The sequence below is a fragment of the Coregonus clupeaformis genome, chromosome 18, assembly GCF_020615455.1.
Source record: "Coregonus clupeaformis isolate EN_2021a chromosome 18, ASM2061545v1, whole genome shotgun sequence".
NCBI lineage: Eukaryota > Metazoa > Chordata > Actinopteri > Salmoniformes > Salmonidae > Coregonus > Coregonus clupeaformis.
In genome coordinates, this window is record NC_059209.1 from 51,838,446 (window position 1) to 51,965,453 (window position 127,008).

A 127,008-nucleotide genomic window follows, 5' to 3' on the forward strand; every position below is an offset into this window, starting at 1 on the left:
TGGATCCCTCCGGATGCTGTGATGTAGGTGGCTGGATCCGGTTGGCCAGCTGGTCTCGACAGATCAGTATCTCTTCTCTCCAGGCGTTGGGCGACCTGAAAAACCTGATCCATCGCTTCCCCCAAGCTGGCCAGCATCGTGGAATGCTCCTGGACCCTTGCCATGATTCCAGGTGTGCGCTCTTCTCCCGCTGACTCCATAGCTGGTGAGTGATTCTGTGATGAGGTGTGAATGACGGAGTCAGGCGCAGGAGGTAAAACACAGAAATCAAGAGTTTATTCAGTGTACAATAATGTAGCGCATATAGCGACAGAACGAAACTAGCACAAGGGAAAATCAACCTTGGCTGCATACAAGTAAAGAGTAGCTCAACCGAGCTACCTACTCTCACAACGAACAATCACTCACAAAGGACAAGGGGGCAGAGGGAACACTTATACACAGACTAATGAGGGAATGAGTCAATTGTCAATTGCCACTGAAAAATAGGTGTTTGACGAATATTTTAGTCACTATTTTTGTTGACGAAATTAACACTGTCCTACTGACATAGCCTAGGGAGAAGCATGTTTTAACTTAAAGGCTTTCACATAACAGTGCAGCAACGCAAGAATGGCTCCACCCCCCTCCTCCTCCACACACATGCCATTTTATGAAGAACAGTCCATCATTATTCACACACACTGCCATAAAGACCAGGAGGAACCAGAGCCGGCACCAGAAAGTGCTTAATTGATGTCATGCAAACTGGGCCGCCAGTCTAACGTTACATAATATGTCTGTTATAACGCAACTCTCCTGCCAAGGTATACAGATTGGGGCATTATGATGCAAGTCAATCGTGCAGTCTTGACCCAAGCACTTAGCGATATTTAGCAACGTCAACCCCTCCCTTCTATGAAATATTTCATCACTCACAGTGGGCCTGTAGCAATCAGAGCACCGTCTTGTGTCAGTGCGAGGATTTATTACAACATCTCCCTTTGTGACTTCATGTTCAATGTCAGGAGAATTGCAATATATTGTAAGGCAGTGATTGTGAAACCACATGCCTCCGCTCCCTGCTGTGTAACTGTGTGTCTGAATTAGCAGATCAAAGGCTATGGGTGTGGATAAAAATTTTTCAAAAGACCAACAGTAATAGTTTTGAGTTATGACATGGTTTTCAAAAGCCACATGTTTTCAATTTTTGAGAATAAAACAAAACATACTTATGTGATAGCATGAAAAAAACGTTTATTTTCATAAACACACAGTACATTTTAACAAATGTAAAAAAGTGCAATATGCATTCAAACTACAGCAAATGTACAGTACCAAAAATCACTGCATACTTAAATATAAAAAAAATGATGGTAACAAAAAACAGTGAGAGCAACCTATCGCTGTGATCTTTGTCAAATTGGTTTGACTTTATGCCTATAAGAAGCTTCATAAACCATTAGTGATATGAACACTCATCTATCGGTATGACACTATGTGAGTATGCGGATGATCCTACGGTCTCTCTCTTCTGTTTCTCCAAAAGGTGCAATACATAAGATGTAACAGATCACAGACGCAAATAAAAGATTGACATAATCATGATTCTCATTTTGTATCTTAAACAGCTTCAATGCTGTCTATTTAGTGACAACACCCATAGATATAACTTTGATGTTCTCCCACATTTCAAAGAGCACTAACAAGTTTGGAATCAAAACCCCATCTTGGCAACCCTGATGGACATGTGAATGTGATAAGAAAGATGATTTTATTTTATTTTCCCCCTCCAAATCAAAGAAGGTTAAAAAAGGAACACCAGGCTTCAGATTCCTGTTTCACCCCTTGGTCTATCGCTAGAAAAAACAACAATGAAAAAACTGAATAGAAATGCAGGGCCACTGTTCGACTAACTAAAGAGGAAGGGAAGCCTCGTCAGTGTCCCACTCCCATCATGTATCAACCCTACCATCCAAATCCTCTGCAATACTGGCAGCACCACACACACACACAACAGCCACACAGCTCTATGCCTCTGGTCTCACGGCTAAGGCACTACTGTGTGTCCATAAATCAAACCTAAATGGAGGTGGACTAACAGCTCACACACTCATATAGCACTAATAACCTCCAGTCGCACTGTGTGCAGCATCAGACACAAAATGGCAACCTAGATGGGGTTAAGGGGCACCACAGTGAACAACACACCCCACAACACAGATTGCCACACACATTTTAAACGTAGTGCATATTACATGATGCACACACCATAGGACAGCCCTGCTGTCCAGAGATGTTGGCCTTGCACCTGGGAAGCACATCCATCGCTCTGCTCTCTAGATCTAGTGTGCAGCAAGAAAGAACAACAGCAACTAAACCCTTATCCTGTAATGGAAGCAGCAAAGGTGTAAACTGGGGAGAAACATGACAGAGCCATCTCTACAGTACAGCGGTCCTGTATACAGTATGTGCACATCACATCAGTGTTTCTGTGTGGCACACCAAATACATCATTTTATACAGTATCATGGTAGCCATGTCTTTTGACGTACAATGACAGAGGCAGAGGCAATGTGCCAACTCATTTAACACTTTCTTTGAGGTCAAGATTTTTGTGATAAGTGGCTGTTCGGGTTATGCCCAATAGAACCAAAACCTTTTCAAAAATAAAAATAAAAACAGGCAACTGACACGTCATTTCGATAAAATAGCATATGTACATACATACACAAATACACAGCATAAGTGATTAAAACTGGAAGGACACTGCTTGCAGTAAAACAGTGTGTCCGCACAGGAACTGGAGTCATTGGGAAGAACTAAGTCTGTGCTCGCCATATTAACAGACACATACATACAGTACTATACAGCAGTATATTCTATAACGTCATTGACTACTGTAAATACATATTTACATACAGTAAATACGTAATGTGCTCTCATACGTGGGAGAAATGCATGTGCAATATGAACCTATTAAAAATGTATTTTCACTTCTCTCATAAATAGTTCACAGTAACCATGTAATCACTCATGCACAAACATACACAAATACTGAACTTAAAAAATCATTTCAAAAGCAAATATTTGACTGCAACATTTTTGTTGAAAAAAAAAACAGAATAAAAAAATCTATGGCAAAGTAGCAAGATGTTGCATTATGAATTTGTACTATTTTCAATTCAATTTCAGGGCAGCAGTACTGACACAGGGAGAGAAAGAACAAGGATGGAAGTGGAATGACATCATGGATGTTGAGGGCTCATGCATAAGGAATGGTGTGACCATCCAGAGTCCCACAGAGGAAAGATCAGAGAGAAGCTGTCTCTGGAACCTAAAGAAGACTTTGTACGACTCCCAATGCAACTGCTCACAAATTTGATTCTGCAGCGCAACTCAGTTCAAAGACCAAGTCTCAGATGCAATAAAGGACATGATTACAGACAAGCGTGGATCAAAAAGCAGTTAGAGGGAGAGAATCCTGTGAGTTCTCTGCTCAACTTATAAAACGGACACAGAGCAGTTTGAATAAGATTAGCATTCAGTGTAGCCAGCAGTTATCCAGAAGCAAAGCAAAATCGCAAGAGGGTTCTGATAGGGGACTCCGGTCTCACACTTGTAAACCAGGGCCTAGACTCAGGCTAATGGGAAGGGAGGGCAGTGAGGAGCTGCAAGATGGCTTTCTCAGCCCCATTGGCTATGTCATCATATCTTTCCCACTGTACTGTTGCTGAATCTCAGGTGAGGTTTGGCTGTGTGTCCAGTCATGGGAGGCTCAGCAGACTTAAGATTATAAACTAGACAACTATGGACTACCCTTCATACAACATACAGCCCATACAGATCCGATACAGCATGTGAACTTCTCACCTGACAGGAGCGGGGTCTGTAAAACTACTTAAACAAAATTAAAAGCACCACATCACTGTGGTGTCACAGAGGTAGAATGGTCCCAGAAGACTCTTGGAATGATATCTAGACGTTCTGCCACAGGTAAAGGTTGGAAGCTTGGAGGACATTATAGCATGAAATCGAAGGAGGAATTACTTTTGTTACAGAAGTGGAATCATACTGCAGTACTTGCAGGGAGGGCTAGTGTCTTTTTGTTTTGAATTTGATTATTTTGGGATCTGAATTGTTAGAAAATTATTTGTGACATCTATTTGGCTCATCCCAAAATAATCAGTTTGATTAACTTTTTTATTCAAATCCCAAAATACAAAGCAGGCTCAGAAGCAGAGGTGCTGGATTCTATGCTTGTATAATTTAAAATACATTTCTAATATCACATCGTTAGTAACAACCTACAACTTGTAATGGATAATCAGTAACACAGAGGTGAAGAGGAAGAAAATGTTTCAGCATACCAACTCCAACTCTGCAGGACTGTTGTGATGTCACATACATTTGATCCATCACATGACAGCAATTGTTCTCCAAATAACATACTGCACGCTGAATGAATGGTGCTTTGTGTTATAACAAGTTTATGGTCTCTGTAAGTCTCCTATTGCTCTATGTAAAAAGGTTTACTGAAGCTAAGATAGATTAGCAGTGATAAATACAGCATGGGCAACTACACCCTCTTCTCCCCTTTGTTTCAGCACATGGTGAAACTTCGGCAGATCTATCCCCAATGATAGAGCAAAATCAATATAATCTGATTATCAACTCTGACTAAGACAGCAACTAAGCCAATGAACACAATTTGTACCATTAACCAACGGTAAAGCAAACAGAAAATTGAATGATAAGTCTATGTGATCTCCACTGCGTGTGGAAGGCAGGGTATACATATGATGGTGATGATGATGAGGAATATGGTGGTATTGATAATAATGATGAATATGGTGGTGGTGATAATGATGAAGCTGTAACTCTGATCTCTGGACAGCTAGAAAAGCAGAGGACCAGGAATGAAAATAGCTTTTTAAAGTCCTGATGGAGACCAGGTATTCTGTACGAGGTTCATCTTTGCACACACATTCATTGAGCTCCATGCAAGAACAGCCTTTAACCAAAATACCATCTGGATTATGGTATAATATTTGGATTCCGTTTATTTTTTCTTAAATATGATGTGGATTTATATTAATATAAATTTATATTATTCAAATGTTTATTTATACATGTATAATTCTATATACACACATTTGTTTTTTAAGACTATCCCTCTCCCCTCTCCAAAATCTGTGTTACCCTCTCCAGCTCAGAGTGGGAGATGGAGGGATGGTTGGAGGAATGTCCCTCCATCCTTCCTGTCAGCTCCTGCCCCCCCTGGGCAGTGCTCTCTCTGGGCTGGTCTGGTTCCTGTGTGCTCTGGGCTGGGTGGAGGTAGAGGTAGAGGTGGAGGTGGAGGGGCACTCCCATTCTAGGCCTGGCTCTGGGGAAAGAGAGTGGAGCAGGAGGGTGCCTGCATCCGAGGAGCAGACAGAGCACAGGTCTTCAGAGGAGAAGTTGAGGCTGCCCAGCTTGGCCAGTGAGTTGGAGCGTTTGAGGCTTGAGGGCACGGTGAGGCCGGCCAGCCGCATGCGGGTCTCGATCTCCTGAGCCCTCTGGCGCACCAGGCCGGGTTTGCCCCTCACACTGCGGATGCTGTCACTGCTGGAGCTACGTGTCAGCGTGGAGTTGTGGGAGGAGGAGGTGGGCTTCAGCACCTCAGATCTCACTGCACCCAGATTGGTCTCATTAGGAAGAGGAACCACCAGCAGCTCTAGGCATACTGGGCATGGTGTGGAGGACTTGGGGAAGTCTCCTGGGAAGGCTGAGAACTTCCCCTCCACAGGACGGGGGCCCTCTCTGGCCCCTGGAGACTCCAGGGGATGAAGCCCCTCCAGGGACAGACCTGACAGCCTCTCCAGCCTTTCTGCCCTCCGGCGGACCAGCCCTGACCTTTGTAGATGCACTAGAGTCTCTTGCTGCTGTGCCACACAGCAGGCCACCACCGGCCTCTCCTCCTCCAGACTCAGCCCCAGCAGCTCTGGGACAGGGAGAGGCTCAGAGACCCCTAAAAGCTTCCCTTCCTCACCCTCACCCTCCAGAATATCAGCCCTGTTCTCAGATGTCAGAGAGCAGGGGGAGTCCTGGGCATCAGGTAGAGGTGTAGAGGGCGGGGCAGCACAGTTGGCACAGTCACACAGAGGGCCACAGGGGTTCAGCAGGCTGGGGGAACAGGGTGTGTCGGGGGAGGTGGGTGGGAGAGGGAGCGTGGAACTGGGGACCTCCACAGAGACACTTGGCACACTGGGGAGGGGTGTGGGGTTAAGGCAGAGATCGGCGTCCTGGATCAGTGAATACACTCCATGGCTAGGCTTTTCATCTGATCGAGAGAGGGCTGAAGGCTTGACTGGATGAGCAGGTTTGGAAGGAGCAGTGTCCTAAACAGAGGGGAAACAAAAAGTCAGAAACAAAGAATAACCATTACTCTTTACTAGTTTAGTTATCTATTTACCATGAGCTACTACATATACATATGAATTGGTTGTATATTACAGAGACAGAAGACACCATAATGAAAACCGCTCCACACTTACATTGAGTCTGGACAGGGTATTAAAGTGGTTGTTATTGTTGGAGTTCTGGTTCAAGGTTACCAGGTCTAGCCCATTGCCCTCCTTCTCTCTCTCCTCTTCCTGAACCATCTCCACCTCTCCTTCCCCATCCCCTCGTCCTGGACTCCCCCCTCTTCCTCCTGGCTGTGCTAGTGCCTCCATCTCTGCCTCCTCTTTCTGCGCCTCCTCCTCATCCTCCTCCTCCACAGTGCTGAACTCCAGACGCAGGCGCAGCTCCTCCAGGGGGTCTGGTCCTCGGCAGCAAGTCTGGGCCGCTGTCCCCTCCCCAGCCAGACCAAAGTGGGGCAGCGGCAGGCCTTCTCGCCCCCCAAAGGCCTCGTCATCCAGCAGGGCATCCCGCTCCACGTCCTCTATCTCTATGAAGACCCGCTCCATGTCCAGGAGGGGCGGAGCGCGCACCGGCGTGGAGGGGTCACTGTCCAGGGCCGAGTCAGACAGCCTGCGAAAGTAGTAGTTGTTGTAGGCGGGGTCCACTTCCAGACTGATCATCCTGCAAGGGGAGAGGGGACGTGCCGCCCCCTTCTCCCCCAGAGCCTCCTCACAGCAGGGGGACATCCCCGGCTCAGGGGTCCGATTATCTGGGTCCTCCCTCCCACAGCACTGGGCCTGCTGGCCCTCCTGGAGGTCGCATTCTGGGTCGGGACGGTTGGGACGCCACAGCTTGTTGTGACGCTGCTTACTGGAAGTGGACAAAAAGGGGGTAAGGAGGAGCATGGGAGAAGTACTAAGATAATACACATAACATACAGTTATGAAAATGTATCCACTCACTAACTGTAAGTCGCTCTGGATAAGAGCGTCTGCTAAATGACTAAAATGTAAAATGTAATACAGCAAAATCTATAACCTAGGGCAGTATTCCAGTGCTTAGATCCCTTGTTGGGCTTCCCTAGATGATCTGGGCTATGGTAATTACAGAGGGTGTAGTGTGACTGTACCTGGCGTCCAGGATGCCTTCGTACTCAGCCAGCTGTCTCATGAAGCCTGCGTTGGGCCGTGTGATGCTTCTCTTCTGCTTGACAAAGTCGTAGGCCTTCTCCAGCGACCAACCATACTCCTTCATGGCGTAGGCAATAACGGTGGAGGCCGAGCGGCTGACGCCCATCTTACAGTGGACCAGACACTTGGAGTGGTTCTTCCTGGTAGGGTTAACACAACATGAATGCAGAGTAGTTAAGAGAATCAGACTAGAATAATCTGCCAGTTCTGTCACTGAGACAAATATTCTGTCTGAGGCAGTGATAATGACAGCCTTTGGGTTGCTAGTGGTAACCATCTTCAGCTCCCTTCTCTGGGACAACGTGGTCACAGACAGTGCCACACTGCCTCGTGTCACTTTAATTACACCCCAGTCAAATCACTCACAGTTCTCTGGAAGCTACTATTACTGTACCTCAAGTGAAAGCAGCAGGAAGATACATTTCCTACCATCGTGGTTCTGACCAAGAGCCACCTATCTACATGCATGAATAAAAATAGGATTTCACAGGTGTGTGTAATGGTAAAGAATAGCTTGTTTTATCAGTTCTGTTACTCACAATCTCTGTCCTTCCCTCACTCTTACCTGTTTCAAGGCTAACAGGACTTACTTTGCTTTTACGATGAAGTTGTAGGTCTCATTCCAGTGGGCCAGCAGGTCTGTAGTCTCTTCGTCATAGACCCGTATGTTGTGGTAGGAGAATGTTCCTGGGAAGAAGTTATCTATCTCCCTGGTGACGTTGAGGATATAGCCCACCCTGGTGAGGAGATGGTTATTGGATGAAGACAGACAGACACTATCCCATAATATTCTGACTCACACCAATGACGAATCTGTTTTATAGAGTAGGGTTTTATCATGACAACCAATCTTATTCATTCAACCTTTGTGCCTAAAAAAAAAAAATTGTCCATTAAAGTGTTGGAGACATGAACCAATAAATAATTATTTTTATGGAATTGAAATGTTTGGAAGCTAGCAAAAGGATCCATTTACCCAGTGTCCTGAAGCTCCTCCAGATTGGAGGCATTCCATTCAGATCCCTGCAGACAAATGTGGAAAAATGTTAGACAGACTGAACATATTACAGTTATGACATTTACAGTGATGGCTGTCCAAATGTTGCTCTTCCAGAGTACTTCTCTGCTAGCAGTATCAGCCAAATATCATGGCTTCAGTAGGCCAAATCTCACGGAGACAAATAGATCATCCTATCTCAGCCAATGAGAAAAACTCGGAAATGTACTCGATCAATCAGATTAAGCAGAGTTTGAGTAGCCCGATTGCCAGTCTGTTTGTGCTTCTTGTCCCTCGTTGTCATGCCAATGATAACAACAGAGTTTGCAAGAACACAAACAGATCTGGGAACAGGCCAGGGTTTGAGCATTGCCAAGCAGTTCTGGATGGGGAAATGTTGCCAGGTGACTAACCAGGTAGAGGTGGTCAAAGATGAGTGCTGCCTTGTCCATCTGGCCCAGGATCAGCAGCATCTCATTGTCAATGAACTCCTTGTACTGCATCAGGTTACAGCTCATATGCTGCTCCAGCTCCGTTCGGATCTGAGGGGACAGCACAGTCATCAACTTCCAACCATTTTATATTCTACCCTTTCTCCTTGTAATGTTACTGATTACGGTATCAAATAATGTCAGACCGAAATTGACTGAAGACTACACTTTAAGGCTGTAATAAAAATATATTTGTTTTTAATACTGCATCCCAAATGGCACCCTATTCAGTGGGCCCTGGTCAAAAGTAGTGCACTATAAAGGGATGGCACGCAGTTAATGTGTGCATTTAGTTCACTCTGTTCACCTGTTTAGAGGTGACGTTCTCCAGATCCTGGAACATCATGATGCTTCGGAGTTTGGCTTTGATAAGGCACTCGGTCCGCTCCCTCTCTGTGGGCCTGCATCAGCAGAGACAAACACACAGAGGTTTCATCAGCACACTACTCTACTCTCAGTCAAAGGGTCAGTCAGAACCAGCAGCCATCCAACACCATCAAACGTTTCATATACACTATATATACAAAAGTATGTGGACACCCCTTCAAATTAGTGGATTCAGCTATTTCAGCCACACCCGTTACTGACAGGTGTATAAAATCGAGCACACAGCCATGCAATCTCCATAGACAAACATTGGCAGTAGAATGGCCTTACTGAAGAGCTCAGTGACTTTCAATGTGGCACTGTCATAGGATGCCACCTTTCCAACAAGTCAATTTGTCCAATTTCTGCCCTGCTAGAGCTGCCCCGGTCAACTGTAAGTGCTGTTATTGTGAAGTGGAAACGTCTAGGAGCAACAACGGCTCAGCCATGAAGTGGTAGGCCACACACAGAACGGGACCGCCGAGTGCTGAAGCGCGTAAAAATCGTCTGTCCTCGTTTGCAACACTCACTACCGAGTTCCAAACTGCCTCTGGAAGCAACATCAGCACAATAACTTTTCTTTGGGAGCTTCATGAAATGGGTTTCCATGGCCAAGCAGCCACACACAAGCCTAAGATCACCATTCGCAATGCCAAGCGTTGGCTGGAGTGGTGTAAAGCTCGCCGCCATTGGACTCTGGAGCAGTGGAAACGCGTTCTCTCACACTTCACCATCTGGCAGTCCGACGGACTAATCTGGGTTTGGCGGATGCCAGGAGAACGCTACCTGCCTCAATGCATAATGTCAACTGTAAAGTTTGGTGGAGGAATAATGGTCTGGGGCTGTTTTTCATGGTTCGGGCTAGGCCCCTTAGTTCCAGTGAAGGGAAGTCTTAACGCTACAGCATACAATGACATTGTAGTGCTTCTGTGCTTCCAACTTTGTGGCAACAGTTTGGGTAAGGCCCTTTCCTGTTTCAGCATGACAATGCCCCTGTGCACAAAGCGAGGTCCATACAGAAAAGGTTTGTCGAGATCGGTGTGGAAGAACTAGACTGGCCTGCACAGAGCCCTGACCTCAACCCCATCGAACACCTTTGGGATGAATTGGAATGCCGACTGTGAGCCAGGCCTAATCGGCCAACATCAGTGCCCGACCTCAATAATGCTTGTGGCTGAATGGAAGCAAGTCCCCGCAGCAATGTTCCAAGGTCTAGTGGAAAACCTTCCCAGAAGATTGGAGGCTGTTATAGCAGCAAAGGGGGTCCAACTCCATATTAATGCCAATAATTTTAGAATGAGATGTTTGACGAGGAGGTAGTTATTTCATATTCATTGGCAATTTCTGTTGACTCACTTGTCGACAAACATGGTGGGGGAGTCAGGCCTCAAGGTCTCCAGGTCTCTCATGGCGTTCCACTCGTTGATGCAGCTCTGCTCCGAGGCGATGCAGCCCTCATAAAAGCCCATCCAGGTAAGGGCCATGCCCCCGGGGAAGTAGTTGTACCTGCGGGACACCTCACACACCTTGTGGAGGATCTGTAGAGCCGACCTGGGACAAGGGTTAGAAAGAGACACTGGTCAGAGTTGGTCAATTTATCTTTACTCAACCATCATTGTTAATCTGGGAGAAATGTGGTGAAGTGTTTTCTACCTATAAGCTTTTAATGTGTATTGAGCTGATTCACATGAATGAATGGCATGCATTTTAAGCTGGGTATCTGTAAAGCACTTTGTGACAACTAAAATACATTTGATTGATTGTTGCATGCACCTGCATCTCTACACCACTAGGTGGCAAAGTGAGTCAGTATGGAAATGCCTCAACAGTGTGTTCTGTTATGAAGTCAGCAGCTAATTCATTGATGTGGGATTGCTTCATTAACAACAATGTATTAAGCAGTCATTCCTAGGGTTGTCTACTCACCACATGGCCTGTACAGACACAGGTTTGAAGACATGATTCCGGCTCACTGTGTTCACACTGAAACCCCTGAAGGAGACAAGACAGGCGATGACTCTCCCCTGATCACACACTGATTAACACCCAGTAACCACTACTACAACATAACTGGCTCTATCAAAACACAAGTGGAGGTCAAAGTCATTTTAGTACATTAGGCTGTGTGAAAGGAGAAGATGATATGTGTGCTGAGCTCAGTATCCTTTTCTGTACCGGTATTCAAGTTATAGGGCCTCCTGTAGCTCAGTTGGTAGAGCATGGCGCTTGCAACGCCAGGGTTGTTGGTAGAGCATGGCGCTTGCAACGCCAGGGTTGTGGGTTCGATTCCCACGGGGGGCCAGTGTGAAAAATGTATGCACTCACTAACTGTAAGTCGCTCTGGATAAGAGCGTCTGCTAAATTACTGAAATGTAAATGTATTACAGTTTTAACCAAAGAGCTGTTTCTCCCCTGAATGGCCAGCAGGGGGCTGCTGTCTGACTGATGGGACACAGATATAGAATACTTGTATCTCTATGGGGGACTCACTCACCCGTCGCCATCCAGATGGATCTTGGTGTCACTCCACAGAGGTAGCACCATGCCAACGGAGCAGCTTTTGCTGGGAACAACACACAGACACGTTCCCAGCAGATCAACACAACATCTGGTTTTACGTTCCAAAACAACTTCAAATGGAGATACTGCTACATCAAGGGTCTAACATCTGCATCAATGATGACCATAGCAAGTGAGGAGGCCCAAACACGCGAGCTGGCCCAGACCCATACACACCTGTCCTTGTTGCTGAAGTCTATTCCTAGCAGGATGTTCTCCTCTGTGTCCTGTCGTCCGCTGGTGTACACCACCACCATGTAGCGCACTCTGTCTGACCAGGCACTCTCCAACCGCACTGCCTGTTCCAGAGGACATGACAGGTTCATCAATTATTTCACAAACAACTAGGCTGCTACATGTCCATCCACCTCTCCCAACATGTCAATCTGCTAAGGTAATACAAATTGACTCTGAACATTGATGGTACACACAGACTGACCCTGGGCAAATGAGCCTAACACCCATACAGTCCAACCATTACACACACACACGTACATTCCAATCCTCTAAAGCAATTTCTATCATTCAAAAACAGTTTGTAAATACATGGGAGGCATCATTCCAATGGAGTGTGAGAACATAGAGGTAGGTAACATAAACTAACTCTCCATTTCACAGAAACCATGGAAACACTTGGTAATGCTCTCCTGTGCGCGCTCAAACATGTTCTCATGAGCTAATAATTACAGTGAGCAAACAAGTCTTAAGTACACAATAAAAAGTATTCAGGCAGGTTGCCTATGTCATGGTGCCAGGTGGTTAGTCACTGCACGTGCGTGCGTGCGTCTCTTACCAGTTTGATTCGGTCCTCCGAGCGAAGAATGTTGATCATCACCTGCAGGTGCTGAGGTAAGTCTCCTGTTGAGAGAGAAGAACATAAAACATAAATACTAAACAACAACCATGACAACACCTGGTCGGTCAGTGTCATTATCAGATAGCATGGTTTTATGTGATTAGTCCTATAAAACAAATCTTGACATTTGAAACTGAACACTCATCATACTACATGACATCTTAAATGTACTCCATTGTTGAGTGATTGAGTAAGTGCAGGCACAATGGGCTAGTGTCATACAACAAGCCAAAGACGCTTTCCTGCTTGTCATCTACAAATTGATCACCCACAACTCAGCCTCAGCTAACCATAAAACCACACCTAAAAACCGCTTCTGCTTTGTCATATTGGAATGTTTTGACCCGATCATGCCAGACTAGATGCAAGTTCCCCTGAGGAAGTGGGGTGAGAGAAAGGTTACGTACCAAATAGCACCGCATTCCATATATAGTGCACTACATTTAACCAGAGCCCAATGGGCCCTGGTCAAAAGTAGTGCACTAAATAGGGCTTAGGGAGACATTTGGGACGCAGAGAGCCAAAGAGGGGGCTACTGGATAACAAGGGGTTAAATGACAAGCCTAACCACTGCAGTGATGATGAGTAAAGAGGGGCAGCCAAGTATGTGTCAGTCAAGGTGTTCCGACAACTGGCAAACAAACTATGTCCTCTCCTCCTGGGCAGCTTTAATTACAGCTGTCTGCGCCACGCTGGCTCTGGGCATGTTCCCCTGCTCCTCTGCTTCATGGTACGTTCAAACACATATTAAAGACACGTTCAGACATATATTCATTTACATGTATTAGTAGGTTAGTACTTTACTTTGCAACTGTTCTGGGTCAAAACAGCCAGGGGCTATTGGAGTTCTCCTCAGCTCAGCCAAGTTCAGATGCTCAGTCTTACTGTTAGATCTAGAAACAAATCTACTGAGACAAATGCTAATCTCTGTATTTGGTTTGGTTGAGGCCAAATTCAGTTGACATGCAGGCATCTTTCTTTATGTGCTGGCAGTTCTGCAAGTTTTTCACTAGGCAGTGTTTTCATTAGATATCTCCCGCCACTGTTACAGCTTTGACAAAATATTGTGGCCAGGCAAGATTGTGGCCAACAATGGTTATTTACTCAGACAGAAGGGACTGCACAGTGTGGATCAGAAATCAGTCAGCTCACAACCGGAGGGCACCGCTAAGTATTCTAACTACAATACGGCACAATGTTCACTAGCAGCGGGCTACAGGCCAATACGTTGCCCAAAGGCCAAGCTTTAGAGATTATCCTATTTGAAAACATTCTGTCCCACAGCAAAGACCCTAAATAAAACTGGCCAATGAATTTTCCACAGGCAGTACTTCCTCTATAAGAAACACATGACTGCATCCTCCAGTAACTCCCTACCAACGCAAACACTTAATGTGGGCTAGCAGCCAATCCTGAATGTCCTGAAGTTCAGTCAATTCACTTGGTGACGCAAACCATTCCAAATTCCTATTGAATTCACTTAAACATGGGGAATGAGAAATGAATTGGACTCAAATTAGGAAATTAAAGGCTCAGAGTAAAACTTGAACAACTGTTAGTAAAGGGGAGAAAAACATATCCATGGTTCTCTGTGATATTGAGAGTGCATGCTAAGCTCTCCCTAGCAGCTGCAGGATCTTGTTTTTAACCAATTAAAACCTTTGCCTCAGAATCACACCTGAAATATCATCCTTAACATTATGGCTAAACACTAAAACCTCTTATACCCTTTTTATTCTAGGACCTATATATGGTATACCATATGGATTTCATGACGTTGAAGCTTTGAACAGACTCTCGGATACATGACTACAACATTGATGACTGCCAGAAGACAAACGCTCAGTGTCCTGCTTTGATTGATACGGAACACAAGTAGGCCTGCCACTGAACACTACCAGCAGCCACATAGCCTATTGTAGGCCTACTTAACCACTAATCTGCCTAAGCTACACACGTCTGGAACATGCTAATAATCAGCCAGACACCTCAACTCAAGTGCACTCATGTTTTCCAGGAGAACAGGTAGAAAGTAGAGACCCATCAGACTACACAACAAAGTACCAGACAAAACAACCACAACAACACTGTCTGTAAGATGGACAGAGTAATGAAGTCAAAAAGTCTGAGTCTTGGGACCATTTAGCCACTTTGAATGGCAGCTCATGTGGTCCTGTCCTGTGGTTGTGTGGTAGGTACTCACCTGCATGTTTGTGGTGGGGTTGTGCTTTATGGCCCTGAGGACTGCTGCCCTGCTGCAGGAAGAGGGCGGCACCCTTCACCATGAAGAAACTCTCACTCAGGCTAGAAAAACAACAGATGGAGAGAGCCGTTAGAAACTGGATCATGCAACAATGTGGGCAGACTGAGCCACATGGTCACTCACAGTTCAGCACTGTGATATGTGAGTCAAACTGTTCTAATTCTATAACATAATCCTTGCACCTTCTACAGCCCTATGTTACAGAGAAAGTGAAGATAGGGAGAGAAGGTAAGTCGTACCTGGGACCAGACAGATAAGAGAAGTGTTTAATATAGGGCTTCAGGTCAGGAGGCCCAGACAAGCACCCAGTATTTCAGCCACTAAACCCAATTGTAAAAGTCCAGGAGTAAGCCAAGTTTAAGAGGGAGCCGGAGGCTCAACCTACAGCAGCTATGAATCAAGCTTATCTGGCCTTTTCCCCTGTCCTGCATAAGCTGCTGCATCCTGATGGGATCTGTCAGGTCTCTGCTGGCCCGGCCAAATGCAAAACAGACTGAATAATTAGCTGCAGTAGTTTGTAATGCATTCCTCTGAGCTACACACGCCATTTAAAAGTCTCACCTGTCTACGCTATTATGTCCAACCTCTCGTTGGGTTCCTGTGCATTCTGCAGGTGACATAACTAATATGGCATGGTGGTGGTGAAAGACAAAGTGAGGGCTGAAGCTGTTTTCTATGCTAGCTCCAATTATTCCCTTTCACTGTGCTTACAGAATGAGTCTCTCTCCAGGCTCGTAAATCCACCTGACAGCAGGGCGGAACACATACCCAATGTACCCTGTATGTGCAGTCTAGCAAACAGGCATGTCATTGGAAAGTACAGGTGTGATGAGAGCGACAGGAACAAAACAAACAGGAAAACTAGACAACACCAGAGCCGGCGCATGTTAAATTTCATGTAAGACAATAACGTCATCCGAGCAACCCATGGCAAAAATTCTGGCTTAAAAGGGAGTTAAGCCTAAACATTCAGGGGTCACATATCTCAGCCCAGTAAGGGTCAAGAACCATCCCTGAGTCCTTCCACCACCCCCCTCCCCAAGTGTCTGTCCCTGACTGGACTTCCTGTTTCCAGGCTAGAGGAGGAGGAGGCCTGGCCCAAGCATTCGATAACACCGAAACAGGCTCTGCTTTGTGCCCCCCACCCCCACCACAGAGACAGCGTTCCCCAGAGACGGGCCCATAGGAGTGGCCGGCCGCTAATCACAAGAGCTTTTGTTTCACTTTGGCTTGTTGTTTCTCTCCTCCCTGTTGGGTCATTCCACCCTCAAGAAAGAGGGTTTTGACACCCACCATCTCAGATTGTTCTGAAATCGTTTCTGTTGTTAGAAACAGATAGCATTAGCATTCCTGCAACATTATTTTGTTGAAATATAATTTGCTCTCTGAGGAATTCATCTAATTGATTGCACCCATATCGGCCATTTTAATTTCTAGGATTCATATAATATTCAATAAATATAGTACCTAACAACCGATTTGGACCAAACTTTTATCAAACAATGAGTTAGACATGACGAACCCAAACAAATGGTCAAAAGCCACCCACGAATCCCCCACACCCCATGCCAATCCCACCCCAACAACAAGTATATAGTATCAGTTCTGACAAGTAGTATGGAGCAGCTGCGGCTCAGAGTATTGTTTCGGAGTATTGTTTCTTCATCCTATGTAATGTATTACCAGTGAATTTGGGGTTGTTTTTTCCCCCTGTTCAGAGAAATTAGTCATTGACATTGATAGGTTTATGTCCCATCCTAACAGGGAAGAGAAAAAAATTTATCACAAAATTCACTGGGAATACATTACATAGGATGAACAAACAATACTCCGAGCTGCAGCTCCATACTACTTGTCAGACATGGAAAACTGATACTATATACACTACCGTTCAAAAGTTTGGGGTCACTTAGAAATGTCCTTGTTTTCGAAAGAAAGGCAAATCTTTTGTCCATTAAAATATCAAATTGATCAGAAATACAGTGTAGACATTGTTAATGTTGTAAATGGCTATTGTAGTTGGAAACGGCTGATTTTTACATCGGCGTACAAAGGCCCATTATCAGCAACCATTAGTCCTGTGTTCCAATGGCACATTGTGTTTGCTAATCCAAGTTTGTCATTTTAAAAGGCTAATTGATCATTAGAAAACCCTTTTGCAATTCTGTTAGCACAGCTGAAAACTGTTGTGCTGATTAAAGAAGCAATAAAACTGGCCTTCTTGAGACTAGTTGAGTATCTGGAACATCAGCAATTGTGGGTTCGATTACAGGCTCAAAATGGTCAGAAACAAATAACTTTCTTCTGAAACTCTTCAGTCTATTCTTGTTCTGAGAAATTAAGGCTATTCCATGCGAGAAAGCCATATCTCAGACTGCTTAATCGTTTCTTTTTATTGGCCAGTCTGAGATATATGGCTTTTTCTTTGCAACTCTGCCTAGAAGGTCAGCATCCCGGAGTCACCTCTTCACTGTTGACGTTGAGACTGGTGTTTTGCGGGTACTATTTAATGAAGCTGCCAGTTTAGGACCTGTGAAGCGCCTGTTTCACAAACTAGACACTAATGTATTTGTCCTCTTGCTCAGTTGTGCACCGGGGCCTCCCATTCCTCTTTCTATTCTGGTTAGAGCCAGTTTGTGCTGTTCTGTGAAGGGAGTAGTTCAAAGCGTTGTACGAGATCTTCAGTTTCTTGGCAATTTCTCACATGGAATAGCCTTCATTTCTCAGAACAAGAATAGACTGAAGAGTTTCAGAAGAAAGTTATTTGTTTCTGGCCATTTATAGCCTGTAATCAAACCCACAATTGCCGATGCTCCAGATACTCAACTAGTCTCAAGAGGGCCAGTTTTATTGCTTCTTTAAATCAGCACAACAGTTTTCAGCTGTGCTAACATAATCGCAAAAGTGTTTTCTAATGATCAATTAGCCTTTTAAAATGATAAACTTGGATTAGCAAACACAACGTGCCATTGGAACACAGGACTGATGGTTGCTGATAATGGGCCTCTGTATGCCTATGTAGATATTCCATTAAAAATCAGCCGTTTCCAGCTACAATAGCCATTTACAACATTAACCATGTCTACACTGTATTTCTGATCAATTTGATGTTATTTTAAGGGACAAAAAAATTGCTTTTCTTTCGAAAACAAGGACATTTCTAAATGACCCCAAACTTTTGAACGGTAGTGTACTTGTTCTTGGGGTGGGATTTGCGTGGGGTACGGGGGGTCCGTGTGTGGCTTTTGACCATTTCTTTGGATTCCTCATCCAGAATCAAGAGCCTGTCTTTCCTGTCCTAGAAGAATAGGTACTCCAAGGGCTCATTGAGGCTATTTGGCAAGTCTCTGTTCTTGGGGTGGGATTAGCGTGGGGTCCGTGTGTGGCTTTTGGCCATTTATTTGGATTCCTCATGTCTTACTCATTGTTTGAAAAAAGTTTGATCCAAATCGGATGTTAGGAACTATATTTATTGAATATTATATGAATTTTATCAATTAAAATTGACAATTTGGATGTAATAAATTAGCTTAATTTCTAAGAGATCAAATTATATTTCAACAAAATGTTGCAGGAATGCTAATCTTATCCGTTTCTAACTATAGAAAATATTTCAGAACAATCTGACATGGTGGGTGTCATGGCTTGCTGAAATGACATGGAATGACCCTGTTTTGAGATTTATTAGGCTGTGTCGAGGTGCTCCTGTCAGGGAATGATGAATATGAGGTAGAGCTGCAGCTACCTACATCTATAGGAGGAGATGGAGCACCTCCTTCAAACTTTAGGACACTATGTGCTAGAGATAATCCTCATCAAACACCTTTATACCTCAACCTCCATCTAGCCTATCACTTGGAGCCTTCTTCAGCATAACCTGTGATATCTCAGCAGGATATCAATCTATTAGGCCTATAGCATTGTAAACTTACAGTATCTCTTACTAAAAAATACAATTAAAAGTAATTATCTTATTCTCTACAGATAGTACACATACAGTCTACACACAATTCCCCATAATGACAAAGCAAAATAGGTTTAAAAAAACAAACTGAAATACCACATTTACATAAGTATTCAGACCCTTTACTTAGTACTTTGTTCAAGCACCGTTGGCAGCGATTACAGCCTCGATTCTTCTTGGGTATGACGCTACAAGCTTGGCACACCTGTATTTGGGGAGTTTCTCGTCTTCAGCTCTATCAGGTTGGATGGGGAGCGTTGCTGCACAGCTATTTTCAGGTCTCTCCAGAGATGTTAGATCGGGTTCAAGTCCAGGCTCTGGCTGGGCAATTCAAGGACATTCAGAAACTTGTCCCGAAGCCAGTCCTGTGTTGTCTTGGCTGTGTGCTTAGGGTCGTTGTCCTGTTGGAAGGTGAACCTTCGCCCCAGTCTGAGGTCCTGAGCACTCTGTAGCAGTTTTTCATTAAGGATCTCTGTACTTTGCTCCGTTCTTCTTTCCCTTGATCCTGACTAGTCTCCCAGTCCCTGCCGCTGAAAAACATCCCCACAGCATGATGCTGCCACCACCATGTTTCACCGTAGGGATGGTGCCAGGTTTCATCCAGATGTGACGCTTGGCATTCAGGCCAAAGAGTTCAATCTTGGTTTCATCAGACCAGAGAATCTTGTTGTTTCCTTTAGGTGCCTTTTGGCATACTCCAAGCGGGCTGTCATGTGCCTTTTACTGAAGAGTCGCTTACGACTGTCCACTCTACCATAAAGGCCTGATTGATGGAGTGCTGTGGAGAAGGTTCTCCCATCTCCACAGAGGAACTCTGGAGCTCTGTCAGAGTGATCATCAGGTTCTTGGTCACCTCCTTGACCAAGGCCTTCTCCCCCGATTGCGCCGTTTGGGCGGGCAGCCAGCTCTATGAAGAGTCTTGGTGGTTCCAAACTTCTTCCATTTAAGAATGATGGAGGCCACTGTGTTCTTGGCGACCTCCAATGCTGCAGAAATGTTTTGGTACACTTCCCCAGATCTGTGCCTCGACACAATCCTGTCTCGGAGCCCTACGGACAATTCCTTCGACCTCATGGCTTGGTTTTTGCTCTGACATGCACTGTCAACTGTGGGTCCTTATATAGACAGGTGTGTGCCTTTCCAAATCATGTCCAATCAATTGAATTTACCACAGGTGGACTCCAATCAAGTTGTAGAAACATCTCAAGGATGATCAATGGAAAGGATGGACCTGAGCACAATTTCGAGTCCCATAGAAAAGGGTCTGAATACTTATGTAAATAAGGTATTTCTGTTTTTTCTTTTTAATACATTTGCCAAAATGTCTAAAAACCTGTTTTCGCTTTGTCATTATGGGGTATTGTGTGTAGAGTGATGAGGAAAACATTTAATTTAATCAATTTTAGAATAAGGCTGTAACATAACAAAATATGGAAAAAGTAAACGGTCTGAATACTTTCCGAATGCACTGTACACTGCTGTATGATCAATTGAAATAGGCTGCATGAGTAAAACACAGTGAGAAACCACAGTGAGAAACCACAGTGAGAAACCGGAGGATGTGTTGAACGTGAATCTTTCTCTCCGGTCATGTAAACCACCAGCCCCACGTCCACCACCATGAACCACACTCAGACAGTCTAATTAACTAGCCTCTGCTCTGGTGTCTCCGAGCCTCCAGCACCCTGCTATCAGCCTCTCCACTAACACCAGGGCTAAATTATATCTGCTATCACAGCTAACAAAGACAGCAACACAGAGACTTGCCAAATAGCCTCAATGATCTCTTGGAGTACCTATTCTTCTAGGACAGGAAAGACCGGTTCTTGATTCTGAATTAGCAGAATTCATACAATCACCAATGTATGACTACTATTAGTATCAGGCTTGTAATGTGCATGAACTTGATCGGACCAGTATTAATTTGGGCCCCCAATTTTTTTGAGTGTCACATTTAGTCACATTTTTGTCATTTGAATAATGATTTAGTCTAGTTAGTGTCAAAATGACGAAAACAGTGGGCCATTTTAGTCAACTAAATGCCCTTTCATTTTAGTCATATCACATTTGTATTGGCTTCTTAACTTATAAACGTAAAAGCCTTGGTTTCTTGCACGTTAATATCCGAAGCCTCCTTCCTAAGTTTGAGTTATTCACTGCGCTAGCACACTCCGCCAACCCTGATGTTCTAGCAGTGTCTGAATCCTGGCTTAGGAAGGCCACCAAAAATTCAGAAATGTCCATCCCCAACTACAACATTTTCAGTCTCGATAGAACTGCCAAAGGGGGGTGGGGTTGCAATCTACTGTAGAGATAGCCTGCAGAGCTCTATCGTACTATCCAGGTCTGTGCCCAAACAGTTTGAGCTTCTACTGCTAAAAATCCACCTTTCCAGAAATAAGTATTTCACTGTTGCCGCTTGCTACAGACCCCCCTCAGCCCCGAGCTGTGCCCTGGACACCATATGTGAACTGATTGCCCCCCATCTATCCTCAGAGTTCGTACTGCTTGGTGACCTAAACTGGGATATGCTTAACACCCCGGCCAACCTACAATCTAAACTAGATGCCCTCAATCTCACACAAATTATCAACGAACCTACCAGGTACAACCCTAAATCTGTAAACATGGGCACCCTCATAGATATCATCCTGACAAATGTACCCTCTAAATACACCTCCACTGTCTTCAACCAGGATCTCAGCAATCACTGCCTTATTGCCTGCGTCCGTAATGGGTCTGCGATCAAACGACCACCCCTCATCACTGTCAAACGCTCCCTAAAACACTTCAGCGAGCAGGCCTTTCTAATTGACCTGGCCCGGGTATCCTGGATGGATATTGACCTCATTCCTTTAGTAGAGGATGCCTGGTTGTCCTTTAAAAGTGCTTTCCTCTCAATCTTAAATAAGCATGCCCTATTCAAAAAAATTTGAACTAAGAACAGATCTAGCCCCTGGTTCTCCTCAAACTTGACTTCCCTTGACCAGCAGAAAAACATCCTGTGGCGTACTGCATTAGCATCGAACAGCCCCCGCGATATGCAACTTTTTAGGGAAGTCAGGAACCAATATATACAATCAGTTAGGAAAGCAAAGGCTAGCTTTTTCAAACAGAAATTTGCATCCTGTAGCACTAACTCCTAAAAGTTTTGGGACACTGTAAAGTCCATGGAAAATAAGAGCACCTCCTCCCAACTGCCCACTGCACTGAGGCTAGGAAACACTGTCACCACCGATCAATCTACAATAATCGAGAATTTCAACAAGCATTTTGATACGGCTGGCCATGCTTTCCACCTGGCTACCACTACCATGGCCACCAGCTCTGCACCCTCCGCTGCAACTTGCCCATGCCCCCCCCGCTTCTCCTTCACACAAATTCAGACAGCTGATGTTCTGAAAGAGCTAAAAAATCTGGACCCCTACAAATCAGCTGGGCTAGACAATCTGGACCCTTTCTTTTTAAAATTAGCCACCGAAATTGTCGCAACCCCTATTACTAGCCTGTTCAACCTCTCTTTCGTAACGTCTGAGATCCCCAGAGATTGGAAAGCTGCCGCGGTCATCCCCCTCTTCAAAGGGGGTGACACTCTAGATCCTAACTGTTATAGACCTATATCCATCCTGCCCTGCCTTTCGAAAGTATTTGAAAGCCAAGTTAACAAACAGATCACCGACCATTTCGAATCCCACCGTACCTTCTCCGCTATGCAATCCGGTTTCCGAGCTGGTCATGGGTGCACCTCAGCCACGCTCAAGGTCCTAAACTATATTATAAACGCGATCGATAAAAGACAGTACTGCGCAGCTGTCTTCATCGACCTGGCCAAGGCTTTCGACTCTGTCAACCACCGCATTCTTATTGGCAGACTAAATAGCCTTGGTTTCTCTAATGACTGCCTCGCCTGGTTCACCAACTACTTCTCAGATAGAGTTCAATGTGTCAAATCGGAGGGCCTGTTGTCTGGACCTCTGGCCGTCTCTATGGGCGTGCCACAGGGTTCAATTCTCGGGCCGACTCTATTCTCTGTGTATATCAATGATGTCGCTCTTGCTGCTGGTGACGCTCGGATCCACCTCTATGCGGACGACACCATTTTGTATACATCTGGCCCTTCATTGGACACTGTGTTAAAAAACCTCCAAACGAGCTTCAATGCCATACAACACTCCTTCCGTAGCCTCCAACTGCTCTTAAACACTAGTAAAACTAAATGCATGCACTTCAACCGAACGCTGCTTGCACCCGCCCACCCGACTAGAATCACTACTCTCGGAGGGTCTGACCTAGAGTATGTGGACAACTACAAATACCTAGGTGTCTGGTTAGACTGTAAACTCTCCTTCCATACTCACATTAAGCATCTCCAATCAAAAGTTAGATCTAGAATCGGCTTCCTATTTCAAAACAAAGCCTCCTTCGCTCATGCTGCCAAACATGCCCTCGTAAATCTGACTATCCTACCGATCCTTGACTTCGTCGATGTCATTTACAAAATAGCCTCCAACACCCTACTCAGCAAATTGGATGTAGTCTATCACAGTGCCATCCGTTTTGTCACCAAAGCACCATATACTACCCACCATTGTGACCTGTACGCTCTTGTTGGCTGGCCCTCACTACATATTCGTCGCCAAACCCACTGGCTCCAGGTCATCTATAAATCACTGCTAGGCAAATCCCCATCTTATCTTAGCTCACTGGTCACCATAGCAACACCCACCCGTAGTCTGCACTCCAGCAGGTATATCTCACTGGTCATCCCCAAAGCCAACACCTCCTTTGGCCGCCATTCCTTCCAGTTCTCTGCTGCCAATGACTGGAACGAACTGCAAAAATCTCTGAAGCTGGAGACTCGTATCTCCCTCACTAACTTTAAGCGTCAGTTGTCAGAGCAGCTTACCGATCACTGCACCTGTACACAACCTTTCTGAAATTAGCCCACCCAACTACCTCATCCCCATATTGTTATTTATTTAGCTAATTTGCACCCCATTATCTCTATTCGCACATCATCTTTTGCACATCTATCATTCCAGTGTTAATACGAAATTGTAACTATTTTGCACTATGGCCTATTTATTGCCTTACCTCCATAACTTACTACATTCGCACACACTGTATATATATTTTCTGTTGTATTTTTGACTTTATGTTTTGTTTACCCCATATGTAACTCTGTGTTGTTGTTTTTATCGCACTGCTTTGCTTTATCTTGGCCAGGTCACAGTTGTAAATGAGAACTTGTTCTCAACTGGCCTACCTGGTTAAATAAAGGTGAAATAAAAAATAAAAATAAAATATAGTAAAGCTAAATCTTCCATGTGCACAAACATACATAGCCTTGTCCTACCAACATATTTTTCTGCATAACATCCTATTCTCTTCCCAACAGCGGAAATATGACAAACATAAGAATAATATTACATTATATAAGAATTATCTGGCCATGTAAATTCCTAATTCAGCATACATAGATATTGCACATTACATACAAAACAAACAGACACACACAAGCGCAGAGAGAGCGAGAGAGAGTAGCACAATCACAAGATGGTGCCGCAAAGTAGGCTATTGGCAAAGTAGTATGGGTTGCACACCTCCATCACACTGTCAAGTCATTGTTATCAACGTTCCACAGACGCCAGAGCCACATTGATGTCCAAAAGTAGAACGGGGGCTAATGACTGTTTCACCCAATGATGTAGTCGAGTCACTAAACCTTGAGTCCGAATCGAGTCCCAAGTCTCCTGTGCTCAAAATAAAGTTATTTACCCAGTCATATATAGCATAGTGGCAAGAGGAATTTTGTCAATAAATGGTCTGCTATCTCTTTCCTTTCTTTCTGTGCCACCAAATGTTTGCATACAGGCTACCAGGGCCACGTTCAGTTGAAAAATTCATTGCAGATAGAAATTCCATGAATAGAGCAGACTTTATTCCTTATTCAACATGTAAGAGGCATGTTCGTTCTACATAGCATATTTCTATCTGAACGTTCCAAAACGTTGCATCCTGTTGTATGCACCCCAAGTTGTTAGCTATAGCTAGCTACTGAGGCAACATGACTGAACAAGGCGTAGCCTAAACAAATGATTAACCGTCCAGTCCGCAAGTAGCCATTTTTTTTTTAAACAGCCCGCGATATGCTTTATGAATGTAAAATGCAGCCCACCAATGCACAATAGAAATAAATAAACGTAGCGGGTCATGGGTCATGTCTTTTTAACGTTAGCTAGAATCAAACTGTTTTTTTCTGAGGAAAAGGTGGAGACTAGGCTACAGAACCTGTATATGAAATGCAGTGGAAAAAGTAGGAGGGTTGATCGAGACTACAAATTCAAAGACAGACTACTTTTCTATAGCCTACTCAAGGGAGAGAAAAACTGCTATTTTTACTATTAAACTCAATGCTGTTTTATATTTCGTAAAGCAGCTTGTGTAGCTACTAGAAGGCTGGTGGTGTCTTTTTAGCTAAAGTGAAGCATGTGCGGTGTGTATAAAATCGGAGCCGGAGCGGAGCCTGTCTACCCACACACATTGCTTGCTCCCCACAGCTCACCAGTTGATGTAGGCTGTGTTTGTCGGGTGTGATGCATCCTTCCCACTACTGAACAGAACTGCGCGGCGCATCTGTGCTGCTAATATTAATTGTGGTCATCACTGAAAAGCTCTCACTCTCTCCAAAAACTCTTGTCCAGTCCACTTAGTCAGATTTTAGCCACAGAGATTATTTGGTCTCGTCTTAGTCAACTGAAATGAAAAACCACTTTTGTTTAGTTCGTGTTTTCTGGGTCTATTTAGTCAGTTATAGTCTCGTTAATTGCCACTGAAAAATAGGGGTTTGATGAATATTTTACTAACTATTTTTGTTGATGAAGTTAACACTGGATCGGACCCATGATCACTCTTCAGTTGATCTATGGAAATTTCAAGCCAGTAGCTAGGCTATATAACCTTTTACACAGGCAGAAAGGTTAGCAGGTATTGTTCCAAAAAGGACAGATAGTACACAGTAACATCCCAGTAGCCCTCCTATTGCATTTGTACACCACTGAGTATTATCTGCCGTACACATCTTCACATTCTACACAACTAAGAAGCACTGGGCGCACTGTCTTAGAACCACACACTAAGTTAGGCTAAATTAGGAAATCTAACAGCATTTCTATTCTTGTAGATCACACACTCCATCTATCTATCTATGAGGCACTGTTTCAGAACTTCCCACCCACTCCACACAGCAGCACGCTACTAAACTCACATGCGGCATATCTCGGTCTGGGTCAGAACGGCGTTCTCCACAAAATAGGGCAGCATCTTCAGCACAGCCTCCTGAGAGGACTCCACCACCAGATGCATTCTGTTGACCGGACGGAGAGAAATCTAGCCTCTTCCCTGACCCCTGTCTACAGCCCACTTCTTTGGATCCAAGTGTCGGAGTAAAGGAATGTAAAGAGAAATATCTTCAGGTCCTGACCCAATCCCTGGGTGACAGACTGACAGTTACTTAGTCCGGTCTCATCTGTGTGATGTAGGTAGGCAGCTGCCTTCTGCTGCGCTGTAGTGGCACTCCTCCTTCTCTCTTCATTTATCTATAGCCTACTTTTCCCCGTCCCTCTGTGTGTGAGTAAAGCAGTGATGAAAAGCAAAGTCAGAGTGCTCCTGCCTGAGGGGACTTGCTGCAGCGCACAGTCTCCAACCACAGCTTGAGGCAGAGGGCTGTGTCCTACCTCTCCTCCCTCTCTCTTAGGGACTCGCACACAATCCAACCTCCTCCTCCTCTCTCACACACAAACACGCACAAACACTGTATAGCCGGAAGTGATACGACTGGATTTTCTCAACATGAATTCTTCCCCAGCATGAAATACATTTTCCATCCTTATTCAATCAATTCTAAGAAGTCAACCAAACAATGTGTCTGTCCTAGTTCTCAGCTGCAGAGCAACAGGTTTCCACTTCAGCAGGGGAAAATAAGATCCTAATCCAGGATCCTATACTGCTGTCCAACAGAAACCTGCTATCAAAGACCTCAGAGAATGGCTTTCTTTCTTCCCTTCTCTGGGACCAGCAAAGCTACTTGTTCAATTGCAAAAGACAAAAGAAAACAGAGGGACTTTGGGCAACTTTCAGAATGGATGTCTTGATCTCCTTAGCTAGCAGGGGCCAGAGGCTGCATGCCACCCAACAAGTCAACTGACTCCCAGGCAGCGCTGCCATGGAGCTCCTAACATGGGCCAAGCATGGACAAGGAGGGCGGTGAGCCTGGCACACATAGCTCTGCCCAAATCTCATTAACCTCAGGGGAGGGACCAGCCCATCTCCCTCCTTTAAGACTGGCCACTGCTGCCTGTCACTCACTTCCATTCCCATCTGTTACTGTCAGTCACTCCACTCGTGTCACATATGGAGCAGGGTGTGTCTTGGCCGGGTTAGGAAGGAAAAACTTTAGAAAGAGTTGAGGAGTCTGTATTAGGCCTATGTTATGGTTTGAGGTAGACTCCTCTTTTCTCTAACACTTACACACACACACACACGTCATTCAACTAATCTGAGAGGATTTACTGACATAGACAAAAGGCAAGAGCCCTAGGACACATAACACCATCTACTCGTCAACAGGAAGAGCTCTGTGATACCTAACCAACAGGCTACTTGCTAGTCAACTGATCTCTAGGTGGAAAACTCCTTCAAAACCCCTGGAAAACTATATGTGATCAATATTGCCAGGAACAGTGGATTAGCCGAAGGCGGTGCTGCCACCAGCCCAGTGAGGACAGCTTTAGAAGCAGAGGGAGAACCCAGGCCTAGTCCATGTGACTGGGCATTAACAGAATTACTCTTGCAGCCAGATAGATAAGCACAGACTGCCGGTAATCTTCTCCTCTGAATCACCAGGTGTAATGGATTACTCTGAAGAGGACTCTCCACACAGAGACGCTCCAGAAGGGGAGTCGCTAGGCGGGTTACTCATGGACCCAGGGCTTTCTGAACAAACCAGCACAATGGAAGAAAAGCCTCTTCTCAGGGCTGGCTAGCTGTTGCATAATGTTGGCATTTTCCCACTGACACCAATGAAGGGGTGGGAGGTGGGGGGTATGGAGGTGGATGACCTCAACTACTCAGGTGTCAGTTGGAGAAAATGGTTTCCTTGAATCCTTCCAAATCAATGACATCAGCTTCCTCCCTTTGAATAGGCAGCACAGACACAAAAATGTACAACATTTTGAGTATCTGTCCAACAACCACATGGCCCCAGCACAAAATTCTAAAGTTCACAAACTAATGCCTTGCTGAACAAATGTACGACTTCTTTGAATTGCATAAACCACTCTAGATAAGGATGTTTTCTAAGTAAGCACACACAGCATGTAGCATCAAGTCAAGACTAAAGTGAAATAACACTTGACAGATGGGAGTTCTCCTGTATGTGAGATAAAACTGTCTCTCCTGTTTGTGCAACTCTTCAGTTTAAAGAGATCCTCCTATACTCTTGTATACTTTTTCGCCAGTAGTTCCAAAAGTAGCACTCATGAGCCAAAATTGCTAATCTCATGTTATTTTACACATTTTGCCATGAGGCTGACAGAATGTAAAGGTACAACCTTTTTTATTATTATTAATAAAATGCAACTAACTGGATTTATGTCCACTCCGTCAGACATCATAAACAACGTTTCATTTTTACAATTATTGGTTCTAGTGTTTAACACCGCCTGGCCTTTCAGCCTATATGTATAACGCTAGAGAAAGTTGCCGGGTGTCACCTTTAGCATATGCATCAGATGCATATCAACCCGCAAGGTGCTCAAACATAAGCACCAACGCTTGATAAATAGTACATAAACTTTTGTAAAGGATTAATTGAATGAAGAAATATTTGTGGACATTTTTTAAAAAATAGTTATTTGTTTAGATAGTGAAGGACATGTTTTGTATAATTCTAAAGTTCTAGAAAAAACGTAGGCCTACAGCCTATTTTAATTTCCCTTACAATAAAAACATTACAGTGTAATCCAATTGATCAACTTTATTTGTAGATTCGACTAGTAATAGAGTTACAGTAACTCATGAAGTCCAGTTACAGCTTCTTTTGACAAAGTAGAAAGAAAAAATAAGAAGAATAAATAATATTATAACCAGCCAGGTGCACAGGCAAAATGAAAAGCTCCAGTGCATGAACAATTGTAAAGGATGAATTGCATACAGTACCAGTCAAAAGTTTGGACACACCTACTCATTCAAGGGTTTTTCTTTATTTTTACTATTTTCTACATTGTAGAATAATAGTGAAGACATCAAAACTATGAAATAACACATATGGAATCATGTAGTAACCAAAAAAGTGTTAAACAAAATCAAAATATATTTTATATTTGAGATTCTTCAAATAGCCACCGTTTGCCTTGATTACAGCTTTGCACACTCTTGGCATTCTCTCAACCAGCTTCACCTGGAATGCGTTTCCAACGGTCTTGAAGGATTTCCCACATATGCTGGGCACTTGTTAGCTGCTTTTCCTTCACTCTGCGGTCCAACTCATCCAAAACCATCTCAATTGGGTTGAGGTCAGGGGATTGTGGAGGCCAGATCATCTGATGCAGCACTCCATCACTCTCCTTCTTGGTCAAATATCCCTTACACAGCCTGGAGGTGTGTTGAGTCATTGTCCTGTTGAAAAACAAATGATAGTCCCACTAAGCCCAAACCAGATGGGATGGCATATCGCTGCAGAATGCTGTGGTAGCCATGCTGGTTAAGTGTACCTTGAATTCTAAATAAATCACTGGGTGTCACCAGCAAAGCACCCCCACACCTCCTCCTCCATGCTTCACGGTGGGAACTACACATGCGTAGATCATCAGTTCACCTACTCTGCGTCTCACAAAGACACGGCAGTTGGAACCAAAAATCTCAAATTTGGACTCATCATTTTTTACATTTTAGTCATTTAGCAGACGCTCTTATCCAGAGCGACTTACAGTTAAGTGAGTGCATACATTTTAATACTGGCCCCCCGTGGGAATCGAACCCACAACCCTGGCGTTGCAAGCACCATGCTCTACCAACTGAGCTACACGGGAACCAAGGTCCATTGCTTGTGTTTCTTGGCCCAAGCAAGTCTCTTCTTCTTATTCCTCTTTAGTAGTGGTTTCTTTGCAGCAATTCGACCATGAAGGCCTGATTCACACAGTGTCCTCTGAACAGTTGATGTTGAGATGTGTGTTACTTGAACTCTGTGAAGCATTCATTTGGGCTGCAATTTCTGAGGCTGGTAACTCTAATGAACGTATCCTCTGCAGCAGAGGTAACTCTGGGGTATTCCTTTCCTGTGGCGGTCCTCATGGGAGCCAGTTTCATCATAGCGCTTGATGGTTTTTGCAACTGCACTTGAAGAAACGTTAAAAGTTCTTGACATTTTCCGGATTGACTGACCTTCATGTCTTAAAGTAATGATGGACTGTCTTTTCCCTTTGCTTATTTGAGCTGTTCTTGCCATAATATGGACTTGGTATTTTACCAAATAGGGCTATCTTCTGTATCCCCCCCTACCTTGTCACAACACAACTGATTGGCTCAAACGCATTAAGAAGGAAAGTAATTCCACAAATTAACCTCTACGGGATCTGTGTCCCTTATACGAGACGGTTGAGCTAACGTGCGCTAATGTGATTAGCATCACTATTTTAAGTAACAGCAAACTTTCCAGGACATAGACATGTCTTATATGGGCAGAAAGCTTAAATTCTTGTTAATCTAACTGCACTGTCCAATTTACAGTAGCTATTACAGTGAAAAAATACCATGCTATTGTTTGAGGAGAGTGCAAAACAACAAATAACGTATATCACGGCAACTGGTTTGATACATTCACCTCTGAAGGTAAATAATGTAGTTACATTCAGTAATCTTGCTCGGACTTGTCATCCTAAGGGTCCCAGAGATAAAATGTAGCATAGTATTGTTTGATAAAATCAATTTGTATATTCAAAATGTAGAAACTGGGTTCTACAGTTTGAACCCCTGCGGTCTCTGGCTCCACACCCACCCCGCCTGGCCATCTAGATGTGTGAAAGTTAGTGTATAAGCTAATGATCCATCATGTATGACATTCCTGGGAGTGTGTAAACTTACATTTTGTATTACCATATCATTTTTGTATGTTCTCTATAGTTATGTACTTGAAAATGTATCAATTGACACAAAATAGTCCAGTATTGCTATGCTTCACTGGATCAATCTGAAACTTTGCACACACACTGCTGCCATCTAGTGGCCAGAATCTAAATTGCGCCTAAACTGCAATATTATACCGTGGCCATTCTCTTGCATTTCAAAGATGGAATAAAAAATATATAATAAACGCATGTTTTTATTTTGTATTATCTTTTACCAGATCTAATGTGTTATATTCTCCTACATTAATTTCATATTTCCACAAACTTCAAAGTGTTCCCTTTCAAATGGTATCAAGAATATGCATATCCTTGCTTCAGGTCCTGAGCTACAGGCAGTTAGATTTGGGTATGTCATTTTAGGCGAAAATTGAAAAAAAGGGTCCGATCCTTAAGAGGTTAACAAGGCACACCTGTTAATTGAAATGCATTCCAGGTGACTACCTCATGACGCTGGTTGACAGAATGCCAAGAGTGTGCAAAGCTGTCATCAAGACAAAGGGTGGCTATTTGAAGAATCTCAAATATAAAATATACACTGCTCAAAAAAATAAAGGGAACACTTAAACAACACAATGTAACTCCAAGTCAATCACACTTCTGTGAAATCAAACTGTCCACTTAGGAAGCAACACTGATTGACAATACATTTCACATGCTGTTGTGCAAATGGAATAGACAACAGGTGGAAATTATAGGCAATTAGCAAGACACCCCCAATAAAGAAGTGGTTCTGCAGGTGGTGACCACAGACCACTTCTCAGTTCCTATGCTTCCTGGCTGATGTTTTGGTCACTTTTGAATGCTGGCGGTGCTTTCACTCTAGTGGTAGCATGAGACGGAGTCTACAACCCACACAAGTGGCTCAGGTAGTGCAGCTCATCCAGGATGGCACATCAATGCGAGCTGTGGCAAGAAGGTTTGCTGTGTCTGTCAGCGTAGTGTCCAGAGCATGGAGGCGCTACCAGGAGACAGGCCAGTACATCAGGAGACGTGGAGGAGGCCGTAGGAGGGCAACAACCCAGCAGCAGGACCGCTACCTCCGCCTTTGTGCAAGGAGGAGCACTGCCAGAGCCCTGCAAAATGACCTCCAGCAGGCCACAAATGTGCATGTGTCTGCTCAAACGGTCAGAAACAGACTCCATGAGGGTGGTATGAGGGCCCGACGTCCACAGGTGGGGGTTGTGCTTACAGCCCAACACCGTGCAGGACTTTTGGCATTTGCCAGAGAACACCAAGATTGGCAAATTCGCCACTGGCGCCCTGTGCTCTTCACAGATGAAAGCAGGTTCACACTGAGCACATGTGACAGACGTGACAGTCTGGAGACGCCGTGGAGAACGTTCTGCTGCCTGCAACATCCTCCAGCATGACCGGTTTGGCGGTGGGTCAGTCATGGTGTGGGGTGGCATTTCTTTGGGGGGGCCGCACAGCCCTCCATGTGCTCGCCAGAGGTAGCCTGACTGCCATTAGGTACCGAGATGAGATCCTCAGACCCCTTGTGAGACCATATGCTGGTGCGGTTGGCCCTGGGTTCCTCCTAATGCAAGACAATGCTAGACCTAATGCAAGACAATGGTGTGTCAGCAGTTCCTGCAAGAGGAAGGCATTGATGCTATGGACTGGCCCGCCCGTTCCCCAGACCTGAATCCAATTGAGCACATCTGGGACATTTACATTTACATTTACGTCATTTAGCAGACGCTCTTATCCAGAGCGACTTACAAATTGGTGCATTCACCTTATAGCCAGTGGGACAACCACTTTACAATGTGTTTATTTATTTATTTTATTTTTTGGAGGGGGGGTTGGGGTAAGGGAGGGGTAGAAGGATTACTTTATCCTATCCCAGGTATTCCTTAAAGAGGTGGGGTTTCAAATGTCTCCGGAAGGTGGTGAGTGACTCCGCTGTCCTGGCGTCGTGAGGGAGCTTGTTCCACCATTGGGGTGCCAGAGCAGCGAACCGTTTTGACTGGGCTGAGCATCTTGTCTCGCTCCATCCAACAACGCCACGTTGCACCACAGACTGTCCAGGAGTTGGCGGATGCTTTAGTCCAGGTCTGGGAGGGGATCCCTCAGGAGACCATCCGCCACCTCATCAGGAGCATGCCTAGGCGTTGTAGGGAGGTCATACAGGCACATGGAGGCCACACACACTACTGAGCCTCATTTTGACTTGTTTTAAGGATATTACATCAAAGTTGGATCAGCCTGTAGTGTGGTTTTCCACTTTAATTTTGAGGGTGACTCCAAATCCAGACCTCCATGGATTGATAAATTTGATTTCCATTGATCATTTTTGTGTGATTTTGTTGTCAGCACATTCAACTATGTAAAGAAAAAAGTATTTAATAAGATTATTTCATTCATTCAGATCTAGGATGTGTTGTTTAAGTGTTCCCTTTATTTTTTTGAGCAGTGTATTTTGATTTGTTGAACACTTTTGGTTACTACATGATTCCATATGTGTTATTTCATAGTTTTGATGTCTTCACTGTTATTCTATAATGTAGAAAATAGTAAAAATAAAGAAAACCCCTTGAATGAGTACATGTGTCCAAACTTTTGACTGGTACTGTAAATAAATATTAGTGGAAATATATTAATGACAAGATACAGTGAGGGAAAAAAGTATTTGATCCCCTTCTGATTTTGTACGTTTGCCCAATAACAAAGATATCATCAGTCTATAATTTTAATGGTAGGTTTATTTGAACAGTGAGAGACAGAATAACAACAACAAAATCCAGAAAAACGCATGTCAAAAATGTTATAAATTGATTTGCATTTTAATGAGGGAAATAAGCATTTGACCCCTCTGCAAAACATGACTTAGTACTTGGTGGCAAAACCCTTGTTGGCAATCACAGAGGTCAGACGTTCCTTGTAGTTGGCCACCAGGTTTGCACACATCTCAGGACGGATTTTGTCCCACTCCGCAGATCTTCTTTAAGTCATTAAGGTTTCGAGGCTGACGTTTGGCAACTCAAACCTTCAGCTCCCTCCACAGATTTTCTATGGGATTAAGGTCTGGAGACTGGCTAGGCCACTCCAGGACCTTAATGTGCTTCTTCTTGAGCCACTCCATTGTTGCCTTGGCCGTGTGTTTTGGGTCATTGTCATGCTGGAATACCCTATATATGTACCCTATATATATATACCCTATATATGCTGGAATAGCCTGTATATGTGCTTCTTGAGCAGGGGGACCTTGCGAGCGCTGCAGGATTTCAGTCCTTCACGGCGTAGAGTGTTACCAATTGTTTTCTTGGTGACTATGGTCCCAGCTGCCTTGAGATCATTGACAAGATCCTCCCGTGTAGTTCTGGGCTGATTCCTCACCGTTCTCATGATCATTGCAACTCCACGAGGTGGGATCTTGCATGGAGCCCCAGGCCGAGGGAGATTGACAGTTCTTTTGTGTTTCTTCCATTTGCGAATAATCGCACCAACTGTTGTCACCTTCTCACCAAGCTGCTTGGCGATGATCTTGTAGCCCATTCCAGCCTTGTGTAGGTCTACAATCTTGTCCCTGACATCCTTGGAGAGCTCTTTGGTCTTGGCCATGGTGGAGAGTTTGGAATCTGAATGATTGATTGCTTCTGTGGACCGGTGTCTTTTATACAGGTAACAAACAGATTTGGAGCACTCCCTTTAAGAGTGTGCGCCTAATCTCAGCTCGTTACCTGTATAAAAAGACACCTGGGAGACAGAAATCTTTCTGATTGAGAGGGGGTCAAATCCTGATTTCCCTCATTAAAATGCAAATCAACTTATAACATTTTTGACATGCGTTTTTCTGGATTTTTTTGTCGTTATTCTGTCTCTCACTGTTCAAATAAACCTACCATTAAAAATATAGACTGATCATTTCTTTGTCAGTGGGCAAACTTACAAAATCATCAGGGGATCAAATACCTTTTACCCCTCACTGTATAAACAGTCATTTGTTGATTGTATCGGACACTGTACTGTGCCCTTATACCCGTTCCTTTACACATTAATCAATCTTCTCTTCATGCTTCTAGTCCACAGTCAGCACACAGTTTCGGGGCTTTGTGTGAGCAAGCCCCACAAACAAATCAGTTGCACTGAACACAGGTTTTCATTGGCCTTGTTTCGTTTGCACCAGCCGCAGGTGTAGCATAATTTCTCTGAAGCGGTTGTATGTCATGGTCTCTCGGAAAAAGTCCATCCCATACCAACCAGACCAAAATGACTCCACATCCATGCTCTTTCAGCCATATGCCCCGCGGACATACAAGAGTGCAGTAAATGCTATTAGTTCATCCATTGACATGTCCCACATATTGTTTCCTTTTCTGTGTGCATGAGCAACAGTACAATCTCTGATGCGCTGTAACATCTGCATGTCACAAACTCGTCACTCTTTTCTACCAAACCGTGCCATCTCTCCCAGACTGCTGTCTCACCGTGGCAGTTGGGATCATCATCTCAGTTGGCACTGTTCTGGTTTTTCTGCGGCAAGGCTCAGCTATTGGAGGCGGAGGCTCGAAGTCAACATCAGAATCAGATGAAGACTCTTCATCAGCAACATCGATTTCAAGCTCAATATCCGATCCTCCATTCGACTCCAACTCATTGAAATTCTGCAGCATTTGCAATGCTGTCAGTGTCCATTCATTTGGTTCGGCTTGCCATTGTGAACTACACACATTGTAGGTTGTACTCCGTGTCGGATTTGACTCTCCGAGGGGAAATTATATACAATTTCCAGTGTTTCATAATAAAATAATTAGACCGCCCACAATTCTTCATCATCATTACACTATTGTTCTAAATTCAATCATCCTCTTCACCCTCATCATTCAGATCAATAAAATTCAAATCACTCTTCACCCTCCTCAATATCATTCAGTTCATTGAAGTCATATGACCCATTATCAGTTTCTATCTGGTTTCTATCGCCAACTCATCCATTGACAACAGAAAAGCATATTTTAATGTTATTATGTTAGTAGTTTTTGCTTAGTAGCCAGAGCAATGCTGCCGCGCGAGTGGTCATGTGCTGAATGCATGGACAGCAGGGATATTCTTGGAAAAAGTGAAATTTGGAAATAGAGCTGCACCTCTTGAATTATGAAAGTTGACAAAGTGTCATAGAAACTGCAGAATATTATATTTCTGATACTATATAGAAAACAAAATGTTTTACCTGCATGTGACTCTGTAAGAGGATTTGAAAAAGCGATGCTCTTTTCCCTGCATCTGTCAATTACAAGACGTGCCCATCTCTTCATGTACAATTAGAAAACTGATAGGTCTAATATTGTCACTCATCAGATTGTCAATTTAATCTTGTCTATAGGTTAACTCTTATTACAGTGCATTTGGAAAGTATTCAGACCCCTGACTTTTTCCACTTTGTTATGTTACAGCCTTACTCTAAAATGGATTCAATAGTTTTTTTCCCCTCAATCTACACACAATACCCCATAATGACAAAGCAAAAACTGGTTATCATTTTTTGCTAATTCATAAAAATAAATAACTAATCAAATTTACATAATTATTCAGACCCTTTAACTCAGTACTTTGTTGAAGCACCTTTGGCAGCAATTACAGCCTCGAGTCTTCTTGGGTATGACGCTACAAGCTTGGCAGACCTGTATTTGGGGAGTTTCTCACATTCTTCTCTGCAGATCCTCTCAAGCGCTGTCAGATTGGATGGGAAGCGTCGCTGCACAGCTATTTTCAGGTCTCTCCAGAGATGTTTGATCAGGTTCAAGTCCGGGCTCTGGCTGGGCAACTCAAGGACATTCAGAGACTTGTCCCGAAGCCACTCCTACGTTGTCTTGGCTGTGTGCTTAGGGTCATTGTCCTGTTGGAAGGTGAACCTTCACCCCAGACTGAGGTCCTGAGCACTCTGGAGCAGGTTTTCATCAAGGATCTCTCTGTACTGTGCCCTGTTCATCTTTTCCTGGATCCGGACTAGTCTCCCAGTCCCTGCCGCTGAAAAACATCCCCACAGCATGATGCTGCCACCACCACCATGCTTCACCGTAGAGATGGTGCCAGGTGTCCTCCAGACGTGACGCTTGGCATTCAGGCCAAAGAGTTCAATATTGGTTTCATTAGACCAGAGAATCTTGTTTCTCAAATCAAATTTGCCACATTCGCCGAATACAACAGGTGTAGACATTACAGTGAAATGCTTACTTACGAGCCCTTAACCAACAATGCAAAGTAAAACAAATAAAAAAAGAGCAGCAGTAAAATAAAATAACAGTAGGGGGGTACCGGTGCAGAGTCAATGTGCGTGGGCACCAGATAGTCGAGGTAATTGAGGTAATATGTACATGTGGGTAGAGTTAAAGTGACTATGCATAAATAATAAAACAGTAGCAGCAAAGTAAAAAAGGGGGACGGTTTGGGGGTGGGGGGGTAGTGCAAATTGTCCGGGTACCCAAGATTAGCTGTTCAGGAGTCTTATGGCTTGGGGGTAGAAGCTGTTGAGAAGTCTTTTGGACCTAGACTTGGCACCGCTTGCCGTGCGGTAGCAGAGAGAACAGTCTATGACTAGGGTGGCTGGAGTCTTTGACAATTTTGAGGGCCTTCCTCTGACACCGCCTGGTATAGAGGTCCTGGATGGCAGGAAGCTTGGCCCCAGTGATGTACTGGGCCATACGCACTACCCTCTGCAGTGCCTTGCGGTCGGAGGTAGAGCAGTTGCAAGACCAGGCGGTGATGCAACCAGTCAGGATGCTCTCGATGGTGCAGCTGTATAACTTTTTGAGGATCTGAGGACCCATGCCAAATGTTTTCAGTCTCCTGAGGGGGAATAGGCATTGTCGTGCCCTCTTCACGACTGTCTTGGTGTGTTTGGACCATGATAGTTCGTTGGTGATGTGGACACCAAGGAACTTGAAGCTCTCAACCTGTTCCACTACAGCCCCGTCGATGAGAATGGGGGCGTACTCAGTCCTCTTTTTTTTCCTGCAGTCCACAATCATCTCCTTTGTCTTGATCACGTTGAGGGAGAGGTTGTTATCCTGGCACCACACGGCCAGGTCTCTGACCTCCTCCCTATAGGCTGTCTCATCGTTGCCAGTGCTCAGGCCTACAACTGTTGTGTCGTCGGCAAACTTAATGATGGTGTTGGAGTCGTGCCTGGCCATGCAGTCATGGGTGAACAGGGAGTACAGGAGGGGACTGAGCACGCACCCCTGAGGGGCCCCCGTGTTGAGGATCAGCGTGGCAGATGTGTTGTTACCTACCCTTACCACCTGGGGCCCCTCAGGGCCCGTCAGGAAGTCCAGGATCCAGTTGCAGAGGGAGGTGTTTAGTCCCAGGATCCTTAGCTTAGTGATGAGCTTTGAGGGCACTATGGTGTTGAACGCTAAGCTGTTGTCAATTAAAAGCATTCTCACGTAGGTGTTCCTCTTGTCCAGGTGGGAAAGGGCAGTGTGGAGTGCAATAGAGATTGCATCATCTGTGGATCTGTTGGGGCGGTATGCAAATTGGAGTGGGTCTAGGGTTTCTGGGATAATGGTGTTGATGTGAGCCATGACCAGCCTTTCAAAGCACTTCATGGCTACAGACTTGAGTGCTACGGGTTGGTAGTCATTTAGGCAGGTTATCTTAGTGTCCTTGGGCACAGGGACTATGGTGGTCTGCTTGAAACATGTTGGTATTACAGACTCAGTCAGGGACATGTTGAAAATGTCAGTGAAGACACTTGCCAGTTGGTCAGCACATGCTCGGAGTACACGTCCTGGTAATCCGTCTGGCCCTGTGGCCCTGCTTAAAAAAGTCTTACTCACATCGGCTACGGAGAGCGTGATCACATAGTCATCCGAAACAGCTGGTGCTCCCATGCATGCTTCAGTGTTGCTTGCCTCGAAGCGAGCATAGAAGTGATTTAGCTCGTCTGGTAGGCTTGTGTCACTGGGCAGCTCGCGGCTGTGCTTCCCTTTGTAGTCTGTAATAGTTTTCAAGCCCTGCCACATCCGACGAGCGTCAGAGCCGGTGTAGTAAAGGACTCTCATGGTCTGAGAGTCCTTTAGGTGCCTTTTGGAAAACTCCAAGTGGGCTGTCATGTGCCTTTTGCTGAGGAGTAGCTTCAGTCTGGCCACTCTACCATAAAGGCTTGATTGGTGGAGTGCTGCAGAGATGGTTGTCCTTCTGGAAGGTTCTCCCATCTCCACAGAGGAACTCTGGAGCTCTGTCAGAGTGACCATCGGGTTCTTGGTCACCTCCTTGACCAAGGCCCCCACCTCCCTGACCATTGCTCATTTTGGCCGGGCAGCCAGCTCTAGGAAGAGTCTTGGTGGTTCCAGACTTCTTCCATTTAAGAATGATGGAGGCCACCGTGTTCTTGGGGACCTTCAATGCTGCAGACATTTTTTGGTATCCTTCCCCAGATCTGTGCCTCGACACAATCCTGTCTCGAAGCTCTACAGACAATTCTTTCGACCTCATGGCTTGGTTTTTGCTCTTACAGTAAGGGAAAAAAGTATTTGATCCCCTGCTGATTTTGTACATTTGCCCACTGACAAAGAAATGATCAGTCTATCATTTTAATGGTAGGTTTATTTGAACAGTGAGAGACAGAATAACAACAAAAACATCCAGAAAAACGCATGTCAAAAATGTTATAAATTGATTTGCATTTTAAATGAGGGAAATAAGTATTTGACCCCCTCTCAATCAGAAAGATTTCTGGCTCCCAGGTGTCTTTTATACAGGTAACGAGCTGAGATTAGGCGCACACTCTTAAAGGGAGTGCTCCTAATCTCAGTTTGTTACCTGTATAAAAGACACCTGTCCACAGAAGCAATCAATCAATCAGATTCCAAACTCTCCACCATGGCCAAGACCAAAGAGCTCTCCAAGGATGTCAGGGACAAGATTGTAGACCTACACAAGGCTGGAATGGGCTACAAGATCATCGCCAAGCAGCTTGGTGAGAAGGTGACAACAGTTGGTGCGATTATTCGCAAATGGAAGAAACACAAAATAACTGTCAATCTCCCTCGGCCTGGGGCTCCATGCAAGATCTCACCTCGTGGAGTTGCAATGATCATGAGAATGGTGATGAATCAGCCCAGAACTACACTGGAGGATCTTGTCAATGATCTCAAGGCAGCTGGGACCATAGTCACCAAGAAAACAATTGGTAACACACTACGCCATGAAGGACTGAAATCCTGCAGCGCCCGCAAGGTCCCCCTGCTCAAGAAAGCACATATACAGGCCCATCTGAAGTTTGCCAATGAACATCTGAATGATTCAGAGGAGAACTGGGTGAAAGTGTTGTGGTCAGATGAGACCAAAATCGAGCTTTGGCATCAACTCAACTCGCCGTGTTTGGAGGAGGAGGAATGCTGCCTATGACCCCAAGAACACCATCCTCACCGTCAAACATGGAGGTGGAAACATTATGCTTTGGGGGGTGTTTTTCTGCTAAGGGGACAGGACAACTCACCGCATCAAAGGGACGATGGACGGGGCCATGTACCGTCAAATCTTGGGTGAGAACCTCCTTCCCTCAGCCAGGGCATTGAAAATGGGTAGTGGATGGGTATTCCAGCATGACAATGACCCAAAACACACGGCCAAGGCAACAAAGGAGTGGCTCAAGAAGAAGCACATTAAGGTCCTGGAGTGGCCTAGCCAGTCTCCAGACCTTAATCCCATAGAAAATCTGTGGAGGGAGCTGAAGGTTTGAGTTGCCAAACGTCAGCCTCGAAACCTTAATGACTTGGAGAAGATCTGCAAAGAGGAGTGGGACAAAATCCGTCCTGAGATGTGTGCAAACCTGGTGGCCAACTACAAGGAACGTCTGACCTCTGTGATTGCCAACAAGGGTTTTGCCACCAAGTACTAAGTCATGTTTTGCAGAGGGGTCAAATGCTTATTTCCCTCATTAAAATGCATATCAATTTATAACATTTTTGACATGCGTTTTTTTGGATTTTGTTCTTGTTATTCTGTCTCACTGTTCAAATAAACCTACCAGTAAAATTATAGACTGATCATGTCTTTGTCAGTGGGCAAACGTACAAAATCAGCAGGGGATCAAATACTTTTTTCCCCCTCACTGTAGACTGGTGTGTGCCGTTCTATATCATGTCCAATCAATTGAATTTACCACAGGTGGACTCCAATCAAGTTGTAGAAACATCAAGGATCAAGGATGATCAATGGAAACAGGATGGACCTGAGCTCCATTTCGAGTCTCATAGCAAAGGGTCTGAATACTTAAGTAAATAAGGTATCTTTATGTAACAATGTCTAAAAACCTGTTTTCGCTTTGTCATTATGGGGTATTATTCGTGCATGTATGTGTAGTGTGTCCATATATGAGTCTGTTATGGTTGTAACAGTCTATGGTGGTGTGTAGTCTGTTTATAGGAGTGTGCTCTGGTTGTAACATGCAGAGAGTGTGTGTGTGTGTGTGTGTCTCCCTCCCCAGGGTTATGAGCGTGTGCGGCGGCACAGCGAGGAAGAGCTTTCCCTGATGAGGGCTCATGACATGGAGGAAGGCAGTGTCCACAGTGACCTCTCCACCAGCAGAGAGCACCAGAAAGAGGAGGTTAGCTGATTCAGTCATCAGTACACTATGGGTACTAGGGTTGAATGGCGGGAACCCAGTTACCGAGATGTACCGGGATTTACCGCCCAAAGCCACTCCCATTTCCCAGGATAAATAACTGTGAGAAACCGGTAAATTATAATAAATGATTAATATGAACAGCATGGCGTTAAATTATATGCGATGTCTAAATCTGGCTTCTCTATGGCCTCATGATGAATCAATGCTCATGGTGGGGACAGACAGCCCATCTCAGTATGGAGCGCAGTTCACAATGCATGTAGACCTACGTATCATCTCATCATGGTAACTGTTTTTCTTGTGACAGGTAGGTCTACATTTGATACAGCATAACCTATGCTACAGTAATATAAAGACCGAATGCGCGTTTAATTTACCCATCTCCATCTGGCATTCATGGGTCACCTTTTTTAAATTGTAAATATATATATATTTTTGCAGCTGCAGAGTTTTAAAACAGCCTATCACTTGAGTATCGTTGCTTTATATCCGTGTACACGAAAGCACTCTCTTCCAGTCTTTCTCTCTCCATCAACTCCATTCAAATTGCATTCCAAAATACATAATCCTGTTCAAGATTGATATATATATATATAGCCCTATATATATGTCCTAGCCTACCTCTTTCAGGTAATAAATTCAATGCAGTATTAGCCTTATATTTAGCTAATTAATGATGGGTTATGCATAATAAGCTTCTAACTTATAGCCTCTGTCTCTTGCGCAATACGTAAGCACCTGTGCTCCGGTGGGCTTTCTCCTTAAAAAACGCTCCGTAGCTCTTGGAGTCCCATGCAGGAAAAGCTAGACTAGAATAGCTTGCTGGACATTATTTTTGTAGCATTTCTTATACCCAATAGACTATTCGAAGAGGGACGCAAGCTCTTTTTTGCTGAATGTTAAATACAGCAGCCAATAGAACTCACAGGTAGTTTGAAAGAAGAGTGAACGCGGGATGGCGGTAGGCTATAGCAGTTATTTATTCAGACCCATAACCATTAAATCTTTGTCATCTAATTCTAGTCCTATATTATTCAAGGATGTCATTAGAATGATGAAGATAAGGAAAACGAAACTTATGTCATGACGTGCCTTTCATTATTGTGATGACTATTATTTATTGAATGATTACCTACTATGTTTAATTGTTACTAGATTAAATTAATCATGTAACAATTAACTCATTAGGAATTTGGGGCACCACGGGAAAAGTTGTTTAACAAGTTACCGTTTCCCGAATTAACTATAAAGATATTGTGACGTCACGAGAGGCTACACAGCTTTCAGCGGGATTGCTCAAGTAGTGCAAGGAGACAAGGTTCAAACAAAACAAGGATTTTATTATAGGTCTTGGGAAATTAACGAAAATATAACAAAATTCTGTTCTCTTGTGGCTCTTTAAGGGTTAACAGTTCAGGGATGTCTCTTCCACATCCAAAATCATAATTCTCACTCGCTCAGATAACTTTTCCCCAGCCTTACTGTAGTCCACGTTGCAGCTAGTGGCCAACCCAGCAAAAAGTCCTTCCAAATGTCTCTCACGTATTTCCACAGGTGCATATATCCAAAGGTGAGTATTTCCCAAAGGTAAGTATCTCCAAATCCTTATATTCCTCATGGAAGTGGACGTGCAGCACTCTTGTCCTCCAGAGAGCCCAGGTTGGAGACTGTGTCTCTTCCCTTCCCAAACCTTCAGCTCATCAGCTCCTCATTTGTTTCAGCTGCGTGGGAAGATTGGCCATAGAGGGGTGGAGTTCCCGACCATACCAGCAGATGGAGCCATAGCTGTCTGGGTTTGCAGCCACCTCAGGGGGATGTAACGTCCCTCCAGGACACAGCCTCTCGTGACATCACACATCCCCTCCTCGGGACCGACGTCCCTCGTCGGGTAAAGGCAGCGAAGAAGGCATCACGCCGGGAGAGGGCGTCCGCATTGCCGTGGTGCTTGCCAGACTGCTCTCTCTTCAACTCCTCCAACTCTAGGACCAGGGACTCAGCCTCCTGTTGTCTCTCCTTGAGTTTCTTACTGAACGCATCAGCCTTGGTTTTAGCAGAGTTTAGCTTCTGTTGAGCAGCTTTCGACTTGATGAGGGGGAAAAAATAATGTAATCAACTTTAGAATATAGGCTGTAACGTAACAAAATGTGGAAAAATTCAAGCGGTCTGATAACTTTCCGAATGCACTGTATGTGTGACATTAGTTCCGGTGTAGTTTAGGTGTTGTTTCGATGGGCCAGCTGTGAAGGCTGACTGGCATCATTTGTTTCCTGCTCATCAACGTGGATTTAGTCAAGCATATGTTTTTGCATTATTTGCATGTTTTCGTTTCCCTTACAATAAATTCAATTAGTAATAGAGTTACAGTAAATAAAACAGTCCTGTAACAGCTTCTTTTTACAAAGTAAAACGTAAAAGAGAATGGTATCAACCAGCACAGTCAAATTATTAACATGAGCGCCAACACTGATAAATAGGCATAAAAAACTAATCATTACACTATTGTTGTTACACTATTGTTGCTCTACAACATTCGGAGAGTACGACCCTGCACAGGGGGCGGCACAGGTCCTACACAGGAAGCGGCACAGGTCCTAATCCAGGCACTTGTCATCTCCCGTCTGGATTACTGCAACTCGCTGTTGGCTGGGCTCCCTGCCTGTGCCATTAAACCCCTACAACTCATCCAGAATGCCGCAGCCCGTCTGGTGTTCAACCTTCCCAAGTTCTCTCACGTCACCCCGCTCCTCCGCACACTCCACTGGCTTCCAGTTGAAGCTCGCATCTGTTACAAGACCATGGTGCTTGCCTATGGAGCTGTGAGGGGAACGGCACCTCTGTACCTTCAGGCTCTGATCAGTCCCTACACCCAAACGAGGGCATTGCGTTCATCCACCTCTGGCCTGCTGGCTCCCCTTCCTCTGCGGAAGCATAGTTCCCGCTCAGCCCAGTCAAAACTGTTCGCTGCTCTGGCACCCCAATGGTGGAACAAGCTCCCTCACGACGCCAGGACAGCGGAGTCACTCACCACCTTCCGGAGACATTTGAAACCCCACCTCTTTAAGGAATACCTGGGATAGGATAAAGTAATCCTTCTACCCCCCCCCCCAAAAAAAAATAAAAAAATAATAATAATACATTTGTAAAGTGGTTATCCCACTGGCTATAGGGTGAATGCACCAACTTGTAAGTCGCTCTGGATAAGAGCGTCTGCTAAATGACGTAAATGTAAATGTAAAATGTAAATGTTGTTCTAAATTATACTGAACAAAAATATAAACCCAACATGTAAAGTGTTGATCCCATATTTCATGAGCTAAAATAAAAGATCCAAAAATGTTCCATATGCAGAAAAAGCTTATTTCTCTCCAATTTTGTGCACAAATTTGTTTATATCCCTGTTAGTGAGCATTTCTCCTTTGCCAAGATAATCCATCCACCTGACAGGTGTGGCATATCAAGAAGCTGATTAAACAGTATGATCATTACACAGGTGCACCTTGGGCTGGGGACAATAAAATACTAAAATGTGCAGTTTTGTCACACAACACAATACCACAGATGTCTTAAGTTTTGAGGGAGCATGCAATTGGCATGCTGACTGCAGGAATGTCTACCAGAGCTGTTGCCAGATAATTGAACCTTCATTTCTCTACCATAATTCGCCTCTGTCGTGAAACTGAGGAGTATTTCTGTCTGTAATAAAGCCCTTTTGTGGGGAGAAACTAATTCTGATTGGCTGGGCCTGGCTCCCCAGTGGCTGGGCCTGGCTCCCCAGTGGGTGGGCCTATGCCCTCCCAGGCCCACCCATAGCAGCACTCCTGCCTATTCATGTGTAATCCATAGACCAAATAAAAGCGTTGAAATTGTTGCATGTTGCGTTTATATTTTTGTTTAGTATAAATCAACCTTATCATTCACTTAGGCCTTATTTAAATTCAATTGTGAAATAAAGTGCACAATTATCACCCATGCATCCATTTGTCATTCATTTAGTGAGGAGAGAGAGAGCGAGAGACTCATTAGCACCTGGCTGAGTACCAATGTCCTACAGCACATTGTCTTGATGGATTAAGTTGGGAATAGGTGTCAGAAGAAGAAAACAAACTGGTAAAAGGCTCTAAATGCTTTTCTGTTTGTGATTTCAAAATTCGGACAAATGAGCAGTGTAAAATACAAACATTTAGGAAACGTCAGGAAATAGCTTTATTTGGGGCAGATTTTCTTTTATTTACGAAATCAAACATCAATGGCCGTTGGCCTATGGCGGTTCTAGCATTTAAGGCCTTGATTGTTTAATTAGAACATTCGATTATTCAAATATATACAAATCTCCAAACTTCTTTTTGTTTGTTTTCTAGCACTATTAAATGCTCCAGTGCTAATTTAGTTAGTATTTTGGCATGTTCGTCTGGACTTAGAACATTAAAAACATGTATAAAGCAAACATTATCCCTCAGGTCTAGCAAGGCAAATACTTCAATTGTTTAAGCATATGTTGCAAAACAGTGATTCAAATATTTATTCTGAATATTGACAAAAACATATTGACTCCAACAGTGACGGAATTGACAGATACGAGTTGACAGATACCGAAAACAGACATTTTTGCATCTAAAACTAATAGTTCAATACAAACATTTGTAAAATATGGAAAATTATTCATTTGAAAATCTCCAATAAAAACAACCATGCCATCACATCTTTCAGCACTCTGACGGAGTTGACGATAGACAAAAATCTGATGGAGTTGATGTTTAAATCTATCAAAAGTATTTATCTTTACTGACCATGAGTGGTCTTGTTGCACTACATGTAATGAGGACATGAAGAAGGGGTCCTTATGGTATAGCTGACCCTGCTTAAAATAAATGGTCTACTTTTGAAACGACTGTATGGCTGGTTTTAGTGAGACACAGAACTTCTCTTTGATCCATTTTATTTTGGCAGAGGTCAATCATCAGAGGACATTTAAGTAATAGTATGTAAATAATAAAAATATAGGTTATGATCAGAGTATTTTTTGTTATTATCCGCGATCGGAAAAAAATAATTTTCGGGTGCCAGCGCTCATCTTTCAGTCAAATGCAAGGTGCTAGGTGATCTAAATAACTAAACTAGCTAGCTTTCCTGTCTGTAAAGAGAAGGACGTTGATCCTGCTTCTCTGATAGAAATACAGCTTCACTTTAATCAAAGTCCACTCGCTTTGCTTCATAATTTCACCTGACCACTTCTCCTTGTGTGGCGGGTGATTTCGGACGGAGTCAGGCGCAGGAGGGTAAATCACACTGGAGTAAAACAAGGCACACGGGTGAATATCCCGGCGATACAAATACAAAGTAGCTCCACTGAGCTATAATACCTCCACAATAAACAATCACACACAAAGACAAGGGGGCAGAGGGAACCAGGTGTGTGTAATAAACAAGACAAAACAAATGGAATGATGCGATGAGGAGCGGCAGTGGCTAGAAGGCCGGTGACGACAAACGCCGAAGCCTGCCCGAACAAGGAGGGGAGGCAACATCGGAGGAAGTAGTGACAGTACCCGTGTGCCTTGACGCGCAGCTCCAGCAGCGCGCCGACACCGTCCTCGGGGACAGCCAGGAGGACGCGGAGCAGGGCAAGCCAGATGGCGACGGTGGAAGTCCCTCAACAGGGAGGGATCAAGGATATCCCTCACCGGGACCCAGCACCGCTCCTCTGGACCGTACCCCTCCATGGGCCGAATATGCTGTGATGTCACGAGAGGCTGTGTCCTGGAGGGACGTTACATCCCCCTGAGGTGGCTGCAAACCCAGACAGCTATGGCTCCATCTGCTGGTATGGTCGGGAACTCCACCCCTCTATGGCCAATCTTCCCACGCAGCTGAAACAAATGAGGAGCTGATGAGCTGAAGGTTTTGGGAAGGGAAGAGACACAGTCTCCAACCTGGGCTCTCTGGAGGACAAGAGTGCTGCCCGTCCACTTCCATGAGGAATATAAGGATTTGGAGATACTTACCTTTGGGAAATACTCACCTTTGGATATATGCACCTGTGGAAATACGTGAGAGACATTTGGAAGGACTTTTTGCTGGGTTGGCCACTAGCTGCAACGTGGACTACAGTAAGGCTGGGGAAAAGTTATCTGAGCGAGTGAGAATTATGATTTTGGATGTGGAAGAGACATCCCTGAACTGTTAACCCTTAAAGAGCCACAAGAGAACAGAATTTTGTTATATTTTCGTTAATTTCCCAAGACCTATAATAAAATCCTTGTTTTGTTTGAACCTTGTCTCCTTGCACTACTTGAGCAATCCCGCTGAAAGCTGTGTAGCCTCTCGTGACGTCACAGATGGTGGAGAATACAGGCAAGCTCAAGCGTTAATAGTGCATGTCAGAGGAGGATACCGAAGGTTTGATCACCCAGTTTTCCAAGTTGGCCGTAGGCTCCCCGCCGACGGAAATGGAGGACATATTGAAAGCCCTTGTTGCTGGCCAGCAAGCCCAGATGCAAGCAAACGTGGCTCTCTTGGAGGAGCAAAAGAAAGCCAACCTTCTGAAGGCAGAGGAATTGCAGTTGCAGAGACAGAGGGTTGTCCAAAATACCCGTCCAATAAAGGCAAGTGACTTTATATCTAAGATGGGAGCTACCGATGACATTGAGGCATACCTGCATGCATTTGAGGCCACGGCCACTAGGGAAGCCTGGCCCAAGCAACAGTGGGTTGGTCTGTTAGCCCCCCTTTCTAACCGGGGAATCGCTGAATGCTGTCCGGGACCTGGGCCCTGACCAGGTTACTGACTATGATGCCCTGAAGTCTGAGATCCTCAGCAGATATGGACTCACAAAGTTTGGTATGGCCCAGCGCTTTCACAGCTGGACCTTCCAACCAGACCAACCTCCTCGGGCGCAGATGCATGAACTTGTCCGAATCGCAAGGAAATGGCTGGATCCGCAGAGGAATACAGCAGCGGCGGTGGTGGAGGCCGTTGTGGTGGATCGTTACCTACGCGCCCCTGCCTTATGAGGCAAAACGGTTCATCAGTCAACAGGCCTTGACCACGGCTGATCTGACCGTGGAAGCTGTGGAAAAGTACCAGGCCACAGCGGAGATGCTGAATGCTTCCCGAAAAGACCCCAGGAGTGCGGCCCCACCACAAATGGGAAGAACCCGTCCAAAGGACCCCAAGGTCTCGAACCCAGCCACGTCAGGACTTATCCCGGCTCCAGGGGGAGCCAGAAACCAGGCGGGTCAAGAAGAGTACACCAGGAGGGGGGAAACTTCGACAGTGTTACCGGTGTGGGGAGATGGGACATATCTCCTGGCAGTGTGGGAAACCAGCCGATGAACCTATGCCCACTGCGGAGTCCTCCAGCTCAGCACCCACACACCGTTTTGCCTCGCTCTTGGGAGTCGTAGATGGCGGCCCAGATCGACCCCCCACCTGCCCGGTAACTGTGAATCACCATGATGTGGAGGCCTTACTGGATTCTGGTAGCCGGGCCACCCTGGTGCATAAGGATTTGGTGGGCCCAACGTGTCTGACCCCCGGGGAAAGTCCTCCCAGTTTCCTGTGTCCATGGGGACACCAGAGAATACCCCATTACTGAACTTACAATGACCAGCACACGGGGAACCATACACACGACGGCGGGGGTGGTTGATTCCCTCCCCGTCCCTGTCCTAATTGGACGAGACTGCCCAGCCTTTTACCCACTCTGGAGAGAGTCTCAGGAGAGGATAACCCGAGTACCTCGGAAACGGAGAGGCAAGACTCATCCTGGGAAGGCTCCGGTGCAATCCTCCGAATTACTCACTCCCGCCCCGGGCTCTGATAGGGATGGCAGGTGCCCAGACCGACACAGAGACGGAGCTACAGAATCTGGACAAAGAACTGTCTGGTCTGAAGGGGACCGCTGAGAGGTATCGTTTGTTAAAGCAACAGTTAGACATGAAGACAGAAGAGTTAGATATCCTCCAGGCTAAACTCCAACAGAGCTCCTTCCCTAAGCAACAGGAGGAGCTGGAGAGGCTGCGCAGGACCATCGAGGAGTGTGAGGAGACCCTGCGCAGTAGTAAGGAGGTCCAGAAGAAGGCAGAGGAGAAGTACCAGGTGTTGGAGAACAAGATGAAGAATGCGGAGGCAGAGAGAGAGAAGGAACTGAAAGCTGCTCAACAGAAGCTAAACTCTGCTAAAACCAAGGCTGATGCGTTCAGTAAGAAACTCAAGGAGAGACAACAGGAGGCTGAGTCCCTGGTCCTAGAGTTGGAGGAGTTGAAGAGAGAGCAGTCTGGCAAGCACCACGGCAATGCGGACGCCCTCTCCCGGCGTGATGCCTTCTTCGCTGCCTTTACCCGACGAGGACGTCGGTCCCGAGGAGGGGGATGTGTGATGTCACGAGAGGCTGTGTCCTGGAGGGACGTTACATCCCCTGAGGTGGCTGCAAACCCAGACAGCTATGGCTCCATCTGCTGGTATGGTCGGGAACTCCACCCCTCTATGGCCAATCTTCCCACGCAGCTGAAACAAATGAGGAGCTGATGAGCTGAAGGTTTTGGGAAGGGAAGAGACACAGTCTCCAACCTGGGCTCTCTGGAGGACAAGAGTGCTGCCCGTCCACTTCCATGAGGAATATAAGGATTTGGAGATACTTACCTTTGGGAAATACTCACCTTTGGATATATGCACCTGTGGAAATACGTGAGAGACATTTGGAAGGACTTTTTGCTGGGTTGGCCACTAGCTGCAACGTGGACTACAGTAAGGCTGGGGAAAAGTTATCTGAGCGAGTGAGAATTATGATTTTGGATGTGGAAGAGACATCCCTGAACTGTTAACCCTTAAAGAGCCACAAGAGAACAGAATTTTGTTATATTTTCGTTAATTTCCCAAGACCTATAATAAAATCCTTGTTTTGTTTGAACCTTGTCTCCTTGCACTACTTGAGCAATCCCGCTGAAAGCTGTGTAGCCTCTCGTGACGTCACAATGCCTAGAACTCTCTCCGCCACTCCTCCACTAATCTATCGCCATTTCAATGTGGAGCTTCGGTCTGGCTCTGATGCCACGGTGCCAGAACCGGCTGATAACCTAAAACACATTGAAATGGCGTTAGGTTAGTGGAGGAGTGGCGGAGAGAGTTCTGGGCATATTCGGCCCATGGTAAGAACACTGACCACTCCCCCAGCCGGTCCTGGCAGTAGGACAGCAGGAACCTACCCACATCCTGATTCACCCGTTCCACCTGCCCATTAGACTCGGGATGAAACCCAGAGGTCAGGCTGACCGAGACCCCCAGATTTTCCATGAAGGCCTTCCAGACCCTGGATGTAAACTGGGGACCCCGGTCAGACACTACGTCCTCTGGCACCCCGTAGTGCCGGAAGACGTGAGTAAACAGGCCCTCCGCAGTCTGCATGGCCGTGGGGAGACCGGGCAGATGAAGTAGGCGCAAGCTTTAGAAAAGCGGTCCACAACGACCAGGATGGTGGTGTTACCCTGAGTGAGAAAGTCAATACACAAGTGGGACCATGGCCATTGTGGAACTGGTAAGGGATGTAACTTACCCGCTGGGAGGTGCCTAGGTGCCTTACTCTGGGCACACACCGAGCAGGAGGAGACGTACACCCTCACGTCCTTAGCTAAGGTAGGCCACCAGTACTTTCCAGTCAGGCAGCGCACTGTACGGCCGATACCTGGGTGACGTGTGTGCCCAATAGATCAGACGGTCACGGACAAGAGACGGCACGTACCGCAGCCAAGCTGGGCACTGAAGTGGAGATGGCTCTGTGCATAACGCCCGCCATACGTGCGCGTCCACCGCCACAATGCAGGAGGCCAGGAGTGTGGCGGTGTTGTCTATGGGCCTCTCCTCTATGTCGCATCTCCTTAACCGTGGTTGGAGTCGGCCAATTACGCACGGCTGAAATGCGGTCTCCCTCCATCTCCACACCTGCGGTGGTGATGCGGTATCTGAGGAAGGAGACGGACTGTTGGAAAAACAGACATTTTTCTGCCTTGGCATAAAGGTCATGTTCCAACAGTCAGCCCAGCACTTTGCGAACCAGGGACACATGCTTGGCGCGCGTAGCAGAATACACCAGAATGTCATCGATGTAAACCACCACACCGCGACCAAGCATGTCCCGAAACACCTCGTTCAAAAAAAGGACTGGAAGACTGATGGAGCATTCATCAACCCGTACGGCATCACCGGGTATTCGTAATGCCCCGTGGTTGTGCTGAATGCCGTCTTCCACTCGTCCCCTTCTCGGACACACACCAGGTTGTACGCACTCCGGAGATCTAATTTTTGTGAAGAAGCACACCCCATGCATTGACTCGATGGAATGAGGGGTAGAGGATATCTATAACGAATTGCCCCTTGTTAAGTGCTCGGTAATCAATGCAAGGGCGCAGAACTCGAAGGAGGCGGGCGAAGTGAAGGGACGTATGAACCCCTGGCGCAGGGACTCGGAGATGTATGTCTCCATCGCCTCCGTTTCAGCCTGCGACAGGGGATATACATCCATCTACCCGGAGGTTTATCGCGCAATCCCCCGCCCGATTAGGTGGTAATTTGGTCGCCTGCGTTTTGGAAAACGTGTGCGCCAATTCGAGGTATTCGGGGGGAATGCGCACGGTGGAGGTAATGTCTGGACTTTCCACCGTGGTTGCACCAATGGAAACAGCTAGACACCTACCCTGACACTCTCGCGACCACCGTGTGAGAACCCTCTGCAGCCATGAAAAGGTGGGGTTGTGTAGGGCTAACCAGGGAAGACCCAACACAACAGGGAATTTGGGAGACTCAATAATAAAAAAGGTGACTTGCGTAACCATCGTGACTGGTGCTGTAACTTCCCTAACAAAACCTGACCCTAATGGTCGACTGTCAAGTGCTTTGATGGGCAATGGAATGGGTAGGGGAACCAATGTAATACAGAGACTATTAGCTAAAGCTCGGTCCATAAAGTTCCCAGCTGCGCCTGAATCAACCAGGGCCTTACACTGGGGAACTACCCGGTAATCAGGGAAGTTGACGTGTATGGTGCAGTGCGCAGCAGAGGGCTCTGAACAAGTGTGGGTTTGCGCTACCTGGGGTGACGCGAGAGTGGGTTGAAGGGGGGTGAAACGGGCAGGCCCCTTCCAGGACGTCCTCTTGAAGCCAGCAGGTTGTCCAACCTGATGACCATGTCCACCAGCTGGTTGAAAGTCAACATGGTATTGTGGCAGGCTAGCTCCCGCCGGATGTCCTCTCGCAGGCTGCACTGGAAGCTGTCCATGAGGGCTCGCTCGTTCCACCCGGACCCAGCCGCTAGAGTACGAAACTCCAGGGCAAAGTCCTGCACGGTCCTCGTCCCCTGCCTCAGTTGGACCAGCCGCACGCCCGCCTCTCTACCTTCGGGCGGGTGATCGAAGACTGCCCGAAAGAGGCGAGCGAACTCCCCGTAGTTGTCCAACGCGGCTCCTCCTTCACTCCAGACCGCGTTGGCCCACTCCGGGGCTTTCCCCGAGAGGCAGGAGACGAGGGCAGACGCCTTCTCCCGCTCCGATGGAGCCGGGCTGATGGTTGAGAGGTAGAGTTCCAGCTGCAGGAGGAATCCCTGGCAGCGGGAAGCTGTCCCGTCATACTCCCTCGGTCGGGATAGGTGAATCCCTCTGGGTGATGGGGTGTGGGTGGCTGGATCCGGTCGCTCAGCTGGTCCCGAAGGGTCGGGTCCTCTCCTCTCCAGGCGTTGGACGACCTGGAGAACCCGATCCATCGCTTCTCTCAAACTGGGTAGCATAGTAGAATGCTCCGGGACACGCGCCACGACTACAGGCATATTCTCTTCTCCTGCTGACTCCATGTTCAGGTGTGTGATTCTGTGGCAGGTGATTTCGGACGGAGTCAGGCGCAGGAGGGTAAATCACAGAATATATAGTTTAATCAGGAACACAGCAGTACACATCAATGCGTAATACACTCCAGTGCAGTAAATACGGTGCACTGGAGAAAAACAAGTCACACGGGTGAATATCCCGGCGATACAAATACAAAGTAGCACCACCGAGCTATAATACCTCCACAGTAAACAATCACACACAAAGACAAGGGGGCAGAGGGAACACTTATAGGGGATATGAACCAGGTGTGCGTAATAAACAAGACAAAACTAATGGAATGATGAGATGAGGAGCGGCAGTGGCTAGAAGGCAGGTGACGACGAACCACGAAGCATTCCCGAACAAGGAGAGGAGGCAGCTTCGGAGGAAGTCGTGACACCTTGCATGTTTTGGTCTGATCATTTCTTGATGCTGCCTTCTGTTAGCCTGCTACTATGATAAATTAAAATGGGTAGGACGTTTTCTCAAGCTATCAATGTGCATAGTATCTAACAAGCAGGGCCAGGGTAGGGAGAAAATATTAAACGTTGATGCGCATTCTGACTGAGTGACAGCAAACTGCCCGCTGCAAGTTGAGGACACACAGACACACAGTATCGTAATCTGCAGTTTATTTGGTCTATAGACCTGCAGGGAGATTGGTATTTTGCCAACATCTATTTAGGCATATTAAAACACTTTTTATCATCCAATCCGACTATCCAACTGTCATTTACGGATACGATTACGAGTATGGTCAGGTCAGCACACCCCTAGTAGGTAGAATGCTTTTTTTGGTCAATGACACATACTGTTGGTCCTCAGATGATAGCTGCCAGACAATGGAATGTTTAGTGTGATGTGTGCCGGTCATCCTAATATGGTCACCTGATGTCCACCTGACCTGTCAGTTGAGCTGTCAGGTGACTTGGAGACAATTTTGGAGAGGCACTTTGCCACTGTGATAGTGAGTTTGATAGTGAACTACGCACTAACCGCTCTCCAGGCATCCTTCTTTGGGATGGCTAGCAAAGGCATGAGGCGGGCCACTGGTCTTGTGGAGAGACTGTTCGCTACAGAGATCTCCACAGCTCTCCGGACTACCAAGGCCGCGGTAGTTTTTTCCCCCACTTTTGTCGGGATTGCGGTGTGGGTTGGTACTGACGGATGAATAAAGTGCAACATTTATCTGCCAGTACTTGACTGTGGCGCCATCTCCGCCACCCCATTGAGCCAGGGGCATAGGTAACTTGAGGCAGGGATGCATCCCGCCGCCCCATCAAGAGCAGATTAGGAGTTACTGGGGTTGGCAATGTCAGAGGTTGTGTGGTCCAGCTCAGGAGTAAGGCTTCTGAGCTGTCTGCTCTGAAGGCCTGGTTTTTGTGCTTTTAGAGCAGCAATATCTTCTGAGAAGCCAGTAGCCTGGAAGTGTCTGAGGAAGGTAATTTCAGCATCCCTGTGGGAAGAGTGGTATTGAGAAGGAACTGGGAACTTGGCTTTTCCGGGGAAGTCAGAAGGCACTGTTGCACTGGAGTGTGACGGCACCATGGATCACATACTTCTTCTTAGGTTTAGATAGAGGGATTATATCAAAGCTGACTGTTGTCCCCTTGAGATGGGTGATGTCAGTGCTGACAGTACGGAGGATGAGGGTCTCCTGCTCTCCTGACAGTTGCCGGACAGCTTCAGGCAGTAACACTGTTCTCTCTGCTCCATTGTTCAGAATGGCATAAGTCTTGAGTGTATTGGATCCATTTCTCAAGAGCGCTGGAACAACCTTCAGGAGAACCCAACCAACCTGGATGGAATGGGCGAGGTACACTCTGCCGTTGGAGACTTTGATTGGGAAAGCAGAGGGTTCTTGCTGGGCCACCTGATGAAGCACCTGTAAATGTATCCCACCACAATCATAACATGGCTTCTTCAGAGTATACTTTACGCAAGTGGGCACGGCCACACATTGAGTGGGCTGTGCACTTAAGGGTCTGAACCGTGGTAGATGTTGGTGGTCTGACCCTTGGAACTGGGGTTCTGCCTCTCTCTGCTATTGCTCTGCACCGGTTCTTGATGATAGCGCTGGACTAGTCTGGTTGAGATTCGCTGCTGCTGGGCCTTGGATTGAAGCCACCTTGACAGGTCTTGCAGGTTGTAGGGATTAAGGCTTGAGTTTAGTTTACCCTTAAGCTGTAGGAACTCTATGAAGCCATCTCTGAGATACTTTGCTGAGAAGTCTGTCGACATGGGAACAGCAGTTAAACTCAACCAAAATAACCTTCCAATGATAGCAGCATGCTAACCAGCAGATGGACTTGAAGAGCAAAGCTCTGGAACCCCTGAGAGTCACCAACCTTCACACCTTGGGCAGTGAAGATGGCGGCAATCTCATTTTGAGCGAGCTGAAGTGGCCATAATTCATCTGAAGTGCCTGAATGCTAGCTGTGTAGGGTGATGACGGCAGGCCTGGCCAATCATCTGTGCTTCAGGGAGCTTGAGATGTTCCAATAGAACATGGTACTTGTATTTCTCAGTCAGCGGTGAATGCGAGTCAAGGAGTTTGTCCAGTGCCAGTTTTAGATTCTCAAAGTCCTTTTCACTGTCAGTGGTGAAATCTGGTAAGGTGGGTTTAGGAGCCCTATACAGTGGCTGAGGGTGATTTGCATTGAAAGCTGGACCCATCTGGTGAGCTGGACCCCAGGAGGAGGGTGGACTGCAGATAACCTGTTGGAGCTGGATGTGGAACTTGTTGCGGGTAAGCTCGGTACTCTGGCTCTGCAGCAGACGGGTACTGGGACCCGATTGAAGTACACTGGCTGACCTTGAGCAGGGACCGGATGAGAGAGCACTGGCTGACCTTGAGCAGGGACCGGATGAGAGAGCACTGGCTGACCTTGAGCAGGGGACAGGCTGTGCGTGGACCAGTTGGCCTCAAGCTTTGACTCTCTAGCTGCAGAGGTAGGGCCTGAGGGAGAGTACAGTCTGGTGGCTTAGCTGGAATTCGAGGGCAGGTAAGCGGTCTTAGGTTGAGGCGCTTTGTCCACTGCACCACTGTGGGCCGGAGGTTTTTGTTTTTTTCCTTTCAATTAAGACCTAGACAACCAGGTGAGGGGAGTTCCTTACTAATTAGTGACCTTAATTCATCAATCAAGGTTAAGAATGGAGCGAAAACCCGCAGACAGACACTAGTCCCTCTGTGGAAAGAGTTTGACCTGTGGTGTAGGTAGATGGAACAACTTTGAATGTGGTGAAGGTGCCCTCTGAGGATAACAGGTTAGGACTGCTAGAAACGTGTGGTTGGGGTTTACCCAGTTGTAGGTCCAAGTGGGACGCCCCTAGCGTCGGCGGACCACTCTCTGAGGGGGATCGTCTTTGGGACCTGGAGTAGAGGTACCTACTAGGTGAGGAAGAGGAACATCTCTTGGAGTTTGGGGCCTATCTTGAAGTCCAAGCTCTGGTTCCTCTTGCTCTGGTTGCAGACCTTTAAAATGAGACATATGACATCGGAGTCAGAAGTGTTGCTTTGGTCACTAAGGGGAGAAAGTGCTTTGTCTTGTCCAGCCTCTGAACCAGGCTCACTGTTTGACTGGACTGGCTCTGATCCACCCCATGCTCCTTGGGTGACATCTCAAGTACAGGTACTGTTGCTGGTTGTGGAGCAGTTGTGCTTGGACCAGTCCACTCTCCTGACTGTGGCCAGGCACTATGGGCTGTGCTAGCATGTTGATGGCTGATGGTTGAGTTGGCTGTATTGGTGTGGAAATGCTGGCTTTGGCATGACTGTGACCAGGGATTTAGTGACTGTGATTCTCCTTACTCTCCTCCAAGACGAATGAAGAAATGTGGTCAAGCATCTGACACCTTCTGTGGTGCCTTTCGCACTGGAGCAGTTGTCTCCGAATCTCCTCAGCCTCTGCCATCTCTTCCATTTCAACTTTAGACACCGACTCCACTAGCTCTCTTAATGACTCCATGTTCAGAGTTGCCTGTTGCACAGGGGTTCGCCAGTCAGCTCGTTGCTGGTTCTGCTGGCCCTACTGTGCTGTGGGGGTGGTGCACTGGTTGTACCGGTGGTAAATTGGTAAGTTTATCGGCTCTGTGGAGGTTGTTTGGAGTGATGTGGTGTGTGTGTGTGTGTGTGCCGGCCACTTGGCGCCATTTTGGAGAGGCATTTTGCCACTGTGATAGTGAGTTTGATAGTAAACTGGGCATTTACTTCAAAATATCCGCAACACTGCTTGCTCATTCCTTATTAATTTAGGATTTTAGACAAATTGACCAAATCTCCGGACACATCTTTTAGGAATCACAGTTTTGAGATAAATATTATTTGAAGTCACTGAGGGCTATTGCAAGAAACTACATAAGGTAATTTTTCAGTTAATATTCATTCTAATCCCAACCCAAGAGGGAATGGCCACAACCCACTTTTTGGTAAACACTGCCCAACATGGACACTTCACCAATATTCTGTGGGGTCCATATAAAAGTTAGTTCATATAAGGAAATACATGTATTAGGCAATAATCTATGGATTTCACGACTGGGAATACAGATATGCATCTGTTGGGCACAGATACCTTTAAAAAAAAGGTAGGGGCGTGGATCAGAAAACCAGTCAGTCCCTGATGTGACCACCATTTGCCTCATGCAGGGCAACACATCTTTATCAGGCTGTTGATTGTGGGCCTGTGGAATGTTGTCCCACTCCTCTTCAATGGCTGTGCGAAGTTGCTGGATATTGGCGGGAACTGAAACACGCTGTCGTACACGTTGATCCAGAGCATCCCAAACACGCTCAATGGATGACATGTCTGGTGAGTATGCAGGCCATGGAAGAACTGGGACATTTTCAGCTTCCAGGAATTGTGTACTGATCCTTGCGACATGGGGCTGTGTATTATAATGCTGAAACATGAGGTGATGGCGGCTGATGAATGACACGACAATGGGCCTCAGGATTTTGTTTACACGGTATCTCTGTGCATTCAAATTGCCATCGATAAAATGAAATTGTGTTTGTTGTCCGTAGTTTATGCCTGCCCCGTTGTCCGTAGTTTATGCCTGCCCATACCATAATCTCACCGCCACCATGGGGCACTATGTTCACGACGCCATACACGTGGTCTGCGGTTCTGAGGCCGGTTGGATGTACAGCCAAATTCTCTTAAACAACATTGTAGCTTATGGTAGAGAAATAAACATTAAATTATCTGGCAACAGCTCTGGTGGACATTCCTGCAGTCAGCATGCCAATTGCACGCTGCCTCAAAACTTGAGACATCTGTGGCATTGTTGTGTGACAAAACTGCAGATTTTAGAGTGTCCTTTTATTGTCCCCAGCACAAGGTGCACCTGTGTAATGATCATGTTGTTTAATTAGCTTCCTAATATGCCACACCTGTCAGGTGGATGGATTATCTTGGCAAATGAGAAATGCTCACTAAAAGGGATGTAAACAAATTTGTGCCCATAATTGGAGAGAAATACGTTTTCTGTGAATATGGGAAATTTCAGAGATTTTTTTTTTTTCAACACTTTACATGTTGCGTTTATATTTTTTGTTCAGTGTACAATATGTTCATGGTTCAAGTGGTGGAATGAGTCTTAAAGAAAATATGTAATGTGTCCACCTGTCTAATAAAACTCAATATATTGCATTACATAAGTGGAGGGGTTTCTGGCAGTTAAATTGCAGAATGTTGTAGTGTAGAATGTCCCATACTGAACCGCTGAGACCTGGAAGCAAGACAGGCCTTAACTCGTATCTCACGGATATCATTCCTGAATACGTGCATCACTTTGAGTGCCAAAGTCCAAAATTGCATAACCAGAAGAAAGTTTGTTCTCAGAAGAAATTCCTTGAGTAGTTAACACACTGTACACAATCTAGTTAAGGTCACAACCAGGGGTTGCAACCGGTTCAGGGAACAGAACCGTATTTATTTATTTTTTTGAGGAACAGAAGCTAAAGCGATAAGGTTTCGGAACAGAACAATTATTTTAAAAGCATGGGAACCGGTTAATAAAGTTATTTGACGTTCCGGGCATTTTTTTAAAAAGTCCAACAAAAAATCCTCACTCTTAACTCAGAAACGTATTCCAGTGTCTGCCTGCCAGCTGGAAATCATTGCCAGTATGTGTAGGCAACCTGCCCCTCCCCCTCCGAAGCTTAGGCTACTGTAGCCTACTGACGTTACAAGCGTGATTTAGGAATTAGGGAGAGGCATATCAAGAAGCTGATTAAACAGCATGATCATTACACAGGTACACCTTCTGCTGGGGACAATAAAAGGCCACTCAAATGTGCAGTTTTGTCACAACACAATGCCACAAGTTTTGAGAGAATATGCAATTGGCATGCTGACTGCAGGGATGTCCAACAAAGCTGTTGCCAGAGAATTTAATGTTAATTTCTCTACCATAAGCCGCTTACGTCGTTTTAGAGAATTTGGCAGTACATCCAACCGGCCTTAACCACAGCCAGCCCAGGACCTCCACATCCGGCTTCTTCTCCTGCAGGATCATCTGAGGAGGGAGAGGGGGCTGAGAAGTATTTATATCTTTAATAAAGCCCTTTTGTGGGGAAAAACTCATTCTGATTGGCTGGGCCTGTCTCCCCAGTGTGTGGACCTGGCTCCCAAGTGGGTGGGCCTATGCCCTCCCAGGCCCACTCATGGCTGCGCCCCTGCCCAGTCATGTGAAATCCATAGATTAGGGCCTAATTACTATTTCAATTGACCGATTTCCTTCTATGAACTGTAACTCAGTAAAATCTTTAAAATTGTTGCATGTTGCGTTTATAATTTTGTTCAGTATAATATCAACACTTATATTTAGTTTGAGATATTGTTTACCTTCTGTAAGTTTAAGAAATATTGTCTTGTACCTTTTAACACCGGATGTTGATAAGTAGTTGAAATTTGGTCAGTCCCCCCTGGCCTTGATGTTAACATCCACAGACGGATCAGATTTCAGATTCGGTCCAATCAGACGTACGTATGTTTCCCAAGTTTGGATAGTACAGTACAGTGAGTACCGTACAGTACAGCACAGTACTGAGTACCGTACAGTACAGCACAGTACTGAGTACCGTACAGTACAGCACAGTTCTGTACAGCACAGAAGAGTACAATTCAGTAAAGACAAGTAGAGTATAGTTCATTGTACTATACTCTACTGAACTCTACTCTGCTGTGCTCTACTCTATTCTGCGCTGTCCAACTTTGTGAAACATGAGGAGAATTACATTCATATCCATAATTATGCATTTCTGTGAAGTACAGATCAGCTACCCAAGATGTAATTTTGTTAACAGGGGTAAATCCGCACAGGTCTTCCACTAAATTCATTTTTGTAAATTTTTCTGTGGAAATTGTTAAAAGTAGTCCTTGTGCATAGAGTTGTATTGTTTGTTAAACTTTGAAAATCAATGTTTTTTGTTTGGCATACATTTTAAAAAGTGAAAAAACTGAGTCAAATCATAATTCAGTTTCCGTGGAATTGCCCAAAACCTTCACAGTAATATCATATTGTTCTGCCTCCATGTCCTCATGCAGTGAACAGTAAATCTCTCTGTGATTAATTACCAAGACTATTGACCCCATGGAGCCAGAGAGCCACATCCCTCACTATGTAGGAAGGGTGACCTGCCGACCTCTTCCACCTTTGTCCTGGGCACAGTAGAGCAGGAAGCTATGGCCTGCTTTCAGGCATCCTGTTTTCAGCGAGAACAAAAATAAAACTGTAGTATCTGACCCACAGGCACATGAATGGAGGACAAATAAAAAGACTAAGGAGTGGGAAGATCCGCTTGAAAACAATCGTGTGTCTGATTGTGAACACCTTTGTTCGTGACAAAGCTGTCAAATGAAGCAATACAGGTTAGTGGTGCACATGCCCCTCCCTCTATACCCAATCTGAACTAAAAACACTGATTGCTTCACAAGGGGAAAGTACTTTGATTTAGCGGCACACGTTTGTTGGCTCTCACTAAATCCTTTCAGTGAGTTGGTTAAGACTAAGGGAAACAACTCAAAATCAATCAATCAACGTTTTAACATCCACAGTTCCTTACTGTAGAGAAATGGTCACCAACCTGTCGATCACCAACTGGTTAATCTCCAAGGCATTCCTAGTCGATCACCAAACATTTCTGTAAAAAACCGAACAATAAAGCCTTGCGTTCCTATTTTTTTTATTCATTTCACATTGTTGGCGGTAGGTGCACTTGATTCAGCAGCCCTAGCGAAACGCAAAGTGTTCCCATTTTGGACCATTTCATGTGTCTGAAGGTAGAACTCCGCCTACCCGGCAGGCACAGAGAGCAAATCAAGTGCACCTACAGGCCTACTGCTGGCCAATCAGATAGCTCAGATCACCGTGTCTGCACAGTTTCCTCGTACCATAGACTGTAAAAGCAAGCCTCTAACACACAGGAAAGTTGATAATGTAAGATTTCAAAACTTAAAACCACGACTAGAGACACTCAATGAATACAGCAAAGAGCTGCTGTTTTTATCAGTAAGTTCATGTTTACGTTGTTATTCAGCACTGTCAACACCTTGTTCAACACTTTTTTTATACGCCATAAAATGCGCGTTTTCCCCTGAATGAGTATATAAGTGTTATCAAAGTGTTTCGATAATCTTGCGTTGTTATTATTAGCGGCTTGTGTCTTTTTTAAGAGGAATATTTCACTTTCTCTGGTCATAGGAGTAACATAAATTGGTGCATGAGGCAGAAATGAGACAGAAATAATGCAGTGCGACTTAAGTTTTGCCATCAGCTGGAAGACGGTGTCCCCTTTTCTCAGTGGAAGTAATACAACAAATGATCTATTACCAGTGTGATCATATACCTACAATTTTAAAACAATTTCTATATGGTCTGAGAAGAACATTGGCAGGGCAATTCAATATGCAGTGATAATGTATTGGGCCTATAGCCTACTGCACAAACCTCATTGCTACAGAACTGTTTTTAATTAGTTAATATTGCATAGGCTTACGTTTTTGAAGTCTTTCTTTTTTTTTCTTTTTCTGAGTGGTAGATATCAGCCTGCATTTTGACTTAGAAAGTGATCTTGACTCAGAAAAGGTTGGTGACCATTGCTGTAGAGAACCACTGCAGCTCCAACAAGAGTTAATGTGTGACTTCTTTACCTTATCAGATGCGAACAAAGTTGGGACAGAAATACAAAACGTACCGAACTAATCTGTCTGACCCAGAGATCACAAGGCAAAGCAAACGGCTCTTTTTCATATTGTCAGTTTAGCTATCATCTCTCACTTCAACTATATATACACAAAAGTATGTGGACACCCCTTCAAATTAGTGGATTTGGTAATTTCAGCCACACCCGTTGCTGACAGGTGTAAAAAAAAAATCGAAGGCTACATGCCTTCTGTCTGCGCTCGGCTTAACGTCCACCACATTTCAACACCAAGTTCTGACATTATTTAGTCATTCAGTCTTTTAAAACCTGAATAAAGCCCTCTTCTCTTATCTATATGACCACTGTGAACTGACAGACAGAGACCAGAGACAAAGCCAGTCTCTGTGTTGCCTCAGGTTGTGGTTAAATGTATGACAGAGCTGGTTATAGTGATTCAGCTGATCATATGAGGGCTCTGCTTTTGAAACGCGGCCCAATCCCAGAGATCAAGAACACTGGAAAGCCCCATAGAGTAAGTGCTGTAGTGACCAAAACACACACAGACAATCACTGCTTAAGCACCTGTTGCAATAGTAACTAGCCAAAAGGGGGAAGACAACATTTTGTCTAATTGTCTATTAAAGATAGGGGACTACCCCGTAGACCAGGGTTCCCCAACTGGTGGCCTGCGGGTGGATTTATTTGGCCCCCCAAGTTCTGAGCAAATAATATAATAGTTGTACATAAAAAAAGACTGTGAAAACACCAGGAAATCAGCTCAGTGATTTTAATTTTGGAAATCTGTTCCCAAATATTCCCACGCATAATAGAGACATGTGATTGTATAAATGTAAGCAAGGTTTATTTTGTTTTGGTGAAATATTATACACACTACCAGTCAAAAGTTTTAGAACACCTACTCATTCAAGGGTTTTTCTTTATTTTTACTATTATCTACACTGTAGAATAATAGTGAAGACATCAAAACTATGAAATAACAGATATGGAATCATGTAGTAACCAAAAAAGTGTAAATCAAATCAAAATTTATTTTATATTTGAGATTCTTCAAATAGTCACCCTTTGCCTTGATTACAGCTCCTTGCGGTCAAATTGCAGTCTACAAATGATTTCTAATTATGTTCCGGCCCCCAGACCATCCGCTCAAAAATCAAAACCAAAAATCAGCCCGCGGCTGAATCTAGTTGATGATCCCTGCCGTAGACAGACAACGGTTTCTTAATCATTTGTTACAGTGGTGACTGTCATTGAGAGGAACCAGACCAGACACATCTCCAGACTCTACACAAACCCAGATGTAAGGAATGAGTTGATCTGGAATCTCCACCAACACCCACAAACACAGATGACAAACGTCCTCCTAATCTCCATCTAGCATTATCCTGCTCCACCATGGAAAAGAGCAGCAGCTCTGGGCTACCCTAGCAAATCCATCAACTTTAGTACACTAAGTATTAACAACACTTACCTCTGATTTAGCCGCCGCTCATAGTCACTCCCAAAGTCCTGCAAACCAAGAAAAGGCAGAGGAAAAAGAAACAAAAGTTACCAATCTGATACTTCAAGACATTGAAGTTCTACAGTGCAGCCATTAGTATCAGGTGGACATGGATCTACAGGTAACTGCCAAAATAAAGGAAACACCAACACAAAGCGTCTTAAAGTAACTGTCCAGTGTTTCCAGAGTCCTATGATATACAGTGAGGGAAAAAAGTATTTGATCCCCTGCTGATTTTGTACGTTTGCCCACTGACAAAGAAATGATCAGTCTATAATTTTAATGGTAGGTTTATTTGAACAGTGAGAGACAGAATAACAACAACAATAAAACAGAAAAACGCATGTCAAAAATGTTATAAATTGATTTGCATTTTAATGAGGGAAATAAGTATTTGACCCCCTCTCAATCAGAAAGATTTCTGGCTCCCAGGTGTCTTTTATACAGGTAACGAGCTGAGATTAGGCGCACACTCTTAAAGGGAGTGCTCCTAATCTCAGTTTGTTACCTGTATAAAAGACACCTGTCCACAGCAGCAATCAATCAGATTCTAAACTCTCCACCATGGCCAAGACCAAAGAGCTCTCCAAGGATGTCAGGGACAAGATTGTAGACCTACACAAGGCTGGAATGGGCTACAAGACCATCGCCAAGCAGCTTGGTGAGAAGGTGACAACAGTTGGTGCGATTATTCGCAAATGGAAGAAACACAAAATATCTGTCAATCTCCCTCGGCCTGGGGCTCCATGCAAGATTTCACCTCATGGAGTTGCAATGATCATGAGAACAGTGAGGAATCAGCCCATAATTACACGGGAGGATCTTGTCAATGATCTCAAGGCAGCTGGGACCATAGTCACCAAGAAAACAATTGGTAACACACTACGCCGTGAAGGACTGTAATCCTGCTGCGCCCGCAAGTTCCCCCTGCTCAAGAAAGCACATATACAGGCCCGTCTGAAGTTTGCCAATGAACATCTGAATGATTCAGAGGAGAACTGGGTGAAAGTGTTGTGGTCAGATGAGACCAAAATCGAGCTCTTTGGCATCAACTCAACTCGCCGTGTTTGGAGGAGGAGGAATGCTGCCTATGACCCCAAGAACACCAACCCCACCGTCAAACATGGAGGTGGAAAAATTATGCTTTGGGGGTGTTTTTCTGCTAAGGGGACAGGACAACTCACCGCATCAAAGGGACGATGGACGGAGCCATGTACCGTCAAATCTTGGGTGAGAACCTCCTTCCCTCAGCCAGGGCATTGAAAATGGGTCGTGGATGGGTATTCCAGCATGACAATGACCCAACACACTGCCAAGGCAACAAAAAGGAGTGGCTCAAGAAGAAGCACATTAAGGTCCTGGAGTGGCCTAGCCAGTCTCCAGACCTTAATCCCATAGAAAATCTGTGGAGGGAGCTGCAGGTTCGAGTTGCCAAACATCAGCCTCGAAACCTTAATGACTTAGAGAAGATCTGCAAAGAGGAGTGGGACAAAATCCCTCCTGAGATGTGTGCAAACCTGGTGGCCAACTACAACAAACGTCTGACCTATGTGATCGCCAACAGGGGTCAAATACTTATTTCCCTCATTAAAATGCAAATCAATTTATAACATTTTTGACATGTGTTTTTCTGGATTTTGTTGTTGTTATTCTGTCTCTCACTGTTCAAATAAACCTACCATTAAAATTATAGACTGATCATGTCTTTGTCAGTGGGCAAACGTACAAAATCAGCAGGGGATCAAATACTTTTTTCCCTCACTGTATGACCTACACTGAGTGTACAAAACATTAGGAACACCTTCCTAATATTAATTTGCACCCCCTTTTGCTCTCAGAACAGCCTCAATTTGTCGGGTCATGGACTCTACAAGGTGTCGAAAGCGTTCCACAGGGATGCTGGCCCATGTCGACTCCAATGCTTCCCACAGTTGTGTCGAGTTGGCTGGTGGACCATTCTTGATACACACAGGAAACTGTTAACCGTGAAAAATCCAGCAGCATTGCAGATCTTGACACAAACCAGTGCACCTGGCACCTACTACCATACCCCGTTCAAAGGCACTTAAATATTTTGTCTTGCCCATTCACCCTCTGAATGGAAAACATACACAATCCATGTCTCAAGGTTTAAAAAAAAGTATTCTTTAGCCTGTCTCCTCCCCTACAGCTACACTGATTGAAGTGGATTTAACAAGTGACATCAATAAGGGATCATAGCTTTCACCTGGATTCACCTGGTCAGTCTGTCATGGAAAGAGCCGGTGTTCCTAATGTTTTGTACACTCAGTGTATAATTAATTTCAATGAGTGAAATAGTTTTCCTTCCGAAAAATTGTAATTAACTACGTTAAAAAGCAGCTTTTCTGTGTTTGAATGGTGTGGGCATAACCCAACAGATTGGCGTAGGCGTATACCGACATAAAAAAATATTCATGCAAGTAGACCGCTGATTGGCCAGCTCACATTAGCCAACATGACATGTTCTTTGAGGTGGGGTTTTTTAAGTGTTTTTCTCCAATTTATGCTTTGGCCACAAATATGTGTATAGGACGAGTCAACAACTCGTATAAGTTAACAGAATAGGGCGTTGGGCCACCACGAGCCGCCAAAACAACTTCAATGGGCCTTGGCATAGATTCTACAAGTGTCTGGAACTCTATTGAGGAGGGATACCACACCATTCTTCCACAAGAAATTCCATCATTTGGTGTTTTGTTGATGGAAAACACTGCCCCAGGCGCCGCTCCAGAATCTCCCATAAGTGTTCAATTGGATTGAGATCTGGTGACTGAGACACACAAACACAAACAGTGGGTGTCTGATAAACGTCATCATATAAGAAATATGACACCTCATAAATGTTCATTGTTAACCTAGATACCTGGCTTTATGAGAGAGGTGAGCGCCACTAAATGGAGGAAATGGAGCCATTCTTTATGATAAAGTTTCACAACAGTAATGTCTTCAAAACAGTTCTTATTGTACCAGGAGGGATATCATAGACTGTGAGTATCAGGTTATAGCTACAGATGTAGGATCTTAATTTGATCACTTTTGTTGCTGCAAATTTTCATGCACAGCAGGAAATGCTAACTTGTACTATATTTGAGTTTTAAAAAGGCATCTTAAGTTTGTCATTTCCACTTTGAAATTTCAGACTTGATTTTCCCTAAAGAAAAATGTATAAACCCCTACAGAAATGTCTGTTACTTATAATACACATAATAATTCAAATGTCCTGTTGCTGCAGGATTATTTTCCTGCTGTAGCAAACTGGCTCTAATTAAGATCCTACATCTGTACATGGTGACAGGTAACTGTGAAGAGGTGGGCCATTCTCCAGAAGTTTCACCTACTAAACCCTGAGGGATGTCAAACAAAGCACTACTAGCAAGAGCCACAAGCTCCCTGCCAAGGTAAGGTAGGCCGTGCCAGAGTACTACAACAATGAGAGCAAATATTGTGAAAAAATCTATCCAACACTGCATTTCAGCTCCAAAAACACACGCCACTTTCCATTACTGAACTAAATAGGGCAAGCATCACACTTGTGATGAGCAGAATAGGTTAAAAACCGCAAAGACATGTCATTGTCAAACTTCTCATTTTTATAAAAGACAAACACACAAAACAGTGAGTAAAATAAAGGCTTTTGTCCCCATCTAAACAAACGGTGCAGGTAAGGTAATATGGTTGGCCTCTACCCAGTGGAAGGGCACAGAGGGGCCAGGTGAAACTCACACCAGGGACGTGTCAAATGCTGTGTTTAAGATGAGTTTCAGTTGGCCATCAGGGAGGGTAATCCAATAGTTGACCTGAAAAGCCCTGCAGCCGCTACAAGTGAAATTCCAGCCATAATTCTGCCACAGCGAGACATAAAAGCAATTAGTTAGAGCCATGAATAGCAATAGGCATACATATAGAATCGCAATACATATTGTATCAGCACCTAAGTGACGTGATAATATCGTATCGTGAGGTCTCTGGCAATTCCCAGCGCTACATGTAGGGCTAATAGCTGAATTGAAATCACGTAGCCTACTTTACACCGTCACAACAGCTACCATATTGTTACCCCACCACCGTCCTCCCCTCAACGCTTTCCCTCCACTTCCCATTCCCTCTACATCCCCACACCCTCCATGTGAGAATGACATCATAGCTGCAGCAGCCTCCTGAGGGGCTTGGCTGCTCCTCATCAGACAGGGCCCTGGGCAGAGCCCTGGGAGCAGCCAGGCAGCCAGTCAATTCCAGCCCGCATGGAAAGTGAGTGACAGGGAAGGCCGGTCCTCAGTCAGGCCAACTCAACCATCTCCATCTTCACGAAAAAACGTGTTTCTTTTTACACGTCTCTTTTTCACATTGTAGGTGTAATGAGTCAGGCCCAATGACTCAGTGTTTTAAAAGGCAAAGAAGCAGTTTAATGAAAGAAAATAAAGATCAGCTAATCAAATCACATTTTATTTGCCACATGTGTAACCAACAATGCAGTTAAGAAAATAAAAAATAAACAAAATAAAAAAGTACAACAAATAAACAAAAACTAAAAAAGTGTTAAGTAAAAAAGAGAAGTCAAAAATAAAAATAGCAAATAATTAATTAGCTAATGCTATGTGCCCAGTTCTTGATATAACGATGATTGTTCTCATCTTCGAGACAAATCCACCCACTACTCCTCAATAACGGCAAGTGCATAGTGGAGACGTACAACCTTCCTTCCTGCTGTAGGCTAGTGTCTTTGTTGATTTTAGCATGACTATTGCTTCTATTAACAGTTAGCACCCCCAACTGGTCGAGAAGGTGTACTATCACTTCAATAACAGTACTTGGACTGTAGCTTCTATATGAGTGGCATCTACATGCCATGGGAGTGATTTGTATAGGCCTAGGCATAACTGTTATATTTTGGAATAGCAAAAAGTGGTCATGTTATTGTTTAGAATGACCTTGCATTTTGTGATGGGATTAATGCATTGGCTACAGTTAATACTGACTCATGGTTCATCTGACTAAAATAAAAAACACAACATGAGTCCCTTTGTCATGTTGCAAGTGTTCAAGATGGCAAAGGATGACATTTTTTACTAGTCTATATTGTCAGGCTCTACTCTGTATGGGAAATGACTAGGCCTCTACCACATGACATGGCTGTAGGAAGTTATGCCACATTTCACCTCATTGACAGTTCTTTTAGAAGACAAAAATAGTATAGAACAGCACATACTGTCCATTATAACTCTGGCTTTGGCAAAAGTAGCTAGCTAGATAAATGTCAACATTTTGGCCTACCAAATTTTATGCCACCACTACAGTACACACTGAAAATGTGTTAGCTGGCTAGCAAGCTAGTTTACTGCATTCACCAGAAGAATGGAGAAGAAAACAGCAACGACCTTGTTTAAAAGCACTTCCATTTAACTAGCAAACTAGCTACTACTAAATAGTTTTGTGGGTTTTAAAGTTCAAAAATTGTAACAACGTTGTGTGCAATAAAATTATATGTTTAATACATACTCAGTGATAAACAAACAGGTACCTATGCAGGATAAGAATGCTAACTAGGTACCTAATGCCAGAGTAATTTGGAAATGGCTAGTAGTAACTTGATAATGCCACAGCTAATGTTGGTCATTAGCATGTTAACGTTAAATCAATTGCTAATTAGTTAAGGCAAATAAGTATACGCTAGCTAACCAGGTAGCCTACATGTATTGTGGGTTAGCTACCTAATAACTTTATTAGCTAGCAATAGCATTGTTACTGACATGCAACTTTGCTTGCTAGCTTTTCCAAACAGCTAGCTACCTTGCTAGTGATGGAGTTGAGGCTAGTACTAAGCTAGCTTATCCCATCGCTCCAAAACACTAGCTACTAGGCCTACCTATCCTATGTTACTCCCACGTATCCCAGGTGTTTTCTTGCGCGCTTTCTTTACGTTTTTAGAACATCTCTCCAGCTATTGCCAAACTTACCTCCCCCGCGTTGGTGGTGGTAGTGCTGGCTGTGGATGCAGCGCTTGGGGTAGGAGAGCGCTTCAAAGTAACCAGAGCCATGACTGGGAGAATCTGCACAGGCCGGTGTAGCCTGCCCAGGCAGAGAATGGCTTTATTTCGGGTGAAGAACCTGGGGAAGTTGCTGCTTGATGTCAACGTCTATAGCGGTCGAAGCAGAGAATTTCATCGTCGTTACATCTCCATCGTCCTAAAATCTGGCAGCCAGTGCCTCAGGTGTTGCTTTTGAATGTTCTCTAATACAAATAAATTAATGTAATATTAAGAACGTGCAGTGCAGACACATATCGTTCATCATGCTGCGGATTTCACACTAGCTAGCCTCGGTAGCCTGCACAAAATCCGCTTCAACCATGCGAGAGGATGTAGGGATGCGAGCGTATATCACAATGCCAGCCAACCAGACAGCTAGCGCTGCTGTCTGAGTGTGTTGATGCTGAATTCAAACGTTTAGTGGTCTGGTCCAATGGATGTTAGGCTACTATCAGAATCTGTCTTCCTGTTTAAACAGTGACCGTATTTAACTGAGCCTGTCGGTAAAAAAAAAAAAACGTTATTTCTCAAAAGTGACATGCTTTCCCACGCGTTTTACTGGGACTTTCGCGGGAGATTTGCGTGATAATTCGAAAGGAATTTTTGCCGCGAATCCTCATCTCAAAATTAGGATCAGTGCGCGGATTCGATTATGCTGAACTGCGGGGCAGCGGGCTAAGGCCAGTCACGTCATCGGGCGAAAGTGGGGTAGAGGGGCACCCTTCCTAAATCGAACAGTAACTGTACCGCTCGGTCATTTTGTCGACATCAAAGATATATGTATATACCTTTGTTAGAAAGAATACTATATGTCCCTTGACTTAGTGATGCTGAATGTAAAAAATTGCTCAACATACCCCTCTCTCCCCTACAGGCCTTATTGGTTCAAGTACGGTGAAAGTTTTTTATGTAACCTAGTAGAAGTATATGGCTTTTTTATTCAATTAGTTTTAACAAAATATTTGTCGACAGCATTCATTGCCAGTCAAGGCTACTAGGGTGGGATATTTTTATTTTCATATTCAAGCCTTTATCTGCAACGTAGACCCTAGACGACTTCTGTAGTTTGGACTGACCATGTGACGCTATATTTGGAGGCGGGTTGTCAACTAGAGGACAAGGCAACTTCAAAGGTAAATCCAGTTTTTCTGCCGTCTACATTTTTATAATGATTTCGAGTTTAATTTCACATCTTTTGAATTATTTCTTAATAATCTTTTCTTACTAAACATTCTGCATCCAACCAATGAATGATCGCCATTTCGAGAATGTTTCCATTTCCAAGTTGCAACAACGCCATCAAATCTCGAGCAAAATAGATACAGTAGTAGCCTACTTCGCACTGTTGCAATGTTTCTAACCTGCAAGTAGCTTACTTATTATATACCAATCTCTACAGGCTATATTGTTACTTTTTGAGTTGCCAATGTTGTTTTCAGAAGGACTTGTCAAAGTATGGACAGGTGCAGGGTGCAGCAATAAAGCTAATGAACTTGATTAAATTGCAACTATTATGTTCAAATCACTGAGGGTAGCCTATAGTCTGTAATGGTGAAGATTGATTCATTGTCACTGTTTATAGTCTATTTGTGGAATAAATAAATACAATAGTTGTTCAGTCAATGTAATGCAACTACACAAACCCTCAACCCCATTTTACATTTTATTCATTTAGCAGACGCTCTTATCCAGAGCGACTTACAGTTAGTGCATACATTTTCATACTGGCCCCCCGTTGCAAGCGCCATGCTCTACCAACTGAGCTACACGGGGCTACACCCTGATCTGAATGTGTTTAATGTTATGCATAATGTTTCTTGTTCAGTTTTTTGTTTTTGTTTTGATATATATTTATATTCAGGTTTTTTCAGTTTTTCACAATTTCACGTTACTTCATACAGTTAGATGGGTCAGAGGGTCAGGTACACTCAAGGACATGTAAATGTTTACATTGTTAAAAGTTATATGGAATGTTAGCAGATTCTGAGCAGAACCAAGGTCACAAAGAATGGACACAAATCAGATACAAAAATAAATAATAATAATAATAATAATAACAAAAGCAGAAACAACAGTCAACTATTGTGTTTGTTATCTCCAGACATGCGTGTGGCAGTGATCGGAGCTGGGGTCAGTGGCCTGTCCACGGCTCAAAGTATCTATGAGCAGTACCACTCTACAGTCAGTCCACTGACCATTGAGGTGTATGCAGATCGCTTCACCCCACTGACCACCAGCGATGGGGCTGCAGGATTCTGGCAGCCATACCTCTACGACAAGGGCAATGTCCAGGAGACGTGAGAGGGCTTTCTGCTTGGCTCTATGAATACCAGTGGAGGCTGCTGAGGGTAGAACGGCTCATACTAATGGCCGGAATGGAGCAAATGGAATGGGATCAAACACCTGGAAACCATGTGTTTGATATATTTGATACCATTCCACTGATTCCGCTCCAGTCATTACCACGAGCCCGTTTTCCCCAATTAAGGTGCCACCAACATCCTGTGATGACTACATTTTGTGCATGCCTGTAGTCAGTGAATCAATATAATGCCTTATAAGTGAATGCTTACACTGTATCACTCTGTATGTGTTCTTTTGCAGTAAATGGTGTAAGGAGACGTTTGACTACCTGCTGAGCTTCCTGAGCTCCCCAGACTCTATCAAAATGGGAATTTTCCTCCAGTCTGGCTATAACCTTTGCAGTGAGCCTGCACCAGTGAGTATTAGTGTATCTACAGCTAAACAGCATAGATTCACCCTCAGATAACAGTACACCATGTTCACTGGCCCATACCTCATCACTCACATGGAGGCAGGGTCTAGCAGTTGAACATTTTAAGCTGTTAAAATGTCCATCTACTTCTGTATAAGCCTTTTGCTGAAGTAGATTAACTTGAGCCCAAATTCCTGTTCCACCATCTGTGTCATTACAGCGTAGCAATGGTCTATCGTAGCAGTGGCTTCACTCAGTTTGTATTTTCTGAATAGAGTCTGAATACACTTAGCCCATCTGAATAGTCTACTGTTCAGCATTAAAAAGACAGGTCCATGATATAATTAGAAGACATTGCCACACTGTATGCTCTCTCTGTCACAAGGCTAAAGGATTAATGAAGCCTCTGCATTACAACCGTAAACCAGCACAGGCATGGAAGGTAATGAAAATAAATGAGTAACTAATAACTATATTCACTCTCTTTTATTGTAGGATCCCTCTTTTAAAGATAGTGTGCTGGGCTTCAGACAGCTTACTGAGCGAGAGCTGGAGCTGTTTCCTGGATACTGGTACTTTGTTGGGAAACATTTGCTATGTTGTTGTTGCATTAGTCACGTTGGCTGTTGTCATTTGTCCACAGGAGTCATGCAACCCTATACAGCTGATGACTTTAGAATGAGTCTTGTCATGCAGCATGTACCCCTATCAGTTGTCATTGTTTTTGACACTCACTGTCATTCTCCCCTTGTTTATGTTGGGGGGCCTTTTAGCTATGGGTGGTTCAACACTGCTCTCATGGTGGAGGGAAAAAGTTACTTGCCTTGGCTGATGGACTGGTGAGCGATTTACTTATCTTATCAGTGATATCCCAAAAAGTGTTGATAGTTCACACACAGGGCGATATGATTAGGCGTTTCCATGTCGCAAGGTAACTAACTATATTTGACATCAATCTATGACCAGATTAGTTCATTACAAAATATAACATTTTAAAGCTGTTGGATTTTTACAAATGGTCAAGCATGATTTGTTTGAGAATAACTTTATATTGGCACAGCTGTGGGATAAACTGGGTTTATCTAGTGGGAAGGGGAAGCAACAGATCATGTGTTATTTATATCTTATGGTGGTTTCATCATCTATCAAGGTCAATATTACGTTTTAGCACCCAACCTCACATCATAAAAATAGGTGAAGTTTGGGTTCCCTGTATTACTTCATTTTCTATATACCTTTATCTGATGTTTCTAGGTTACAGAAGAGAGGTGTGAAATTTTACCAGAGGAAGATAGAGTCCTTCAAAGTGGTGAGAGTTCTAAATGAATATAATGAACAGTGCAAGTTTAGAATGTGCTAAGACTCCCACCACACAAGGAGCATAAAGACAGAAGGTGCTGTATTTTCTGAGGCCCTCACTCTGTCCTGGGCCTCTTTTGTACCGATGACAGTAATTTGACTATGCTTATTTAATTTCCATCTAATCCAGGCATGTGTTTTCCTTACCCAACGGGAGTGCCTTACACAGTACAGTGCATTCATGCTCAGAGTGCAGCTCAACCATATTCGTTTTACCCAGTGTTTAATTTTGAGAAATAACCTAAAAGTATTCATATCCAATATCCAGTCATTAATGTCCTACAGACTACCCCAGAGAGAGGGAGAGCTTTGGCTTTCATAAACCCCTGTTCATGAATATCAGCAGTGTTTATTTATTTTTAATTCAACCTCCCAACTTTTCTTCCTTCCTTCTTGCCTGTTGAGTTCAGCTTGCGGAGAGTGGGGCGGACGTCATCATCAACTGCACAGGAGTGAGGTCAGGGGACCTCCAGCCTGACCCAGAGCTCACACCAGGCCGTGGGCAGATACTGAAGGTAAGAGTGCAAAGGTTGAAAGGTGAGTTTGGCAATTACAAAGGGGACATGGCTGATTATGTTCCTCTTAATCTGTCTGTGTTTCAGGTGGATGCTCCATGGCTTAAGCATTGGATCCTCACCCACAATTTCACTGCTGGAACCTACAATTCACCATACATTATACCAGGGTAAAGTGGATAAAATATCAATAATTCCACCTACTGCAGGTGTCAATAAAGCAGTTATTACACATTTTTCAAGCTGTTGCATATAATTACAGCGTCAAAGTATACGTTTGCCGAAGTATTCCTCCCATGTACTCTGTGTGTTTTTTATTTTGGAATACAGTGAATTGAAGCCTAAGACCTTATGCCCGGTCTCTGTAGGAGTCGTTCAGTGGTTGTTGGTGGGTGTTTCCAGCTGGGGAACTGGAGTGAGCAGAACAACTCTGAGGACCACAAGGAGATCTGGGAGGGGGCCTGCCAGCTGGAGCCCAGCCTCAAGGTCAGAAGTCACAGACCATTGAAAAGGTCCCTGATCTGACAGACATTGAATAGAGGGGTCATCACAGCACCTACAGTTGAAGTCTGAAGTTTACATACACCTTAGCCAAATACATTTAAACTCAGTTTTTCATAATTCCTGACATTTAATCCTAGTAAAAATTCCCTGTCTTAGGTCAGTTAGGATCACCACTTTATTTTAAGAATGTGAAATGTCAGAATAATAGTAGAGAGAATTATTTATTTCAGCTTTTATTTATTTCATCACATTCCCAGTGGGTCAGAAGTTTACATACACTCAATTAGTATTTGGTAGCATTGCCTTTAAATTGTTAAACTTCGGATAAATGTTTCGGGTAGCCTTCCACAAGCTTCCCACAATAAGTTGGGTGAATTTTGGTCCATTCCTCCTGACAGAGCTGGTGTAACTGAGTCAGGTTTGTAGACCTCCTTGCTCGCACACGCTTTTTCAGTTCTGCCCACAAGTGTTCTATAGGATTGAGGTCAGGGCTTTGTGATGGCCACTCCAATACCTTGACTTTGTTGTCCTTAAGCCATTTTCCACAACTTTGGAAGTATGTTTGGGGTCATTGTCCATTTTGGAAGACCCATTTGCGACCAAGCTTTAACTTCCTGACTGATGTCTTGAGATGTTACTTCAATATATCCACATAATTTTCCTTCCTCATGATGCTATCTATTTTGTGAAGTGCACCAGTCCCTCCTGCAGCAAAGCACCCCCACAGCATGATGCTGCCACCCCCGTGCTTCACGGTTGGGATGGTGTTCTTCGGCTTGCAAGGTACCCCCTTTTTCCTCCAAACATAATGATGGTCATTATGGGCAAACAGTTCTATTTTTGTTTCATCAGACCAGAGGACATTTCTCCAAAAGGTACGATCTTTGTCCCCATGTGCAGTTGCAAACCGTAGTCTGGCTTTTTTATGGCGGTTTTGGAGCAGTGGCTTCTTCCTTGCTGAGCGGCCTTTCAGGTTATGTCGATATAGGACTCGTTTTACTGTGGATATAGATACTTTTGTACCTGTTTCCTCCAGCATCTTCACAAGGTCCTTTGCTGTTGTTCTGGGATTGTTTTGCACTTTTCGCACCAAAGTACGTTCATCTCTAGGAGACAGAACGCGTCTCCTTCCTGAGCGGTATGAAGGCTGCGTGGTCCCATGGTGTTTATACTTGCGTACTATTGTTTGTACAGATGAATCTGGTACCTTCAGGTGTTTGGAAATTGCCCCCAAGGATGAACCAGACTTATGGGAAAATCAAAAGAAATCAGCCAAGACCTCAGAAAAAATATTGTAGACCTCCACGATGTCAAACAAAGATGCACTGAGTTTGAAGGTAGGCCTTGAAATACATCCACAGGTACACCTCCAATTGACTGGAATTTTCCAGGCTGTTTAAAAGGCACAGTCAACTTACCCACTGGAATTGTGATACAGTGAATTATAAGTGAAATAATCTGTCTGTAAACAATTGTTGAAAAAATTACTTGTGTCATGCACAAAGTAGATGTCCTAACCGACTTGCCAAAACTATAGTTTGTTAACAAGAAATTTGTGGAGTGGTTGAAAAACCTAAGTGTATGTAAACTTCTGACTTCAACTGTATGTTGAAATGGCTCAGCCATCAAACAAAATCAATGCTTCTCATCCAGTAGACAGAATACAAGTACAGATACAGAATAACTACATTAGCTAGCTCCTCCCTGTCTGTTTATTAATATGGCTCACCCCCCTCTGTCTCCTCAGCATGCCCGGATAGTGGAGGACTGGTCAGGGCTCAGGCCTGTTCGCAGTAAAGTCCGACTGGAGAGGGAGACCATGCAGTCTGGACCAACCACGTTTGAGGTGAGCCACCAAGAATAGACTGGTTACTACTTCTTCAGTAACCAAGATGTATTGTCTGGCTATTACATGCTGAACACACCGCTCGCGTCGCGTGCGCGAGCATTGCAAAATAAATGTACACATACATGTTATTCAATCATTGCACCCACACTGCTGGCGCGCGTCAACGAGCGTCTGCGTAGCCAGGCGCTAAAATAGAACTTGGTTGAATTTGTGACGCTTGACGCATTGCAAGTCCCACCTCTCCCATCTCCTCGTTGGTTTTTAGGAGCATATACCCATGTGGGGGATTGAAAGATGAACTGAGGTATACACTCCAGTCCAGTTGGTGGTGGTAATGCACCTTAAAGTTGGTTGCCAACCGCCATATAAAGTCCAAAGAAGAAGAAGCCTGAAGGAGGAGAGATTACTAGAAACTGACTCTGTTTACCCTTATCTGTGGATTAATTGTCGGAGTAGAGGACCTTATGCATTTCAGGTAAAATAACAACCCAATGTTTATATCCCAGGATAAATGTTTAATGCTTTTCGAGCTGTCCCCAAATTAATATAGTTGGTTCAGAGTTCATTTAGATTTTTCAACCTGCGTGTCCTGATCGCGTCTGGTGTGGGTGGACAAAATCAACATACGCGTGATGGCGCACACGCGGTCTGGTCAGCATGTTAGTGTTAGTCACCATTTAGGCTCCAGATTAGAAGTACAGTGAGGGGGAAAAAAGTATTTGATCCCCTGCTGATTTTGTACGTTTGCCCACTGACAAAGACATGATCAGTCTATAATTTTAATGGTAGGTTTATTTTAACAGTGAGAGACAGAATAACAACAAAAAAATCCAGAAAAACGCATGTCAAAATTTTTATAAATTGATTTGCATTTTAATGAGGGAAATAAGTATTTGACCCCTCTGCAAAACATGACTTAGTACTTGGTGGCAAAACCCTTGTTGGCAATCACAGAGGTCAGACGTTTCTTGTAGTTGGCCACCAGGTTTGCACACATCTCAGGAGGGATTTTGTCCCACTCCTCTATGCAGATCTTCTCCAAGTCATTAAGGTTTCAAGGCTGACGTTTGGCAACTCGAACCTTCAGCTCCCTCCACAGATTTTCTATGGGATTAAGGTCTGGAGACTGGCTAGGCCACTCCAGGACCTTAATGTGCTTCTTCTTGAGCCACTCCTTTGTTGCCTTGGCTGTGTGTTTTGGTTCATTGTCATGCTGGAATACCCATCCACTACCCATGTTCAATGCCCTGGCTGAGGGAAGGAGGTTCTCACCCAAGATTTGACGGTACATGGTCCCAGCTGCCTTGAGATCATTGACAAGATCCTCCCATGTAGTTCTGGGCTGATTCCTCACCATTCTCATGATCATTGCAACTCCACGAGGTGAGATCTTGCATGGAGCCCCAGGCCGAGGGAGATTGACAGTTCTTTTGTGTTTCTTCCTTTTGCGAATAATCGCACCAACTGTTGTCACCTTCTCACCAAGCTGCTTGGCGATGGTCTTGTAGCCCATTCCAGCCAAGTGTACAATCTTGTCAATCTTGTCCCTGACATCCTTGGAGAGCTCTTTGATCTTGGCCATGGTGGAGAGTTTGGAATCTGATTGATTGATTGCTTCTGTGGACAAATACTTTTTTACAGGTAACAAGGTGAGATTAGGAGCACTCCCTTTAAGAGTGTGCTCCTAATCTCAGCTCGTTACCTGTATAAAAGACACCTGGGAGCCAGAAATCTTTCTGATTGAGAGGGGGTCAAATACTTATTTCCCTCATTAAAATGCAAATCAATTTATAACATTTTTGACATGTGTTTTTCTGGATTTTTTTGTTGTTATTCTGTCTCTCACTGTTCAAATAAACCTACCATGAAAATTATAGACTGATCATTTCTTTGTCAGTGGGCAAACGTACAAAATCAGCAGGGGATCAAATACTTTTTTCCCTCACTGTACATAGACATAATACTGATATTAATGTGCTGTTTTCAGTTGATCCACAACTATGGCCATGGAGGATTCGGATTGACCATCCACCGAGGCTGTGCCCAGGAGGCAGCTCGGCTCTTCGGGGAGATATTGGAGCTGAAGGGCTGGGGGCCCAGGTCTCATTTGTAAACTAGTGGTTTATTACCTAAACAGCAGTAGCATCAGTATCTCACACAGGTCTGTATGGGACCATTTTAACATCAGAATGGTTTGCGAAGGAACCCGCATAGGAGGACACTCCTGGGGCCTTCAGACAACAATGAGGGTTCATTCATATTTGCAAGAGAACAACTACCTGATTAACCCGAGACCAGCTAACTTGGAACACAAAGACTACCAGCCACCCTTAAAATGGTTTCATGCCAGCCATCAGGATTGCTTTTATTGAATGCCAATTTTCTTTGTTGTGTAGTCATAACTATTAGCTAATAGATTTAAATCTATTTTGAAAAGTTAAGATTTTATATTGTAGTTAAAGAGATGCTAGTATATAGATAACATATTGAACCAATAAAATGTTTTCCAAAAATGTGATAAGCAAATCTCACATGTGACATAAAAATAGGACTGCAATATCAAACTAAGATTTTAAATATCTTATTATTAATAATATTCTATTGTGATTTCTAAAACTTATGAGGTTTAAAAATGAATTAAGAAATAAATACTTCCACAATCCAACATTCTCCTTTTTTGAAACTTAATTTATTGTTGTATCATACACATTTACATCCAGTGTAGTGAGAAGAATCTGTGCACAGACAGTTTTAATGCGGTACTAAATCGCAATGGCAGGCATGTAGGAAACAGCTTGCTGGACAAGTCCAAGGTTCTTTACCATTTTCAACAACACCTTGTTTCACGTGTTACTTTTACAACGGGACAAAGTCCATCCCCGCACCACCTCACCAACAAACAACAACAACCAAACCAGGTATTGGTACAGTATATACAGAGATGACTTTTGCCCAGTAAGCAAAAGCTGTGCCAGTCCAATACATTTTTGTGTCTGTTATCATTATTGTTGAGTGTTCTGTGTTTAATATGTGAATTCAGATTAACATGATGTTTAGTATTCACAGCCAGGCATGGGGTGTACCCTGAAAAAACATGTGATTATGTTTGCTTTGAATGATTTCACCCATGTAGAATAATTACTACTGTACCAGACTGACAACTTTGGGTGAATAAGAGGTGAAAGTATAGTACGGTTCAAAGATTTCAGTAGCACTTCAGTTTCATGGCATATAAAGCCTTCAACATGCATATATAAGCATTGTAACACCTGGCATGAACTTTCATCAGTACCCATCTGCAATTTCCCTAATTTACATAAACCATAGTCACTGTGAGACATAACATTAAGACAGACTAGAATATGAGCGCTAATGAATGCTTATGCCAGCTGCACAGAGAGACTTTATGATTGCCTCACTTATATGTTTTTAAACTGAAGTGTAACTGAGATTTGGCTGATGGTTACCGTGGTGATGGGGACCTACAGACAACCCAATATGTACAGATTTGATTATGTTAAGTGGGTAATTACGGTAACATTAGATAGCAATTTGTTACATGTCATTATTTTCATTATAGCTTTGCACAAGATAATGGACTTTTGGGGATGTTCAAAGCAGCTGCCCTTTCATTAATCAAAAGTCCTCAATTTATCTCTCATTCAAAACTGAGTAGTAGGACCTGAGTAGGACCATTGCTTTTATGATCTCTTAGAGGAAACAATGCAACATATCAATGTCCTCTATCACTCTCTTTTACCATCACTCTCGCTGTTCTTCTCACTCACAATATGACTGTAAAATTCAAATACTGAGCTGGAAGAATGACAATCCCACCCTGAAAGGTTTTTCTCCCTGCCACCATCCAGTGTACACTCTGAATACTCCATTGAGCCCTGTCTCACTCAGTGTGGTTATCGTACATTAGCAAAAATCATGGTAGTGGTCGAAGATTAAAATCAGAGAGAAATGTTTTTGAATAACATTTTGCTGGCAGGCTCTCTCAAGCCACTGTGGTTCCTATATACAACACATTTGAGTTGAGAATGAACAAGGGTTGCTTGCCTAGCTTCCTTCTCCTTCATTGCCCCTCTCTTCCACTCCAGCCTCCCTCCTCCACCACCTCCTTGCCTGTGTTCAGTCCTCCTGGGACCCAGAGTCGGAGTGTGGGATGCCCCCAGAGCTGTTGGCATGGGCCCGGCCCATCATCTCCTGGCCCCACTCACGGTGGCTGGACTCCTGGAGGCCCCGGCCAGTCGTCTCAATGGGCAGAGCACAGGAGGCGATGGCAGCCAGCAGGCAGCAGATGCTGTACACTGACAGAGTCAGGTACACAGAAGACTCCAACATCACCTGCAGGACAGGGAGGAGAAATGAAAACAGTATCACCAGCCCCTTTGCAGTAGGCTGTGTCTCTCTGTGAAGGTGTGACTTTCTTTCAGTACACATTAAGTACAAAGAAAATATACTTTATATTGGTTGTGGTAACATAAAAAATAAAATAAAACATTTTACCTGTGCAACAAAGGGTGTGATGAGGGCTCCCACTCTGGCCATTCCACTACTAGTGCCCAGACCTAATGCTCTGGTTGCTGTTGGATATACCTAAGGAGTCAGGAGAACACCATAGGAATACATAATTCATAAACATTCAGGACAGACACGTCAAGTGGTTTACACAAAGGGGAATGTCCATTTCACGCCTTATTTGCATTTACAGTATGATTTAGTTTGTACCATATTGACACTTATTAGAAACCAATGGGGAAGAAGAGTACGAAGCAAAGAACTAGTCCTTCGTTTAGTCACAAACCTATCAAAGAAATACAACTGAACAGAAAGCTGATGTCTGAAATTTAGTATAATCTTTAAGCCATACATTACCTCAAGACATAGTTATACAATAACAGAGGAAGAGGCAGAGCTAGTGTTTGATCTGGTTAGATATCAAAGTAGTGTTTGGCCACATCCATACCTGTAATCAAGGCCAAGTCAGCTTTGTTTTTAGAGTAAGAGCTGACATTCTATAGAGTTGATAATGTAGCCATGGAGTACATGTGGTTCCATGGCCGATCACCTCACCTCAGGGGTGTAGACATAAGCAGCCTGGAAACCTCCTGCGATGAAGGCCCTGGCGATGAATATTAATACTGTCAGCCAGGTCCTGGAGCAGAGACAACAACACTGTTAATAACAACAACAACAACAACACTGTTAACAACAACACTGGTAATAACAACAACACTGTTAATAACAATAACAACAGCACCGTTAACAACTTTGTTAATAACAACAACAACAACACTGTTAACAAGCACACTGGTAATAACAACAACAACACCGTTAACAACAACACTGTTAATAATAACCACAACAACACCGTTAACAACAACACTGTTACTGTGTTGTCAGTTGTGGACCCACCACAGTGTGATGTTTGTCATGTTACACTTGAGATTAGTACATTACTAATACTAGTGGTAATAACTCTGTAATGGATGGTCTTACCTCCCTACACAAGCGTAGAGTGGAACAAGGCAGAGAGAGAAGACAAAGAAACACAGTGCCATGGTCTTCCTCCTTCCCAGCCGATCGATGGCCCACAGAGTCACCAGCAGGCCTGCCCAACATTAATACATCAACCAATCTATTCAGATATTCAACTAGTCTTTCTTATGGATCAGAACAATTTACAACCTACTTTACTTCACAGTACACTGCTCCCCATACAGCAATCATTGTGTTTAGCAATATTCTGACTGAGTTGAGGTTGAAGAAGTATACCTGGGAATTCAGACAGGGTGGTCCACAGCAGATCCTTGTAGTCGTCTGAGGTCAGGTATTTACACTCCAGGCTACATCTGGGCTCCCTCTTACTAGCTTTTGACTCTAGAGGGAGACATAACACAAGAAACACATGATGCACCGGTACTCACTACAGACCTCCAGAATCACAAGATCCTGAAATGGCCTTGAGACTTACAGTGAGCGTAAAAAACATTAGAAACAACTGCTCTGTCCATGACATAGACTGACCAGGTGAATCCAGGTGAAAGCTATGATCCCTTATTGATGTCACTTGTTAAATCCACTTCAATCAGTGTAGATGAAGGGGGGGAGACAGGTTAAAGAAGGAATGTTAAGCCTTGAGACAATTGAGACATGGATTGTGCCATTCAGAGGGTGAATGGACAAGACCAAATATTTAAGTGCCTTTGAACGGGGTATGGTAGTAGGTGCCAGGCACACCGGTTTGAGTGTGTCAAGAACTGCAACGCTGCTGGGTTTTTCACACTCAACAGTTTCCCATGTGTATCAAGAATGGTCCACCACCCAAAGGACATCCAGACAACTTGAGAACTGTGGGAAGCATTGGAGTCAATAAGGGCCAGCATCCCTGTGGCACACTTTCGGCACCTTGTAGAGTCCATGCCTTGAGGAATTGAGGCTGTTCTGAGATCAAAAGGGGGTGCAACTCAATATTAGGAAGGTTTTCCTAATGTTTTATACACTCAGTGTATATGCTAATGTAACCTGAGGTCAACAGGAGCTATTCTTGGTTGAAGTATGACTCAAATATCCTGTTTTTAATTGTCAAGATGACATGTTAATTGTATGTCGGAAATTACCTTTGCCTGTTTTGTTCTCCCATTACGCTAAGAATTAACTGATGAATAAGATTGTTTGGCCTCAGCAGATTAATGCTGTCCTTGAGAGTGTTTGTGTGAATGTTGCTAATGATGTCAGAGGAGAGGAGCAGTGACTCACCCCCACAGGCGCCCCCCTCCTGGAAGAGCTCAGTGGTGAGCAGGACCAGGCCATAGTAGGCAAATGCATTAGAGAACCTGAGACAGATAAAACACAGTGCTCAGTCAATCTAAGGATTCCCATAAGGAAAACTGGGTTAATTAAAGATGCAACTCTTATGAAGACATTTAATCAAAGTATGTAACAGAGCAGTACTGGTTATGTTTTAGAGATGTAGGAAAGTGGAAATTAGTCATCAGATGTGATGTACTAACTTTTAATTACCTGTATTTAGAAATAAAAAGTTTTTCTTTGTTAAAAGGGTTGAAGTTATTTACCAAATAAACCACAGCAGAATTGTGGTCCAGCGAAAATGCGGTGAGAAAAGATCCTGGATCTTCCCACGGTCCTCCTGATTGAAAAACAGTCAAGAAAAGCAACATGACAGATAAACTACTGAAACAAAACAAACTAAAACCATTTTAGTATGCCCTATTTGCATTACATGTGACCTGCCCTGTCTGGAACTGCGAGGAGTAACAGCCGAACCTACGTTGCTAGCTACCATGATTTGATTTGACAAAGACCAAAGCCGGCGGGAGTACCGTTGAGGACAGTGGTGTCTCTCTATCACAGGTGAAGGATCTTTAAAACTCTGGCTATATCCAGAAAAGCCAAAGTTCCAAAAGCTTGCCCTAAAATAGTGTATAAGAGATCATACAAAAGATTTTGCTGTGACTCTTATGTGGATGATGTTACAAATATTTGTTGGTCTGATGTGATTAATAAGGACCATCCAGATGCTGCACTTGATGAATTTATGAAATTGCTTCTTCCAATTATTGATAAACATGCACCTGTTAAGAAACTGACTGTTAGAACTGTTAAGGCTCCATGGATTGATGAGGAATTGAAAAACTGTATGGTTGAAAGAGATGGGGCAAAAGGAGTGGCTAATAAGTCTGGCTGCACATTGACTGGCTGACTTACTGCAAATTGAGAAATTATGTGACTAAACTCAACAAAAAGAAGAAGAAACTGTATTATGAAGCCAAGATCAATTATATAAAGAATGATGGGAAAAAAACTTCTGAATACTTTAAATGAAATTATGGTCAGAAAGACAAATTCAACTCCATCTTTCATTGAATCAGATGGCTTATTCATCACAAAACCATTTGATGTTGCCAATTATTTTAACGATTACTTCGTTGGCAAAGTGGGCAAATTAGGCAGGAAATGCCAACAACGTACAGTGAGCCATCGTATTCATGCATAAAAAAACAAATAATGAAAGAAAAGCATTGAAAGTTTGAATTTTGTAAAGTTAGTGTGGGAGAGGTGGACAAATTATGGTTATCGATCAATAATAGAAACTTAGATGGAAAGCTAAGGAGGGTAGCTGACTCTATAGCCACTCCTATCTGTCATATCTTTAATCTGAGCCTAGAGGAAAGTCTTTGTCCTCAGGCCTGGAGGGAAGCCAAAGTAATTCCGCTACCCAAGAGTGGTAAAGCGGCCTTTACTGGTTCTAACAGCAAACCTATAAGCTTGCTGCCAGCTCTTAGCAAACTGTTGGAAAAAATGGTGTTTGACCAAATACAATGCTATTTCTCTGTAAACAAATTAAAAACAGACTTTCAGTATGCTTATAGAGAAGGGCACTCAATATGTACTGCACTGACACAAATGACTGATGATTGGTTGAAAGAAATTGATAAAAAAATAAGATTGTGGGAGCTGTACTGTTAGATTTCAGTGCAGCCTTTGATATTATTGACCATAACCTGTTGTTGAAAAAAGGTATGTGTTATGGCTTTTCAACCTCTGCCATATCGTGGATTCAGAGCTATCTATCTAATAGAACTCTAAGGGTTTTCTGTAATGGAAGTTTCTCTAAAGTTTGGTGTACCGCAGGGCAGCTCTCTAGGCCCTCTACTCTTTTCTATTTTACCAATCACCTGCCACTGGCATTAAACAAAGCATGTGTGTCCATGTTTGCTGATGAATCAACCATATACAGTTGAAATCTGAAGTTTACATACACTTAGGTTGGAGTCATTAAAACTCATTTTTCAACCACTCCACAAATTTCATCTTAACAAACTATAGTTTGGCAAGTCGGTTAGGACATCTACTTTGTGATTGACACAAGTAATTTTTCCAACAATTGTTTACAGACAGATTATTTCACTTATAATTCACTGTATCACAATTCCAGTGGGTCAGAAGTTTACATACACTAAGTTGACTGTGCCTTTAAACAGCTTGGAAAATTCCAGAAAATGATGTCATGGCTTTAGAAGCTTCTGATAGGCTAATTGACATCATTTGAGTCAATTGGAGGTGTACCTGTGGATGTATTTCAAGGCCTACCTTCAAACTCAGTGCCTCTTTGTTTGACATCATGGGAAAATCAAAAGAAATCAGCCAAGACCTCAGAAAAAATGTTAAGACCTCCACAAGTCTGGTTCATCCTTGGGAGCAATTTCCAAACGCCTGAAGGTACCACGTTCATCTGTACAAACAATAGTACGCAAGTATAAACACCATGGGACCACGTAGCTGTCATACCATTCAGGAAGGAGACGCGTTCTGTCTCCTAGAGATGAACGTACTTTGGTGCGAAAAGTGCAAATCAATCCCAGAACAACAGCAAAGGACCTTGTGAAGATGCTGGAGGAAACAGGTACAAAAGTATCTATATCCACAGTAAAATTGGAGGCCCCTTACACTTCAGTGTTGTGATGCAAAAATCCTAGCAAAATGTATAGCGCATAGAATTAAAAAGGTATTGTTGGATATTATTCATTCTAATCAGACAGGTTTTTTACATGGAAGATACATTGGAGATAATAATAATAATAATAATAATATGCCATTTAGCAGACGCTTTTATCCAAAGCGACTTACAGTCATGCGTGCATAATTTTTTTTGTGTATGGTTGGTCCCGGGGATAGAACCCACTACCTTGGCATTTCAAGCGCCGTGCTCTACCAGCTGAGCTACAGAGGACCACATAATATAAGGCAAGTATTGGAAACAATAGAACACTATGGAAAATATGGGAAACCAGGCCTGCTATTCATAGCAGACTTCGAAAAGGCATTTGATAAAGTTCGACTGGGGTTTATATATAAATGCCTGGAGCATTTCAATTTTGGAGAATCTCTTATAAAATGGGTCAAAATCATGTATAGTAACCCTAGGTGTAAAATAGTAAATAATGGCTATTTCTCAGAAAGTTTTAAACTGTCAAGAGGAGTGAAACAAGGTTGTCCACTATCGGCATATCTATTTATTGTGGCCATCGAGATGTTAGCTATTAAAATCAGATCCAATAATAATATCAGAGGATTAGAAATACAGGGCTTAAAAACAAAGGTGTCATTGTACGCTGATGATTCATGTTTTCTTTTAAATCCACAACTAGAATCCCTCCACAGCCTCATAGAGGATCTAGATACATTTTCTAACCTCTCTGGATTACAACCAAATTATGACAAATGTACTATATTATGTATTGGATCACTAAAAAATAAAAATTTTACATTACCATGTAATTTACCAATAAAATGGTCTGATGGTGATGTGGATATACTCGGAATACATATCCCAAAGGAAATAAATGATCTCACTTCAATAAATTTTAAAAGAAAGTTAGCAAAAATAGATAAGATCTTACTACCATGGAAAGGAAAATACCTGTCAATTTGTGGAAAAATCACCCTGATTAACTCTTTAGTATTATCCCAGTTTACCTATTTGCTTATGGTCTTGCCTACGCCTAGCGAACAGTTTTTTAAATTATATGAGAAAAAAATATTCAATTTTATTTGGAACAGCAAGCCAGACAAAATTAAAAGGGCATATTTATATAATGAATATGAATTCAGAGGACAAAAATTATTAAATATTAAAGCATTAGACCTATCACTAAAAGCTTCAGTCATACAAAAGTTATACTTAAATCCGAACTGGTTCTCAAGCAAATTAGTAAGATTGTCTCACTCAATGTTCAAGAAAGGCCTTTTTCCCTTTATTCAGTTTTGTTTTGGTTCTGTCCATTTGTAGCTTGTTTTTGGACACAGGTCCAGGAATGGCTAAAGGATTGCAATATTTACCTGGAGCTAACCTTGCAGATAGCATTACTGGGTGATCTGAAAAGTCATAGTCAATCAATCAATAATATAATAATACTTTTAGCAAAAATGTTTATTTTTAATTCACAATCTGTAGAAGCAATGAGAATAGAAAGGTTCAGAACTTTTGTAAAACATCACAGTACGGTTGAAATATATATGGCAAATAGAAATCCTATATGGATGGTGTTAAGAGATAGATGGGAGGTATTGAATAGAGTTGAAGGATGGGACTAATAACAAATAACAACAAATAATAACAAAGATAGCTAATAATGTAAGCATACTGTGTCCATAATAAGTATATAGGTTGTATGTTGGGAGCTTTTGGGAAAGAGGACAGTTAGAAAGATATGGCATATAGAAGCAAACCGGATGGACATCATGAAAATGATCGGAGAGGTTGAGAGTAGAAGAAGTTCAGGAGCAAAAAAATATATACAGTGGGGAAAAAAAGTATTTAGTCAGCTACCAATTGTGCAAGATGAGAGAGGCCTGTAATTTTCATCATAGGTACACGTCAACTATGAAAGACAAAATGAGGAAAAAAAATCCAGAAAATCACATTGTAGGATTTTTAATGAATTTATTTGCAAATTATGGTGGAAAATAAGTATTTGGTCAATAACAAAAGTTTCTCAATACTTTGTTATATACCCTTCGTTGGCAATGACACAGGTCAAACGTTTTCTGTAAGTCTTCACAAAGTTTTCACACACTGTTGCTGGTATTTTGGCCCATTCCTCCATGCAGATCTCCTCTAGAGCAGTGATGTTTTGGGGCTGTCGCTGGGCAACACAGACTTTCAACTCCCTCCAAAGATTTTCTATGGGGTTGAGATCTGGAGACTGGCTAGGCCACTCCAGGACCTTGAAATGCTTCTTACGAAGCCACTCCTTCGTTGCTCGGGCGGTGTGTTTGGGATCATTGTCATGCTGAAAGACCCAGCCACATTTCATCTTCAATGCCCTTGCTGATGGAAGGAGGTTTTCACTCAAAATCTCACGATACATGGCCCCATTCATTCTTTCCTTTACACGGATCAGTCGTCCTGGTCCCTTTGCAGAAAAACAGCCCCAAAGCATGATGTTTCCACCCCCATGCTTCACAGTAGGTATGGTGTTCTTTGGATGCAACTCAGCATTCTTTGTCCTCCAAACACGACGAGTTGAGTTTTTACCAAAAAGTTATATTTTGGTTTCATCTGACCATATGACATTCTCCCAATCCTCTTCTGGATCATCCAAATGCACTCTAGCAAACTTCAGACGGGCCTGGACATGTACTGGCTTAAGCAGGGGGACACGTCTGGCACTGCAGGATTTTAGTCCTTGGTGGCGTAGTGTGTTACTGATGGTAGGCTTTGTTACTTTGGTCCCAGCTCTCTGCAGGTCATTCACTAGGTCCCCCCGTGTGGTTCTGGGATTTCTGCTCACCGTTCTTGTGATCATTTTGACCCCACGGGGTGAAATCTTGCGTGGAGCGTCAGATCGAGGGAGATTATCAGTGGTCTTGTATGTCTTCCATTTCCTAATAATTGCTCCCACAGTTGATTTCTTCAAACCAAGCTGCTTACCTATTGCAGATTCAGTCTTCCCAGCCTGGTGCAGGTCTACAATTTTGTTTCTGGTGTCCTTTGACAGCTCTTTGGTCTTGGCCATAGTGGAGTTTGGAGTGTGACTGTTTGAGGTTGTGGACAGGTGTCTTTTAAACTGATAACAAGTTCAAACAGGTGCCATTAATACAGGTAATGAGTGGAGGACAGAGGAGCCTCTTAAAGAAGAAGTTACAGGTCTGTGAGAGCCAGAAATCTTGCTTGTTTGTAGGTGACCAAATACTTATTTTCCACCATAATTTGCAAATAAATTCATTAAAAATCCTACAATGTGATTTTCTGGATTTTTTTTTCTCAATTTGTCTGTCATAGTTGATGTGTACCTATGATGAAAATTACAGGCCTCTCTCATCTTTTTAAGTGGGAGAACTTGCACAATTGGTGGCTGACTAAATCATTTTTTCCCCACTGTATATATAATAGAATTATTGTAAAATTAACTCTGTCCATAAGGTGTAGATAATAGGTATAGACCGGAAGTAGAGGCCTGGGCATTGTTGTTCACTAATTTACTCCAAGTAGGGAAAGGATGGCGGGGTTGAAAAGTAATAAAGGGGAGTATATATATATATAAAACATGGGGGATTGGAAGTGATGCAGACAATTACATTGATAGAAGATACAATCTATCTGCAATATTAAGCTGATCCATCCCCCCCAAAAAAAAATACAAACAAAAAATTATAAAACATACAAAAAATAAAATCACGACTATGTACGCATACGACGCTGCACCTTGGTCCAATCCTTTACTCAACAAACGTGACAGAAGATCCCACCACCAACGGACCAAGCAGCGTGAACAGGAGGAGCAGACATCATGGACTTGGGAGGAGATATTAGACGGAAAAGGATCATGGACGTGGGAGGAGATCCAGGCAGGTATGGATCGCCTTCCTTGGGAGCAGACGGAGGCTGCAAGAGAGAATCAACGGCGACGGCGACGGTGTCGACCGCTAAGGAAGCCCGAGAGGCAGCCCCCACATTTTTTTTTGGGGGGGGGCACACAGGGTGGTGGGCGAAGCAGCAGGAGGGGGCTGATAGAGAAGAGGGAGCAGGAGCTCTCCATTCAGAAGGAGGCGCTGCAGGAGGCCCACAGGGAGAAGGAGTCAGTGGATGCACGGAGAGAGGAGCTGGCTAAGAAACAGGAGGAGCTGAGAGAGGAATTAACCCTAGAGAAAAGGAGAACGCAGTCCTTAGAGCAGAGGCTGGCGGAGCCAGGTTTCAGAGTAGAGCCAACTCCCCGCACTCATGTTAAGGAGCGTGGGACCATACAGGTACCCTGTTATGCTGTGATACGCACTGTATCTCCTGTGCGCATTCACAGCCCGCTGCGCTTGGTGCCCGCGCCCCACTCTTGCCGGGCTAAAATGAGCATCAGCCAGGACGGGTTGTTCCTGCTCCTCGCACCAAACCAGTGGTGCGTGTCCCCAGCCTGGTACGGTCCGTACCTGCTCCTCGCACCAAACCAGTGGTGCTTGTCTCCAGTCCTGTACGGCCTGTACCTGCTCCTCGCACCAAACCAGTGGTGCGTGTCGCCAGCCCGGTGCGCCCCGTACCTGCTCCTCGAACCAAACCAGTGGTGCGTGTCCCCAGCCCAGTACGGCCCGTGGCTGCTCCTCGCACCAGACTAGTGGTGCATGTCCCCAGCCCGGTACGGTCCAGTCCAGGGTCAGAGCAGTCCGCTCCACCGGTGTCAAGTCCAGCTCCGGTCAGCTGCTCCACTCCAGTGCTAGAGCAGTCCGCTCCACCGGTGCCAAGTCCAGCTCCGGTCATCTGCTCCACTCCGGTCAGCTGCTCCACGAACGTGACAATAATGACCATCGTTATGTTTGGAGGAAAAAGGGGAAGGCTTGCAAGCCGAAGAACACCATCCCAACCGTGAAGCAGTGGCAGCATCATGCTGTGGGGGTGCTTTGCTGCAGGAGGGACTGGTGCACTTCACAAAATAGATGGCATCATGAGGAAGGAAAATTATGTGGATATATTGAAGCAACATCTCAAGACATCAGTCAGGAAGTTAAAGCTTGGTCGCAAATGGGTCTTCCAAATGGACAATGACCCCTAGCATACTTCCAAAGTTGTGGCAAAATGGCTTAAGGACAACAAAGTCAAGGTATTGGAGTGGCCATCACAAAGCCTTGACTTCAATCCTATAGAAAATGTGTGGGCAGAACTGAAAAAGTGTGTGCGAGCAAAGAGGCCTACAAACCTGACTCAGTTACACCAGCTCTGTCAGGAGGAATGGGCCAAGATTCACCCAACTTATTGTGGGAAGCTTGTGGAAGGCTACCCGAAACGTTTGACCCAAGTTAAATAATTCAAAGGCAATGCTACCAAATACTAATTGAGTGTATGTAAACTTCTGACCCACTGGGAATGTGATGAAAGAAATAAAAGCTGAAATAAATAATTATCTCTACTATTATTCTGACATTTCACATTCTTAAAATAAAGTGGTGATCCTAACTGACCTAAGACAGGGAATTTTTACTAGGATTAAATGTCAGGAATTGTGAAAAACTGAGTTTAAATGTATTTGGCTAAGGTGTATGTAATCTTCCGACTTCAACTGTACGCATCAGCAACCACAGCTTATGAAGTAACTTAACAAAGAGTTGCAGTCTGTTTTGGAATGGGTGACCAGTAATAAACTGGTCCTGAACATCTCTAAAACTAAGAACATTGTATTTGGTACAAATCATTACTTAACTTCTAGACCTCAGCTGAATCTGGTAATGAATCTTGTGACTGTTGAACGAGGTTTGGAGGTGTGTTTTAACCCTTCACTTGTGGTCGGGTAAGTTTGGCTTTATAAATAGCTTGGGCTTTGTCGAGTAAGGCTTAAACTATGTATTTAGATTGTAGTTAGGTATTGTAGGTAGGTATCGTGGGTTGTTGTAGGTAGTTATTGTATGTAATTATTGTAGGTTAGTATTGTATTCGGCGGTGCCGGGTGTAGCACAAAGCTAGCTAGCTAGCTAACTCACCACCTGGACTAGCTGGCGAGTAGCTATTAGCAACGGTATAGTTGTTTCACGCCTGAGAGTGCCTGTAATTACGCCAGCTGGCTGCCTACAATAATTACATACAATAATTGCCTACCATTCAGCTGTTTTCTAACCTCATTGTCTGAACCGTTAACGTTAGGTAGCAAGTGGCTACTGTGCTTGAAAATTAGCAAGCTTGTTGCAACCTGGATAGCTACTTGTAAACAATAGCTGGAACGACCGAGCGAACAGACGCGAACTGGCTGAGTCAATTCAGTGGCTAGTTTTGCACTTGGCTAGCTAACAGTAGCTGCTAGGGGTAAGTCATAACCTACACTTGTGTTTTGTTTTTTACATATTGATAGCCCGAGTCGCTCAAGGAATTCGGGACATGGGTGACTAGTTAACGTTAGTTTGGCTCTCTCTGTGTGTTCGTGCCGTGAAAGGAGGGGTTCTTCTTTGTCTGAAAGCAATGGCTAGCTAGTTTGCTAACTATTCTAGCTAACTAACTGGCTGAATAAGTTGACGACGGACTCGCTCAAGCTGTCGGGACTAACCCACAACGTTAGACACGGACACGAACGATCTGCTTGCGTGTTGATACACTGGTGGTTGTTGTGGCTGAGTATTGGCGCTAAACCCTGCTGTTGGAGACCGGCATGCTAGCTGGCTGTGGCGTCTTATGACGAGGTGCCCGGACGTTTTTCACGGAATAATACTGCACCTAGTTAGCTAGCTGAATAAACTAGGTTAGTCTATTCCTAGAAAACATTGAACCGCTGTAGTTTACAACAATTATAGTTTCTGAGGTGGAAGTTGGGAGAGTTATATTTGGGAGTTGTGGTGAGGGAGGCCCCGCTCTCTCCTTTCCCAGATGTTTAGTTCATTTTATTCCGATCTCCTCTGCATTATTGTAGCCATCTGCTGCAGCCTGTCAACTATGCCTCTGCCTATCCCTGTTCTCTCCTCTCCGCACAGGCTACACAAACACCTCACACCGCGTGGCTGCTGCCTCTCTAACCTGGTGGTCCCTGCACGCACGACCCACGTGGAGTTCCAGGTCTCAGGCAGCCTCTGGAACTGCCGTTCTGCTGCCAACAAGGCAGACTTCATCCCAGCCTATGCTACCCTCCAGTCCCTCGACTTCTTGGCGCTGACGGAAACATGGATTACTACTGAAAACACTGCTACTCCTGCTGCTCTCTCCTCGTCTGACCATGTGTTCTCGCATACCCCGAGAGCATCTGGTCAGCGGGGTGGTGGCACAGGAATCCTCATCTCTCCCAAGTGGACATTCTCAATTTTTCCCCTGACCCATCTGTCTATCTCCTCATTTGAATTCCATGCTGTCACAGTCACTAGCCCATTTAAGCTTAATATCCTTGTCATCTATCGCCCTCCAGGTTCCCTTGGAGAGTTCATCAATGAGCTTGACGCCTTGATAAGTTCCTTTCCTGAGGATGGCTCACCCCTCACAGTTCTGGGGGATTTCAACCTCCCTATGTCTACATTTGACTCATTTCTCTCTGCCTCCTTCTTTCCACTCCTCTCCTCTTTTGACCTCACCCTCTCACCGTTTATCCCTACTCACAAGGCAGGCAATACGCTTGACCTCATCTTTACTAGATGCTGTTCTTCTACTAATCTCACTACAACTCCCCTCCAAGTCTCCGACCATTACTTTGTATCCTTTTCTCTCTCCCTCTCCTCCAACACTACTCACTCTGCCCCTACACAGATGGTAATGCGCCGTCGCAACCTTCGCTCTCTCTCTCCCGCTACTCTTTCCTCTTCCATCCTATCATCTCTTCCCTCTGCTCAATCCTTCTCCCTCCAATCTCCTGATTCTGCCTCCTCAACCCTCCTCTCCTCCCTTTCTGCATCCTTTGACTCTCTATGTCCCCTATCCTCCCGGCCGGCTCGGTCCTCCCCTCCAGCTCCGTGTCTTGATGACTCATTGCGAGCTCACAGAACAGAGCTCCGGGCAGCTGAGCGGAAATGGAAGAAAACTAGACTCCCTGCAGACCTGGCATCTTTTCACTCCCTCCTCTCTACATTTTCTTCATCTGTTCCTGCTGCTAAGGCCACTTTCTACCACTCTAAATTCCAAGCATCCGCCTCTAACCCTAGGAAGCTCTTTGCCACATTCTCCTCCCTGCTGAATCCCCCCCCTCCTCCCTCTCTGTGGATGACTTCGTCAACCATTTTGAAAAGAAGGTTGACGACATCCGATCCTCGTTTGTTAAGTCAAATGACACTGCTGGTCCTGCTCACACTGCCCTACCCTATGCTTTGACTTCTTTCTCCCTCTCTCTCCAGATAAAATCTTGCGACTTGTGACGGCAGGCCGCCCAACAACCTGCCCGCTTGACCCTATCCCCTCCTCTCTTCTCCAGACCATCTCCGGTGACCTTCTCCCTAACCTCACCTTGCTGATCAACTCATCCTTGACCGCTGGCTATGTCCCTTCCGTCTTCAAGAGAGCGAGAGTTGCACCCCTTCTCAAAAAACCAACACTCGATCCCTCCGATGTCAACAACTACAGACCAGTATCCCTTCTTTATTTTCTCTCCAAAACTATTGAGCGTGCCGTCTTTAGCCAACTCTCTTGCTATCTCTCTCAGAATGACCTTCTTGATCCAAACCAGTCAGGTTTCAAGACTGGTCATTCAACTGAGACTGCTCTTCTCTGTGTCACAGAGGCTCTCCGCACTGCTAAAGCTAACTCTCTCTCCTCTGCTCTTGTCCTTCTAGACCTGTCTGCTGCCTTTGATACTGTGAACCATCAGATCCTCCTCTCCACCCTCTGCGAGCTGGGCATCTCCGGCGCGGCTCACTCTTGGATTGCGTCCTACCTGACCGGTCGCTCCTACCAAGTGGCGTGGCGAGAAGCTGTCTCCGCACCACGTGCTCTCACCACTGGTGTCCCCCAGGGCTCAGTTCTAGGCCCTCTCCTATTCTCGCTATACACCATGTCACTTGGCTCTGTCATATCCTCACATGGCCTCTCCTATCATTGCTACGCAGATGACACACAACTAATCTTCTCCTTTCCCCCTTCTGATAACCAGGTGGCGAATCGCATCTCTGCATGTCTGGCAGACATATCAGTGTGGATGACGGTTCACCACCTCAAGCTGAACCTCGGCAAGACAGAGCTGCTCTTCCTCCCGGGGAAGGACTGCCCGTTCCATGATCTCGCCATCACGGTTGACAACTCCGTTGTGTCCTCCTCCCAGAGTGCGAAGAGCCTTGGCGTGACCCTGGACAACACCCTGTCGTTCTCCGCTAACATCAAGGCGGTGACCCGATCCTGTAGGTTCATGCTCTACAACATTCGGAGAGTACGACCCTGCCTTACACAGGAAGCGGCACAGGTCCTAATCCAGGCACTTGTCATCTCCCGTCTGGATTACTGCAACTCGCTGTTGGCTGGGCTCCCTGCCTGTGCCATTAAACCCCCTACAACTCATCCAGAATGCCGCAGCCCGTCTGGTGTTCAACCTTCCCAAGTTCTCTCACGTCACCCCGCTCCTCCGCTCACTCCACTGGCTTCCAGTTGAAGCTCGCATCTGCTACAAGACCATGGTGCTTGCCTACGGAGCTGTGAGGGGAACGGCACCTCCGTACCTTCAGGCTCTGATCAGTCCCTACACCCAAACGAGGGCACTGCGTTCATCCACCTCTGGCCTGCTGGCTCCCCTACCTCTGCGGAAGCATAGTTCCCGCTCAGCCCAGTCAAAACTGTTCGCTGCTCTGGCACCCCAATGGTGGAACAAGCTCCCTCACGACGCCAGGACAGCGGAGTCACTCACCACCTTCCGGAGACATTTGAAACCCCACCTCTTTAAGGAATACCTGGGATAGGATAAAGTAATCCTTCTACCCCCCCTTTACTCCAACCCCTCCCCCAAAAAAAAAAAAAACATTGTAAAGTGGTTATCCCACTGACTATAAGGTGAATGCCCCTATTTGTAAGTCACTCTGGATAAGAGCGTCTGCTAAATGACGTAAATGTAAATGTAAATGTAAGTTGAGAAGACTAAATTACTTGGCGTTACCTTAGATTGTAAACTGTCATGGTCAAAACAAATAGATTCAATGGTTGTAAAGATGGGGAGAGGTCTGTCCATAATAAAGAGATGCTCTGCTTTTTGACACCACACTCCAAAAAGCAAGTCCTGCAGGCTCTAGTTTTGTCTTATCTTGATTATTGTCCAGCCGTGTGGTTCGAGTGCTGCAAGGAAATACCTAATTAAGCTGCAGCTGGCCCAGAACAGAGCGGCACGTCTTGCTCTTCATTGTAATCAGAGGGCTGATATAAATACTATGCATGCCAATCTCTCTTGGTTAAGAGTTGAGGAGAGACTGACTGCATCACTTCCTCTTTTTATAAGGGCGGCAGGTAGCTTAGTGGTTAAGAGTGTTGTGCCAGTAACCGAAAGGTCGCTGGTTCTAATCCCCGAGCCGACTAGGGGAAAAATCTGTTGATGTGCCCTTGAGTAAGGCACTTAACCCTAATTGCTCATGTAAGTCGCTCTGGATAAGAGCGTCAGCTAAATGACAAAAATATATATATAATAATAAAAAGAAACATGAATGTGTTGAAAATCCCAAATTGTTTGCATAGTCAACTTACACACAGCTCTGACACACACACTTACCCCAGCAGACATACCACCAGGGGTCTTTTCACAGTCCCCAAATCCAGAACAAATTCAAGAAAGCGTACAGTATTATATAGACCCATTATTGCATGGAACTCCGTTCCATCTCATATTGCTCAAGTGAACAGCAAACCTGGTTTCAAAAAACAGATAAAGCAACGCCTCTCCCCTATTTGACCTAGATAGTTTGTGTGTATGTATTGATATGTAGGCTACGTGCCTTTTGTAAAAAATATATATATATAAATTATGTAGTTCTGTCCTTGAGCTGTTGTCTATTAATGTTCTGTATTATGTCATGTTTCATGTTTTGTGTGGACCCCAGAAAAAGTAGCTGATGCTTTTGCAACAGCTAATGGGGATCCTAATAAAATACCCCAAAATACCATGTGTGTGTTCTTGGCAGGGCAGGCTGTACCTGTCTTGCAGCGACGAGTTTCCCCAGGGGCATGGGGACTCCGTTCTCCTTGGCGATGCGCTTCAGGGTGTTCAGCGCTTTCTCCTGGTTCCCTGTCAACACGTCGTAGCGGGCACTCTCTGGCAGCCACTGTTTCCAAAACCAAAGGGTCAGTCGTTTAATATTGTAGAAAAACTGAATTTAAGTGAATTGGTAGTAGCTGTTACTGTCATACTCACAAAAGAGAGGATAGCAAAGATGAAGAGCGGAATGGTAGAGAGGCCGAGCAGCCATCGCCAGCCCAGAGTGGGCATCACCACGATGGCCAGCAGCACCTCAAACACAGTGCCCAGCGCCCAGAATATCTGCAGGGGCACAGCAATAGGTACAGGAGAAGGTTGGCATGATGAGTTCCCTGGCACATTGAAGCAGCTTCATTGATCCAGCTAAGAGTGGAGACCTATCCTGCTCCTGAGGGGCCACAAACCTGGCATCAAGAGGATCACTCACAAACAAGTGGATCAATGAGCACCACACCGACCTGCTAATGTCTCAAATCAATGAAGGACTTGACAGAGTTGAAAGTGGATCTCACAGGACAGCAGAGTTTGTAGACAGATAGACAGAAGGGTAGGGGAAAGGAATTGGGTTGGACAGGCCACAGACAGAAGGTGGAACTATATACAGTATATAGGATAGTAAAGGGTAAGCCATACCTCTATCAGCAAGATGCAGGTGGCTCTGGACCTCATGGGGAGAAACTCTGCATACAGTGTCACCCTGAAGGGAGAAGGACATGTCACTATTATGCCACTTCTAGATTTAGATATTTTATTTTGTATTTAGTCACCTGCACAGATGTAGTTGCAGTATACAGTTAAATTCTTAAGCTCCGGGCTCCAGCAGTGCAGGTGTGAATGAAGCAATACAATGAAAATGAAAATAATAATATATACATGACAATGAGAAATATAAATGACCATTGGGGTGTGGGCAGGGTATTTGTCTGTTTTTTTTTTGGGGGGATAAAATGTCCATGTGGGGAGCAGCCTAGCAGGGTTATCTTATCTACCCAGTTATAAGTTGCCTACTTATAACTGGGTAGATAACATAACCCAATCCTTTACTATGACCTACTAGAGTATATACTGTAGCTATTGCTATGATCCCAGAGAGAAGGGACACGTACGACTGTGGTGCTCCTCCGATGCCAAAGCCCACCAGGGCACGGAGGAAGAGTATCCAGCCATAGACGGGGGCAAAGGCGCTCAGGACACCATAGAACATGGTCCACGCCACACTCATCTTCAGACCCTGTGTACACACCCACATCCACAGCTGTGAGCTCTGTCACTGACAGCAAAATACCCTAACTATCTCTACCACGCATCACACTGTCATGGATCTCCCCATTTCCCATTTCTTCCCAAAAAGTTGATATAAAACTGATGTCTCATGAAAGCCTGTCAAACACATAACTGATGTGAAATTATTAATCGATATAGCTGTGTCTGTCCTGTTGTGAAAGTCATAACCTCCCCCATAATAAACCCAGTCATTGAACTTACTGTTTTTCTGCCATACTTGTCGGATATGTTCCCCCATATGGACGAGCTGATCATCATTCCAATGAACACCGCCTGGAGTAAAAGAAACAGAGGGAATAGATATCACTATATGTAGAGGCTTTATCAGTAATGAAAAGTGACAAGAGACACTGTAAGACTGCATTAACATCAACAGCTACTGCTATTACACTCATCACTACCACTACTAGTCCATACAATCACCACGAACTTCTCAACAACTACTGTTAGCCCACCAATCTAGTAATAATTTAGTATTACTTGTATTCAATCTAAGTATGAGTCAGGCATTACCGAAGTGAGTAGCGCCACCCACAGGCTTGGCAGCCTCCATTCACAGTGCAGCTGTGGAGCCAGGATGCTCAGGATCATCATCTCCATAGCATCAGCCATCTGAACAAACAACAGCCATAAGGACCGGTGCGGAAGGAATCAATGAAGACACAGTGAATTCTGCTCATATACAGTACATTCAATCCACATGTACAGGTTTGTAATACAGAACATATTCAACATGTTATGAAACTGTTATGTTTTCCTCTCTGACCAGACCAGCCCTGTCTAAAGCGTGGCTGCTCACCCAGGACAGACCAGTGAGGATGGAGAGTTTCCACTGGAACTTCCCAAAGCCAATGGCCTCCACAGCATCCTCCACCATGAAAGTGTCTGGGGAGAATGAGAGGTGTAACCAATTAACAATAAATTCTATAACAACTCAAGTAGGAAATCACATAAAATACAGATGATGACTTGCAAGTATGGATTACAAGTTACTAAAATAAATGTGTACAAAATTAGTATCTGTAGTCAATCTCATAACAGATAAAGCCACTTATAAGAGCCCAGTGGTCCCCAGGCAGGGAGGGGGTAGGTGGAAAGAGAGAGGGGGAAGGTGGTTCCATGCATATGGGAGTTATTATGAGTTTGGATGGGAAAGTCAGAGTGGAGGCTGAGGAGGGACCCAGTCATACCATCAGTTGGATTGGCAAACTCCCGGGGTACTGGTGCGCCATCCTGAAGTGCCACAGACTCCATATAAACCTGCCTCCCATCAATCTGGACCTCCTGCTCTCTGACCCCGCTCTCATCCTCAGAGCGTGTGCTATCACCCGTGCGACGGAACTTGACCACACTGCAAGAGAGAAAGCCAGGAAGATCAACTTTGATCAGTTGCCAGTCTACTGTAAGGAAACAGTTTGTGCCAACACTGAGCTGAATGAAGCGAGAATGAGAGGCTGTTGCCTAGGTGATATAAGCTGTTCCTATGTGCTGTCTGTGCTTTGTGAATGGGTGGTGAAATCCATCAGAGGGTGAGATGTGTCAAGGAAATGGAGGGAAGTTACGCACTGCTGTTCACAACTGACAAACTTGTGTGACACCTAATAATTGTGTGTAGACGGCAAATAGATTGGATTTTAGGAAAAATATTAATTCTCAAATGATTAAAACACCTGTATGTTATCTGTACGTGGAGCTTATAAACTCCTCATATTGTAAAATAACAGATTGCTGATAGAGGGTGGAACATTGTAAAAGGAACATGGAGGCAGACCGTTTTTTTAATTTAACCAGGCAAGTCAATTAAGAACAAATTCTATATTTACAATGACGGCAAGAGGCAAAAGACAGTGAATGTGTGTGTGTGCGTGCAGGCATGTGTGTGGTGTATGTGAAGTAACACAACATGCTTCCTTACATAAGGCAACGCAAACTAGTGACATCGGGTGACAACTAGAAACAACTACATGTCTCAACAACCTGTTCATCTATTTCTCCTTTGAACTCCTCAAGGGACACCAGGTCCTGGAGTTTTAGCTTGGCTTGGAGGGAATTCTAAGACCAGGGGGCTGAGTAATGAAAGGACCTTTTTCCATGCTCAGTTCTAATTTTCGGTACTGTTAGCATAAAACAAGATTGAGATATGAGGTTGTACAGTGGCTTGCGAAAGTATTCACCCCCCTTGGCATTTTTCCTATTTTGTTGCCTTACAACCTGGAATTAAAATAGATTTTTGGGGTGTTTGTATCATTTGATTTACACAATATGCCTACCACTTTGAAGATGCAAAATATTTGTTTTGTGAAACAAACAAGAAATAAGACAAAAAAACAGAAAACTTGAGCGTCTGGGCTTTGACTAGGCCATTCCAAGACATTTACATTTTTCCCCTTAAACCACTCGAGTGTTGCTTTAGCAGTATGCTTAGGGTCATTGTCCTGCTGGAAGGTGAACCTCCGTCCCAGTCTCAAATCTCTGGAATACTGAAACAGGTTTCCCTCAAGAATTTGCCTGTATTTAGCGCCATCCATTATTCCTTCAATTCTGACTAGTTTCCCAGTCCCTGCTGATGAAAAACATCCCCACAGCATGATGCTGCCACCACCATGCTTCACTGTGGGGATGGTGTTCTCAGGGTGATGAGAGGTGTTGGGTTTGCGCCAGACATAGCGTTTTCCTTGATGGCCAAAAAGCTCAATTTTAGTCTCATCTGACCAGAGTACCTTCTTCCATATGTTTGGGGAGTCTCCCACATGCCTTTTGGCGAACACCAAACCTGTTTGCTTATTTTTTCTTTAAGCAATGGCTTTTTTTCTGGCCACTCTTCCAAAAAGCCCAGCTCTGTGGAGTGTACAGCTTAAAGTGGTCCTATGGACAGATATTCCAATCTCCGCTGTGGAGCTTTGCAGCTCCTTCAGGGATATCTTTGGTCTCTTTGTTGCCTCTCTGATTAATGCCCTCCTTGCCTGGTCCGTGTGTTTTGGTGGGCGGCCCTCTCTTGGCAGGTTTGTTGTGGTGCCATATTCTTTCCATTTTTTAATAATGGATTTAGTGGTGCTCTGTGGGATGTTGAAAGTTTCTGATATTTTTTTATAACCCAACCCTGATCTATACTTCTCCACAACTTTGTCCCTGACCTGTTTGGAGAGCTCCTTGGTCTTCATGGTGCAGCTTGCTTGGTGGTGCCCCTTGCTTAGTGGTGTTGCAGACTCTGGGGCCTTTCAGAACAGGTGTATATATACTGAGATCATGTGACAGATCATGTGACACTTAGATTGCACACAGGTGGACTTTATTTAACTAATTATGTGACTTCTGAAGCTAATTGGTTGCACCAGATCTTATTTAGGGGCTTCATAGCAAAGGGGGTGAATACATATGCACGCACCCCTTTTCCGTTATTTATTTTTTAGAATATTTTGAAAAAAGTTATTTTTTAATTTCACTTCACCAATTTGGACTATTTTGTGTATGTCCATTACATGAAATCCAAATAAAAATCCATTTAAATTACAGGATGTAATGCAACAAGATAGGAAAAACGCCAAGGGGGATGAATACTTTTGCAAGGCACTCTATGTGTTTTCATTTTGAGCTAGAAGAGAGGATAGATAAAATGGCCTTATAAATACGAATGTACCAGTGTTTGAGCCTGCGTGTTGCTGGTGATGTCCACCTGACAGCACTGTAGAGATCACAATTGAGTCAGATGTCTCTGATTGGTGACAAAACAAAGGGCTGCATAATGCACAGAGTCAAGAGCCTTCAGTGTAGAGCTTGAGGCGTGCACATACAGTGAGGGAAAAAAGTATTTGATCCCCTGCTGATTTTGTACGTTTGCCCACTGACAAAGACATGATCAGTCTATAATTTTAATGGTAGGTTTATTTGAACAGTGAGAGACAGAATAACAGAGGTCAGACGTTTCTTGTAGTTGGCCACCAGGTTTGCACACATCTCAGGAGGGATTTTGTCCCACTCCTCTTTGCAGATCTTCTCCAAGTCATTAAGGTTTCGAGGCTGACGTTTGGCAACTCGAACCTTCAGCTCCCTCCACAGATTTTCTATGGGATTAAGGTCTGGAGACTGGCTAGGCCACTCCAGGACCTTAATGTGCTTCTTCTTGAGCCACTCCTTTGTTGCCTTGGCCGTGTGTTTTGGGTCATTGTCATGCTGGAATACCCATCCACTACCCATTTTCAATGCCCTGGCTGAGGGAAGGAGGTTCTCACCCAAGATTTGACGGTACATGGCCCCGTCCATCGTCCATTTGATGTGGTGAAGTTGTCCTGTCCCCTTACCAGAAAAACACCCCCAAAGCATAATGTTTCCACCTCCATGTTTGACGGTGGGGATGGTGTTCTTGGGGTCATAGGCAGCATTCCTCCTCCTCCAAACACAGCGAGTTGAGTTGATGCCAAAGAGCTCGATTTTGGTCTCATCTGACCACAACACTTTCACCCAGTACTCCTCTGAATCATTCAGATGTTCATTGGCAAACTTCAGAAGGCCCTGTATATGTGCTTTCTTGAGCAGGGGGACCTTGCGGGCGCAGCAGGATTTCAGTCCTTCACGGCGTAGTGTGTTACCAATTGTTTTCTTGGTGACTATGGTCCCAGCTGCCTTGAGATCATTGACAAGATCCTCCCGTGTAGTTCTGGGCTGATTCCTCACTGTTCTCATGATCATTGCAACTCCACGAGGTGAGATCTTGCATGGAGCCCCAGGCCGAGGGAGATTGACAGTTATTTTGTGTTTCTTCCATTTGCGAATAATCGCAACAACTGTTGTCACCTTCTCACCAAGCTGCTTGGCGATGGTCTTGTAGCCCATTCCAGCCTTGTGTAGGTCTACAATCTTGTCCCTGACATCCTTGGAGAGCTCTTTGGTCTTGGCCATGGTGGAGAGTTTAGAATCTGATTGATTGATTGCTTCTGTGGACAGGTGTATTTTATACAGGTAACAAGCTGAGATTAGGAGCACTCCCTTTAAGAGTGTTGCAAATGTACAAAATCAGCAGGGGATCAAATACTTTTTTTCCCTCAATGTAAATAGTATCACCATAGTCCAACAGAGAGAGAAAAGTACAACGAATCCACAATTTTCTGGCGGCAAAGGAAAAACAAGCTTTGTGTCGGTAATAAAACCCAATACGTACAGTGAGGGAAAAAAGTATTTTATCCCCTGCTGATTTTGTACGTTTGCCCACTGACAAAGACATGATCAGTCTATAATTTTAATTGTAGGTTTATTTGAACAGTGAGAGACAGAATAACAACAAAATAATACCGAAAAAAAGCCTTGTGTAGGTCTACAATCTTGTCCCTGACATCCTTGGCGAGCTCTTTGGTCTTGGCCATGGTGGAGAGTTTGGAGTCTGATTGATTGATTGCTTCTGTGGACAGGTGTCTTTTATACAGGTAACAAGCTGAGATTAGGAGCACTGCCTTTAAGAGTGTGCTCCTAATCTCAGCTCGTTACCTGTATAAAAGACACCTGGGAGCCAGAAATCTTTCTGATTGAGAGGGGGTCAAATACTTATTTCCCTCATTAAAATGCAAATCAATTTATAACATTTTTGACATGCGTTATTCTGGATTTTTTTGTTTTTATTCTGTCTCTCACTGTTCAAATAAACCTACCATTAAAATTATAGACTGATAATTTCTTTGTCAGTGGGCAAACGTACAAAATCAGCAGGGGATCAAATACTTTTTTCCCTCACTGTAGCTTAAGTTTCTTGACAAGGTTCTCTACATGGATGGTGAAGCTCAACTTCTCATCCACCCAAACTCCCAGATATCTGTACGTTTTTACTTGCTCTACAGAATGTCCTTCAAAAGTAGTAATTACATGGTTTTCAGAGTGTTTAGTATTGGAAAATATCATACATTTTGTTTTAGAATAATTAAGAACAAGCTTCAAATCGTACAGATTCTGTTGAATGATGTTAAAAGCTGTTTGAGATCTTTCAAAAGCCAAAGTCAAACTGATGCCACTTGACTAGAGAACAGTGTCATCCGCATAAAAATGTACATCAGCTGTTTCAATATGTCCCAATATGTTGATATAGATAATAAACAAAAGGGGACCAAAAATGTATCCTTGATGCACATCCGAGCACAACTCTACGGTGTATGACTTACAACCATCTGCCTTAACACAATGGGTTTGAATTGACCAGTAGTTCACAAACCACTCCCGAGCATGACCAGTATCCCCATACACTTCAATCTCTACACCAAGACAGTATGGTCCACAGTGTCAAGTCTATGAATTCAGATACACAATGTAGCTTCTTATCCAGGGCACAGTGAATATCATTAAAAACCTTAAATGTTGACTATGGACTCCAATACCTTTGCCAGAACAAACTATTTAGATATGGGCTTAAAGTTATTCAGTAGAGTGGGATCACCTCCTTTCAAAAGAGGTAGGACAAATGCTGATTTCCACAACTTGGGGATTTCATTACATTCTAGGGTGAGGTTAAAGATGCATGTTAAAGGGGGAGCAATACTGTCCACAGCTAATTGTAGTAGACAGGGGCCTAGAGCATCAGGGCCAGGGGACTTTTCGACATCAATTGCTTTCAGGGATGTATGCACCTCTGAGACAAAGGGTGAGAAGGAGAACCAGTGATGTCTTAATCACTGTAATTACTACACAGATTTGCCAAGGGCAGAAGAAATACAGCTGGTGGCCCAATGAGGAGCCTAGAAATCAACATGCCTTGTTTACTGTACTTCAGTTTCTTTCAGTTCTGTACAGAACAATCCCACATTTATCCCATATATAGATTTGGAGAAGGTCATTGCACAATAGACAGATTCTGTAAACCTTTTGTGTTGGTGGCTTGACACTTTCTGCAAGAAAGTTGCAATGTGGCCTAATTGCCTCAAGCATCCTCTCCTCTCATGTAATAGCTTTAAGATATACAGTATGTATCCTGTTAGGAAATATTATTTGGGGGTTCACACTGGGGAGAAAGGCAGTTCTGAGCATTAGAACTCAAGGTTTGCAGCCACAGTCACTTATTGCACAATTCCAGTTTTCAGTTAGGTAGTAACCAGGCCTACTGCCAAGTCACTGCGTTTCTAGCATAGGAACAATTATAAAGAGCATGTTATGCCTTTATTTTATTACACATTAAAAAGGAGAGTCTCAATAAGAACTTAGTTGGAAATTGATAGTGACAGCCAGGTGTGGACATCTCTGTTTGACCAGCTAAACTAAAGGCTTTCCCTAAACTCACTCAGTGAAAAGCATGTTAATCTTTTTGGCAATAAACATACATTAACATAATAGATTATCATGCACAACAGATGAAATTGTAGTATGGATATTCTAAATCATGGTCATATTTGTTGCTACTAAATAATGAGTAATAGGCAGCCTCTATACATCTAGCTATACCTACAGTAATTGGTAGGCTAAATGCGTTGGCTATTGCCGAGCAGAAATATTAGGGGAATTGTTTTATTATTATTTTAAATTTGATACATGTTGTGTAATATATTAAATGTTAACCAATCCATGCTAACAAACTGGTGCAACTCATGGATGATCAAAATAAAGACATGACGAATGACGTTGGCACAGTAGTAGCTTCATATACAGTAGGCAATGATGTGAATGAACCATTTTACAAATATGCACACTGTCACTACCAGTAAAAAAGACCTTGAGATACAAGGGAAAGATAGATACAAGAGATCATTCTGTCAACCAACAGCTGCGAATCAAACGATCATGAAAATGTGTGCTAAGAAAGGCTGTGTCTGTTGGTTCGGTTTAGCAAATTGGCCCAGCTACGATCAAATTAGAAATTAAGTCTATTTTTATATATATACATATATTGTTGAGTATACTCACGGGAGTTGTCTTAACTGGAACAAATCATCGTCCATTTTGGTGGTGTTTATTGGGTTCCACAGTGAAGTGTTTCATTGCCGTTACATTGTTATCAAAGCGAGGCGAGATTTCAGCACCACCAGCTTGCGGAGAGCGACCCGTTGTTGATCTCAGCTGAGAGCCAATGAGGGGCGGGATATTCACAATTTCAGCTTCCAGTGTCGTGTCAAAGCAGCGTGTCAGCCAGAGAGGATGGGTGCATTCCTCTGCCCAGGCGTTTCTGACGTATGCCAGATTTGACAACACCTGGTTAGGTATTTTACGTATCAGCTAACCTCATCATATGTTATAGCAATCTGTCAGTCGATGACACAGTCGAGATGTAACACGCAACCATTGGTTATGCATGCAACATCTGAGCAGGGGAACGCGACCGGTGTGTGCATTGCATGGTGCAACACAACTGATGTCTTAGTCTGTTTGATCGCAAATTAAGAACTAAATGTATTTCAAACTGATTGAAGAAACACACAGGGTAATCACAACGAAGACCACGTTACTGCATAGGCTGTTGTGAGAAGATGCCAGAACCGCTGCCAGTGCAAGGGTCTACTATGAGGATTCGATCATTTTTTTCAAAATGTAAGAATCAATGAACATCTATTGACCCTCAGAACTAATGCTTCAGAACATGGAGTATGCCAATCTCCCTGTTTACACGTGCGATCTAAACCTTTCTCTAATTAAGATGCAGATCTCTATTACTCTACAAGCTCAGCCACTTCTGCTTAATCCTGAGTCAATGTGCAAATAACATTAGACAAATCTCTGTCTGTCAGAATCAGAATCACCTTTATTCGCCATGTATATTTATACACACCCATCATTTGCCTTAGTGAGAAGGTGCTGCCAGCAATAGACAACATACAGACATAAAATAGAAGCAAATCCACATAGACATCATAAAGAATATACAATATTTGAACAGGGAGCGGGGTCTGTCTGTCACAAACACACACACACATGGACAATCTCTCTGTCTGTCACACACACCTGGACACACACACACATACCTGCAGTGGAGGCTGCTGAGGGGAGGAAGGCTCATAATAATGGCTGGAAAGAACCCATGTGTGTGATGTATTTGATACCATTCCATTATTCCACTCCAGACATTACCACGTGCCCATCCTCCCCAATTAAGGTGCCAAGAATCTCCTGTGCCTGTGAGTGGACAATGACGCTGATGATGTGTCTGTCTGTCTGTCTGTCAGTCACACACACACACAGAGAGAGAGAGAGAGAAAATAAGAAGGGACATTGTCACAGGTCTGTGATAAGCTATAGGCTGTAAGCTTTTTGATCCCTTCACAATGAATGGAATCAATCCTACCAATTTTTGATGCTAGTCAGGTTTGTATTTAAGATATTATTCAGAACATTTATGTGGATGAAGTAGCATGTTTTTTTTATTTGCAAACAAAGCATCTGACAACCTGTGTAATACGCTTCAGTCACGCATGCGTCATTTTTGAAACGAAAGCGAGGCTGAGGTGGGAAACCCCCGGAAGTCGCTAGTCAAAACAACAATGGCGTGGATTTTTTATTTAAATTTTTTATTAACAACAAATCAATACAAAAATGACATGGCGGAACACAAGTATATATAAAGAATATACAAAGGACAATTGGGCTAGGTGGTACAATATCACATTACACAAGGACCTTAAGGGACATACACACACTTGTAATTCTAACAGCTTTTTTGTTGGTAGAGTATTTAATTGTCTTAAAATATATAATATTCAATTTATTTTTGTAAGGTAAGAAAATGTGGTGTTTTGTTTGTAAATTTACATTTGTGAAAATGAGATTTGGCCAAAAGAATAATGAAATTAATTACATAAAATTGTTTCAACTTATTTATATCGTAGATAAAGAATCCAAGCAGTTCATCTCTCCATTATAGTGTAAAATCTTCATAAATGTGTTCAATTATAAATCTACTGATGTCTTGCCACAGATTCCTTACATTAATACAATGACAAAAAATATACGTTTCTGGGTGGTCATTACAAAAGCTACAATTTGAATTTATGTTTTTCTTAAACTTCTTCATATAGTGGTTGGCAGGATAATATTTATGAATAATATAAAAATAAACGTCCTTAATGTTGTTAATAAGTAGGTATGTGTGTGGCAACATCCAAACTTTTTTCCAACAGACATTATCAATAAAACCATTCCAATAAGGCATGACATAAGGTATAGATACAACATCCTGCTGAAACAAGGCTCGTATAGCTCTATTGTTGTTGAATGGACCAAAAGAGAAACAAATCTTTCCAACTGGTGAGTCAACAGGGTTAGTCGTAGGTATGTTCTGAGGGTCTTGACACGTTCCTGTATAATAAAGCAACACCTGAGGGAATGGTATCTATAACAATTGCAATCTTTAGGTGTTACAGGGGTCTTGTAAAGTGATAATAATTCCTTGTAATTAAGTAAAAGACCCAATGCATTCATAATGACGTGGATTTATATCGATACATGGGCAGATAAAGACGTCAGACTGCCCAAGGAAGTCGAACTAAAATGTTACAGTAACTGGACTGAGGGTTACTTTCACAAGGTAAGATTACGTATATATTTTTTTTTGCAGCTGGCTTGGTAGCTAACGTAATTGTGTAAGTTGAAAAATTTGTAAAGTTGCTATTTTAACATAGCTTATTTGACAATATTACCGAATGCTTTCAGCTATTGCTACATACAACCTTTGTAGCTAAGTATTTAGTTGATGTCCCTGTTGTTGTTGTTGTTGTTGTGTTTGCTATCTTGGTTCAAGTATGGTTTCAGTCAGGAGGAGTGAGGCAGGCAGGTGTAGTTTGAGGGCAATGTCATTTTGCTCAATGCGAAAGAATGATCAGTACATACAGTGGGGGAAAAAAGTATTTAGTCAGCCACCAATTGTGCAAGTTCTCCCACTTAAAAAGATGAGAGAGGCCTGTAATTTTCATCATAGGTACACGTCAACTATGACAGACAAATTGAGAAAAAAATTCCAGAAAATCACATTGTAGGATTTTTAATGAATTTATTTGCAAATTATGGTGGAAAATAAGTATTTGGTCACCTACAAACAAGCAAGATTTCTGGCTCTCACAGACCTGTAACTTCTTCTTTAAGAGGCTCCTCTATCCTCCACTCGTTACCTGTATTAATGGCACCTGTTTGAACTTGTTATCAGTATAAAAGACACCTGTCCACAACCTCAAACAGTCACACTCCAAACTCCACTATGGCCAAGACCAAAGAGCTGTCAAAGGACACCAGAAACAAAATTGTAGACCTGCACCAGGCTGGGAAGACTGAATCTGCAATAGGTAAGCAGCTTGGTTTGAAGAAATCAACTGTGGGAGCAATTATTAGGAAATGGAAGACATACAAGACCACTAATAATCTCCCTCGATCTGGGGCTCCACGCAAGATCTCACCCCGTGGGGTCAAAATGATCACAAGAACGGTGAGCAAAAATCCCAGAACCACACGGGGGGACCTAGTGAATGACCTGCAGAGAGCTGGGACCAAAGTAACAAAGCCTACCATCAGTAACACACTACGCCGCCAGGGACTCAAATCCTGCAGTGCCAGACGTGTCCCCCTGCTTAAGCCAGTACATGTCCAGGCCCGTCTGAAGTTTGCTAGAGTGCATTTGGATGATCCAGAAGAGGATTGGGAGAATGTCATATGGTCAGATGAAACCAAAATATAACTTTTTGGTAAAAACTCAACTCGTCGTGTTTGGAGGACAAAGAATGCTGAGTTGCATCCAAAGAACACCATACCTACTGTGAAGCATGGGGGGTGGAAACATCATGCTTTGGGGCTGTTTTTCTGCAAAGGGACCAGGACGACTGATCCGTGTAAAGGAAAGAATGAATGGGGCCATGTATCGTGAGATTTTGAGTGAAAACCTCCTTCCATCAGCAAGGGCATTGAAGATGAAACGTGGCTGGGTCTTTCAGCATGACAATGATCCCAAACACACCGCCCGGGCAACGAAGGAGTGGCTTCGTAAGAAGCATTTCAAGGTCCTGGAGTGGCCTAGCCAGTCTCCAGATCTCAACCCCATAGAAAATCTTTGGAGGGAGTTGAAAGTCCGTATTGCCCAGCGGCAGCCCCAAAACATCACTGCTCTAGAGGAGATCTGCATGGAGGAATGGGCCAAAATACAAGCAACAGTGTGTGAAAACCTTGTGAAGACTTACAGAAAACGTTTGACCTGTGTCATTGCCAACAAAGGGTATATAACAAAGTATTGAGAAACTTTTTTTATTGACCAAATACTTATTTTCCACCATAATTTGCAAATAAATTCATTTAAAATCCTACAATGTGATTTTCTGGAGAAAAAAATTCTCATTTTGTCTGTCATAGTTGACGTGTACCTATGATGAAAATTACAGGCCTCTCTCATCTTTTTAAGTGGGAGAACTTGCACAATTGGTGGCTGACTAAATACTTTTTTCCCCCACTGTAATTCAGGTAGTTTGCTGGTCTGTTAGGTAAATAGGGGTGTCAATTGAGTATGTCAGTTTCTACATACAAATTAGGATAAGATAACTTTAGAAAAAGCCGGATAATGCGCTTGGATGCACGACTCGAATAGCAAGTGTGGTGGTATGCATTCTAGTCGTGCGCTAGGATGCCACGAACCGCGATCTACAAATGGAAGGTACTGTATGTGTGTCAAATTTACCGAATTCCCATTTGCATTTGGAATAATACAATGTAAAAAATAATCGCTGAAATGACATTCCTTTATATTCAAGTTCAGCCAGTTTCAGTTCGCAACATGATTTCAAATCTGCTTGCTAAACGCACTGCTGAAATGAATGTTCAATTAGATTTAATAGACCCAAAATGAATAATTTTGACCCAAGCAGACAGTTATAATACTTAGCAGTATTTTTTTTTTACCCCTCACTACTGAAAATCCATACATCTATGCAATAATCAAACCTCTAATTTATTTATTTTTTGTCAGGCAAGTAGCCTTTTTTGCATTGATCTACTTTTGGCTTCTGCTTTGATTTAGCCTAAGTTAATGCATTATGGAATTGTATGGACAATCCATACCATTATCTGTTCTTTGTGTGTCCCTTATGGAAGACTAGTAGTCGAAACGCGTTGCAGTTGTGCATCCTTTTATAGTTGAAGTCAGAAGTTTACATACACCTTAGCCAAATACATTTAAACTCAGTTTTTCACAATTCCTGACATTTAATCAGAGTAAAAATTCCCTTTCTTAGGTCAGTTAGGATCACAACTTTATTTTAAGAATGTGAAATATCAGAATAATAGTAGAGAGAATGATTTATTTAAGCTTTTATTACTTTCATCACATTCCCAGTGGGTCAGAAGTTTACATACACTCAATTAGTATTTGGTAGCATTGCCTTTAAATTGTTTAACTTGGATCAAACATTTCAGGTAGCCTTCCACAAGCTTCCCACAATAAGTTGGGTGAATCTTGGCCCATTCCTCCTGACAGAGCTGGTGTAACTGAGTCAGGTTCGTAGGCCTCCTTGCTCGCACACACTTTTTCAGTTCTGCCCACAGATTTTCTATAGGATTGAGGTCAGGGCTTTGTGATGGCCACTCCAATACCTTGACTTTGTTGTCCTTAAGCCATTTTCCCACAACTTTGGAAGTATGCTTGGGGTCATTGTCCATTTGGAAGACCCATTTGCGACCAAGCTTTAACTTCCTGACTGATGTCTTGAGATGTTGCTTCAATATATCCACATAATTTTCCTTCCTCATGATGCCATCTATTTTGTGAAGTGCACCAGTCCCTCCTGCAGCAAAGCACCCCCACAGCATGATGCTGCCACCCCCGTGCTTCACGGTTGGGATGGTGTTCTTTGGCTAGCAAGCTCCCCCTTTTTCCTCCAAACATAACGATGGTCATTATGGCCAAACAGTTCTATTTTTGTTTCATCAGACCAGAGGACATTTCTCCAAAAAGTACGATCTTTGTCCCCATGTGCAGTTGCAAACCGTAGTCTGGCTTTTTTATGGCGGTTTTGGAGCAGTGGCTTCTTCCTTGCTGAGCGGCCTTTCAGGTTATGTCAAAATAGGACTCGTTTTACTGTGGATATAGATACTTTTGTACCTGTTTCCTCCAGCATCTTCACAAGGTCCTTTGCTGTTGTTCTGGGATTGGTTTGCACTTTTCGCACCAAAGTACGTTCATCTCTAGGAGACAGAACGCGTCTGCTTCCTGAGCGGTATGACGGCTGCGTGGTCCCATGGTGTTTATACTTGCATACTCTTGTTTGTACAGATGAACGTGGTACCTTCAGGCATTTGGAAATTGCTCCCAAGGATGAACAAGACTTGTGGAGGTCTACAATTTTTTTCTGAGGTCTTGGCTGATTTCTTTTGATTTTCCAATGATGTCAAGCAAAGAGGCACTGAGTTTGAAGGTAGGCCTTGAAATATTTCCACAGGTACACCTCCAATTGACTCAAATGATGTCAATTAGCCTATCAGAAGCTTCTAAAGCCATGACATCATTTTCTGGAATTTTCCAAGCTGTTTAAAGGCACCGTCAACTTAGTGTATATAAACTTCTGACCCACTGGAATTGTGATACAGTGAAATAAGTGAAATAATCTGTCTGTAAAGAATTGTTGGAAAAATTACTTGTGTCATGCACAAAGTAGATGTCCTAACCGACTTGCCAAAACTATAGTTTGTTAACAAGAAATGTGTGGAGTGGTTGAAAAACAAGTTTTAAAGACTCCAACCTAAGTGTATGTAGACTTCCAACTTCAACTGTATATTGTTAATAGTTCAATAGTTTGTTGCAACATACTGGCCACCTACTCGTCTTCTTTCTTTGGATTACCTGCCATTTAGGGGCAAACCTTCCCACTGCCTTCTTCTCACCTTATGGTGTATTGAAATAAATATTAGGTCTACTTGTCTTGTCTAACTCACTTCTCTTTTTACTTTGTTCTCCATGTTTCTCCTCTGAAAGTCCATTCATCATGGAGACAAAATGCAACTGCAAAACTGTCCAGGGACAGTGCAACCATGCCACCGGTTTACTGCAAACCATAGCTCATTACATTAAAATGGGCTACACGTCTGTTCCACCAACAGAGAGCTAAACATCCTTGCCTCAAACATGGCACATTCCCCCGCGTACGTCAGGCCTGAAGTCAAAACCTGTATATACAGTGAAATTATCGAAGGTAAAGCCACCGAGGAAAGGTAATGCACCTGCCAACAAGGTCCGCAGGACTTGAGGGGATTGTGCCAAATATGTATTGTCCAGTCCTTACACCATTGCCCAGTAAATAGTTTGCTAGGAACCTTATGCAAAACCTTGCTGCAATAGGAAGCAACTGCCAGACGTACACCTTGCTGGCCTCAAACTCAGAGCATACTTTTTTTGTGAAATGCAACAATTATTTCCTTGAGTCTGAAAAGTGGGTGGACATGAAGTCCAAGTTGGACCACTACTTTTTTGAGCACTTCCTGCCAGCCCTGTGCAGGTATAGAGAAGAAAGAATCACACTGGTAGGTGGACAGGTGCTACCCTGGTGCCATGGTAATAAATAATGGTATATACTTTATTCAGTGATTTACAGGACTTTGAAATGTTTATAATTCCAGTTACATGATTGACGCTGAAAATATGTCTATAATTGAAGTTAACCTATTTGATTGAAGCTTCAGCTTTTAATGAACTGAAATGATTGATGCTGGATAATTAAATAGTCATGGTTGGAAAAGCATTTGTCATGGTATTCTTTTCAGGTAGAAATACAATAGATTGATATACTGTACATCACAGAAATACAGGGTTCTCCCTTAAGTGTTACAGTGGCGCTGTACATTGAGGGTTAGACAAATGTATAAATGCTTACAATAAACCCATATAGTGGAGGTGGGTAGGGCCACAAGGTAAGTGTTCTTTAAAACAGTTGAGTACAGCACATACATACCACAGCTGGTTAACTGATCTGGCGAGTGTCAGTGGGATCACGCTATCAAATATGTCCTCTAAGCCTACCACATGTATTCTAAGCCTGGCAATCAGCTTTCTGGGTGTCAGTCTTTGAACCCAGTGTAGAACATGATGAACCTCGGTACACACTGGAAACGAAACTGTTGGATTCTTAGTGAGTCATTCTCCTTTGCCAGACAATCTATTTAATCACAGTTGCTCTTCCAAAGACAGGGGCTTCTGTGTAATCATGCTTTGGGAATGGTAGCTCTGCAACCTGGTTGGAACTGAAGAAGATAAACTGTCAGGATATTTGTGAACTTGGATTTTCTGGTGACATAAAAGAAGTGGGGATAATGTAGGATAATTAGCCTACTGTTATAACAGATCGGCAGGTATAAAATAGTTCCCGATTTTTTAAATGTCAGTCAATTTGAACAATTAAGAAACTATTTATTACTGTAACAAAACATGAACTACAGAAATACTCACCATGGATCACCAACTAATTCTGCAGTTGGCTCATCTGTCTATCATTTCAGCATTGACAGTGGCACTGTAAAAAGGGAAAGCAAACTGAACTATAATGAGTGTAATTTCTTAATCATTTGCTTTTTAAATTAGCAGCTCAATTTTCAACGTACATTAATGTTATATGTCTAAGGGGTCTCCTGGAATTGTCTAATGTTACTCCACAAAAACAAAAATAGCTCTGACAGGGTCCTCATCTGGCGTTTAGAGCACACTTTGGTGTTTTCCTTGATCTATAATATACATTAAATATGCAAAATCATGAATACAGTGTATTCGGAAAGTATTCAGACCCCTTCCCCTTTTCCACGTTGTTACATTACAGCCTTATTCTAAAATGGATTACATTTACATTTACGTCATTTAGCAGACGCTCTTATCCAGAGCGACTTACAGTTAGTGAGTGCATACATTTTTCATACTGGCCCCCCGTGGGAATCGAACCCACAACCCTGACGTTGCAAACACCATGCTCTACCAACTGAGCTACACAGGGCCTAAATACATGTTTTTCCCTCATCAATCTACACACAATACCCCATAATGACAAAGTGAAAACAGGTTATTCTAATTTCTTTGCACATTTATTAAAAATAAAAAACAGAAATACCTTATTTACATAAGTATTCAGACCCTTGGCTATGAGACTCGCTAATTGAGCTCAGGTGCATCCTGTTTCCATTGATCATCCTTGAGATGTTTCTACAACTTGATTGGAGTCCACCTGTGGTAAATGATTTGGAAAGGCACACACCTGTCTATATAAGGTCCCACAGTTGACAGTGCATGTCAGAGCAAAAACCAAGCCATGATGTCGAAGGAACTGTCCGTAGAGCTCCGAGACAGGATTGTGTCGAGGCACAGATCTGGGGAAGAGTACCAAAACATTTCTGCAGCATTGAAGGTCCCCAAGAACACATTGGCCTCCATCATTCTTAAATAGAATAAGTTTGGAACCACCAAGACTCTTCCTAGAGCTAGCCACCCGGACAAACTGAGCAATCAGGGGAGAAGGGCCTTGGTCAGGGAGGTGACCAAGAATCCGATGGTCACGCTGACAGAACTCCAGAGTTCCTCTGTGGAGATGGGAGAACCTTCCAAAAGGACAACCATCTCTGCAGCACTCCACCAATCAGGCCTTTATGGTAGAGTGGCCAGACGGAAGCCACTCCTCAGTAAAAGGCACATGATAGCCCGCTTGGAGTTTGCCAAAAGACACCGAAAGGACTCTCAGACCATGAGAAACAAGATTCTCTGGTCTGATGACAACAAGATTGAACTCTTTGGCCTGAATGCCAAGCGTCACATCTGGAGGAAACCAGGCACCGCTCATCACCTGGCCAATACCGTCCCTACGGTGAAGCATGGTGGTTGCAGCATCATGCTGTGGGGATGTTTTTCAGCGGCAGGGACTGGGGGACTAGTCAGGATCGAGGGAAAGATGAACGGAGCAATGTACAGGGATCCTTGATGAAAACCTGCTCCAGGATCTCAGACTGGGGTGAAGGTTCACCTTCCAACAGGACAACGACCCAAGCATACAGCCAAGACAACGCAGGAGTGGCTTCGGGACAAGTCTCTGAATGTCCTTGAGTGGCCTGGACTTGAACCCGATCAAACATCTCTGGAGAGACCTGAAAATAGCTGTGCAGCGATGCTCTTCATCCAACCTGACAGAGCTTGAGAGGATCTGCAGAAACGAATGGGAGAAACTCCCCAAATACAGGTGTGCCAAGCTTGTAGCGTCATACTCAAGAAGACTCGAGGCTGCAATCACTGCCAAAGGTGCTTCAACAAAGTACTGAGTAAAGGGTCTGAATACTTACGTAAATGTGATCTGTTTTTTATTTTTAATACATTAGCAAAAAATTCTAAAAACCTGTTTTTGCTTTGTCATTATGGGCTATTGTGTGTAGATTGAGGGCAAAAAAACTTATTTAATCAATTTTAGAATAAGGCGGTAACTTAACAAAATGTGAAATAAGAAGGGGTCTGAATACTTTCCGAATGCACTGTATGTCAAACTTTTTGAATATATTTACTAAGTTACAGTATGTGCTTAGGACATACACTACATGGCCAAAAGTAGGTGTATAAGATCGAGCACACTGCCATGCAATCTCCATAGACAAACATTGGCAGTAGAATGGCCTTACTGAAGAGCTCAGTGACTTTCCAACAAGTCAGTTCTTCTCATTTCTGCCCTGCTAGAGCTGCCCCGGTCAACTGTTAGTGCTGTTATTGTGAAGTGGAAACATCTAGGAGCAACAACAGCTCAGCGGTAGGCCACACAAGCTCACAGAACGGGACCACCGAGTACTAAAGCGCGCAACGCTTAAAAATCATCTGTCCTCGGTTGCAACACTCACTACTGAGTTCCAAACTGCCTCTGGAAGCAACGTCAGCACAATAACTGTTCATCGGGAGCTTCATGAAATGGGTTTCCATGGCCGAGCATCCGCACACAAGCCTGAGATCACAATGCGCAATGCCAAGCGTCGGCTGGAGTGGTGTAAAGTTTGCCGCCATTGGACTCTGGAGCAGTGGAAACACGTTCTCTGGAGTGATGAATCACGCTTCACCATCTGGCAGGCCGAAAGAGAAATCTGGGTTTGGCGGATGCCAGGAGAACGCTATCTGCTCCAATGCATAGTGCCAACTGTAAAGTTTGGTGGAGAAGGAATAATGGTCTGGGGCTGTTTTTATGGTTCAGGCTAGGCCCCTTAGTTCCAGTGAAGGGAAATCGTAACACTACAGCATACAATGACATTCTAGACGATTCCATACTTCCAACTTTGTGGCAACAGTTTGGGGAAGGCCCTTTCCTGTTTCAGCATGACAATGCCGCCGTGCAGAAAGTGAGGTCCATATAGAGATCGGTGTGGAAGAACTTGACTGGCCTGCACAGAGCACTGACCTCAACCCCATCAAAACCCCTTTGGGATGAATTGGAACGCCGATTGCGAGCCAGGCCTAATCGTCCAACATCAGTGCCTGACCTCACTAATGCACTTGTGGCTGAATGGAAGCAAGTCCCCGCAACAATGTTCCAACATCTAGTGGAAAGCCTTCCCAGAAGAGTGGAGGCTGTTAACGTTATATAGCAAAGGGGGGACCTACTCCATATATTAATTCTCATGATTTTGGAATGAGATGTTCGACGAGCAAGTGTCCACATACTTTTGGCCATGTAGTGTAGCTAGCAAGTAAATTGGCTAACGATAGCTAAAAATCTAGTTAACGTTACTGTACCTGAAAATGTGCACCGACATTCCCGCGTATTTTGATGATACACTCGCAACGGAGTTGTGTGTCGGTAGGGAACCGTTGAACATATAGGTTTTCATCTGCTTTATTACTCTTGTATGATGTGCATTCATGTACACGGCAGTACGACATGCTATCTTAAATAGCTATCACACAACAACACGTTGCCTGGGCTTACTTCCGGGGTTACGCATAGGATTTCTTCTTCTTCTTCTTAGATGAGGATTAACGGCGGTTGGCATCCATATTTGTTCCATTACCGCCACCTACTAGACTGGAGTACAACTCCCTTATATTTTGCTTGAAAAATAAAATAAAGACATACCCTGCCATCTAACACTACACTCACAAATTCAAAAATATTATTAATAATTAACACCACCCTACTCCACTATTTAAATATATTCATTCCTACCTCATGCCCTCAACCTGAAATGATGGGACATCACCACTTAACACTCCCTGTAAGTCTTCTGATGTCAAGTCTCGCACACCCAAATACCTCTCTGCAGCTGCCACCACAACCTCAATTTTCTTCAACTTACGTTCCATCCTGCAGTACAATTAATAACCATTACTATAAATGCTAAAAATCCAATCTTACTGAAACATATATCACTTGTTGGCCTATCCCTCTGTACTGGTACATACCTACTACTCTCACCACTCCTCCCCCTTGACCCATATTCCTCTACTTTCTTCACTGCCTCAGCATATGACAACTTCTTCACTACCCCTACCCTGGAATCCTCAACCTGCCTCTCTCGTACGGGACATTTCTGATCCCCAGCCCCATGGGCACCCCTACAATTAGCACATACCACTACTTTCCCCAATGCTACACATTCCTTTGTCTCATGCCCTTCTGCACACTTCTCACACCTTGGAACCTCCCTCCTACACACTGCTACCACATGCCAATTAATTTTGACACCTGTAACATCGTAATGTATTCGGCACATAAACTCGTACAGGATAACTTATATATCCTAACTTCACTTTTTCCGGCAAAGACTCAACTTCAAAACTCAAAAGAGACAATGACTCTTCTGTTTCCCCACTCTCGCCACCCTGTTTGCGTCGCACCAAACGACGAGCATCACAAACACCGGGAATCTTCCCCTTCAGTTTGTCAACTTTTACATTTACTACTACCCAGTAATCACTCCTTTCAATGGCGCCCTTTTCTTGAGAGCGAAACAATTCACAATTCTTTCCCCCATTTCTTGAACTCTGAGCGCCTTCTCCCTCTGACCAACAGAAACACAAACAATTATCACTAGACCACTTCTGGTTACCCTCACCGATTCCACTATACCCAACACTTTTTTCACCCATCCTGAAACCACAAATGGATCAGCCAAAAGGCAAGGGTCCACTTTTTCAAAAAACGTAACTTCTACTGTCACAGACTCATCTTTATCCTGACCCTCTGCACAAGCCTCAGGCTCTGAGAACTTCACCGCACCTACCACCTTCGATACTTCACCTTCATTCACTTCCATTCCTCTTCCTGTCTTCAGCTCACTTTGCTTACATTCCCTACCATTCTTCTTTAACAAACCTCCCTTTTTTCCATAATTTTTTACAGACTCAAGCTCACAATCTTCCTCCCTCTCTCTCTTAGACCTCCTCTGCCTCTCTTTTTCCCTCCATTCCTCCTCCGTCATCGAAGTATATGTCTCCTTATGATAATACTGCACTTCTCCTGACATCCGTTTCTTGCTTTCTCAAGGGACGCCATTTACGAGTCTCTCCCCCTTTACGCCCATCGGCCTACCCTTGTGCTTCCTCTTCTGCCTCATCCATAGAATTTCCCACCTCAGCCTCGCTTTCTTTTCAAAATGGCGCCTGAAGCATGATACGCAGCAGAAATGTTTTGTGCTGATTATATATTTTTTATTTCTTTATTATTTTTTTATTATTTTTTGAAATTGTATTTATTAACAACAAATCAATACAGAAAGTACATGGGGGAACACAAGTATATATAATTAATATACAAAGGACAAGTGGGCTGGGGGTACAATATCACATTACACAAGGACCTTAATTAAGGGACATACACACACTGATAATTCTAACAGATTTTTTGTTAGTAGAGTATTTAATTGTCTTAAAATATAGTTACATTTCTTTTTGTAAGGTAAGAAAATGTGGCGTTTTGTTTGTTTGTTTTTCTTAAACTTCTTCATATAGTGGTTGGCAGGATAATATTTATGAATAATTTGAAAAGAAACGTCCTTAATGTTGTTAATAAGTAGGTATGTGTGTGGCAACATCCAAACTTTTTTCCAACAGACATTATCAATAAAACCATTCCAATAAGGCATGACATAAGGTTTAGATACAACATCCTGCTGAAACAAGGCTCGTATAGCTCTATTGTTGTTGAATGGACCAAAAGAGAAACAAATCTTTCCTACTGATGAGTCACCAGGGTTAATGGAAGGTAGGTTCTGAGGGTCTTGACACGTTCCTGAATAATAAAGCAACTGTCACAACTTTGGCCGAGGCTGCCTCCCCTCCTTGTTTGGGCAGGCTTCGGCGTTCGTCGTCACCGGCTTACTAACCACTGCCGCCCCAATCATCATCACAATTGTCTTGTCTTGTCAATCACACACACCTGGTTCCTATCCCCTAATTAGTCTGTGTATAAGTGTTCCCTCTGCCCCCTTGTCCTTGTGGGTGATTGTTATTTGTGAGAGTAGTGTAGCTCGGTGGAGCTACTTGTAACATATTGTTGCCAGGGTAGATTTTCCCCTGTGCCTATGTATTATTGGATATCCGTTACAGTGTATTTGCCAGGGATGATAGTTTCCCCTGTGCCTGTTTCGTTGATCGCTATTTCAGCGCATTTGTGTGTCTACGAAGGAATAAACTCTGTATTCGGTGATTACCCTCCTGCGCCTGACTCCTTTCCATCACACTCATCACAGAATCACCCACCCGCTATGGAGTCAGCGGGAGAAGAGCACATGGAGTCGTGGCACGGGTCCAGGAGCATTCCACGATGCTAGCCAGCTTGGGGGAAGCGATGGATCGGGTTCTTCAGGTCGTCCAACGCCTGGAGAGGAGAGGACCCGATCTGTCGAGACCAGCTGGCCAACCGGATCCAGATACCTACACCCCAGCACCCGGAGGAATCCAGATATCCCGACCACGGGCGTTTGATGGGACGGCGGCGCTGTGCCAGGAATTCCTCCTCCAAATGGAGCTTTACTTCTCCAGCATCAGGCCGGCGCCATCGGAGCGGGAGAAGGTGTCCGTCCTCGTTTCCTGCCTCTGTGGGAAAGCCCTGGAGTTGGCCAACGCGGTGTGGAAAGAAGAAGGAGCCGCATTGGAGGACTATGGGGAGTTCGCTCGCCTCTTTCGGGCGGTCTTCGATCACCTGCCCGAGGGTCGAGAGGCGGGCGAGCGGCTGGTCCACCTGAGATTTCCGGTGCCTTCTGCGGGAGGACGTCCGACGGGAGCTAGCCTGCCGGGACACCATGTTGTCCTTCAACAAACTGGTGGACATGGCCATTCGTTTGGACAACCTGCTGGCAGCCAGAGGACGTCCTGGTAGGGGTCTGCCTGTTTCCACCCCAGACGACTCGGATCCCGAGCAGATGGAACTGGGTGGAGCCGCCGGCTGAGAGAGCGGAGGAGGACAGCCACAGTGTCACTCTGGTGGCACGAAGGGACAGTACACCACACGTCGTAGTCAACGTTCTTTTGGGCCTGGAGGCGGCAGGCAGGGCACTCACGCATCACCCCAGGTCTCGAACACCCACACTTGTTCAGAGCCCTCTGCTGCGCACTGTACCCTACCTATTCACTTTCCCGATCACATGGTAGTTCCCCAGTGTAAGGCGCTAGTCGATTCAGGTGCAGCTGGGAACTTCATGGACAGGGCATTCGCATGCCGTCAAGGCATTTCATTGGTTCCCCTATCCATTCCACTCCCCATCAGAGCACTCGATAGTCGACCATTAGGGTCCGAGTTTGTTACGGAAGGCACTATACCAGTCACCATGATCAGCCAGGAGACACATTGTGAGCAGGTTATTTTTTCGATTATTGAGTCTCCTGCTTTCCCTGTGGTATTAGGTATCCCGTGGCTAGCATTCCACAACCCCACCTTCTCATGGCCGCAGAGGGCTCTCACGGGGTGGTTGCGAGAGTGTCACGGTAGGTGTCTAGATGTTTCCGTTGGTGCAACCACGGTGGAAAGTCCAGACGGTACCTCCACCGTGCACATTCCCCCCGAGCACCTCGATTTGGCGCACGCATTTTCAAAGACACGTGCAACTAAATTACCACCTCATTGGGCGGGGGATTGCGCGATAAACCTTCTGGTAGACGCTATACCTCCCAGGATTCATGTGTACCCCCTGTCGCAGGCTGAAACGGAGGCTATGGAAACATACGTCTCCGAGTCCCTGGGCCAGGGGTATATATGTCCCTCCACTTCACCCGCCTCCTCGAGTTTCTTCTTTGTGAAGAAGAAAGACGGCGGTCTGCGCCCGTGCACTGATTATCGATCACTGATCAAGGAGACGATTAGATTTAGTTATCCTCTTCCCCTCATTCCTTCTGTGATTGAGTCAATGCATGGGGCGCGCTTCTTCACTAAGCTAGATCTCAGGAGTGCATACAACCTGGTTCGTGTTCGGAAGGAGGATGAGTGGAAGACAGCATTCAGCACAACCACAGGGCATTATGAATACCTGGTGATGCCCTACGGTTTGATGAATGCTCCATCCGTCTTCCAGTCCTTTGTGAACGAGGTGTTTCGGGACATGCTTGGTCGTGGAGTGATGGTCTACATCGATGACATCCTGGTGTATTCCGCTACTCGCGCAGAGCATGTGTCCCTGGTTCGCAAAGTGCGGGCCCGACTGTTGGAAAATGACCTTTATGCCAAGGCAGAGAAGTGTATGTTTTTCCAGCAGTCCGTCTCCTTCCTCGGATACCGCATTACCACCTCAGGTGTGGAGATGGAGGGAGATCGCATTTCAGCCATGCGTAATTGGCCGACTCCAACCATGGTTAAGGAGGTGCAGCGCTTCCTTGGCTTTGCCAACTACTATCGGAGGTTTCTCCGGGGCTTTGGCAAGGTTGCAGCTCCCATTACATCCCTGTTGAAGGGTGGGCCGTCCCGGTGGGCCGTCCCAGCTCAGCTGGTCTGCTGAGGCTGACCTTTAGGAGACTGCGGGGTCTGTTCACCTCAGCTCCGGTACTGGCCCACCCCGATCCATCACTACCGTTCGTAGTGGAGGTGGATGCATCCGAGGTAGGGATAGGTGCTGTCCTGTCCTAACGCTTGGGCACGCCACCCAAGCTCCGCCCCTGTGCCTTCTTCTCTAAGAAGCTCAGCCCGGCGGAGCAGAACTACGACGTTGGTGATCGGGAGCTGTTGGCTGTTGTCCGAGCTTTGACCGTGTGGAGGCATTGGCTCGAAGAGGCAAAACACCCTTTCCTCATCTGGATGGACCACCGTAACCTGGAGTACATCCGGGCACCGAGGAGGCTGAATCCTCGCCAGGCCAGGTGGGCCCTATTCTTCACCCGGTTTGATTTTACACTGTCATACATTCCGGGTACGAAGAACGTGAAGGCAGACGCACTGTCCCGGCTGTATGACACAGAAGAGCTGCCCAGAGACAACACCCCCATACTCCCGGCCTCCTGCATTGTGGCGCCGGTAGTATGGGCGATGGACGCGGATATAGAGCAGGCATTATGCACAGATCCATCTCCATCGCAGTGTCCAGCTGGGCTGCGGTACGTGCCTGCTCTTATCCATGATCGTCTGATCTTCTGGGCACACACGTCACCCTCCTCTGGTCACCCAGGTATCGGTCGTACAGTGCACTGCTTGATCAGAAAGTACTGGTGGCCTACCTTGGCTAAGGACGTGAGAGTGTACGTCTCCTCCTGTTCGGTGTGCGCCCATAGTAAGGCACCTAGGCACCTCCCAGCGGGTAAGCTACAACCTTTACCAGTTCCACAACGACCATGGTCTCACCTTAGTATAGATTTTTTGACTGATCTTCCCCTCTCCCAAGGTAACACCACCATCCTGGGCGTTGTGGACCGCTTCTCCAAGTCCTGCCGCCTCCTTCCTCTGCCCGGTCTCCCCACGGCCCTGCAGACTGCGGAGGCCCTGTCTACTCACGTCTTCCGGCACTACGGGGTGCCAGAGGATATAGTGTCCAACCGAGGTCCCCAGTTCACGTCCAAGGTTTGGAAGGTGTTCATGGAACGTCTGGGGGTCTCGGTCAGCCTGACCTCTGGGTTCCACCCCGAGTGAAATGGGCATGTGGAAAGGGTAAATCAGGATGTGGGTAGGTTCCTGCGGTCCTACTGCCATGACTGGCCGGGGGAGTGGTCGGTGTTCCTGCCATGGGCAGAATATGCCCAGAACTCTCTCCGCCACTCCTCTACTAACCTAACACCATTCCAATGTGTTTTAGGTTACCAACTGGTTCTGGCACCGTGGCACCAGAGCCAGACCGAGGCTCCTGCGGTGGATGACTGGTTTCGGCGCGCGGAGGAGATGTGGGACGCTGCATTGTCAGAAGGCCAATGCTGACGGTCACCGCAGTGAGGCCCTGGTCTTCGTACCGGGGGATCGGGTCTGGCTCTCGACCCAGAATCTGCCCCTCCGCCTGCCCTGCCGGAAGCTGAGCCCGCGGTTTGTGGGGCCGTTCAAAGTCCTGAGGAGAATCAACGAGGTCACGTATAGGTTATTACTTCCCCCTGATTACCGTATTAACCCCTCGTTTCATGTGTCTCTCCTCGGGCCGATGGTGGTTGGTCCGCTCCAGGAGTCTGAGGTGCGGGAGGTTCCTCCACCTCCTCTGGACATCGAGGGGGCCCCGGCGTACTCTGTCCGTTCCATCCTGGATTTGTTTTATCCAATTGATCTTAAAAGTATTATTTAAGGTAATAAAGTCTAAGAAATTCAGCCCACCATACTCATAAATGTTCATTACAACAGTTTTCCTAATGTAATGGGTACGGTTTCTCCACAGATAGTTGAAAAGCATCTGGTCTATCTCTTTGCTTATTTTACCGTCAAGATATAAAGATCGAGCGGCATATGTTAGCCTAGAGATACCCTCAGCCTTGGTTATTAGGACTCTTCCTTTTAAAGATAAGTACCTGTGTAGCCATTGATTTAGCTTCTTCTGGGTTTTTTAACAAGAGGGTTAAATTTTAGTAAACCTCTAGACTTCTGATCCTTAGTAATGGTTATGCCTAAATATGTACATTCTTCTTCCACTGGAATACCATAATATGAGGGTGTGACACAATCTTTGACAGCCATGAGTTCACATTTATTAATGTCAAGATATAGAACAGATGCTTTGGGAAATGATTTTATCACATTGATCGATGTGGGAATTTGATTAGCGTCTTTCAGAAAAAGTGTAGTATCGTCAGCCAGCTGGCTTATAATAATTTATTGACCAGCTATGGAAATACCTTTATACAGGACTACTATTTAAAGAATTTGTAAGAAGTTGGGTGATTAATAAAAACAGATACGGTGAGATAGGACAACCTTGCCTAATTCCTCTCTGTAACTCAAATCTAGGTGAGGTGCCATGTTTCAGTTTGATAGAGCTGTTACCATTTGTATAGAGAGTCTTAATACCCTTACAGCAAAAAATCCCTGAAGCCAAATGTATCAAGGGAGTGGAAGAGGAACTGATGCTCTACTGTGTCAAATGCTTTATAAAAATCTAAAAAATAATATGAAGCTATCCTCGGTTATTAGGTCTGAGTAGTCAAGTATGTCTGATACTAGTCTGGTATTGTTAGAAATATGTATGTTCCTCATAAAGCCAGACTGTGTTTCATCAGTGATTGCATCCAGGACTTCTTTCATTATTTTTGCAAGTAGTAAGGCTAATATCTTATAGACATTATTAAGAAGACAAATTGGACGCCAGTTATCGATAAGCAGCACTTATTTTTTAGGTTTAGGTATCAGTGTTATTAACCCCTGACTCATTGTAGGAGGGAGAACTTTGTTTTTAACACTCTCTAAAAACACTTCAAGTAGGAAGGGAGCTACTTGTTCAGAAAATAAT

At 44.2% G+C, this 127,008-nt stretch overlaps 3 protein-coding genes and 1 long non-coding RNA gene across 6 annotated transcripts; 1 reads left to right on the forward strand and 3 right to left on the reverse strand.

Moving 5' to 3' along the window:
• Positions 1-1,219: 1,219 nt before the first annotated feature.
• ssh1a (slingshot protein phosphatase 1a) lies at positions 1,220-71,283 on the reverse strand. 3 transcript variants are annotated; one of them, XM_041886411.2, is made up of 15 exons: positions 70,309-71,283; positions 64,304-64,341; positions 15,026-15,126; positions 12,760-12,824; positions 12,144-12,265; positions 11,902-11,964; positions 11,334-11,399; positions 10,764-10,958; positions 9,349-9,442; positions 8,964-9,092; positions 8,530-8,576; positions 8,144-8,290; positions 7,493-7,693; positions 6,516-7,233; positions 1,220-6,359 (listed from the first exon to the last, which is right to left on the reverse strand). In XM_041886411.2, exons 1-15 carry the CDS (start codon positions 70,387-70,389, stop codon positions 5,244-5,246), a joined length of 3,183 nt encoding a protein of 1,060 aa, XP_041742345.1. In that variant the 5' UTR covers positions 70,390-71,283; the 3' UTR covers positions 1,220-5,243. The 3 variants fall into 3 exon arrangements, with proteins under 3 accessions (XP_041742345.1, XP_041742337.1, XP_041742352.1); XM_041886403.2 differs by having other exon boundaries at positions 11,902-11,970; XM_041886418.2 differs by lacking the exons at positions 64,304-64,341; positions 70,309-71,283 and adding an exon at positions 26,317-26,684 and having other exon boundaries at positions 11,902-11,970.
• A 147-nt stretch (positions 71,284-71,430) lies between these two features.
• On the forward strand, positions 71,431-79,988 carry LOC121573991 (D-amino-acid oxidase). The gene is made up of 11 exons (XM_041886442.1): positions 71,431-71,513; positions 72,482-72,677; positions 72,985-73,099; positions 73,592-73,668; positions 73,870-73,935; positions 74,351-74,405; positions 74,866-74,970; positions 75,058-75,140; positions 75,339-75,456; positions 77,222-77,320; positions 79,311-79,988. The coding sequence occupies exons 2-11, from the start codon at positions 72,484-72,486 to the stop codon at positions 79,434-79,436; spliced, it is 1,038 nt and encodes a 345-aa protein (XP_041742376.1). The 5' UTR covers positions 71,431-71,513; positions 72,482-72,483; the 3' UTR covers positions 79,437-79,988.
• A 277-nt stretch (positions 79,989-80,265) lies between these two features.
• LOC121573986 (synaptic vesicle 2-related protein) lies at positions 80,266-107,293 on the reverse strand. The gene is made up of 16 exons (XM_041886429.2): positions 107,122-107,293; positions 100,440-100,600; positions 100,049-100,134; positions 99,763-99,861; positions 99,451-99,522; positions 99,072-99,196; positions 98,599-98,662; positions 98,122-98,247; positions 97,904-98,032; positions 84,409-84,482; positions 84,092-84,168; positions 83,108-83,212; positions 82,832-82,943; positions 82,406-82,487; positions 81,839-81,928; positions 80,266-81,676 (listed from the first exon to the last, which is right to left on the reverse strand). Exons 1-16 carry the CDS (start codon positions 107,154-107,156, stop codon positions 81,461-81,463), a joined length of 1,653 nt encoding a protein of 550 aa, XP_041742363.1. The 5' UTR covers positions 107,157-107,293; the 3' UTR covers positions 80,266-81,460.
• A 7,432-nt stretch (positions 107,294-114,725) lies between these two features.
• On the reverse strand, positions 114,726-119,117 carry LOC121583763. The gene is made up of 3 exons (XR_006003623.1): positions 118,907-119,117; positions 115,616-115,679; positions 114,726-115,410 (listed from the first exon to the last, which is right to left on the reverse strand). It is a non-coding gene; the product is annotated as an uncharacterized LOC121583763 (long non-coding RNA).
• Between the last annotated feature and the right edge of the window lie 7,891 nt (positions 119,118-127,008).

Coding starts and splice junctions, on each gene's coding strand:
- ssh1a (XM_041886403.2), bottom strand. CDS start 70,389: ATGGCTCTGGTTACTTTGAAGCGCTCTCCTACCCCAAGCGCTGCATCC. Junction 64,342..70,308: donor CCACCACCAACGCGGGGGAG/GTAAGTTTGGCA, acceptor CTTGGTTTGCAG/GACTTTGGGAGTGACTATGA. Junction 9,093..9,348: donor AGAACGTCACCTCTAAACAG/GTGAACAGAGTG, acceptor CTGTCCCCTCAG/ATCCGAACGGAGCTGGAGCA.
- LOC121573991 (XM_041886442.1), top strand. CDS start 72,484: ATGCGTGTGGCAGTGATCGGAGCTGGGGTCAGTGGCCTGTCCACGGCT. Junction 73,100..73,591: donor TTTGCAGTGAGCCTGCACCA/GTGAGTATTAGT, acceptor CTTTTATTGTAG/GATCCCTCTTTTAAAGATAG. Junction 74,971..75,057: donor GCCGTGGGCAGATACTGAAG/GTAAGAGTGCAA, acceptor TCTGTGTTTCAG/GTGGATGCTCCATGGCTTAA.
- LOC121573986 (XM_041886429.2), bottom strand. CDS start 107,156: ATGGACGATGATTTGTTCCAGTTAAGACAACTCCC. Junction 100,135..100,439: donor GTTTGCCAATCCAACTGATG/GTATGACTGGGT, acceptor CATTCTCCCCAG/ACACTTTCATGGTGGAGGAT. Junction 82,488..82,831: donor CTCTACGCTTGTGTAGGGAG/GTAAGACCATCC, acceptor TCTCTGCTCCAG/GACCTGGCTGACAGTATTAA.